A 121,896-nucleotide genomic window follows, 5' to 3' on the forward strand; every position below is an offset into this window, starting at 1 on the left:
GTCACTGTTTTGGTCTGGTCAAGTCCATAAGACAAATACTGTGCTACACTGAGTATAAAAACCCAGAAGAACACCTGCTCTTTCAATGACATGGTGAATCCAGGTGAAAATGATCATCCCTTATTGATTTCACTTCTTAAATGCACTTCAATCAATCAGTGTAGAAGAAGGGAAGGAAGCAGGCAGTTTCTTCATAAGAGGCAGAGAGACTAGAGAAGTCCTGTGGAACAATATTAAACCTCATAATGTTTATATATTGTTAATCTGTAGTCTTTGACCCTATAAATGTAAGGAGGGAGGGGTCTTATAACCCCTCCCCTTCTATTAATATAACATAAGCATAATCAATTATTATAATACATTAAACATTTGGTACAGCCCCTATCATGACCCCTAGGTGAACTCCTGACATTTCCCCCTTTGAGACTAATTAGTCTCACAGCATAAATCATTATATTCTCCTCTGAAGTCAAATAGATTTGGCAAATCCCCCGGATCCATTTGATCCCAGGGATGGCCTTCTAAAGGGAGAAACAACTCCTGAGGTTCCTGGAATGCTGATAGGGGTGGGTGAGTCTGGTTATAGTCCCATTCCTCTTGAGTCCTGGGAAGAACCACACAAGTTGAATAAACATTGGGATTAAGAGAAACCAGAAATGCACCAGTATCACCTTCAGCATGATTTGTATCAGCTTCCACCAACACCGTCACTCCAGCATGTTCAAGAGCAGTTAGTCATTTTCTTACAAATATAAACAGTAACCAAAATCACCAAACCTCCTACAAGTATAGGAGTAAACAATGAAAACAAAGTCAACAACAACTTTTCCCATCACATTCCCAAATTCAAACCAGTCACCAATTTTTGAGAGAGTTTTACTAAGATCAGCAGCCATATTCTCAGAGGAGTCAGGGAGGAGCATAACACAATTTTCAGGATCAATAATACCTAGTACGTTACACTGTCCTCCTTCCTTCTCCAAAAGATAATCTAAAGCCAACTCATGGTGGCTGACAACTGCTTTCAGATTTTGGACATCTAATGAGAGTTGGCTAAATCCTTGGATTGTTAAATTCATATGGGCCTGTAAAGAATAGGTTCAATTGTTTACCCACTTTCCTATGACAGCCACACCCCAGGAGGGTATGATTGACATACCAAAAATCTCACTCGGGTGTAGGACATGACCATAGGCTTCCTGATTGTCTGGGATGAGTCGTTGGTTTAACCTGTCTCATTGAAAAGATCGGTGACCGGAATTCTTAACATATACATTTCTGTTCTCCCCAAATAACAACACCCCCCCATCCAGGAGGTAAAGTGAGATACCCCTTGTCACTGCATACCCACATTCATCCAAAAGGTGGTCCCATGCCTTCCTCTATCCTAGAAAGGTTTACACCTGTCACCTGTTACTGTAAGTCTAACACACTAAAATCCCCTTTAGCATAGTTTCTCCTATCACTATACTCTTCTCTCAGTTGACCCATATATACATGACAAGCTCTAGTATCTCCCATATCTTCCTTCTTCCTTCTACCACATTAGGTAAGTTTGCTCCCTTCTTGTGACCACCCCAACAAACATGTGTCCCATAATCCCCAAATGTTCAACAGTCTTTTTAGCCAAGCCCTTTATTATACATAAAGCAACAGCAAAGCACAGTAGTCCTACCAGAAGTGTAACAATCATGGCAGATAGGAACATCATTAACTTACCCATCACGTTTCCAAATACACCATTAAACCAGTGTCCAATTTGGTCAAATATGGTGTTGACAGCTTTTCCCAGAGTACCTCCTAATTTAGCCAGGTCATTAATAATAGCTGTCATATTGTCAGAGGAGTCAGGAAGCAACAAGACACAGTAATTCTCATTGTCTATTCCAAGGGACCTGTAGGCCGCTCTGTCTTTAGCCAATGTGTGCCATTTAGTCTCTGGTAACTACTGCCTTCAAATACTGCACATTTAGTGACAACTGAGTAAAACCCTGTACTATCAAATTAGTAAGGGCCTGCATAGAGTATGTCAAATTGTTAATCCCCTTACTCTTTACTACAAAGATTACTAGGTCTGCCATCTCTACCTGAGACAGCACATGTCTATAAGCTTCATTATTTTGAGCCACTGCTCTTTTAGCTCTGGCATTCGATCTGAAACTAATTGCAAAGAGCTGTTCAGCAACTCAGAAGCAAGTAATGTTGCTACTGTCAGTTCAGTTTTCCCCAGATAACAACACCCTTTCCATCCCACGGGGAGGAAAATGTAGCCATTACCCTCACAGATCCAGAGATGATCCAGAGGTGTCCCCATGCCTTTGCCTGTGTTTGACATATTTACCCTAGTTATCAATTGTTGCCCATCCATTACATCAAAACTACTGGTATCCATTTTTAGGCCTGTGTAAGACAGGCAATTAGTGGTGTTTCCTACTTCCACATTCCCTGAGTTGCAGATACAAACAGGGGGAGTTATTGTGGGTTTTAATCCTGTCAACACAACATCTCCTTTATCATTTAGGGGCTTTACACTACCAGTCAGATATTCTCCCCATTGTACTTTTGGAGGTCCTATGCATTTAATCAGCTGGGAATTGTTACCTGGTTGTACGCTAGGAACCTTCTTCCACCTTGGCCATTTAGTTTCAATGTGCCCACCCTCCTTAAATTATTTAGCTGCATCTGAACTATTACATATTGTCTTATTGGATAATCTACCTTCCCATGTTGCTTCCTTCCCCCTAGTGAGCAACATCAGAATAGTACAATTGCTGTTTCTTTGTCGAACCCGGGTATTGTTCCTTTACATAACATGGAGTAATTAACATTAAAAATCATTATTTCCAATTGATACTACCTGGGTTCCCCACAGAAAGGCTATGGAGGTGGGTTTCTGGAAAATCATTACCTTTGTGCCAGATGTGCTCCCCTTCCCCTGTAATCCTATGTACGTCACTGCTTTCACCCATGAATTACTCTCCACATTCCCGTCCACAAAGTGAACGGGTAGGATTTGGAGAGCAATAAATACCCTGCATGTGTGTTTCCATGGTTGCGATTTTCTTTCACAACCATAGTGTGTGCGCATGATGGTTTCCTCGACATCTGGTGACTCTTCAGGTTCTGTGGCTGAACCCTCTGTTGGTTCTTCTGGCCTTTGGTCTCGGCCCTCTGGCTGTGGTCTTCCCCGTTTCTCCTCTGGCCTTCCTCATCGGTGGATCTCAGCCTATTTTGTTGCCATGGTCACCTGGAAGAGTCCCATCCATCTTGGCTGGTTCCATTTTCTTTTATGGACTCGTAGTTTCACCCAGTCTCCTACAAAGATGGTCAGAGCATCTGGATCCTCACCTGGGATTGGGTCCGCTGCTTTCCTAATGTGAGAGTGGAGAAAACTTTCAACAGAAGTTAGTTCCTTCATGTACTTAAGATGGTCACATTATATCTCAGTTATGTCTATCTGTCGGTCAGTCATAGGTCTCACCCCTGGGGTGTTCATTGGTCGTCTTGTTAACATTTAATAAGGTGTACACCCAATACCTTTAAGGCTGCTGCGCATTTTCATGAGGACAAGAGGTAATCCCTCTACCCATGTCATTCCTGTGGAATGGCATAGTTTGACAAGGAAGCCTTTCATGGTCTTATTAGCCCTCAGTAACTCTCGTTACTCCGCGGTTGATAGATGGACACAAACTTCTGGTCAACGCCCATCATTTTGGCCATTTGGGTAACCACAGGTTTACCAGGTGGGTCCCACAGGTATGAGATGGGTCCCATTGTCTGCAGACAAACCTCAGGCACTCCAAACCTGAGTATAATTTCCCTAATTATCAATTTTGCAACTGTTCGCGCATAACAGTTGGTAGTGGGATGGTTCCACCCACCTGGTAAACCTGTCAGTTATCACCAGGCAGTATCTCTTTCTTTTCGCTGTACCATGTCTATGAAATCCATAGCTAGGTGGATAACCCCTCCCCTTCTACTAATACAACATAAGCATAATCAATTATTATAATACATCAAACATTTGGTACAGCCCCTATCATGACCCCTAGGTGAACTCCTGACAACATCCAGCCAATTTGACACAACTGTGGGAAGCATTGGAGTCAACAAGGGCCAGCATCCCTGTGGAATGCTTTCGACACCTTGTAGAGTCCATGCCCCGACGAATTGATACTGTTCTGAGGGCAAAAGCGAGGCGGTGCAACTCAATATTAGGAAGGTATTCCTAATGTTTAATATACTCAGTGTATATTTTATGCTTAACCAAAATGTTAAATTATTGCATGTTATACTAATAAAATTGTTCAGAGAAAGAGATGTTGTTTAACAAGGAATAAAACATATCTTGAAATGATACGGTCAATATTATTGGCACCTCTGCTTTCAATACTTCCCTTGCCAGGGGGGGGGGGGGGGGCGGTAAGTAGCCTAGCGGTTAAGAGTGTTGGGCCAGTAACCGAAAGGTTAGCCTAAGAAAAATCTGTTGATGTGCCCATGAGCAAGGTATTTAACCTTAATTGCTCCTGTAAGTCTCTCTGGATAAGAGCGTCTGCAAAATGACTAAAATGTAATAAAAAATAACGACACAACCTTTTTCTAAAATGTTTCATGAGATTGGAGAACACACTGGGAGTTATCTTAGACCAATTCTCCGTACAGAACCCTTCCAGATCCTTGATATCCTTTGTCTGCTATTATGGACTGCCCTCTTCAAATCAAACCACAGGAGACTAAGATGGCCATTGCAAAATGTTGTTAGTGGATTTTGATTAGTGCTTGGGGTTATTCTGTTGCTGGAAGATCCACTTGCGGCCAAGTTTCAGCCCCCTGGCAAAGGCAAACAGGGTTTTGGCGAAAATGCACTTACTAAAGTTCATGATGCTGTTGACCTGATGCTGAACAGTCGAAGTGAAATAGCCCCATAACATCAAAGATCCACCACCATATTTTACCATAGGTATGAGGTACTCAGCATATGCTTCTGTTTTTCCAGCCTGGTATCAGCAGAGACGCATCAAATAACATGAAGCTTATGTGAATACATTGCATTCAGCGGGGGTGCGATTAGTGTCACAATATTGAAGCCTTAAAAATAGGAGTCAGAGACATGATTCCTAAATGAATACATTGCATTCAATGAGTCTCTCTCTCAAAAGATAGTTGGTGATGAAGCTGAAATGGGTAAATTGCATTTGGCAGTTTTCAGCAGACCATCCAGCCAAACCAACATAAAGTGTATGGAGAGGAGGGCAGTAATATTCAGCTTTCCTGCTACTGCTCCTCAGCATATAGTGTACTGTGGTATAAACAGGATCCAGGATCAGCTCCCCAATTCCTCCTCTTCATCCTCCATGCCTCTAGGACTGTAGTGAGAGCTAAACCTCCATCCTCTCGCCTCACTGTTAAACTGAACAAAAAGAAGACCTGTACAGATCTGGAGATCTCCTCTGTTGAAGTGAGAGACTGCTCTGTACTACTGTACTGTACAGCCCACAGTGACAGGTAACTGAGAAACACTACAAAAAAATGTATCAAATGTATATGAAACGTCTTTGATTCTACATAGTCAGTAGGGGGAGCTAGAGTATAAAACTCAGGATTAGGTTATGAATCCTCAAGATAAAACATGATACTACCATGAAGAACATAGCCAGTTGATGCTGTGCTTTTCATCAGCAGCTGGTGCTTATTCTACACATCCTGTCGTCTACAATGTTGTTCTGTTCACTATTACTCTTCTTTGACTTGATAGGTAAGTAATGACATTTTCATTCAAACTGAGTGTGATTATGTTGAGAGGTATTTATTTTTCAAATCAAATAATAGAAAGATAATGCATGACATAAGGTTCCATGTTTTATCTTTACACTGCATTTGGAATTAATTCATTCTCCCATGTGGGTTTAAAGTAATATATATAATATTATGTTTTTACAGGTGTCAGTTCTGAACAGTTATTAACACCCTACACTGATGTAGAAGTGGCTTCAGAAAGGGACAGAGTTACTCTCTCTTGTAACTACACTTCTGGTGACACTCTTCAATGGTATCGACAATATTCTAAATCAGCACCACAGTTCCTGCTTAATGAGTATATGGATAATACACCAGGGTTCACTCTAAATAATGAAAAAAATGCTAAACGTGTGGATCTGGTGATATCCTCTGCTCATGTGACAGACTCTGCTCTGTACTACTGCGCTCTGAGGGCCACAGTGACAGGAAACCCAGAAACACTGTACAAAAACCTATAACATCTGACTGAGGGGAGAAAGTTATCAACAGGCACATGAATGAATTTGTCCAAAACACTAAGTCCTAGATTCAATCAGATCAAGCACTTGCGGTGTCGGAGGTGTAACTGCGTTGGACCTGTCAAATTGGTGAGCAGCTGCTCTTGATCATTGTCACAAAGCCTAATCTGGTCTCAGAGCATTTTCATAATATTAGGTTATGAATTACAATTCTAACCCTAACCCTGTCTTTGGCAATAGGTGGAGCTACAACATTTTCTCCAATCATCAAGGCTGAAACATTGCTACAGGGAGAGATATTCAATTCTGCCTGTATTGTTTGACGGCTCTCACACAGTTCCACCTCTGGCACCGCCAAAACAACAACTATGCGGATGTTGGCTAAAGTGGATCTGACTGAAAAGAGCCCTGAATAGAGCCCTTCTGTCCTAGCCAGAACCCTAGCCCTAATACTAACCCGAGCTTCATGTCCACACCCCAGATCAATCCTAACCTTAGCCATAACCCTAAACCTAACCGTAACCCTAGCGTCATGTCTACATCCCGGATCAACCCTAACCTTAACCCTAACCCTAACCATAACCTAAACCCTAACCCTAGTTTCATGTTCACACCCCGGATTAACCCTAACCATAACCATAGCCATAACAATAACCCTCAATTCATGTCTAGATTCATGTCTAGATCAATATTAATTTCAAAACGTTTTTCTTCATAATACAGTACAACATATATGGAGTGGTATTGTTAAAAATAAATGCTTCAATCCTACGATGTACATTAAACAAGGATTGTATGGCACACAAACACACCACATCACCACCCTGGTCTTTGGCAGTAGGTGGAGCTACAACATTTTCTCAAATCAGCAAGACTGAACAATTGCTGCAGAGAGAGATATTCAACTCTGCCTGTGTTGTGTCAGAGTCGTTTTGATACTGTATATATTAACTACGTTGCTGGTTTCATCAGTTCTCCTCCTCTCAGTCCTTGTTGGTGAGTGCTGGATTCAATTTGACAGTTTTAATTTAAACACCAGAATGTATTTCAAAGTTGTCAAAAATACAATTATACTTCAGATTTTTAAATTGTATTAAATTGATTGGACAGACCTACTCATGCAAGGGTTTTTCTATGTTTTTTACAATTTTCTACATTGTAGAATAATAGTGAAAACATAAAATATGAAATAACACATATGGAATCATGTAGTAACTGAAAAAAGTGTTAAACAAATCAAAATATATTTTCAAAATATCTTTGAGATTCTTCAAAGTAGCCACTATTTGCCTTGAGGACACCTTTGCACACTCTTGGCATTCTCTCAACCAGCTTCATGAGGTAGTCACCTGGAATGCATTTCAATTAACAGGTGTGCCTTGTTAAAAGTAAAAATAAAATAAAAAAGTATTTCCTTCTTAATGCGCTTGAGCCAATCAGTTGTGTTGTGACAAGGTAGGGGTGGTATATAGAACATAGCCCCATTTGGTAAAAGACCAAGTCCATATTATGGCAAGAACATATGATTGTGGAGGCCAGATGACCTGGCCTCCACAATCACTTGACCTCAACCCAATTGAGATGGTTTGGGATGAGTTGGCCCGCAGAGTGAAGGAAAAGCAGCCAACAAGTGCTTAGCATATGTGGGAACTCCTTCAAGGATGCTGGAAAAACATTCCAAGTGAAGCTGGTTGATAGAATGCCAAGAATGTGCAAAGCTGTCATCAAGGCAAAAGGTGGCTAGATTGAAGAATCTAAAATCTAAAATCTATCAAAGATACTGTACTAGTCTGAATAAATACAGAATGAAGAACATTTGTTGTGTTGTTTTGCTTCCTTATAGCAAAACTTTTTCACTCGGGCCCCCCCATCAAGCATCATGGAACACCCCCCCATCTAGTCATTGCGGAAAACCCTGCTTCGCAGAGATAGGAGGTTGGAAATGGAAGCAACGTTTTCAGTGCTTTTGTGGCTATCACAGGATATTCAGCCTTGATTTTAATCCAGAAGGTCGGCAGAGATGACATTATCTCAAAAATACTTTTAAGGCCACCATCATTTGCAACCTCAAGGAGTTGATCTTCTTCCTGCATAGACATGGACGATTCACCTGGGACATTCACAAATGGGTTGCGGATCCATTCCTTCGCACTTCGTGGGTCTTTGGAAGTAACGCTTGAACTCCGTTGACAGCGAAGCTAGGTGATCGCGCGTGAGCTGGGAGAAAGACGGCCCAGTCTCAGTCTCTCCAAAAATTCCTGCTAATGTTTGGAACATGTCAAATATGCCCCTGTCCACTCGCCGTCCCCACAGTTCCAGCTTGGCTTTGAATGCAGCCACTTTATCTGCGAACTTAAAGACAGTTGTCATTCTCCCCTGAGTGACAGATTGAGTTCGTTGAGCAGGTTGAATATGTTGCACAGGTAAGCGAGTTTTGGAACCCATTCCTCGTCATTGACATGTGCTGCCAGTGGTGACTTTTTTTCTGAAAAAAATCTCTGCATCCGCTCTCGTAACTCAAACTCTCTGGCAAGCGATCTCCGCCTGGATAGCCATCTGACTTCTGTGTGTAAGAGAAGGAGTTTGTGCTCTGCGTCCATTTCTTCACAAAGCTGCCCAATCAGACGCGAGTTAAGGGCGTGTGCTTTGATGTGATTGATAACTTTAATAACATCATTCAAAACGACATGAAATTCAGGTGACATTTTTCGGCTAGCCAGCATTTCTCTGTGAATGACACAGTGCGTAGACTCACATTCAGGCACAACCTCTTTAACCCGGGTAGTGAAACCAGACAGCCGTCCAGTCATGGCAGCAGCCCCATCCATGCATATGCCAACACAGAATGACCAATACAATTTTCCTGACATGTAATCATCCAAAGACTTGAATAGTTCTGCAGCCGTTGTGTTTGTCGCAGGGACTGTGAACACAACGTATCCTCATGCACATAATCCTGAAATATATATTGCACATAAACAAGCAGTATTTTCTTTTGTAGACATCGGTAGTGTCACGACTTCTCGCGAAGTCGGTTCCTCTCCTTGTTCGGGCGGCGTTCGGCGGTCGACGTCATTGGTGTTCTAGCCATCGCCAATCCACCTTTCATTTTCCATTTGTTTTGTCTTGTTTTCCCACACACCTGGTTTACATTCCCTCATTACTTGTCGTGTATATACCCCTCTGTTCCCCCCATGTCTGTGTGTGAAATTGTTTGTTGTAAGTGCTTGTGCACTCTGACTGGTTCGCGACGGGTTATTTGTACCCATATTTTGTTGTTCTGGGTGACGTTTGGTTTTGCGTATTAAACTGCTCCGGTTATTACCCAGTTCTGCTCTCCTGCGCCTGACTTCCCTGCAGCCAGTCACGCACCTCTTACAGGTAGATTCGTCAATCTGGATTGCATACCACAGTGACTGGTTAAGCCTCTCTAACAATTGTGCCTCAACGTCCTCCGTTATTCCATCAATTTGCCTAGTAACGGTGGTAGCCAAAAGAGGAACCTGTGCTATCTTTTTAGCGGCAGCCTCTCCTAAGAGTTCAAGGCAAATGTCCTTAGCAGCAGGTAGAATCAACTCCTCGCCAATAGTGAAAGACTTCTTAGCCTTAGCAATACTGCTAGCCACTAAGTATGACACTCAGTGCAGCCATGTTTGTTGGATTTCAAGAGTTGCTTCTGTCCTTCTTGTTCACGTTTTCTTCACTCAAAAAATTCAACAGGTTTGTCTTTAAGTGCAGGGTGGTTGGATTCGATGTGCCGAAGCAGTTTTGAGGGCTTCATTGCCTCGTTTGATAGCTTATCTCCACATACTATGCACAGGGGCTTGGAGCATGCGAGTCACCTGTCGCAATAAAGCCATATTTTAGGTAGGACTCATCATATTGTCTATTGAATGAGGCTTTCTTTTTTTTAAGTCTCAGGCTCTGCCGTCTCTGCATTATCGACATCGTCATTGGGCCTTTTATCTCCCTTTCCTTCCGAAGAAGCTCTCCAGCGACATTTGTTTGTTTTTATTCATATCAGTTAACGTAGCTAGCAAGTACAAAGTTGGCGGGCAAAACAGTTCATGCAGACCGTGATGAACACGCGGCGAGCGCATTACTCAAGTTCCAAATCTGTAAACTGTTGTGGGCGTGACAGAGATATTAGACTGTTGAGAAAAGGACCACCAGACTGCACCAAGTTCAAAGTAATAACTGCACAAATAGCCTATACTTGTACAGAATTATTATTTATTTTACAGATTAAAGAAATACAAAATAAATGATTTATCCTTTCCGTGCGGCCCAGGAGCAAATGGGCCTGGCAGTCATGAGCTAAAATCTCTATTCAGATCTACAGCAAAATCATGAAGATGACATTTAGCAGCAATCCAACCCAGAAAGACAGTTGAACTCAAATACACAACAAACTATACTGTAGAGAGGTGGAGCTACATAGTCAATGAGTGCTTTGACAGTACAGTATGTAGTCTACAAGATATTTGAGGAGAGGATAGTGATACACTCTTACTTGACAGGGCATGAAGCCAGTCATTCAGTCCCCATAAAGATGTTTTATGCAATTCTGCTTTTTTCAATGTTCTTTGGTAAGTGCATAGGTTTTGCAATGCAGTTTTGGATTGCAGACATATTTCGATGAAGCATTTACGGTACATGAATTACAATATGATTTACTCAAAACATGTTTAACATTATTTATTTCAGGTAGCAGTTATGAGGAGGAAATAATATCAGCCACAACTGAAGAGCGTGTATTTGAGGGTGAAGGTGTTACTCTGTCCTGCAACTACACTGGCTCCTACAGTAGTGATACTTTACTGTGGTACCAACAATACCCCAGATCAAAACCAGAATTTCTGCTTCTACTCACTGAAGGAGGGTTAAAGACACATAATGAATCGACCCACCCTCGCCTGTCTGTTAAACTAAATGAAGATAAGACCCGTGTGGATCTGAAGATCTCCTCCACTGAAGTGACTGACTCTGCTCTGTACTACTGTGCTCTGAAGCCCACAGTGACAGGAAACCCAGACACACTGTACAAAAACCTGACAACACACAGTATACTGTAGAAAGAAAGCCATAACAGAAAACATTTCACGTTTGTGTCCAGAGGAGGGGCTGTTTAAGCATACAATATACACCCATCAAAGATTATGGGATGTTATTGTTCATTAGCTAGTCGGTCAGGTCTCTCACTGCTGTCTGTCTGTCTGTCTGTTTCTCAAAGGTCTAGCAAGATGTTTCTTAAATGTATTATTATATATTTTTTTTAATGTAGGGGGTAGATCAGCTTTAACATTGCTGATAAATTGTAGCTTCCATCAATGTAATTGTCTGCATCACAATGCCAAGAGTTTGCAAAGGTTGGCTACTTTGATCAATCTCAAATATAAAATACATGTTGATTTGTTTAACACTTTTTTGGTTACTACATGATTCCATGTGTTATTTCATAGTTTTGATGTCTTCACTATTGTTCTACCGTGTGGCTCAGTTGGTAGAGCATGGTGTTTGCAACACCACGGATGTGGGTTTGATTCCCACGGTGGACCAGTACAGGAAAAATATATGCATTCACTACTGTAAGTCGCTCTCGAAAAGAGCGTCTGCTAAATGACTAAAATGTAAATGTAAATTCTACAATATAGAAAATAGTAAAAAAATAAAAAAATAAAAACCCTGGAATGAGTAGGTGTGTCTAGACTTTTGACTGGTACTGTACATACATATACACATACATACATAGATATAGATATATATACATATATTTAAAAAATATATTTTTTCCTTTATAACTTTCTAACCCTACTACCCCTCCTCTAATTGGACAGTCTATTTAGTTTTATATTAACTCTTGTCCTTCCTCTAACCTCAACCTCTCCCATATATTTCTGATGTCCATCCGGTTTCATTTCTATTTGCCATATCTTTCAAACTGTCCTCTTCCACAAAAAAATCTTAACCCATTTACCTTTTTTACGGACACAGTATGTTTTACATTAGTTATCTTTTATTACCATTTTTATTAGTCCCAACCTTCAGCTCCATTCAACCCCTCCCATCTATCTCTTAACACCATCCATATTGGATTTCTATTTAACATATACTTTTCAACTGTGTGATGTTTCACAAACGTTCTGAACCTTTCTATTCTCATTTTTTCTACAGATTGTAAATTGAAAATAATCATTTTTGCTGAAGTATTATTATATTATTGATTAATTGACTATGACTTTTCAGATCACCCAGTAGTGCTATCTGCAGAGTTAGCTCCAGGTAAATGTTGCAATTCTTCAGCCATTCTTGGACCTGTGACCAAGAACATATGGACAGTACCAAAATAAATGACCTAATGATTCTGTCTCTTCGCAGCAAAATCTGCAGCGCTGGGAAGGTTGTATCCTCCATACAAATAACATTCTATTGGTTGCAAGAATTTTGTATAATAATTTACATTGACAAATTCAAAGTTTTGAATCCGGTGTCGTTTTGCCTATTAGTTCATAAACCATGTGCCATGGAATCGGTACGTCTAAAATCTCTTCCCAACTATTTTGCAACTATCTATATGGCATGGCTGTCCATTTTTTGGACCTTAAATGAAACTAGTGTACTTTTTAATTATTACAATTTTCTTTAAGCAATTATGGTCTTTAATGCAGGGCCAACAGATAAGTTACTTACTTTTTCCCCCTTCCACTTTCCTCTTCCATTTTTGCAGTAATGCTGCAATTAGTTGGTTGCAATTTTGGGTAAATTTCCATATGTTTTTGTTAGCTGCATGTGTGACATAACTCCACCAGTTCTATTTATGATATAATTTATGAAGATTATACCTTTTTTTATTTAATGTTTAATAATGTTTTTTTATCATAGTATATTTGAGTTTAACCACAATATTTGTTGTATTATTTGTTCTGAAATTTCTGGTGGATTAAATTGAAATTGCAACCAACTTTCTATGGCTTGTTTTAAAAATAGTGATATTTGGGAGATGATTTCCTTCTCAAATAACTGAAAGTGAGATGTTGTAATTCTTGAACATAGGGTCAGACATTCTTACTAATTTGCTTGAGAACCAGTTTGGATTTAAGTATAACTTTTGTATGACTGAAGCCTTTAGTGAGAGGTCAAGTGCTTTAATATTTAATCATTTCAGCCCTATAAATAGGACCATTTGATTTTAATATTTTTTCTCAAATAATAAAAAAAAACTGTTCTCTATGTGTAGGCAAGACCATAAGCAAATAGGTAAACTGGGATATGACTAAAGAGTTAATCAGGGTGATTTTTCCACAAATAGATAGGTATTTACTTTTCCATGGTAGCAAGATCTTATCTATTTTTGCTAACTTTCTATTCAAATGTATAGGAGTGAGATCATTTATTTATTTTGGAATATGTAAACCGAGTATATCCACTTCACCATCAGACCATTTTATTGGTAAACTACATGGTAATGTAAAAGTTGTATTTTTTGTGATCCAATACGTAATATAGTACATTTATCATAATTTGGTTGTAATCCAGAGAGGTTAGAAAAAGTATCTAGATCCTCTATGAGGCTGTGGAGGGATCCAAGTTGTGGATTTAAAAGAAAACATGAATCTTCAGCGAACAATGACACATTTGTTTTTAGCCCTAGATTTGTAATCCCTTGATATTATTGTTCGATCTGATTTTAATAGCTCACATTTCGATGGCCATAAAAAATAGATATGCCGATAATGGACAACCTTGTTTTACTCCTCTTGACAGTTTAAAACTTTCTGAGAAGTAGCCATTATTTACTATTTTACACCTAGGGTTATTATACATGATTTTAACCCATTTTATAAGAGATTCTCCAAAATTGAAAGGTTCGGGGCATTTATATATAAACTCCAGTCGTACTTTATCAAAAGCCTTTTCAAAGTCAGCTATGAATAGCAGGCCTGGTTTCCCAGATTTTTCATAGTGTTCTATTGTTTCCAGTACTAGCCTTATATTATCTCAAATGTACTGTCCATGTAAAAAACCTGTCTGATTAGAATTAATCATGTCTGACAATTGATGGTGTTCTTCTCATTTGTTCTCTTTTCAGCTTTTTTAGGTGAGTTATTATTATATGGATTGAAATCTTTTAATTTAATCTTACAGTGAATTAACAGCACAAAAACATGTTAATTGCACATTAATCATTTGTAAATATCTGCACAGTTTTACAGTTACAAAAGTTATTTGACCAAATATTTCGGGGATTCAATAAACAGTTTTGGGGATTCAATAAACCCTGCTACTACAGAAGAGCTTGTTCAGGAGGGAAGGAATGTCAATCTCTCCTTCTAATATGATGGCACTATCTACACTCTACAGTGGTACTGCCAATATCCCGGATCCAAACCAGAATTCCTCTTGTACATCACATCCTCATCTGACAGTTTCCATTGATAAAGTGGACAAACTTGTGGATCTGAAGATCTCTTCTTCTGATGTGACAGACTGCTGTTTACTACTGTGCCATGAAGACCACAGTGACAGGAAACTTTGACACACTGTACGAAAACTGTCAAGAACCATGGGAGGAAACAGACATATTGTATGACATACATAAGTAACATACCTACTGTATGTTAAGGGGAGGGACTTATGGTAGAGGATGAGTTGAACAGCAATTGAACAGCAGCATAGAAAATGTAAAACAGGAGGCTGCTTAGATCTTTCTTTCGGTTTGTTTCTCTTCATCTAAGATGCAGTTGCTGTATTCAGCATTGTTCCTGACCATAGTTATGGGTTTGTTATGCAATACAATACAGTACATTTCCATACAATGTATTGCCATACTTGCCCATTTTCATGAACAATTAAGTGTGTGTGTATTAAAAACCATTCTCTATGCAGGTGTCAGTTGTGAAGACCTCACTCCACTCAAGAAAGAAGAGTACTGTTTAGAGGGAACCCCTGTTACCCTGTCTTACAACTACTCCAGAAGAGCTACTGCTGGAGACGAATTCTATTGGTATCGACAGGACACAGAACAAAGGCCAGAGTTCCTCCTGTACATCTTGGGTTCAGGGTTTATAAAGAAAGCAGATCCTCTGAATGCTCGATTATCCTCAAAACTGAATGAAGGGAAAAACCGTTTGGATCTGGAGATCTCCTCTGCTGACATGACAGACTCTGCTCTGTACTACTGCGCTGTGAGGCCCACAGTGACAGGAAACCTACACACACTGTACAAAAACCTCAGCAGGGACCACATCAGCAGGAATTTATCCAGTTTTTGTTTGAACTTGTGTCTAACCCTTACTTTGTAGACATCAAAACATTAAAGAATGATGTTAATGTCTCCTGTAAATAAAGTTCATGACTCCAATGTTTCACCTGTCCTTAATTTGATTTGAGCATTGACAGATTCTGTCAATTTGATGCATATTCCTATTCTGATACAGTCAGGCCTCTTAATCACATCATCTACATACAATAGACATACATTATGTGACATCATTACTCTCAACATGTACAGTCATGTTGCTGATCTTTATCAAGGGTGCAAATATTTATGGACATGACTGCTCAGTGGTTTAGTCCTCTGCTGGTAAATCCATGTACTCTTTAGAGGAGCATACCTGAAATCAACTGACTGGGGTATCTCAATCCCAGCGTGCAATAGCCTTAGGATGAGGTTAAATGACTGGTAATGGACCAGACAAACATAAAAGGCTCTTACACTGTTTTGGTCTGGTCAAGTCCATAACTATTGGCACCCTTGATAAAGATATGCAAAAAATACTGTATAAAACAAAAAAGACAAATACAGAGCTACACTGAGTATACAAAACATTAAGAACACCTGCTCTTTCAATGACATAGACTGACCAGGTGAATCCAGGTGAAAGCTATGATCCCTTATTGACTTCACTTGTTAAATCCACTTCAATCATTCAGGGTAGAAGAAGGGGAGGAGACAGGTTAAAGAAGGATTTTTAAACCTTGAGACAATTGAGACATGGATTGTGTATGTGCGCCATTCAGAGGGTGAATAGGCAAGACAAAATATTTAAGTCCCTTTGAACGGGGTAAGGTATTAGGTGCCAGGCGCACCGGTTTGTGTCAAGAACGGCAATGCTGCTGGGTTTTTCACGCTCAACAGTTTCCTGTGCGTTTCAAGAATGGTCAGACACCCAAAGGTGGCACTTAACCTTAATTGTGAGCAAGGCACTTAACCTTAATTGCTCCTGTAAGTCGTTCTAAAATATTTTATGAGATTGGAGAACACATGGGGGGATCTTACACCATTCCTCCATACAGAACCTTTCCAGATACTTGATATCCTTCATCTGCTATTATGGGATGCCCTCTTCAATTCAAACTACAGGTGACTGAGATGGCCATTACAAAATGTTGATTTTGTGGCCAATTACCCATTTCTTAGTGGATTTTGATTAGTTGTCTTGTTGGAAGATCCACTTGCGGCCAAGTTTCAGCACCCTGGCAGAGGCAAACAGATTTTTGGCTAAAATGTCCTGGTACTTGCTAAAGTTCATGATGCCGTTGACCTGATGCCGAACAGTCGAAGCAAAATAGCCCCTTAACGTCAAAGATCCACCACCATATTTTACCATAGGTATGAGGTACTCAGCATATGCTTCTGTTTTTCCAGCATGTTATCAGCATAGAAGTGTCAATCGGGTACGTTTTGCAAAACGAGAAGCTTCAAGTAACATGAAGCTTATGTGAATTTGCACGTGTAAGCCAAGCACCACCACTATCAGTAGCACTGTCAAAGCTGTACAAATAAAGTCTGCAAACAAGCACACACTGGCCACGAATGATGTGTTTACAATACCGCGATTGGTAATAAGGCATTATTTGTTCGACAGCAACTTCTGGGGTAGCTAGCTAACTAGCTTTAACTTGGTACCTAGCTAGCACAAATACAACCAGCCTGAAAACAATTACCCTTAGAAACTGCAGTCATTTTCATTATCCTTAACAATGATTTAGGACTCTTTGTGAGTAAGTATTAGCTAGGTAGCCAGTTGTTTTTCGCCTATTGAAATTTAACTTCAGTTCATAAAAATAAATAGCTGGCCAGCTACTTAACCCTGTTGCCCAAAGCTAATGTTATAAGCAGCCAGCTAGCTTCATCTGACTAGTGAGGCTCGACCGGACCGGGTAGTGATGGGTCGTTCCCGAACGAGTCTTGTATGTGAACGTTGGGAGCCGGCTCACATATCAGAAGAGCCAAAACTATTTATAAAACTATTTTACAAATTAAGATATGAATAATCAAAAGATTTAAATGAATATAATTAACTCATTCAAAGAACAAAAAAAAATTATAATAATATAGGCCTAAATGCTCAAGTGCACACATTCATTCTGACTGTCTGCTCAGACTAACAGCCTCACCTGATGTTCCTGTCAATCAGACACGTAGTGTCAATCAATGAACCAAAGATGCGTGAGGGAGGGCTGAGCCAACTCACTCACAGTCACACACTTAGCAGCCGAGGAGAGAGGAAGGACAGCTGTGAAAACAACAGCTGGAAAATTAGTCGGAAGCACTGTAGCATTTGGGTGCATTTTAATAATGTAGACAATGTTAGAGCACAGTGTAGAATTTCCCAAAAAACTAAATCTCATATAAAGCCGGTTCTACGCACAACCTACACCGGCATATGCGAACTGTGCACCCAACTGTGAAGCTAGCTGTAGCGGAGCTTCGAGAAACAAGCGGGCCTGCTAGTGATAGTGTGGAGCCAGCACCTCCACAAGTGGAGATGTATCCACTCAGTCAAGTAGACCTACTCCGCGACCCACAGGAACGCAGTCTTCTATGGACCAGTCTATGTCTGTAGCAAAACAAGGCCAAATTCATATTGCATTAGCTAAAATGATTGCCACAGATTTCCTGCCATTTTTGATCCTGGAGGACAGAGGTTTTAGAAATTATAGCAATAGTCTAAATCCAATGTACACAATTCCAAGCTTAAAAACCCTTTCCAAATCACTTATTCCACAAATGTACGAGAGCACACAGGGTTCAGTGTGGGAAAGAGTAAAAAAAGCTAATGCAGTTTTCCTTACCACTGACTGCTGGACATGTCACTTCATTGAAGATTTTTCGATGTCTAGTTGTCTTCTGGACTGCTTTGAGTTCAGCGACAGGCACACCTCAGAGAACTTGGCAGAGGAACTGTTGAGAGTGGCCAGAGAATGGCAAGATGGAAAAGTGGTCTGTTGTGTTAGCGACAATGCAGCTAACATAACCAAAGCCATGTCAATTTTAAAATTGACCCATCATCCATGTCTTGCCCACACAATCAACCTGATTGTAAGAGATGCTCTGAAGGTGATGAAGCCCACTGTGGACAAAGTGAAAGCAGCTGTGGAATACTTCCACAAGAGCACAGTAGGTGCTGAAAAACTAAAGTCTACACAACGCCAGATGGGGATGCCTGAGCTGAGGCCTAAACAAGACTGCACTACAAGGTGGAATTCAACATTTTATATGTTGAAGCGGTTTCTTGAGTCAAAGGATGCCATCATCTCTACCCTGGCCATTGTCACCTGTTGATGCTCTGACCCAAGAGGAATGGGAGGTGGTGGAGGAGGTGTGCAGAGTCCTGGAACCCTTTGAGCAGGTCACTGTGGGGATCAGTGGAGAGAGGTACAGTAAGCAGTTATTACTACATCATTATTTAATCCAGTATTATATATGTATATGAGCAGTAGATGAGAATGTACTATCAGTAGACAAAACATGAACCTGAACTAATAAGTTACTGTTATCTCTTTTCAGCTATGTGACAGCCTCAAAAACGATACTCCTGTGTAAGAGTCTGCAGCGAATCACTGCCAGCCGCCAGAGAGAAGCAAATGTAACCAGAGGACATGTGACAGAGTTGATGGACATCCTATGTTCATCAATGGACAGAACGTTCCACAGAATGGAATATAATCACATCAGAAACCGCTGCACTTGACCCCAGGTTTAAGAAGTTAGCCTTCAGTGATGCCAGAGCGATTGATGAGGCTCTTCAAAGAATAACCTCAGCAGCAGGGAGGGACAGCCCCTGTAGTCAGCTGGCTCAGGCACCAGGGCAACAGGAAGAAGAGGGATCAGATGGAGCAGAAGCACCAGCAGTAGTGCCACAAACGTCTGCTGTTTGGATGCTGTTTGACGAGAGAGCAACTGGGGATGCAGCACGAAGGAATCCCTCAGCAGATGCCATAATGGAGGTCCGATCCTATTTGGAGGAGCCCCTACACCAAAGATCTGCAGATCCTCTGAGCTGGTGGAAGAACAAGGCCTCTGTCTACCCATGGCTTACTAAAGTCATGACAGGGAGACTGCATAGTGGCCACATCTGCTCCCTCTGAGAGGGTCTTCTCGAAAACGGGACAAATAATTACTGAGAGAAGAAACCTCATCAGCCCCTCGAAAGTGAGGCAGCTTGCATTTCTGAATGCAAATCTCTCATAAAAGCAAAATACGGTCAGCATTGCTGTGTGCTGCTGGTTATAACATGGCAATAAAGAAGAGAGAGAAAATAGGGACCAGTTTAATGTTTTAAGTGGGATGCTGCAGTTTTGCACATTGTTATTTATTTTTCTTTGATATGGTGCAATATTCTATTATTATGTTGTTCAGATTGTATTCGTTTTGAATTGTTACATTTATATGCACTTTGTTTATATACATTAAAAAAGTTATACTTTAAATGCACATGTGTAATAGCATCCTTCTTTTTTACATTTATTTCAATTTGTGGGATGCTGCAGTTTTGCAAATTGATATATATATTTTGGTTGATATGGTGCAATATTCTATTATGCTGTTCAGATTATATTCATTTTGAATGGTTAGATTTATATGCACTTTGTTTATATAGATTAAAAAGTTTGACTTTAAATGCAAATGTTTAATAGCATTCTTTTTCATAACAAACCAATGCATTTTTAAATACATTGTGGTTAAGGTAGAGTATGATTTCATTTAATAATTTAATTAGAATTGTTTTAACACCGATCATAGTCAAAGGATTTGTGAAATTATAGGGGAATTGTATAAGGAAAAGTACATCTCCTCTAAACAAAGGTACTATTTTTATGGTCCTGACCCGCCAAGAGCCAGAACGCTCTTAAGTAAAATACACAAGGATCCTAGTACATGGACAATCCCATATGAGGCTCCCACTGGTCGACCAATCGCTTTGTATTGTGGCAGCGAGTCATGTGGCAGAGTATATTGACTCCTTTTTAAATCCCTTTATATCAATTATGTCAAACACACCTATGAGCTTGTAAAAAAACCATTGAGATTTAGAGTTGCTCCCTGGAGCAATGCTTTTCTCTATTGATGTATACTGAACAAAAATATAAATGCAACTTGAAACAATGCCTAATATTTTACTGAGTTACACTTCACATAAGGAAATTAGTCAATTGAAATAAATCCATTAGGTCCTAATCAATTAATTTCACATGACTGGGAATCACAGAAACGTAAAAAAAATGGGCCTCACAACGGGCCTCAGGATCTCATCACAGTATTTGTGTGCATTCAAAACGCCATAGATAAAATTAAATTGTGTTTGTTGTCTGTAGCGTATGCCTGCCCATACCATAACTCCACTGCCACCATGGGGCACTCTGTTCCCAACGTTGACATCAGCAAACCGCTCACCCACACAACGCCATATATGTGGTCTGTGGTTGTGAGGCCAGTTGGACATACTGCCAAATTCTCTAAAACGATGTTGGAGGAGGCTCATGGTAGAGAAATGAAAATCAAATTATTTGGCAGCAGCTCTGGTGGATTCCTAGAGTCAGCATGCCAAATGCACACGTCAAAACTGCACATTTTAGAGTGGCCTTTTCTTGTCCCCAGCCCTAGGTGCACCTGTGTAATGATCATGCTGTTTAATCATGCTGTTTAACGCTTCTTGATATTCCACATCTGTCAGGTAGATGTATTATCTTGGCAAAGGAGAAATGCTCACTAACAGGGGTGTAAACAAATTTGTGCACAACATTTTAGAGAAAAAAGCTTTTTGTGCGTATGGAACATTTCTGTGATCTTTTTTTTCAGCTCATGAAAAATGGGACCAAAACTTTAAACTTTGCGTTTATATTTTTGTTCAGTGTAGATTCGTTATATATAAACATTGACACTCAGTTAGGCCTGAAAGCAGTCACAGAAATCTTTCAAAAATACCCAGACCCAAATTTGCCAGATGAGGTTATCCTCTCTCTCCTTGAGCCGGGTTTGATTTTGAGTTTGATTCAAAACGTTATATGCAGGTTTCGGGTACTGCGATGGGTAAAAAGTTTGCTCCCGCATATGCCAATATATATGGCTGATTGGGAGCATACTGTCCTTTCCAAGTGCAGGAAGCTACCCTCCCTATACATCCGATACATAGATGATATCTTTGGGATTTGGTGCCAGCCAGTGGTGGATTTTGAGAGTTTTATAGACACTGAATGGGAATCCCCCATCACAGTTAAATATAACCTACAACCCCAAAACATAAAGTCTGTGGACACTTAGGTATTTCTGATGCCAGGGAACAATGGGAGAAATCTTTTGGGGACGAAGGTATATTTTAAGCCTACTGACACACGCCTTGATACGTAAGACTAGTTATTACCCTAAACACACATACAGGGGTCTTATAAAGTCTCCACTGATAAGATTCAACAGAATACGTACAAGAGCAGAGGATGTTGAAGTAGCAACACAGATACTCTTCAAAGCACTCAGACCAAAAGGTTACACCAAGAGATTTCTCCGCTCAGTAAAGGCGGCGGTGCGCAGAGACCTCCATCATGGGAAACTTCCTACCCAGGCCGATACTGTTGAGTGTCGTATCGTTTGTCACTACCTTCTCCACACCTTCGATGCAGCTTAATTCTATAGTGAAGGCACACTTCGAGGAGACACAGAACATTTTTTTTACTGTTGCATATTTTAAACTTATCTCAGAGTTAGGAAAGAATACAATCTTAAAGATGACTTAGTGAATACCTCTCTGGATGGTGGGAAACGGCAGATCAATTCCCACTTCAGGTCTATCAAGTACATTATAAATAAACAAACAGGATTGGGGCGCCAGTCTGCCAAATCTTTCAGCTGGAGTCATCCAACCTGGTTTATGTGATACAATGTCAAAAGTGTAACAAACTGTACATCAGGGAAACTAAAAACAAACTTCTCAAAAGGTTACAGCAACACATCTATTACACAGGGAGATCTGACAAGATGACAGAATTATATGTGCACTTTTGTACACATGGAAAAGCGTGCCTATCAACTGCAGGCCTCGAGTCTGGGGTGGGGTGGTCCAAGGCCTAGAGATTTGCCTCAGAAGGGCAGTGGATAAAAAGCTTGGGAACTCTTGCTCCCACCGGCCTTAATGAGATTGAATGAAGTCCCTCTTTGGACTTTATTCCAAACGGAACCCTTAACTTTTAACGTTTATCACCCAGTACAGTGTCCTTGGAAGGTGTCACGTCCTGACCAGTAAAGGGGTTATTTGTTCTTATAGTTTGGTCAGGACGTGGCGGGGATATTTGTTTTATGTGGTTCAGGGTGTGTTTGTGTATGTGTTCATGTAGAGGGGGTATTTGGTTTATATGGTTCGGGGTGGTTGTTTATGTAGAGGGGTATTTGATTTATTAGTCCAGGGTTTTGGTTATTGTTCTATGTTAGTTTAGTTCTATGTTCAGTCTAGTCGCTTGTATTACTATGTTTAGTTAATTGGTGTTGGGGCCTTCAGTTGGAGGCAGCTGTCTATCGTTGCCTCTGATTGACGGTCCTATAAATAGGTATGTGTTTTGTCATGGGATTTTGTGGGAGATTGTTGCTGTGTATAGCTTTGTGCCTTACCGACCTGTTCTTTGTCGTCGTGGTTTTTGTATAAGTTTTTGTTTTCCTTCTTTATCCTTTAATAAAAGAAGATGAGTATACATTTTCCCGCTGCATCTTGGTCTAAACCCTACGACCCCCGTGACAGAAGGAGAGGACCCTAACCCTAACAGACCCACTACCGAAGCTTTTTTCTTTCTTTCTTTCTTTATTTATAAATACTTTGCTTGGATCTTTAATGTGTGTTCTGTTTATTTGTATGATACTTTAAGATGTGGGAAGGTGGTTTATTTTGAAATATAAGGGAGGCCTCTATTGCACTTACTCCCCTCCCTGCACTTGATTTGCCTATTTTACCACTTATCCTTTTCATCTACCTTTAGTTTGTACTCGCTTTATTTGGATGATACTTTAATTTATTTGTACGTTTTTTTCAAATATAAGGGAGGTGTTAGTATTTACTACCCTTTCCTTAATGCACTTGATTCATTCATATTAGCAGTTATGACTTTTGAATTACAATACTTATTTATTTACTATCATTTATTATATATTAATTTAAGGGTCTAGATATTTTGAGGTTTTGATTCTGTGGTGGTCTCCTCCTATTGGGCTTTATTTTCACAACTCCTGAATAAGTACAATATGAGCATTATTCATTTGGATACACTTGTGGCCATAGGTTGCCATCTAGTGGCCTTTTATAAACACCACAGAGCACTCTTTATTGATTCTGGTAGGAGTTTGGAGCTTTCTGTGGGAGCCCCGCACATACACTCTTAACAGCTTGTAGAAGTGTCCTCTTTTAACTAGAGGTTTATAAAATTAGTTGGTCAAGTCACTATGTGCTGTGCACCCTGTCCCCCTAGTGGGTAACATACCGCAGTACCCTTACCTAACCGTAACTAAAGGCCACTCTCAAGTTTTGCAGGAGTGTGCAATTGGCATGCTGACTGCAGACACTAGAGCTGTTGCCAGATAATTGAATATTCATTTCTGTACCATAAGCTGCCTCAAATGTCGTTTTCTCTAATTTGTCAGTACGTCCAGTTGATTGGCTGGGCCTGGATCCCCATTATGTGGGCCTGGTTCCCAACTGGGTGGGTCTATGCCCTCCCATACCCACCCATGGCTGCCCAGTCATGTGAAATCCATAGATTAGGGCCTAATGAATTTATTTCAATTGACAAATTTCCTTACATGAACTGTAACAGTAAAATCGTTTAAATTGTTGCATGTTGCATTTATATTTGTGTTCAGTAATAGATAAGTATAGGTCAGAAAATGAGGAGTTACTGCTTCCTACAAGAGCACAAAAGGTGTAGGCTACGTTTCAAGCTGTTTTTGAAAAGCGAGTCAGGTAAAAAGCTTATGTCTTGATTAAAGGGGCAGTGTTGTATTTTGAGACAGGCTTGAATGTGCAAATAAGACAATAGGCAGAGGGGTAGCCTATATTGTCTGATTATCTGTATGGTAAGAATAATTGTTATTTTGTAAAGTGGTTTCTTAAATCATACAACACAAAGCCATGTACAGTCACCTATTTGACCCATGGTGTTACAGACCAAGTAAAAAAATATTAATGTCAAGCCCCACATATTGACTACTATAGGCTACGTCATAGAAATCCAAAGCTATTTCCATGTGAAAATGTTCCATTGGTTTTGTTGGCAGGTCTACATTATGCTCAAATAGCCACAATAACCTATTGGCTACTGTATTAAACTGTAAGGGTACTGTAAGGGTGTTCACTGTGAACGCGAACCGGAGGTTGCACAAAATTCAAACAACGTTCAAGTTTCTGTTCACAAGACCTAAAATTTGCCTAGTTCCCCCAGAAATTAGAGGGAACATTGCCCAGGGTGTCATTTGGGTTCTTGCATTGGAATTAGAATTCTGCTTATATCATGCTATACCACAATAAACATAAAAGTTTAAAATATTATTTTGACCAAGAAGTGACAGGTTCAATGGCACGAAATCTCGCTGGGCTCTATCAGCACCATGGACAGAGCTCTACACACTAAGCAAGATTTTGATACAAACCAACCAGCTAGATTGTTTCAATCTTACCTTTTCATAAGAGTTGCAGCTTCCTTGATGCTCTGTGGAACTTCCTGAGTCATCGGCATGCTTCTTGTGTGCCGACTGAACACATTTGTCAATGTGGGAAATGAGTTCTCGCATGTAACTGTGGATGCCCCAAAATTCAGTCCATGTTTCAGTGCAGTAAACATTTCAGTCTGCAAAAACTGGCGAGCGACACTAAACTCCGCATTGCTTAAATCCAGCAGTGGTTTCAACTTTTTCACATGTAGAAAGTCATGGCTCTCTGGGTCAAGGGCACATAGGGCCTCCACCAGTTGGCTGTTGCGTTCGCTGAATCGTTCTGACATTTCACCAATGGCAGCATCCAACGTGCTGAAGAATAGTATTTTACACTCAGTCTCTTCTCCGTCCTGCTGGTCTACTGTACTGTCCACCACGCACTGCACTGTGCTCAAATGGCTTCCATATTCGCTGACACACCTCAGCTTCTTGACGCACTCCAACGCACCACTTTGAGGACCACTTTGACTCCAGTGTAAAGACCCATTGCTTTTGCCTGGAGTAAATTTTTTTAGGTTTGAGAAGACTGGGGATTCTGTGCACCATGGGGGCTATAAACTTAAAGCCGGGGTCCGTCACCGCCTTCAGCAGCCCTGTAGCCTCGAGTGTTACTTCTATTTTTTAGGAACGCGTGAGGTTTTTCCCGCTAGTTTCTGGAAACCCAAAGTAGTCATACATAACCACCACCCAGTGACTTTCCATAGCCCCCCTACACACAACGCGGTGCACCCTGTCCATTGTGCGGACACAGCGCAGCGGATATAGTTTTGTTTTGCGCCAACCTGTCACTCAATCATTTGAACTTTTTTGCTATTTTATATATGGACATAAAACTAAAACTGAGGGGGCTAAAATTTGAACTGAGGGAGCTAAGTCACCTTGGTCCCCTTGTGGAGCCGGGCCCATCAGGAGCTGTGGAAATAAAGGTCAACATAAGGCCTTTTTGTTGTGAGAGACCACCACTGAATTGAAACCTCTAAATATCTAGACCCTTAAAGAAATATAATAATAATAATAATACATAAATAAGCTATAAGTTCTAATATGAACAAATCAAGTGAATTAAGGAAAGGGTAGTACATGCTAACAAAACCTCCCTTATATTTGAAAAGAAACCACCTTAAAGTATCATACAAATAAAAGGAACAACACACTAAAGATAAAAGCAAAGCATTTATAAATAAATAAATATTAAGAAAGAAAAGCTTTGGTAATGGGTCAGTTAGGGGTAGTCTCCTCCCAAGGATACTGTACTGGGTGATAAATGTTAACCTATTTAAATAGGTTAACCTATTTAATCCCAGTTGGAGTAAAGTCCAACGAAGGACTTCATTCTATCTCATTAAGGCCGGTGGGAGCAAGAGTTCCAAACCTTTTTATCAACCAGCTTTCTGAGGCCAATGTACCACCCCACCCCAGACTCAAGGCCTGCAATTGATAGCCACTCTTGTCCATGTGTACGGAAGTGGTATTTCGTATTTTATTAGGATCGCCATTAGCTGTTGCAAAAGCAGCAGCTACTCTTCCTGGGGTCCACACAAAACATGAAACATTACATAATACAGAACATTAATAGACAAGAACATCTCAAGGACAGAACTATATCAATTAAAAATAAATGTTAAAAAAGGCACACGTAGCCTACATATCAATACATACACATAAACTTTCTAGGTCAAATAGGGGAGAGTCGTTGTGTCGTGAGGTGTTGTTTATCCGTTTTTTTTAAACCAGGTTTGCTGTTAATTTGAGCAATATGAAATGGAACGGAGTTCCATGCAATATTGGCTCTATATAATACTGTACACTTTCTTGAATTTGTTCTGGATTTGGGGACTGTGAAAAGACCCCTGGTGGCATGTCTGGTAGAAAAAGTGTGGGATTTTCAGCACATGTTTCTTATGTTCAACAGCCACAACATTCAATACTAGATTCAGCTGAGGTCTAGAACTTAGGGAATGATTTGTACCAAATACAATGCTCTTAGTTTTAGAGATGCTCGGGACAAGTTTGTTACTGGCCACCCATTCCAAAAAAGACTGCAACACTTTGTTAAGGGTTTCAGTGACATCATTAGCTGTGGTTGCTGATGCGTACAGTTGAAGTCGGAAGTTTACATACACTTAGGTTGGAGTCATTAAAACTCGTTTTTCAACCACTCCACAAATTCCTTGTTAATAACAAACTATATTTTTGGCAAGTCGGTTAGGACATCTACTTTGTGCATGACACAAGTCATTTTTCCAACAATTGTTTACAGACAGATTATTTCACTGTATCACAATTCCAGTGGGTCAGACGTTTACATGCACTAAGTTGACTGTGCCTTTAAACAGCTTGGAAAATTACAGAAAATGAAGTCATGGCTTTAGAAGCTTCTGATAGGCTAATAGACATCATTTGAGTCAATTGGGGGTGTACCTGAGGATGTATTTCAAGGCCTACCTTCAAACTCAGTGCCTCTTTGCTTGACATCATGGCAAAATCTAAAGAAATCAGCCAAGACCTCAGAATATAATTTGTAGACCTCCATAAGTCTGGTTCATCCTTGGGAGCAATTTCCAAACGCCTGAAGGTACCACGTTCATCTGTATAAACAATAGTACGCAAGTATAAAAACCATGGGACCACGCAGCTGTCACACCACTCAGGAAGGAGATGCGTTCTGTCTCCTAGAGATGAATATACTTTGGTTCGAAAAGTGCAAATCAATCCCAGAACAGCAGCAAATGACCTTGTGAAGATGCTGGAGGAAACAGGTACAAAAGTATCTATAGTCACAGTAAAACGAGTCCTGTATCGACATAACCTGAAAGGCCACTCAGCAAGGAAGAAGCCACTGCTCCAAAACCGCCATAAAAAAACCCAGACTACGGTTTGCAACTGCACATGGGGACAAATATCGTACTTTTTGGAGAAATGTCCTCTGGTCTGATGAAACAAAAATCGAACTGTTTGACCATAATGACCATCGTTAAGTTTGGAGGAAAAGGGGGGAGGCCTGCAATCCGAAGAACACCATCCCAACCGTGAAGCACGGGGGTGGCAGCATCATGTTGCGGGGGTGCTTTGCTGCAGGAGGGACTGGTGCACTTCACAAAATAGATGGATTCATGAGGGAGGAAAATGATGTGGATATATTGAAGCAACATCTCAAGACATCAGTCAGGAAGTTAAAGCTTGGTTGCAAATGGGTCTTCCAAATGGACAATGACCCCAAACATACTTCCAAAGTTGTGGCAAAATGGCTTAAGGACATCAAAGTCAAGGTATTGGAGTGGCCATCACAAAGCCCTGACCTCAATCCTATAGAAAATTTGTGGGCAGAACTGAAAAAGCGTGTGCGAGCAAGGAGGCCTACAAACCTGACTCAGTTACACCAGCTCTGTCAGGAGGAACGGGCCAAAATTCACCCAACTTAATGTGGGAAGCTTGTGGAAGGCTACCCGAAATGTTTGACCCAAATTAAACAAATTAACGGCAATGCTACCCAATACTAATTGAGTGTATGTAAACTTCTGACCCACTGGGAATGTGATGAAAGAAATAAACGCTGAAATAAATCATTCTCTCTACTATTATTCTGACATTTCACATTCTTAAAATGAAGTGGTGATCCTAACTAACCTAAGACAGGGGATTTTTACTAGGATTATGTATTAGCTAAGGTGTATGTAAACTACCAACTTCAACTGTATATGTGACTGTCGTGTCTTTGGGGTACCATTAAACTGAAGACATGTTTATCAATTAACTCCCTGTAATTATTATCACGCGATTAAACTGATTAATCGTTTAATTGTAATCAACTAGGAGATCGGGGCACCAAGGAGAATATTCAGATTACAAAGTTATAATTTTCCTAATATAACTTTCCTATATTATAACATTATATATTATATTCTATTATAGTATAGGCCGATTATCTTCTGGTTTAAATGGTGTATTTTACCTCGCGTCCAGTCTCATTCCAAACGTCGTAAATTGTTGTATCTGCACGAACCCAGTCTTTACTAAAATCATCCAAACATCAATTGTCTTAAAATCATTTATTTACTAAACTAATTAATTCACAGAAAGTATACAAACAGTAATTATCATCACAAAGAATTGGTAGAGTAATGTGCCCTAGTGGCTAAAACAGTCAGCTGAGGAGGTACACAGAGTTCATTAATATTAACAATTGACAATTGAACGCTCACTCATTCGGGAACAATTGCAATCAATATATATTTACGCTCAGTGTGTCGTCGGGATCCTTGTTGGAGCATCGTTCTGTGGAGAGTTTTGTCTCTCTCTCTCGGTTAGAATGGATCTTTCAAAGCGACATTCATTAATGTCGTCATAGAATGGATGTTTCATTGGTCTTCGCGTTCAATGATATAATTTACTTAGCTGCAGACTAATAATTAATATCAAAGACTTGTTCTTATTCTGTCAGTATCAATAGTCTAAAAGTTAACCACGTGGTATAGTTCACATTCAGTAGAGTACTTGGATGGTCAAACCTATTGGCCCACTTCTCGCAATGGAGTGGAGGCCTGGTCTGGAGAAATGTAAATCAGGGTATAGTTTTATAGTGACATAGAACAGCTTGTCACATGACGCCTGGTCCTGTCTGTGTCCCTGGGGCGTGCCGATGACTGAGTTAAGCTTGGTACAAAAATACAATTCTATCACATTAACATCAGTACATAGCATCTCAATGTATTACAAATAGCTTTATCCTTATTAATACATTCTATACAACCATGTGGTGCAAGTCTCATCGCTGAGACTATTATATAAACCGTTTTATGGTAATATGGCTATATTGTCTCTTCTGAGTATCACAAAATTGTACCAAGCGGACCAGTTCGTAGCTGGATTCTTCACCAGTCTTCCATACCTTCTCCAGAACACAAATGTCGCTTGGCTCCCTAATTCTGTGAGTTGGAAGAATTTCCTGTGTCTCTCTATGGGCCATGTGGCCAGAGACTCTCCTGGAATTTTACCACTCCTTCACACAGGGACTGGGTGGGGGAAGGTAGGTTGGGGGATGGTGCAAAGGGGGGGAGTGGCCTTCCCTGTAGCTCAGTTGGTAGAGCATGGTGTTTGCAACACCAGGGTTGTGGGTTCGATTCCCACGGGGGGCCAGCACAGAAAAATAATGTATGAAATGAAATGTATGCATTCACTACTGTAAGTCGCTCTGGATAAGGGCGTCTGCTAAATGACTAAAATGTAAATGTAAAATGGGAGGGGGTCAACTGTCCTCCCTGTACTCAAAGAGGCCAACGTCATGACAGTGACCAAACGGCCTGATTCGGTCTTATGTAGAAAAATTTGAAATTGTGTTTTTTACATTGGATAAAAGTAGAGACTCGAAGCTAGAAAATGATATATCATACACTACAGATGAGGAACAATGGGAACGTAAATAAGGTTTGAATGTTGATAAACAAGTAACCTCACCTATGAGAAAATGGCCCTTGAATGTTTTGGTAAACCTACTGTAGAGCTCTTCTTTGTCTACACCAATTCAGCATTGTTTACACCCTCTTAAGCATAGAGTGAACACTCTAGTGGTTAGAGTGTTCACACTGTTCACAGTGTTCACACTCTAACCACTAGACTACCTCCCGCCCCAATGAGAGAACACCCCACTCTGACCATTTTACTCGCCCTAGCAGAGCTGGTTAGGCTTTTTCATGTTATCCAGAGTGTTGGTGACTGTAACTGTGCTGCTGGAAACAATTGATTTATGCTTTGTTGCCGATTGCGGGCCAAAATTCCTTATTTTGCTGCGACAATAATTTCAGAGGGAAAAAGTTTGTATGCGGTCAAAGTGCGGTGATTGGTTAAAATTGCGAGCTCTCTTTTCGTAGTGCAGTGACTGGACAGTTATATGCGGTAATATTTGGATGATTTGACTATTTTATGTGGTAATATCATAGTGATTGGTCAAATTTGTCCTTACATAATATGCAGAAAATTGTTGATTTTGCACAAAAACAATGTATCGCAGAATCCCAAAATCCTGGAGGGACTGAGTACAGTATAACAAGGATAGAAGAAGATTAGGCATAACTAGGATCAGGTACGCATCCCAAATTCTAACCCTAACCATCAGGTATGGAAACACAGAGCTGACCTCGGATCAGTGGTTAAAGGCAACGTACTCTGTTAGAACAGGAATATATTTCATTTGAAATGGGAGGTAGCACTACACTGCATAGAGAGAAGAACCAGGTCTGTTATATAGATTAAATTATATCTACAAGGTTGTACAATGTTACCCTTTAGTGTTGCCTAACTACAGTAAGCAGACCTCAGTTGACAATGTTATGAAATGTTCAAGAGTGGGACTCAGGCTGCTATCATAATGTAACCATCATGAGAGCTCAGAAATCAGAAATCAAAAGTACCCTCAGGAAAAGCTATACAGACACTGCTGACATGAAAAACAATATTTCATTTCAAAACTGGTTCAAATTAGGTTAGGGTTAAGGTTAGGGTTAAGGGTTTGGTTGAGGTTAGGGTTAGATTTTAGGTTAGGGTTAGGTTAAGGTTAGGGTTAAGGGTAGGGTTAAGGGTAGGGTTAAAGTTAGGCTTAAGGTTAGGGTTAAGAGTTTGGTTAGGGTTAAGGTTAGGACCAAGACCTGGTCTATTTACCTCTGTCTAAATGTAAAAAAAACTACCAGTCCACCTGTCTTCTCAAAAATGTCCAGCAGATGGAGACAGATGCTAATATGTGGCCATGCCTTTCTCAAATACTTCTCATTCAGACCTGTGGGATCAATAGTACTTAATTTTTTCATCCCAAAACACTCCTTAGTCTGTCTCTGTGTTAATGACCTCCCTTGGTTGGATTCCAACCCTGCTATTCTTAGCTGTACTACTGTATGATATCTATAATGTGTGTATAGTGTGGTTGTGCTAGACTTTCCATATATGATATAGGTGTTGTTTGAGTCTGGCTTCCAAGGAGTTCCTGTTTTCCACATTGTAGGTATTAATTACAATATACAATGTTGGTAGTCTTCAGTTGAAAAACCTCCCATACTGTAACCCCTGAACCTGACACTTTGTTCTGAATACACTTTACTTGTTTAAAATGTGATCCACTCTGTACCAGCTTATCCTTGAATCCAGAGTGTACCAGCATCTTTCAAATGTTTGTTTCGCCGATATGCTGATATTACTCTGAATTGTTGGAGAACTTCATCATCCTTTGTCTGCTGGAAGTGACCATTCACTACAGAGTTAAACTTCAGAGAAGACTGAGAGTATGTGGTGACAAATGGGATAACATTTACATAATTACTGGTAACCTCATGCACAGGTTCAGTTCCAAACATAGTGTCCATCTCATGCTCTGACGAGGGATAAAGTTTGTATGCTGTAAAAGTGTGGTGATTGGTTAAAATTGCAAGCTCTCTTTTTGTAGTGCGGTGATCGGACAGATATATGCGGTAATATTGGGATGATTTGACTGTTTTATGCGGTAATTGCAATAAATACTTTGCTTGGATCGTTAGTGTGTGTTGTTCCTTTTATTTGTATGATACTTTAAGATGTGGGAAGGTGGTTTCTTTTTAAATATAAGGGGAGGCCTCTATAGCACTTTCTCCCCTCCCCTTAATGCACTCGGTTTGCCTATATTGGCACTCATCATTTTCTTCTACCTTTACTTTGTACTTGTTTTATTTTTAAGTTCTTTGAATGTGTTTTCAAAAATAAGGGAGGTTTTCTTAGTATTTACTACCCATATTTCTTAGTATTTACTACTACTACTTGATTTCTTCATATTAGCACTTATAACTTATTTATGTATTATTATTTACTATATTTCTTTAAGGATCTAGATATTTTGAGGTTTTGATTCTGTGGTGGTCTCTTCTCCCACAGAAAAGCTCCAAACTCTGCCAGAATTTTAAAAAATGTGCTCTGTAGTGTTTATAAAAGGCCACTAGGTGGCAACCTATGGCCACAGGTTGGTCCAAATGCATTAAGCTCATATTGTACAGACCTGGCCCCAGCATAAAGTGACAACGGGGGCAGTTGAAATCACTGCGGGGCCCCAAAAAACAGGGTTCTTGCATTGGAGTTATATTGAATTTTGTTTATATAATCATGCTATTCCACAATAAAAAATCAAGTTCAAATCATTGAGTGCTTTTGAAATCTGTAGCCTATCTCTGCTGCGCTTTATCAGCAATTGGGCAGCGACTGAATAAGCTTCAAGATGGGTATGGCAATTCACCTATTACATTCAGCTATGTGAATGCAGCCGTACATACATCTTATCAAAATAATGCAAACGAAATGTTGAAATTAGTAGCCTAATTATGCATGCATGCAAATAAAAACTTAACATAACTGCGAATGCGAACAAATGGAACAGAGCAACAAAACAGCGGTACCAAGTAGTAGGACAATAAAAAAAAAATCAGATTGAGAAAGGCATGACACAATCTATATTTAGGCTAGTTACATTAACAGTAAACAAATGCAGTAAACAAAAGGAGAATGGAGATCCAAATAACCAAAACATAGCCTACAGCCTACTACAGTGAGATGCATTCATGCACAGCTGTCTTGCCAAATAAATAGACCTATACAGGCCCGCTTAAAAAATTTAAAATCATGCCGCTCGCTCATGAGTTCAACAACACGTTGTGATATGGTACAATACCCGTCTGTGAATCAAATTCGACCCAAGTAATAAATTAAGCAATGCCGCCTACAAAAACACGTTTCCAATGCAAACAGTTCCATTTACAGCAATGCAAACCAATAGGTTACCTAGGAAACCATAATAGAATGTAGCCTATCTATTTCTATGATGAAACATACCGATATGTAGCCATACCCAGGGGAGTCATTTGGGTTCTTGCATCGGAATTATATTATAACTATTATAACTATGCTTATATCACGCTATACCACAATAAACATAAAAGTGACAGGTTCAATGGCAAGAAATCTCGCTGTGCTCCAACAGCACCATGGACAGCGCCCTACACACTAAAGCAAGATTTTGCTAAAAACCAACCAGCTAAATTGTTTCAATCGTACCTTTTCAACAGAGTTGCAGCTTCCTTGATGCTCTGTCGAACTTCCTGAGTAATCGATAACGCCATTCTCCCCAAAATCATCTTGTAGGCTCCCCCTCAAATACCTGTTGGATTAGTTGAGCTTTCCCTCTGGTGTAGCATGCTTCTTCTGTGCTGACTGAACATGTTTGTCAAAGTGGAAAATTAGTTCTCTCATGTCTTACTTCTGTGTTGTTTTTTCCCACTTTATATGGAAACCCAAAGGAGTCAGACATAACCGCACAGTGGCTTTCCATAGCCCCCCTACACACATCACGACACTGCCTGTCTAAGTTTAACCAATCCTTTTTGGAGGATGTGAATTGGATTAATAACACCAAACATTTCATAATTAAATTATTTAACCACAATACAGACACAGCTGATCAGCAGGGTAGCCTAGTGGTTAGAGCGTTGGACTTGCCAGGAAAAATATATATGGTGGAAATTACAAGATTATGTTATAATACTTTTATTGCATCAAATGGTTGTTTTACGCAACAGAATAAGGGGTTGTTAGAACACTCATCTGTGTGTGTTCTACTGAGGATGGGCCTCTGGGAGATAACACTGACAGGAGATTTACGATGTCTTTTGGGTGATAAAAGCATGAGTTAATGTTTTTATTTATTTATTTATTTATTTTCACCTTTATTTAACCAGGTAGGCAAGTTGAGAACAAGTTCTCATTTACAATTGCGACCTGGCCAAGATAAAGCAAAGCAGTTCGACAACATACAACAACAGAGTTACACATGGAGTAAAACAAATATACAGTCAATAATACAGTAGAACAATAAGTCTATGTACAATGTGAGCAAAGTCCATGGTGGCAAAGTAAATACAATATAGCAAGTAAAACACTGGAATGGTAGATTTGTAGAAGAAGAAAGTGCAAAGTAGAAATAGAGATAATGGGGTGCAAAGGAGCAAAATAAAATAAATAAATACAGTAGGGGAAGAGGTAGTTGTTTGGGCTAAATTATAGATGGGCTATGTACAGGTGCAGTGATCTGTGAGCTGCTCTGACAGCTGGTGCTTAAAGCTAGTGAGGGAGATAAGTGTTTCCAGTTTCAGAGATTTTTGTAGTTCGTTCCAGTCATTGGCAGCAGAGAACTGGAAAAAGAGACGGTTTCTGTTCTATATGGTACCAGGAAGAGATGACCCCAGGGCCAGACCCTGGTCTCTACACAAAGATAACTGTTTTTACAGCAGATACTGTCTGCAGTGAATTATAAGTATCTTTCATACAAATCTTAACCTTGTCACCATTCTATACATCTGTTGTTCATCATGTAGGTTGAAAGGAGTGTATCTTGGCTATAAAAGACCTTTGTACTTTTGTCTCGTGGCTCTTAAGGAATCATCTGAGGGTGATTTGTTGACCAGCCATCATTATCGTAGAGCACTCAATCGATTCACTTTATATGTGTGCGTTGTATTGACCTGCTCCCTTATTAATAAGTGAATAAAGATTTAATTTAAGTATAACTCTGACTTGTGTGATAAGTTTGTCTCTCCTCATTTGATAGTAAAGAAATTAATCACCACATATATCAAAACTCCTTTTAGAGAATGGTATTGTGTTATCATCTCCCAATGAGATATTATGCCAGTATACTGTCGAATGTATTTCCGTGAGAGTTAGAAAAGTGATACAATATATAATCCACCATGATCAAACTGGTTTCTTGTCGGGGAGATTCATAGGAGTTAGTATCAGAAGGATTCAAATCAAATCAAATTGTATTTGGCACATACGCATATTTAGCAGATGTTATTGCGGGTGTAGCGAAATGCTTGTGTTCCCAGCTCCAACAGTGCAGTAGTATCTAACAATTCACAACAATACACATAAATCTAAAAGTAAGACAGTAGAATAGAATAGAGTATATACATGTGAAATGAGTAAAGCAATATGTAAACATTTAAGTGAAGAGTTCCATTATTTAAGTGGCCAGTGATTCCAAGTCTATTTATATAGGGGAGCAACCTCTAAGGTGCAGGGTTGCGTCACCGGGTGGAAGCCGGCTAGTGATGGCTATTTAACAGTCTGATGGCCTTGAGATAGAAGCTGTTTTTCAGTCTCTCAGTCCCAGCTTTGATGCACCTGTACTGACCTCACCTTCTGGATGATAGCGGGGTGAACAGGTCGTGGCTCGGGTGGTTGATGTCCTTGGTGTCCTGGAGGGCAGGCAGTGTGCCCCCGGTGATGCGTTGGGCAAACCTTACCACCCTCTGGAGAGCCCTGAGGTTGCGGGCGGTGCAGTTGTCGTACCAGGCAGTTTTACAGCTCGACAGGATGCTCTTAATTGTGCATCTGTAAAAGTTTGTGAGTGTTTTAGGGGCCACCACCTGGGGACAGCCGGTTACCTCCACCACCTGGGGACAGCCGGTCAGGAAGTCCATGACCCAGTTGCACAGGGTGGAGTTCAGACCCAGGGCCCCGAGTTTAATGATGAGCTTGGAGGGTACTATGGTGTTGAAGGCTGAGCTGTAGTCAATGAACAGCATTCTTACATAGGTATTCCTCTTGTCCAGATGGGATAGGGCAGTGTCCAGTGCGATGGCGATTGCATCGTCTGTGGATCTATTGGAGCGGTAAGCAAATTGATGTGGGTCTAGGGTGTCAGGTAAGGTAGAGGTGATATGATCCTTAACTAGCCTCTCAACGCACATCGTGATGACAGAAGTGAGTGCTACGGGGCGATAGTCATTTGCTTTCTTGTGTACAGGAACAATGGCAGACATAAATGCGGTGGTTCGGGCTTTCAGTTTTGCGCGAATGTTGCCATCTATCCACGGTTTTTGGTTTGGGTAGGTTTTAATAGTCACAGTGGGTACAACATCTCCTGTACACTTCCTGGCGGACTCAGTCACTGTATTCGTGTATTCGTCGATGTTATTCTCAGAGGCTACCCGGAACATATCCCAGTCCGCGTGATCAAAACAATCTCAAAACATGGATTCCGATTGGTCAGACCAGCGTTGAATAGACCTTAGCACGGGTACTTCCTGATTGAGTTTCTGCCTATAGGAAGGGAGGAGCAAAATTGAGTCGTCATCAGATTTGCTGAAGGGAGGGCAGGGGAGGGCCTTGTTGGCATTTCGAGAAGTTGAGTAGCAGTTGTCCAATGTTTTTTCAGCGCGAGTACTACAGTCAGTGCGTTGGTGGAACTTCGGTAGCATTTTCCTCAAATTTGATTTGTTCAAATCCCCAGCTACAATAAATGCGGCTTCAGGATATGTGGTTTCCAGTTTGCATTAAGTCCAGTGTACTTCTTTGAGGGCTGTTGTGGTATCGGCTTGAGGGGGAATATACACGGCTGTGACTATAACTGAAGAGAATTCTCTTGGGAGGTAATACCGTCGGCATTTGATTGTGAGTTATTCTAAGTCGGGTGAACAAAAGGACTTGAGTTTCTGTATGTTATCACAATCACATCATGAGTAGTTAATCATGAAATATATATACACCCCACCTTTTTTCTTCCCGGAGAGTTCTTTATTCCTGTCTGCGTGATATACTGATGTACTATCCCGAGAGAGCCATATTTCCGTGAAACAGAGTATGTTACAATCCATAATGTCTCTCTGGAAGGAGATCCTCGCCCTGAGCTCGTCTACTTTGTTATCCAGACACTGAACCTTAGCGAGTAATATACTCGGATGTGGTGGATGGTGTGCAGGCCTCCTGAGTCGGACTAGAAGTCCACTCTGAATACCTCTTCTCCGCCGGCGGTGTTTTGGAGCAGCCTCTGGAATAAGTTCAATTGCCCTGTAAGAAATAACACACAACAAGTAAATACTGCTTAGGAGCTAGAAGCAGAGCTGCCATATCTGTCGATGCCATCTTACTGAAATGATTCATTATTATGATAAAGCAAATAAACTTGGCCTTATATTTATTGTAGACTTTGAAAGGCATTTGATTAGATCAGATTGTCACGCTGGTGTAAAGGATTTGGAGACAGGCGCAGGAATACATCATCTGGGTTTTTAATACACCCAAAACAAACATGTACACAAAACACTGGGATGTACCCAAACAAAAGAGCGAGGGTAAACCTCGTAGAACAACACGGGACGAGACCCGTAATACACAATGCACAAAACACGCAGCACAGGCTGAGACAACGCATAGGTACTCACACGACCAACGAACATGGGAACAATAATCAACAGCCCAATGGGGAAACAAAGGGCACATTTATACAAACACAATCAGTGAGGAATTGGAACCAGGTGTGCGTAATGACACAGTTCAGTGCCACCTAGAAGGCCGGTGACGTCAACCTCCGGAACTGGTGAACAGAATGAGCAGCAGTACCGGGGGGATCCGTGACACAGATGGGACTTCTTAATTGCATGTCTCAAATACTTTAACTTTGGGAAGTCCCTCATAAAACGGGTAAAGGTCTTATACCAGAACATAAATAATGGATACTATCAAGAGCAGTGAGACAGGGTTGCTCACTCTCGCGAGTATCTATTTTTAATTGGAAATGAAATACTGGCTACAAAGGTGAGAAATAACATAGAGATCAAAGGATTACACATGTATGGTTTCATGACCAAGATTTATACCTATTGTCACGCCCTGATCTGTTTCACCTATCCTTGTGCTTGTCTCCACCCTCTCCAAGTGTCGCCCATCTTCCCCATTATCCCCTGGGTACTTTTACCTGTGTTCTCTGCGGAGGGTGCCTGGAACCCGGAAGCACTGCTCGACACGTTCCTGCACAGATTAGCAGAGGAAGTAAAGGACGAGCTTGCAGGAACTACCAACGGATCTCGACTCACTCATCGCTTTAACCTGTTATGGCTAGGGGGCAGTATTTTCACGGCTGGATAAAAAACGTACCCGATTTAATATGGTTACTACTCCTGCCCAGTAACTAGAATATGCATATCATTATTGGCTTTGGATAGAAAACACTCCAAAGTTTCTAAAACTGTTTGAATTATTTAGCCATCTGACCAATTTAATGGCCCTGGATGTGACCTTGAAGGCGTCCTGGATACACAAAACCTTCTCCCTTTTCTTCAACGTAACCAAAAATATAGAGCTTTTAAAAAAGTAAGAAATATTTGCTAAAAAAACGAATGGAAAAATTCTAACACAATAAATAACAATGATGCTACATACAAGGATACAGGTACCGAGTCAATGTGCGGGGTTACAGGTTAGTCGAGGTAATTGAGGTAATATGTACATGTAGGTAGGGGTAAATTGACGATGCATAGATGATAAACAGAGAGTAGACGTAGTGTATGTGAAGAGTATAAAGGAATGAGTGTGTTTTGTCTGTGTGCGTTTGTGTGTGTGCGTTTGTGTGTGTGTTGGGGTATCAGTGTAGTATGTGTGAGTGTGTGGTTAGAGTCCAGGGAGTGTACATCGAGCCTGTGCAAGAGAGTCAGTACAAAAAATAATAATAAATAATAATAAAAATGGGGTCATCTAGTCCAGGTAGTCATTTGATGAACTGTTCACCAGTCTTATGGCTTGGGGGTAGAAGCTGTTAAGAAGCCTTTTGGTCCCAGACTTGGCACTCCGGTACAGCTTACCGTACGGTAGCAGAGAGAACAGTCTATGACTTTGGTGGCTGGAGTCTTTGACAATTTTTAGGGCCTTCCTCTGACACCGCCTAGTATAGAGGTCCTGTGTGGCTGGAAGCTCGACACCAGTGATGCACTGGGCTGTACGTAGTACCCTCTAAAACGCCTTGCGTTCAGATGCCGAGCAATTTCAATACCAAGCGGTGACGCAACCAGCCATGATGCTCTCGATGGTGCAGCTGTAAAACCTTTTGAGAATCTGAGGTCCCATGCCAAATCTTTTCAGCCTTATGAAGGGGAATAGGCGTTGTCATGACCTCTTCACGACTGTCTTGGCATGTGTGGACCATGATAGGTCCTTAGTGATGTGGACACTAAGGAACTTGAAGCTCTCGACCCGCTCCACTACAGCTCTGTCAATGTGAATGGGGGTGTGCTTGACCCTCATTTTCCAGCAGTCCACGATCAGCTCCTTTATCTTACTCACTGCCAGGTCTCTGACCTCTTCCCAATAGGCTGTCTCATCATCGTTGGTGATCAGGCCTACCACCATCGTGTCGTCTGCAAACTTGATGGTGTTGGAGTCGTGCGTAGCCATGTAGTCGTAGGTGAACAAGGAGTACAGGAGGGGACTAAGCACGCACCCCTGAGTGGTCCCCGTGTTGAGCGTCAGCGTGGCGGATGTGTTGTTGCCTACCCTTACCACCCTCCAGTTGCAGAGGGTGTTCTGTCCCAGGGTCCTAAGATTAGTGATGAGCTTGAAGGGCACTATGGTGTTCAACGCTGAGCTGTAGTCAATGAACAGCATTCTCACATAGGTGTTCCTTTTGTCCAGGCGGGAAAGGGCAGTGTGGAGCTCAATAGAGAGTGTCATCTGTGGAACTGTTGGGGTGGTATGCGAATTGGAGTGGGTCCAGGGTTTCTGGGGTGATGGTGTTAATGTGAGCCATGACTGGCCTTTCAAATCATTTTATGACTACAAATGTGAGTGCAACGGGGCAGTAGTCATTTAGGCGGGTAACCTTGGCGTTCTTGGGCACAAGGGACTATGGTGGTCCGCTTGAAACATGTAGGTATTACTTACTGGGTCAGGGAGAGGTTGAAAATGTCAGTGAAGAAACTTACCAGCTGGTCAGCACATGCTCTGAGTACATGTCCTGGTAATCTGTCTGGCCCTGTGGCCTTGTGAATGTTAACCTGTTTGCTGAAGTTCTTACTCACATCGGCTATGGAGAGCATGATCACACAGTCGCCTGGAATGACTGGTGGACTCATGCATGGTTCAGTGTTGCTTGCCTCGAAGTGAGCATAGAAGGCATCTTAGCTCATCTGGTAGGCTCGCATCACTTTGCAGCTCGCAGCTGGGTTTCAGTTTGTAATCCGTGATAGTTTGCAAGCCCTGCCATATACAACGAGCTTCAGATCCGGTGTAGTAGGATTTGATCTTAGTCCTGTATTGATGCTATGCCTGTTTGATGTTTAGTCAGAGGGTGTAGCGATATTTCTTATAAGAGTCCAGGTTAGTGTCCCGCTCCTTGAAAGCGGAAACTCTGGCCTTTAGCTCAGAGAGGATGTTGCCTGTAATTCATGGCTTCTGGTTGGGATATGTACGTACGGTCACTGTGGGGACGACATCGTCGATGCACTTATTAATGGAGCTGGTGACTGATATGATATACTCCTCAATGCCATCGGATGAATCCCAAAACATATTCCAGTATGTGCTAGCGAAACAGTCCTGTAGCTTAGCTTTTGCTTCATCGCTTTGTGCACGGAGGCATTGTCATGCTGAAACAGGAAAGGACATTCCCCAAACTGTTGCCACAAAGTTGGAAGCACAGAATTGTCTAGAATGTAATTGTATGCTGTAGCGTTAAGATTTCCCTTCACTGGAACTTAGGGGCCTAGCGGGCAGGAAACGTTCTCCTGACATCCGCCAAACCCAGATTTGTCCATCGGAGTGCCAGATGGTGAAGCATGATTCATCCCTCCAGAGAATGCGTTTCCACTGCTCTAGAATCCAATGGCTGCAAGCTTTACACCACTCCTGCCGACGCTTGGCATTGTGCATGGTGATCTTAGGCTTGTGTGCGACTGCTCTACCATGGAAACCCATTTCATAAAGCTCCTGAAGAACAGTTATTGTACTGACGTTGCTTCCAGAGACAGGTTTGGAACTCAGTAGTAAGTGTTGCAACCGAGGAGTGAGTGTTCAGCACTCGGCGGTCCTGTTCCTGTGAGTTTGTGTGGCCTACCACTTCGCGGCTGAGCCATTGTTGCTATAGAAGGAGGAGCGGAGGGAGATAGAATGTTTATTTCGCCTCTAGATGAAACATGGCTTAAGCCTGATGAATTTACTGCGTTAAATAAGCCCTCTCCTCCTGGTTGCACTAGTGACCATATCCACCACACATCCCACAAAGGTGGAGGTGTTGCTAACATTTATGACAGCAAATGCTTAAAATAAAAATGACTGTGTTTTCGTGTTTTGAGGTTCTAGTCATGAAATATAAGCAGCCTACTCAATCCCTCTTTTTAGCTGCGGTTTACAGGCCTCCTGGGCCATATGCAGCATTCCTCACTGAGTTCCCAGAATTCCTATTGGACCTCATAGTCATGGCAGATAATATTCACATTTTTGGTGACTTCAATATTCACATGGAGAAGTCCACAGAACCACTCCAAAAGGCTTTTCGAACCCATCATCGACTCAGTGGGTTTTGTCCAATATGTGTCCTACGCATTGGCACAATCATACCCTGGATCTAGATTTGTCCCATGGAATAAATATTGTGGATCTAAATGTTTTTCCTCATAATCCTTGACTTCGGAATACCATCTTATAATTGCAACAAATCATTTGTTTAGACCCCAACCAAGGATTATCAAAAGCTGCGCTAGAAATTCTCGGACAACCCGAAGATTCCAAGAAGCCCTTCCAGACTCTTTCCACCTACCCAAGGACCTCAGAGTACAAAAAACAGTTAACCACCTAACCGAGGATCTAAACTTAACCTTGCGTAACACCCTAGATGCAGTTGCACTGCAAAAAAAGAAAAGAAAAAGAAACTAGATCCCTGGTATACAGCTTCCAGAAAAAGTTAACGGAAATGGCGCGCCACCAAATTAGAAGCCTTCCAATTAGCTTGGAAAAACAGTACCATGCCCTCACTTGAAAAGCCCTCACTGCTGCCTATCAGCCTATTTTTCCAACCTGATTGAGAATAAAAATAATCCAACATACATTTTTGATACTGTCGCAAAGCTGACTAAAAAGCAGCATTCCCCAAGTGAGGATGGCCTTCACTTCAGCAGTGATGAATTCATAAACTTCTTTGACGAAAAGATCTTGGTCATTAGAAAATTAATTACGGACTTCTCCTTGAATATCCATATTTCTCCAAAACTCACTTGTCCTGAGTCTGCCTTCCTGAATAATGTATATGAAATGATCAGTCTGATTCTACATTTACATTTTAGTCATGTAGCAGACGCTCTTATCCAGAGCGACTTACAGTAGTGAATGCTTACATTTCATACATTTTTTCTCCGTACTGGTCCCCCGTGGGAATCAAACCCACAACCCTGGCATTGTAAACACCATGCTCTACCAACTGAGCCACACAGGACCATTTTAGACCCCATCATAGTACTAAGACCACACTCGTAAGGGTGGTGAATTACCTCTTAGGGGCGTCAGACTCTGCATCGCTCATCGTGCTCCTAGACCTTAGTGCTGCTTTGGTCGTGATGCTGAACCAGTTTTTTTTTGGTCTATGAAAAAAAAATCCAGTATCGCCACCCCCAACTACTTACTGCGGCTATGGAACTCTGACCTGTTCACTGGACATGCTACCACGTCGTGCTGCTGATCCAGTTTCTGCTATTCTGAATGCGGCTATGGAATCCTGACCTTTTCACGGGATGTGCTACCTTGTCCCAGACCTGCTGTTTCAATCCCCTCTCTCCCTCTTTCTCCCTCTCTATATCTCTCTCTCGCTCTCTCTACCACACCTGCTGTCTCAACCCCTGAATGCTCGGATATTAAAAGCAACTGACATTTAGTCATGAGGTGCTGATCTATTGCACCCTCAATGACCACTGTGATTATGATTTGACCCTGCTGTTCATCTATGAATGTTTGAACATCTTGAAGAACGATCTGGCCTTAATAAAGGCCATGTATTCTTATAATAATAATCATACAATAGTTCCATCTAGTGTTCAACATTCTGCCCAACAAGGTGAAACCGAGAAATTGCTTGGGCAAGTTTTCAAGGGCAAGTTCCTAGTTAGAGTCAATAGGTGTCAGTAGAGACTCATCAATTTGCTCCTATTCCTTTAAATTATGCATGCAGAATGTCAACACTACAGGTGTCTATGTTGTATAATTTCCCCACCAAACAGAATATACATTCATTATGTTTTAACCCTTTCTTGCCACAATTGCATATTTTGTTTGTGCTTCATGCATTAACAATTTGAATTTATTTGATATGAACAGACTGTGGCTTTCCTAAGTGCATGCAGGCAGAGTCAACTGTATTTATGACTAAATTGTGTACAACAATATACTGTATAATGTAGGCCAGGGCTAACCCAAGCTTCATGTCCACACCCCGGCTCAACCCTAGCCCTAGCCATAACCTTAGCTTTATGTTCCCACCCCGGCTCAACCCTAACTCAAACCCAAACTCCAAGCCCTAAGCCTAGCTTCACGTCCACATCCCAGATCAACCTAGACATAACCCTTTGTGATTTCCGTTCTGCTTTCAATATTACCGGACCCTGATATCAATCTTAAACACAGGCAAGAATATTCTACACATGTAAAGGCAAGATCTAACTTACTGTTTTAAAAAGTCTTATCACATGTTCATCTTCCTATGTCTTTGTCTACGTTTTTCTATGGTGGCTTCATATCTCAATGTTTATAACATGATTTATGATATATTGACAATAAAATACATCAAAGCAAGCATGCATTTGTATAATTGAGAGTGTGATCTCTTTTCTCAAAACGTACAAAACATTAGGAACACCTGCTCTTTCCATGACATAGACTGACCAGGTGAATCCAGGTGAAAGCTATGATCCCTTATTAATGTCACCTGATACATCCACTTCAATCAGTGTAGATGAAGAAGAGAAGACAGATTAATGAAGGATTTTTAAGGCTTGAGACAATTGAGACATGGATTGTGTATGTATGCCATTCTGTAACGCCCTGGCCATAGAGAGGGGTTTTTTGTTCTTTATTTTGGTTAGGCCAGGGTGTTACATTGGGTGGGCGTTCTATGTTCGTTTTCTAGGTTTTTTGTATTTCTTTGTTTTGGGCCGTGTGTGGCTCCCAATCAGGCACAGCTGAAGTTCGTTGTTGCTGATTGGGAGTCACACATAAGGAGCATGTTTTTCCTTCGGGTTTTGTGGGTAATTGTTTCTGTTGAGTGTTTTGCACCTGACAGGACTGTTTGGCTGTCAGTTTTCTCGTTTTGTTTTGTGTAGTGTTCTTTATTAAATTAAAATCATGATGAACACTAACTCCGCTGCGCCTTGGTCTACTCTCTCTCCCGACAGCCGTTGCACATTCAGAGGATGAATGGGCAAGACAAAATATTTAAGTGCCTTTGAATAGGGTATGGTAGTAGGTGCCAGGCGTACTGGTTTGAGTGTGTCAAGAACTGCAACGCTGCTGGGTTTTTCATGTTCAACAGTTTCCCGTGTGTATCAAGAATGGTCCCCCACCCAAAGGACATCCAGCCAACTTGACACAACTGTGGGAAGCATTGGAGTCAACAAGGGCCAGCATCCCTGTTGAACATTTGACACCTTGTTGAGTCCATGGCCCGATGAACTGAGGCTGTTCTGAAGGCAGAATGGGGGGGAGGGTGCAACTCAATATTAGAAAGGTGTTCCTATGTTTTGTACACTCAGTGTATATATGTTCAGGATCAACATAAAAGTGAGATGTTGCATACAAACATCTAACTTACTGTTTTGAAAAGTATTTTTGTGTCTTTGTCTACGTTTTTCTGTGGTATCTTCATGTTTCAATGTTAATAACATGACTTATGACATATTGACAATGAAATACATCAAAGCAAGCATGTGTTTGTATAATTGAGGGTGTGATCTCTTTTCTCATGAAGATACCTCCTTGACCACGTTTGCAGACGCCCCCTTCATGCACGCTCTTTTCGATGTGTTGCAAAGCATGCTTGCCCTCGCTTTCTGTCAACGCCCACACACACACATCCTGTCACAGGCACTGCTTGAGGTGAAACAACCACATATGCCTCTGACACAGTCAGCCAGCATCAGCCCATTTCACACAGCTCTATACTGAGACCACATCCCGTGGAAATAATAATGCAAAATCCAACCCCAATGTTATTCCACCCCACCTACCCACTTTAGGCTGTAAATCAGCACAGAGACTAAACAACTTAGTGGTTTCAGAAAATGAAATCTGCCTTCACAATTTTACCTGTGTTTAAAGTTATAACGATGATGATTGTTCACCAGGCTTGACTGAATGCTTTTGGCTCACCAATACGTTTTATCAATACAATTGTAATTTGAAAGAGTGATACAGTTATATTATAGTATTGTTGGTGCAAAACAAAGTTGATGTGTTCTTGTGTGTAGGTCAATTAAGGTATTAGCACAATTATATTGTATAGAGTACACATTGCCAAATAAAGCACCAATAACGTTAACACCTTATCAGAATAGTCCATCTGTAGATATTCTACAGTAACATTTCAACTAATTATCTACTAACCCAAGCCCTAACCCTTACGCTAACCCTTATCCTAACTCTAAACTTAACCATCACCCTAACGCTAGCCCTAACCTTAAACCTTACCCTAACCCTAGTCCTAACCTTAACCTTAACCCTAGCCCAACTGTAACCCTTATCCTAACCCTAACCCTAACCTTAAACCGTACTCTAACCCTAGCCCTAACCTTAAACCATTCCCTAACCCTAACATTAACCTTATCCTATCCCTAGCCCTAGCCTTAACCTTAACCCTTATCCTAACCTAAAGAAGCTCAATAAAAAAGTATGTATTTATTTGCTCATTCTATTATTGTCTTTTTTATGATTGTATTATATAACATTTGTTTTAAAATTAAACTTTATCAACAATTGTCTTCCTCCTGTTGTTGAACTGTCATGGGTGACCCCTCGGAGCTCTCTGCCTTTCATGTTCTCTCACCCTCTCCAGACCGGTATGATGTACAAAATAGAAACAGGACAGAAAGTTGCTATTGACCCGTGCAACCCATGGTTTGATACCAGAATAAACAGAAACCCTCTTAAACCTAACACTAGCCCTAACCTTAACCCATTCCCTAACCCTTTTAATATTTTATTTTTCCTTTTGTTTGATACAGTGAATCTATTGCAAATCATTTTGAGATGTTTTAATAATAAAGTCACATTTTAATCCAGTTATTGGGAAGAAACAAGATACAACTAACAAACCAACAACCTAAGACAATAACCTAAGAAGACAATCCAGAAATCAAGAAGACAAAGGACAACACAAAAAGGACAAAATGAGTCTATAAACAAAAAAAAAAACACTTCCATAGTACAACAGTCAAGTTGGTTTTAACATCCACCTGTGCCAATACCCCTTTCTACAGCTTTTATCCTACACAGAAGGCTGTAAACATAATCCAGCGACTCTTATTTGTATGTGATTGAACATTAGCTGGATGGATTAAATATGCTTATTAATAGATTCACTGTTTTAGACACCCTTCCCAGGAGGGGGAGACAAACACACACAAAAGCAAAACACACAACACAGCACTTTCTACCCGACACACAACCAAGACCTACCTCAAACTGATACAAGCCATACACCACAAACAAATCATTGAACATGCGCTCAAAACTCAGACATTTCCAGTGGGGATGATGAAACGGGTCACTCAATTTACAGACTTCAAACTTCGTCCCCCAACACAGACACTAAGCAGTAAGTAACTGACAACACAAAAAAATTGGATGTCAGCCAATATGCACATCTTGAGTGAACATTACTACATAATATTAAATGTTCTATTCCCTACAGGCTTCCCATTCAACAGTAGCGCCTTTCAGACAGCAGCACATTGGTCCCAACACAGGTACAGACACAAATTACGTGATAGTGCAGTCACTGTTAGAGGACTCACCATCCACCAGTGCTCTAGTTCCAGTTCTATCCACCAAGCACCACTCCTCTACACCTATGCCAGCCCCCGAGACTGCACCTAACCAAGCTTTAGTGCAGGCCATCCCCTCCAGTTTCGGGGTACCCTGAATTATGCTAATATCACATTTTAGGGAAGACCCAGATGCAGACAGTGTCAAAGTAACAAAAGTGTATTACTAGAACAGGGGGCAGGCAAAATGACAGGTCAAGGGCAGGCAGAGGTCAGTAATCCAGTGTGGTGTGACAAGGTACAGAACGTCTGGCAGGCTCAGGGTCCCTAGGCAGAATGGCCAAAACCGGGAAAACTAGAAAACAGGAACTAGAAACAGACAGGAGCAAGGGAGAAAACGCTGGTAGGCTTGACGAACAAAACAAACTGGCAACAGACAAACAGAGAACACAGGTATAAATACACTGGGGATAATGGGGAAGATGGGTGACACCTGGAGGGGGGTGGAGACAAGCACAAAGACAGGTGTAACAGATCCCCCCCCCCCCCCCCCCTCTAGGGGCGCCACCTGGCATCCTACCTGGGCGCATACCTGGTTGACCGGGGTGCCAGCGTTGGAAATCAGTGATGAGACCTGGGTCCAGGATGTCCCTAGCGGGGACCCAGCACCTCTTCTCCGAGCCATAACCCTCCCAGTCAACCAGGTACTGGAATCCCCTGCCCCGAGGTCGAACCTTCATGAGACGTCTCAACATGTACACAGGTTGGCTGTCGATGAGACAGAGGAGAGGGGTGGGCCTGGAAACAGGAGACAAAGGGCTATAAGACATGGGTTTGATTCTAGACACATGAAAAGTGGAATGTATACGGAGGGTACGGGCCAACAGAAGACAAACAGCAGAGGGGCTAATGACCTTGACGATGGGGAAAGGGTCGATAAACTGAGCAGAAACTTTGCGGACTCCACCCGGAGGGGCAGATCCCGAGTGGACAGCCATCCCTTCTGCCAGAGATCGATACCTGGAGGTGGTCTTGAGAAGGGCCAACCGGGCTCTCTTCCAGGTACGACGACAGCAGCGGACAAACATCTGCTCAGGGAAGAACGGGGGCTGATAACCCAAGGAACACTCAAAGGGCGAGAGACCTGTGGCAGAGCAAGGAAGGGTGTTGCGGGCGTATTCAACCCACACTAGTAGCTGGCTCAAGGTGGTGGTGTTGGCGGAGACCAGGCAGCGAAGAGTCGTGAGACCATGTCCAGTGGGAGTCCATGGATCCGGAAGATGTGCTGCACCATGAGCTGGGCTGTTTCTTTGGCAGGGGGTAGCTTGGGGAGAGGAATGATGTGGGCTGCTTTGGAAAACCGGTCCACTACAGCCAGGATGGCGGTGTTGCCATTAGACAGGGGGGAGACCCGTGACAAAGTCTAGGAATATGTGAGACCAGGGACAGTGAGGAACAGGCAGAGATTGAAGGAGACCAGCCGGAGCTTGCCGAGGAGTCTTGTTCTGCACACAGATTGTGCATGCGATGAGGAACGCGGAGACGTCAGGAACCATGGTAGGCCACCAAATTATTGTCGCACAAAGGCCAGGGTCAGACGGGAGCCCGGGTGGCAAGCCTGGAGGAATGGACCCACTCCAGGACTGAGGAGCAGTCTGCGTCAGGAACAAACATCCAGTTATCTGGCCCCCCCGGCGTTTGGCTGGTAACGCTGCGCTTCACGAACCTGTTTCCCTATTCCCCAGCTGAGTGTCGTCGCCAGGCACGAGGTGGGAAGGATGGTCTCGGGTTCTTGTGGTCGGTCCACACAATGAACGGATGTTCCGCCCCCTCGAACCAGTGCATCCACTCCTCCAACGCCATCTTCACTACAAGAAGCTCATGATTTCCCACATCGTAGTTCCTCTCCATGGCGTTGAGGCGATGGGAGAAGAAGGCGCAGGGATGTAACTTGAGTTCCAGGGCAGAACGCTGGGACAGGACAGCCCCCACTCCGACATCTGAAGCATCGGCCTCCACCACGAACTGGCGGGATGGGTCAGGATGAACCAAGATGAGAGCTGTGGTGAAATGGTGTAAGATATCCCGGAATGCCCGGTCAGCAGCTGGGGACCACGTGAACGGAACCTTGGGAGAGGTAAGTGCAGACAGGGGGCAAACCAGGGTGCTGTAACCCCGGATAAAGTGGTGATAAATGTTGGCGAAACCCAGGAAATGTTGCAGATGCACCCTGGACGTAGGCTGGGGCCAATCCACCACCACTCTCACCTTCCCGGCATCCATCTGCACACTCCCTGCAGCGATGATGTAACCCAGGAAGGGGATGGTGGAGCGATGGAATTTGCACTTCTCTGCTTTTTTAAATCACTGGTTCTCCAGGAGACATTGGATGTGGAGCATGTGTTCTTGGGCGGAGCGGGAGAAGACAAGGATGTCGTTGAGGTTCGAGGAAGATGAACCGGTTCAACATGTCATGGAGAACATCATTGACCAGAGCCGGGAACACAGCGGGGGTGTTGGTAAGGCCAAATGGCATGACCAGATACTCATAGTGACCATGGCCATGTTGAAGGCAGTCTTCCACTCATCCCCCTCCCGTATCCGCACCAGGTGGTAGGCATTCCGTAGGTCCAGCTTGGAGAACACGGTGGCCCCCTGGAGCGGCTTGAAGGCCAAGGAGATGAGTGGTAGTGGATAGCGGTTCTTCACCATGATGTCGATGAGGCCCCGGTAGTCGTTGCATGGGCATAGGGTTTTTGTCCTTCTCCACAAGAAGAACCCTGTGCTGGCAGGGGAGGCAGAAGGACGGATGAACCCTGCAGCTAGGGAGTCCTCAATGTAGGTTTCCATAGCCTTGGTCTCCAGACCCGACAGAGTACAGTCGTCCCCGGGGCGGAGTGGTGCCTGGGAGAAGGTCAATCCCGCAGTCATAGGGTCGGTGCGGCAGAAGTGAAGTGGTACGGGCCTTACTTGACACCTCCCAGACGTCCTGATACTCCGCGGGAATTGCAGAGAGATCTGGGGCAACTTCTGAGCCCCCAGGTAGGCTGCGCTGACTTCAGGCAATGAGCGTGGCAGAATGGCCAGTTCGTACTGTCACGTTTTAGGGAAGACCCAGATGCAGACAGTGTCGAAGTAACAAAAGTGTATTACTAGAACAGGGGGCAGGCAAAGCGACAGGTCAAGGACATGCAGAGGTCAGTAATCCAGATCAGAGTCCAAAAAGGTACAGAACGGCAGGCAGTCTCTGGGTCAGGGCAAGCAGAGGTTAATAATCTAGTGTGGTGTGACAAGGGACAGAACGGCAGGCATGCTCAGGGTCAGGGCATGCAGAATGGCCAAAACCGGGAAAACTAGAAAACAAGAACTAGAAACAGACAGGAGCAAGGGGAAAAACGCTGGTAGGCTTGATGAACAAAACAAACTGGCAACAGACAAACAGAGAACACAGGTATAAATACACTGGGGATAATGGGGAAGATGGGTGACACCTGGAGGGGGGTGGAGACAAGCACAAAGACAGGTGAAACAGATCAGGGTGTGACAGCTAAAGATAATGCTGGAAGCAAAGTTGCAAAATTCAAGAAATGCTAGCATTTTACAGAGGGCTATGATTGATGAATAAGGAATTCATAATAGTCAAGAGACAGGTAAACATTTTCCCATATAAGTTACATTCACAGAAAGTTACATCATAATGCAGTAGCTAGATAATCAATTAAAACAATATAGCAGGGTTCCCCAGCTGGCGGCCTGCAAGCCAAATTCGGCCCGCAGGTGGTTTTACTTGGCCCCCCAAGTTTTCAGGTTTTTTCATTTATTTTATCCTTTTTAAAAGTTGGACATAAAAGAAAAAGAAAAAAAAGGAAATCAGCTACAAGTGATTTTAATTGATGAAATCTGTTCCCAAGTATTCCCACGCATAATAGAGAGACATGATTCTATACTAATGTAAGCAAGGATTGAAATTATTATGTTTTATTCAAACATTATATCTGTTTGGGATTCTTGCGGTCAATTTGCAGTCTACAAATTATTAGTAAGTATGTTCCAGGCCCTCGACCATCCGCTCAAGAGAAAATTGGCCTGCGGCTGAATCTAATTGATGATCCCTGCAATACAGGATGACACAGTAAAACAAAACAAAGAAAAGGAAAATCAAGTGGTTTTATTTCAATGGAAAACAGGTGGTGTGGATGTGGGTTGTGGGTTTATTTATGGCGCTCACAGGCTTAACAGAGGCAGCTGCCAGCCATGTGTTTAACTTTCCATTCATACAGCCTTATTGGTATTCCCTGGAAAGCCTGACACATACAGTGCCTTCAAAAGTATTCATACACCTTGACTTATTCCACATTGTGTTGTGTTACAGCCTTATGGCTCTCTAAGAGCTTTGCACACCAGGATTGTACAATATTAGCCCATTATTATTTTTTAAATTCTTCAAGCTCTGTCAAATTGGTTGTTGATCATTGCTAGGCAACTATTTTCAAGTCTTGCCATAGATTTTCAAGCAGATTTAATTGACAACTGTAACACGGCCACTCAGGAACATTCACTGACTTTTTGTGTTGTAGGTTATTGTCCTGCTGAAATGTAAATTAATCTCCCAGTGTCTGGTAGAAAGCAGACTGAATCAGGTTTTCCTCTAGGATTTTGCCTGTGCTTAGCTCCATTCCGTTTCTTTCTAATCCTGAAAAACTCCCCAGTCCTTAATGATTACAAGCATACACATAACACGATTGTCACGTCCTGACCAGTATAAGGGTTATTTGTTATTGTAGTTTGGTCAGGACGTGGCAGAGGGTATTTTGTTTATGTGGTTCGGGGTGTGTGTATTATGTAGAGGGTAGTTGATTTATGTATTCCGGGGTTTTTTGGTCACTGCTCTATGTTAGTCTATTTCTATGTTCTTTCTAGTTAGTCTGTTTCTATGTTTAGTTAATTGGGGTGTGGACTCTCAATTGAAGGCAGGTGTTGTCTAGTTGCCTTTGATTGAGTGTCCTATATATTAGGGTGTGTTTGTAATTTGTGGGAGGTTGTTTCTTGTTTAGCTGTCTATGCATGACAAGACTGTCTTTTCGTCATTCATCATTGTTGTTATTTTTGTATACGTGTTTGTACGGTTTTCCTTCTTTCGCCTATTAAAAGAAGATGAGTATACAACCCGCTGCGTTTTGGTCCTTTCCAGATGACAACCGTGACAACGATGCAGCCACAACTATGCTTGAAAATATGGAGAGTTGTACTCAGTAATATGTTGTATTGGATTTGCCCCAAACATAACACTTTATATTCAGGACAAGGTGAGTTGCTTTTCCATTTTTTTGCAGTATTACTTTAGTACCTGGTTGCAAACAGCATGCATGTATTCTGTACAGGCTTTCTTCTTTTCACTCTGTTGGTATTGTTGAGTAACTACAATGTTGTTGATCCATCCTCAGTTTTCTCCTATCACAGCAATTAAACACAGTGACTGTTTTAAAGTCACCATTGGCCTCATGGTAAAATCCCTTAGCGGTTTCCTTCCTCTCCGGCAACTGGATTAGGAAGGACGCCTGTACCTTTGTAGTGACTCGGGTTATTGATACACCATCCAAAGTGTCATTAATAACTTCACCATGCTCAAAGGGATATTCAATGTCTGCTTTAATTTTTCATCTACCAATAGGTGCCCTTCTTTACAAGGCATTGGAAAACCTCCCTGGTTTTTGTGGTTGAATCTGCTCAACTGAGGGACCTTACAGATCAGCGATGAGGTAGTCATTCAAAAATCATGTTAACCACTCTTATTGCACACAGAGTGAGTCCATGCAACTTATTATGTGACTTGTTAAGCAAATTTCTACTCCTGAACTTATTCAGGCTTGTCACAACAAAGGTGTTTAATGCTTATTGACTCAAGACATTTCAGCTTTTAATTTGTTTTTAATTAGATTTGTATTTTATTTCATTTTTTTAACATCATTCCACTTTGACATTATGAGGTATTGTTGATAGGCCAGTGACAAAACAACAAAACGTAATCCATTTTAAATTCAGGCTGTAACACAACAAAATGGGGAAAACGTTGAGTGGTATGAATACTTTCTGAAGGCTCTGTATCATGATTAAATCAACTTAGGGGTTAGTTGTTAGTGTTGTGCAGTCTACAAACTCAACATTGAAAAACATGTATTTATAAAAATATAATTTTCTTTTAACTCTACACTGAGTGTACAAGAACATTAAGAACACCTTCCTAATATTGAGTTGCACCCCCTTTTGCCCTTAGAACAGCCTCAATTCATCGGGGCATGGACTCTACAAGGTGTCGAAAGTGTTCGACAGGGATGCTGATCCATGTTGATTCCAATGCTTTCCACAGTTTGGTCAAGTTGTCCTTTGGGTGGTGGGCCATTCTTGATACACACAGGAAACTGTTCCATGTGAAAAACCCAGCAGTGTTTCAGTTCTTGCCTGGCACCTTCTACCATACCCAATTCAAAGTCACATAAATATTTTGTCTTGCCCATTCACCCTCATACACAATCCATGTCTCACTTGTCTCAAGGCTTAAAAATCATTCTTTAACCTGGCTTCTCCCCTTCATCTACACTGATTGAAATGGATTTAGCAGGTGGCATGAATAAGGGATCATAGCTTTCACCTGGATTCACCTGGTCAGGCTACGTCATGGAAAGAGCAGGTGTTCCTAATGTTTTGAACACTCAGTGTATAGTTGTTTTATAGCCTATATGTTTATAATATAACATGAATCAAGTGTAAATAAGTAGTGAAGATTCTGTGAATAAATTGGCATTCATAAAATGTAAAGCATTACAAATTATAAGCATTATTAAGTTTATTTATAAAGCATTTATAAAGGCTTAGTAATGAAAGTTAGATTAGTACATAAGGTGCGCCTAAAATTCAGACATTTGTTGCCTGATTGTTGGGAACAATGAGGTATACTCATTGTGAAGGAATGAAGACATGAAAGAAATGAAAACTGATAGAGCAGCTATATGAACCAAAAAAAGTAGCACATTTTAATATACCTTGAGGATTTGAGGTAAAACAAATGACTCCATATAAAGAATTATTGGTTATATATTTTATGAAGACTTTTATTTTGAAAACATTTAAAAAAATATATAGTAATATGAGAGTTTGTAAAACATTTATATTTTATATTTTAATCATTAACATATGCTCTTATCCAGAGCGCCTTCAAGGAAGTCTTAAGATGGCTAGGTGAGACACCACATATCACAGTCAAATATACAGGATATGAAAATTCCATTCCAGCTCAACAATGGATATATAGCATTTGGCAAAACATCACATTTTCATACACATCTAAAATCTATAAATAAAATATCTGAGAACATATTTTTCACACACATAAAGGTACCCATAAGCAATCATTTCTGATGAAAACAGAAATCTGAAACATTTGGAGATATAGCATTTTGGAAATAAACTGTTCCAATTATTATACATTTTCTTCATGATTTGAAGAATACAGTGATAAACATGTTTACAAATCCTTCAACAGATATATCTTCTGCAAATCAATGTTGGATTCTGAAATTGTACCAATGTCTGTCTGTTAACTCCTCTACATGAATATGCCTGTCTGGCAGGACAGTGATGTATTTAGAGAATAGTCAAATGAATAGTTATTCTGGAAAGGACAACTGTTGTCTTTGAAGGGTTGATGTACACCTGAAAATGTATAAATAAAGCAAATATATTCATGAAATCTGCCTCCATAGTTTAGCAGTGTTTAACATTAGAATGGTTATGATGTTCACTAGGTTATGAATGCTCTTGGCTCATTAAGGTGTTTTCATCAATACAATTTACATTTGCAAAGAATGATACAGTTGCATATTTATAATAGCGTTGGTGGTGTAAAGCAAAGTTGATGGGTCCGTGTTTGTAGGTTAACATGTTAGCACAGCAAGTACTGGCTAATTACAGTGTTACAGACTACACATATAATGCCAAATAAAGCACCAATACAGGCTACTGTTTAAATAATCATAATAATAAATAGTCATAACTTTTATAGTTCTACAGTCCCTTTTTGAGGCTTTCACAATTGCAAAGACAATTTCACAATGGAGACTATAGTGTAACCTAATGGAAGAGGGGTGGTTAAAGCCCAATGAGTTTAAATTTGTTTGCAAGTCTAATACATGTTTGAATGAATTACACATACTACAAACAGCTATCATACAATAGTTGCAAGTAGCCTATGTGCAACAAAACTACTATAGGAGTGCTAAATGGATAACAAGAGTGATTTTAGACAGAGACTGCTACATTTTGGTCCAGGTCACAAGATATGAAAACTAATTACATTTCACACATTGTCATGTTGTAATATTTCATAATTTCTGTGAGGATTTAGTGTTCCATAAATTGAAATGTGCACAGCATACAATAGTGTGTAATTGACAATTAGTTATTTATGCAAAAAATAGACAATAGAATGATAATTCACCTTTGTCATTCTCATAACTTCCTCAACATTTAAATAAGGCAAGCAAGTGTAAGTAGCTAGGTATTTCCTAAATATTTACCCACAAAGAGCCATTTCTGCAGCTCCTGGCTGATCTTCAGGTGAGGTACTACTTATCCTACATGTGCTGCCCACTACCCCTTCTGAAGGATGGGTTGATCAAGCCCAAGTGTGGCAGGTGGCTCGTCCACTGCTTCTCACTATTCAGCCACAACCACCGAGATGTTCTCTATGCCTCCTGATCAGTTATATGACAGATCATCTTTGTCTGTCCTCCTCCAATAGACTGCCCTCCACAGTTATGAAGTCCAGTGACAAGGTTTTTCTATGTATAATAATGATACAATAGTTCCATCTAGTGTTCAACATTCTGCCTCAAGGTTTCTAGCGAAACCTTGACATTGCTTGTATTTTCAAGGGTAAGTTCCTAGTTAGAGTCAATAGGTGTCAGTAGAGACTCATCAATTTGCTCCCATTCCTTTAAATGACGCATGCGCCATGCCAACACTTTACAGGTGTCTGTGTAGTATAATTTCACCACCAAACAGAATATACATTCATTATGTTTTAACCCTTTTAGGTCACAATTGCATATTTTATTTGTGCTTCTTGTGCTAACAATTTGCATTTATTTTATATGAACAGACTGGTTTTCCAAAGTGCATGCAGGAAGAGTCAACTGTATTCATTACTAAATTGTGTACAACAATATATAATATAGGCCAGGGCTAACCCAAGCTTCATGTCCACACCCCGGCTCAACCCTAACCCTAGCCATAACCCTAACCCAATGTCCACACCCCGGATCAACACTAAACCTAACCCTCAACCTAACCCTAATCCTATCTTCGTGTCCACACCCCGGATCAACACTAACCGGAACCATAACCCTTTGTGATTTCCATTCTGGTTCCAGAATTGCTGGACCCTGAAATCAAGCAAGAATATTGTGCATATAATATATGTACAGGAGATGTATGCAACATCTAACTTAGTGTTTTGAAAGGTCTTATCATATGTTCATCTTTTTGTGTCTTTGTCTATGTTTTTCTGTGGTGTCTTCATGTCTCAATGTTACTAACATGACTTATTATATATTGACAATAAAATACATCAAAGCAAGCATGTGTTTGTATAATTGAGGGTGTGATCTCTTTTCTCATGCTGATACTTCCTTGACCACTGTTGCAGACCTTATGCACACACTCTTCTCGATGCGTTGCAAAGCATGCTTGCCCTCGTTTTCTGTCAACGCCCACACACACATCCTGTCACAGGCACTGCTTGAGGTGAAACAACCACATACGCCTCTGACGCAGTCAGCCAGCATCAGCCCATTTCACACAGCTCTATACTGAGACCACATCCCGTGGAAATAATCATGCAAAACTCAACCCCAATGTTATTCCACCCCACCTACCCACTTTGAGCTGTAAATCAGCACAGAGACTAAACAACTTAGTGGTTTCAGAAAATGAAATCTGCCTCCATAGTTTACCAGTGTTTAACGTTAGAACAGTTATGATGTTCACCAGATTATGAATGCTCTTGGCTCATTAAAGTGTTTTCATCAATACAATTTGAATTTGCAAAGAACGATACAGTTGCATAATAGCTTTGTTGGTGCAAAACTAAGTTGATGGGTCAGTGTGTGTAGGTTAATTCATAGGTTAGCACAGCATTTACAGTGTAATTGCAGTGCTACAGAGTACACATGGCCAAACAAAGCACCAATACAGGAAACTGTTATAATAATAATGAATAGTAATAACTTTTATTGTTCTACAGTTCCTGTTGAGGCTTGCACAATTTCAACGACAAGTTCACAATAGAGACTATTTTGTAATCTTAACAGAAGAGGCGTGGTTAAAGAAGTCAAATCTGCAGGCAGACTATGAAATATATGTTTACAGTATAAATCAAGCTAGCCATAAGATTCAGAATGCAAAGTCCCAGTATTATGTGGATGCTCTCAATGAAAATGTACAGCACCCCTAAAAACTGTGGAAAGTTCTTCAAGATCTGGACTCATCAGGAAGATGTAAAACAAAATCCTGTTTTAATGGTCTAGATACAGACAATGGAATCTGCTTTGAACAACTGAAAACAGTTGGGCATTTTAATAAAAAAATGTACAACCATTGCTGCCTCACTGGTTTCTTAACTACCTACTGTACAACATTTGTAAATTATCAGAGGAGAAGGTAAGGAGAAGGTAACAAAATCATGTTCTCATTGTGTGCAAACAAGTCAACTGGCCTGGATCAGATCCCAGCCAGATTCTTGAAGGATAGTTCAGGTGTGACCTACAAAACCATTACCCACATTGTAAACCTATCTATAAACCAAGAAGAATGGTAGGTCTGAGGTAGGGAACTACAGGCCTGTCTCAATTCTGACCACAATATCCAATGTCTTTGAAAGGTTCTTTATGATCAGGTTGAGGTGTATCTCATTCAGCATAACCTACTGTATGAATACCAGTCAGGGTTCAGTGCAGCCAATTCTACAGACACATGCCTTACTCATCTCTTTTATCACATCAGATTGGAAAATGAGAAAGGACATTATACTTGCATGGTAATGCTTGACCTTCACAAAGCATTTGACACCGTAGACCATGCCTTACTGATGTTTAAACTGTGTATGGGACTAAACAAAACCGCTGTGAAGTGGTTTAGGTCGTACCTTACAAGGAGATCCCAGGTCTGGGATGTTGATGGGACCCTATTAGAGGCTAAGGAGATTACTTGGGCCTCTTTTGTTTCTTATTTATGTTAATGACATGCCAGCAGCAGTAAAACTCAAAATACTACTACATGCTGATGACTCTGTGTTGCTGGTGTCCGGGAAGGATACCAACCAGATTGAAGAGATACTTGGTAGGGAGTTGGAGTCAGTGAAGGAGTGGCTTACAGACAACAAGCTGTCATTACCTTTAGGCAAAACTGAATCCATACTGTTCGGCATTAAACAGAGACTGCAGAAGGTAGATAAGATAATGGTGACCTGTGATAGAAATTCAATTGTTTCCAAAGCGTCTGTCACATATCTAGGCATACATTAGATCTGTCACTCACGGGTGAGTCCATTGCTGCTGGAGTTATATCCAAGAGTGCCAGTAAACTCCCATTTCTCTACCGCAGAACAAATCAGTTTTACATCAAAATACAAAAAACTGACAACAAAGATACAGTGTCACTTTGACTATGCCTGATCTGCGTGGTACAGTGGGCTGACGACAAAATGAAAGAATAAGATGCAGGTTGTGCAAAACAACGTCATTAGGTATCTGCTAAATGTACCCTCCAGAACACACATTGGAGGAAATGAATTCTTAGCAGTGGGTCTGTTGCCATACAGCTCAGGGTGGAACAGCTGAAGCGTAACCATATAAACTGGGTGGTTCAAGCCCTGAATGCTGACAGTCTGACAGATGTGGTATATCAGACAGTATACCATGGGTATGACAAAACATGTATTTTTACTGTTCTAATTACGTTGGTAACCAGTTTACAATAACATTAAGGCACCTCAGGGGTTTCCGATATAAGGCCAATATACCACGGCTAAGGGCTGTTCTTATGCACGACGTAATAAGACCCCCTTGGGCCTTATTGCTTAAGTATAATAATCTTAGTGGTACTGCTCCTGACTACTTAGGCTCACAGATAGCTATGGTTCATACTCTTGTCCATAACACAAGAGCCAGCATGCACAGCTGTAAGGTGCCAAGGGTAAATAGTGCGGCAAAGAACTTGTTCTTCTACACTGGTGTTCTGTTGTGGAGTAGGTGGCAGGTAGCTTAGCAGTTAAGAGCTTTGGGGCAGTAACCGAAAGGTCACTGGTTTGAATCCCTGAGCCGACTAGGTGAGAAATCTGTTGACGTGCCCTTGAGCAAGGCACTTAAACCTAATTGCTCCTGTAAGTCGCTCTGGATAAGACGTAAACGTAAATGAATAGCTTCCCACTGCCTATTAAATTGTCCCAGGACAGGTCAGAGCTCTTTGGAGAAAGTTGAGTATCACTTAGTGTCAATGACAGGCATTTATGCCTCTGGTACAAGAGAAAGGTACAGGCAGAGGTCTGGCCCTGAGGCCATCTTAGTATTATAGTTTTATTGATAAAGACATAGATTTATTGATGTATAATGCTTTTAGAGTCCAGGAGGACAAATAATGAGAGTAGGATAGGTTGACTGAATCTTTTCTTTTTTAGTTATTCTATGGTGTATGATGCTGTTTTGTACTATAGGGATTACTGTTGTTTTTTTGGGTTTTTTGTCTGTTTTGTGCGTAATCCATCGGGGACCAAGTTGGAGAAAAGTGAGTTTTGTGTTATCCCTATATTATTCCCAAATCAATCAATCAATCAATCAATCAATCAATCAATCAAGTAGTAGTTACAGTGTGCAGTGGAACATTAAATAGATTATTAAATGGATTAAAGTAATGTCAGGAATTAAACATACTTTGAATAAAAAGCATGAGCAAAAGCTTATGTCTTAAGATACGTAAAAGTAAACTATTGCCACTGGATACACAGCCCAGTCGGTAAAGTGGAGGCCATGGGATGAGGGAATTCATCTGAACTGCTTCTACTCAAAACTATTCAATATGCTTTCATTTAGAAGATTTATGGCACATATATTGAACTACAGTAGGAATTATCCTGAAGATAATGCTGGAAGCAAAATTGTAAAACTCAGATAATTCATTATGCAAGCATGTTACATAGGGCTTTAATTATGAAATCTTAATAGTCTATAGACGATAAATATCCTCATATAAGTTAAATACACAGACTCAAATGTTACAGTGTACTAGCTGAGTAACCAATTAAAACAATACAGGGTGACAATGTAAAACAAAACAAAGGAAATGTAAGTGGTTTTATTTGGATGGAAAACAGGTGGTGTGGATGTGGGTTGTGGATATATTTATGGAGCTCACAGGTTTAGCAGAGGCAGCTGCCAGCCATGTGTTTAACTTTCCATTCATATAGCCTTCTTGGTATACCCTGGAAAACATGACACATATAATGATTAAATCAACTTGGGGTTTAGTTCTTAGTGCTGTGCAGAAATTGGGTGTCTACAAACTTAACATTAAAACAACTTGACTGATGGAACTGTATAACGTAACTGTCCTTAATAAACGTTGAGTACAATGTATTACTACTATTATTCATAAAGTATGTACACTATATATGCTATTATGAAATGGGATTTCTTAAATTCATAAATATCTACTGTATAAACATGACAACATTTGAGCATTATAAGCATGTATTTTTATTTCTAAAGCATTTATACATTAGTATTTTAGTACATAAGCATGTCTCAGACAGTTTAATTGCCCTCAGCACATATTTTGCTTTAGACTTATGACTGAGTGATGAATGATTGAGATTAATATATTTACTGTAGATCGCATGTACTTGATTCTAGGCAGCCACCCACACAAAGTTCCACAAACAGGTATAACAGTTTGAATTTAAAATGAAGGCTTTTACCACTTTCTTCTTTGTGTGTGGGAGCAGATAGACTTGAGTAAGATTTGAAGACTTCAAGAGAAAAAATATTCCATTTAATTAATTTATTTCATGAATATTTTTTAAATTATTCGAATTCTTTGTTTCCACCAATCTGTGTCTGTGAGGACAGTGATTTAGTTGGCAGTCCAAAGATTTAACAAATTCTTATGAATAAAACTTAAAGTGCTTCAGACCTCTAGAATGTAATTACAATGCAACTGGCTCCAGTATTTACAATCCACGAATATAGTTTTTTACTCTGGCAAAGCATGATGGGAACTGGTCAATTGTCAAATCAGTAGTTCTTCTGGAAATAATTTATTGTGTTGTCTTTGAAGGACTGATGGGCATTTTCTGAAAATATATAAATAAAACTAACATATAAATGCATGATATACAAATACACATCTACAGAGGTAAGTGTCATGTTAAATATCTGTCTTGGAAAACAAGGCATTGTCTTGTTCACAATATACCTTGCAATGACAATATTCTGAACAGTCACAAACCATGTTCTGCCTTGCAGATTCAGTTGTAAAGGGAATCTATACAACTATGAAGTCACTCTAACTTATTCACAGATAAAGTCATCAGCACGTTGAAAATGATGGTCTTGAGGTTCTCTGAACCACCTCCTGGCAAATAGAGAAAATAAATAGTTAAGTGTGTTGTATGGTTAGCTGCGACACTCATAATTTTCATATTAGTAAACACAGTGCACATACTGAAATGTACTGTGATTTGGCATTGCGGTAGTGATATGCACATCAGATTCTTACCTTCAATGCATTCGCGTCCATTTCCCATAAGGGCTACTTGGCTGTTTTGTACTGTAGGGATTACTGTTGTTTTCTTGTGTTTTGTCTGTATTGTGTGCATTCCATCGGGGACCACGTTGGAAACAAGTGAAATTTGTCTTATCCCCTCAGTTGTACTAAGAGCATTATTGCCAAATCAATCAATCAATCAGTACTTACAGTGCGCTGTGGAATATTAAATAGATGCTTAAACGGATTAAAGAAATTGCAGAAATAAAATATATTTTGAATCAAGAGCAAAAGCTTATGTCTTAAGATACGTAAAAGTAAACTATTGCCACTGGATACACAGCCCAGTCGGTAAAGTGGAGGCCATGGGATGAGGGAATTCATCTGAACTGCTTTTACTCAAAACTATTCAATATGCTTTCATTTAGAAGATTTATGGCACATATATTGAACTACAGTAGGAATTATCCTGAAGATAATGCTGGAAGCAAAATTGTAAAACTCAGATAATTCATTATGCAAGCATGTTACATAGGGCTTTAATTATGAAATCTTAATAGTCTATAGACGATAAATATCCTCATATAAGTTAAATACACAGACTCAAATGTTACAGTGTACTAGCTGAGTAACCAATTAAAACAATACAGGGTGACAATGTAAAACAAAACAAAGGAAATGTAAGTGGTTTTATTTGGATGGAAAACAGGTGGTGTGGATGTGGGTTGTGGATATATTTATGGAGCTCACAGGTTTAGCAGAGGCAGCTGCCAGCCATGTGTTTAACTTTCCATTCATACAGCCTTCTTGGTATACCCTGGAAAACCTGACACATATAATGATTAAATCAACTTGGGGTTTAGTTCTTAGTGCTGTGCAGAAATTGGGTGTCTACAAACTTAACATTAAAACAACTTGACTGATGGAACTGTATAACGTAACTGTCCTTAATAAACGTTGAGTACAATGTATTACTACTATTATTCATAAAATATGTACACTATATATGCAATTATGAAATGGGATTTCTTGAATTCATAAATATCTACTGTATAAACATGACAACATTTGAGCATTATAAGCAGGTCATTTTATTTCTAAAGCATTTATAATGGGTTATTAATAAAGTTACCTTAGTATTTTAGTATATGCAGTGGAATATCAGACAGTTTAATTGCCCTCAGCACATGTTTTGCTTTAGACTTATGACTGAGTGATGAATGATTGAGATTAATATATTTACTGTAGATCGCATGTACTTGATTCTAGGCAGCCACCCACACAAAGTTCCACAAACAGGTATAACAGTTTGAATTTAAAATGAAGGCTTTTTCCACTTTCTTCTTTGTGTGTGGGACAAACAAAACACATAAAACTGTAAGTTACATGGACTCACTTTGTGTGAAATAATAGGGGTTGACATGATTGTTGAATGATTAACCCTTCCTCTGTACCCCATACACACAACATCTGTAAGGTCCCTTAGTAAATTACTGAATTTCAAGGACAGATTCAACTACACAAACCAGGGAGCTTTTTGAAAGCCTCCTGAAGAAGGGCAGTGATTGGTAGATGGGTAACAATAACAAATCGGACATTGAAAATATCTTTAAGCATGGTCAAGATAATAATTATGCTGTGGATTACGTGTTAAACCACATCAAAGATCAAAGATACAGTCGTCATGCTGAACTGAACTGCAGGACAGGAAGGAAACTACTCAGGACTGTTACCATGAGGCTAATGGTGATTTCAAACGGCTACAGAGTTCAATGGCTGTGATGGTAGAAAACAATGTTGTAGTGACTCCAAAATAATGACTTAAGTGTCAGAGTGAAAGAAGAATACAATATACAGAATATAAATATTCTAAAGTAATACTGCAACAAAAAATACAAAAAATACAGCAAAGGAATAACATTTTGGGCCTAAATGCAAAGCCGTATGTTTGGGGCAAATCCAACACATGAATAACAGCCTCCTCATTTCCAAGCATGGTGGTAGCTGAATCATGGTAGGGGTATGCTTGACAGGGCAAATCCTAGAGGAAAACCTGCTTCAGTCTGCTTTAGACCAGAGACTGGGAAAGGAATTCACCTTTCAGCAGGACAATAAGGTGAATTCACCTAACACCAGGCCAAATCTACAATGGAGTTGCGTACCAAGAAGAAAGTGAACGTTTCTGAGTGCCCAAGTTACAGTATTGTCTTAAATATGTTTAAAAATCTATGGAAAGACTTGAAAATAGCTGTTTAGCCATGATCCCCAACATCTTGACAGAGCATGACATTTTTTAAAGAACAATGGGCAAATATTGCACAGTCTAGGAGTGCAAAACTCTTAAAGACTCGAAACTGTAATCTATGCCAAAGGTGTTTCTAACATGTATTGACTCAGGGAACTGAATACTTATGCAAAGACTATACTAGAATGTGTCTTGTACATTGACATTACAGAGTATTTTGTGTATATTGTTGGCAAAAAAATTACAATACAATTAATTTTAATCACACATTTGTAACACAATAAAATGGGAAGAAATCTAAGGGCTCTGAATACTTATGCAAGGCAATGTATACTGAACTACAGTATGAATAATGCTGAAGATAATTCTGGAAGCAAAATTGCAAAACACTGGTAATTCTGTATGCAAGTATGTTACAGAGGGCTTTGATTTATGAATTATGAAATCACAAAGGGTGTTCTTTAATGGAAGCCTCTGCAACATAATCCAGGTAGAGTCAGGCATTCCCCAGGGCAGCAATCTAGGCACCTTTATTTTTTTTAAATCTTTACTAATGACCTGCCACTGGCTCTGAGTAAAGCCTGTGTCTATATATGCTTATGACTCAACACTATACATGTCAGCTACCACAGCAAGTGAAATAACTGCAACATTTAACAAAGAGCTGCAGTCAGTTTCAGAATGGGTGGCAAGAAATAAGTTTGTCCTAAATACACTGCTCAAAAAAATAAAGGGAACACTTAAACAACACAACGTAACTCCAAGTCAATCACACTTCTGTGAAATCAAACTGTCCACTTAGGAAGCAACACTGATTGACAATACATTTCACATGCTGTTGTGCAAATGGAATAGACAACAGGTGGAAATTATAGGCAATTAGCAAGACACCCCCAATAAAGGAGTGGCTCTGCAGGTGGTGACCACAGACCACTTCTCAGTTCCTATGCTTCCTGGCTGATGTTTTGGTCACTTTTGAATGCTGCCGGTGCTTTCACTCTAGTGGTAGCATGAGACGGAGTCTACAACCCACACAAGTGGCTCAGGTAGTGCAGCTCATCCAGGATGGCACATGTATGTGAGCTGTGGCAAGAAGGTTTGCTGTGTCTGTCAGCGTAGTGTCCAGAGCATGGAGGCGCTACCAGGAGACAGGCCAGTACATCAGGAGACGTGGAGGAGGCCGTAGGAGGGCAACTACCTCCAGGACCGCAGGACCGCTACCTCCACCTTTGTGCAAGGAGGAGCAGGAGGAGCACTGCCAGAGCCCTGCAAAATGACCTCCAGCAGGCCACAAATGTGCATGTGTCTGCTCAAACGGTCAGAAACAGACTCCATGAGGGTGGTATGAGGGCCCGACGTCCACAGGTGGGGGTTGTGCTTACAGCCCAACACCGTGCAGGACGTTTGGCATTTGCCAGAGAACACCAAGATTGGCAAATTCGCCACTGGCACCCTGTGCTCTTCACAGATGAAAGCAGGTTCACACTGAGCACGTGACAGACGTGACAGAGTCTGGAGACGCCGTGAAGAACGTTCTGCTGCCTGCAACATCCTCCAGCATGACCGGTTTGGTGGTGGGTCAGTCATGGTGTGGGGTGGCATTTCTTGCACATGGAGCACAGCCCTCCATGTGCTCGCCAGAGGTAGCCTGACTGCCATTAGGTACCGAGATGAGATCCTCAGACCCCTTGTGAGACCATATGCTGGTGCGGTTGGCCCTGGGTTCCTCCTAATGCAAGACAATGCTAGGCCTCATGTGGCTGGAGTGTGTCAGCAGTTCCTGCAAGAGGAAGGCATTGATGCTATGGACTGGCCCGTCCGTTCCCCAGACCTGAATCCAATTGAGCACATCTGGGACATCATGTCCCGCTCCATCCACCAACGCCACGTTGCACCACAGACTGTCCAGGAGTTGGCGGATGCTTTAGTCCAGGTCTGGGAGGAGATCCCTCAGGAGACCATCCGCCACCTCATCAGGAGCATGCCCAGGCGTTGTAGGGAGGTCATACAGGCACGTGGAGGCCACACACACTACTGAGCCTCATTTTGACTTGTTTTAAGGACATTACATCAAAGTTGGATCAGCCTGTAGTGTGGTTTTCCACTTTAATTTTGAGTGTGACTCCAAATCCAGACCTCCATGGGTTGATAAATTGGATTTCCATTGATTATTTTTGTGTGATTTTGTTGTCAGCACATTCAACTATGTAAAGAAAAAAGTATTTAATAAGATTATTTCTTTCATTCAGATCTAGGATGTGTTGTTTAAGTGTTCCCTTTATTTTTTTGAGCAGTATATTTCAAAAACTAAAAGCATTATATTTTGGACACATCATTCACTAAACCTTAAACCTTAACTAAATCTTGCAGAATATAATGTGGAAATGTAACAAGTTGAGGAGACTAAACTGCTTGGTGTAACCTTGGATTGTAAACTGTCATGGTCAAAATATATTGATGCAACAGTAGCTAAAATCGGGAGAGGTCTGTCCATAATAAAGTGCTGCTCTGATTTCCGAACACTGCTATCAACAAGGCAGGAACAAGGCAGGTCCGACAGGCCCTAGTTTTGTCGCACCTGGACTACTGTCCAGTTGTGCGGTCAGGTGCCACAAAGAGGAACTTAGGAAAATTATAATTGGCCCAGAACAGGGCAGCACGGCTGGCCCTTAAATGTACACAGAGAGCTAACATGAATAATATGCATATCAATCTCCCCTCTACTTTGAGCCAGGAGAGATTGACATGCATATTAGTACAACTTGTATTTGTGAGAAGTATTGTCATGTTGAACCAACCGAGCTGTCTGTTTAAACTACTAGTACACAGCTCAGGCACCCATGCATAGCCAACAAAACATTCCACCAGAGGTCTCTTCATAGTCTCCAAGTCCAGAACATACTATGGGAGGTGCACAGTACTGTACTATATAAAGCCATGACTACATGGAATTATAGTCCACATCAAGTAACTCATGCAAGCAGTAAAATCTGATTTAAAAAACAGATACAAATACACCTTATGGAACATCGGGACTGTGAAGAGAGACACACACAGGCACACACATACACAAAAACATGATAACATACGCACTATGAAGACACGTACAAATGGATTTTGTGTTGTTGATATGTAGTAGTAGTGGCCTGAGGGCACACACTTAATGTGCTGTGAAATCTTTTTTTTATTGAATATAACTGTCTTAATTTTGCTGGACCCCAGGAAGAGCAGCTGCTGCCAATGGGGATCCATAATAAATACAAACAGGCTAGAGAGTAGTATATGTCCTCATATTAGTTACATACACAGACTCAAATGTTGCAGTGTACTATCTGGTTAATCAAAAAAAAACAATGTCTATTGCACTCCACACTGCCCTTTCCCACCTGGACAAAAGGAACACCTACAGTTGAAGTCGGAAGTTTACATACACTTATGTTGGAGTCATTAAAACTCGTTTTTCAACCACTCCACAAATTTCTTGTTAACAAACTATAGTTTTGGCAAGTCAGTTAGGACATCTACTTTGTGCATGACACAAGTAATTTTTCCACCACTTATTTACAGACATATTATTTCACTTATAATCACTTTATCACCATTTCAGTGGGTCAGAGTTTACACTAAGTTGACTGTGCCTTTAAATAGCTCGGAAAATTCCAGAAAATTATGTCATGGCTTTAGAAGCTTCTGATAGGCTAATTGACATCATTTGAGTCAATTGGAGGTGTACCTGTGAATGTATTTCAAAGCTTACCTTCAAACTCAGTGCCTCTTTGCTTGACATCATGGCAAAATCAAAAGAAATCAGACAAGACCTCAGAAAAAACATTGTGGACCTCCACAAGTCTGGTTCGACGCATTCTGTCTTCTAGAGATTAACGTACTTTGGTGCGAAAAGTGCAAATCAATCCCAGAACAACAGCAAAGGGGGGAAGTGTCCTCTGGTCTGATGAAACAAAAATAGAACTGTTTGGCCATAATGACCATCGTTATGTTTGGAGGAAAAAGGGGGAGGCTTGCAAGCCGAAGAACACCATCCCAACCATGAAGCACGAGGGTGGCAGCATCATGTTGTACGGGTCCTTTGCTGCAGGAGGGACTGGTGCACTTCACAAAATAGATGGCAACATGAGAAAGGAAAATTATGTGGATATATTGAGGCAACATCTCAAGACATCAGTCAGGAAGTTAAAGCTTGGTCACAAATGGGTCTTCCAAATGAACAATGGCCCCAAGCATACTTCCAAAGTTGTGGCAAAATGGCTTAAGGACAACAAAGTCAAGGTATTGGAGTGGCCATCACAAACCCCTGACCTCAAACCTATAGAAAATTTGTGGGAAGAACTGAAAAAGCGTGTGCAAGCAAGGAGGCCTACAAACCTGACTCAGTTACACCAGCTCTGTCAGGAGGATTGGGCCAAAATGTACCCAACTTACTGCGGGAAGCTTGTGGAAGGCTACCCGAAATGTTTGACCCAAGTTAAACAATTTAAAGGAAATGCTACCAAACACGAATTGAGTGTATGTGAACTTCTGACCCAATGGGAATGTGATGAAAGAAACAAAAGCTGAAATAAATAATTCTCTCTACTATTATTCAGACATTTCACATTCTTAAAAGAAAGTGATGATCCTAACTGACCTAAGACAGGGAATTTTTACTAGGATTAAATGTCAGGAATTGTGAAAAACTGAGTTTAAATGTATTTGGCTAAGGTGTATGTAAACTTGCGACTTCAACTGTATGTGAGAATGCTATTCATTGACTACAGCTCAGCGTTCAACACCATAGTGCCCTCAAAGCTCATCAATAAGCTAAGGACCCTGGGACTAAACACCTCCCTCTGCAACTGGATCCTTGACTTCCTGACGGGCCACCCCCAGGTGGTAAGGGTTGGTAACAACACAGCCGCCACACTGATCCTCAACACAGGGGCCACTCAGGGGTGTGTGCTCAGTCCCCTCCTGTACTCCCTGTTCACTCATGACTGCACGGCCAGGCACGACTCCAACACGATCATTAAGTTTGCCGTTGACACAACAGTGGTAGGCCTGATCACCGACAACTACTAGACAGCCTATAGAGAGGAGGTCAGAGACCTGGCCATGTGGTGCCAGGACAACAACCTCTCCCTCAACGTGAGATGATTATGGACTACAGGAAAAGGAGGACCGAGCACGCCTCCATTCTCATCGACGGGGCTGCAGTGGAGCAGGTTGAGAGCTTCAAGTTGTCCACATCACCAACATGGTCCAAGCACACCAAGACAGTTGTAAAGAGGGCACGACAAAACCTATTCCCCATCAGGAGACAGAAAATATTTGGCATGGGTCCTCAGATCCTCAAAAGGTTCTACAGCTGTACTATCGAGAGCATCCTGACTGGTTGCATCACTGCCTGGTATTGCAACTGCTCGGCCTCCGACCGCAAGGCACTACAGAGGGTAGTGCAAATGGCCCAGTACATCACTGGGGCCAAGCTTCCTGCCATCCAGGACCTCTATACCAGGCAATATAGAGGAAGACCCTAAAAATTGTCAAAGACTCCAACCACCCTAGTCATAGACTGTTCTCTTCCGCACGGCAAGTGGTACTGGAGTGCCAGGTCTAGGTCCAAGAGGCTCTTAAACAGCTTCTACCCCTAAGCCATAAGACTCCTGAACATCTAATCAAATGGCTACCCAGACTATTTGCATTGACCCCCCTTTTTTACACCGCTGCTACTCTTGTTGTTATCATCTATGCAGAGTCACTTTAATAACTCTACCTACATGTACATATTACCTCAACTAACCGGTGCCCCCGCACATTGACTCTGTACCGGTACCCCCCTGTATATAGTCTTGCTATTTTTATTTTACTGCTGTTCTTTAATTACTTGTTACTTTTATTTCTTATTCTTATCCGTTTTTTTTTTTAAACTGCATTGTTAGTTAGGGGCTAGTAAGTAAGCATTCCACTGTAAGGTCTACACCTGTTGCATTCAGCGCATGTGACTAATAAAATGAAATGTGCTTTGACAATGTAAAACAAAACAAAGGAAATGTACGTGTTTTATTTAAATGAAAAACAGGTGGTGGGGATTTGGGTTGTGGATATATTTATGAAGCTTACAGGTTTAGCAGAGGCAGCTGCCAGCAATGTGTTTAACTTTCCATTCATACCGCCTTTTTTGGTATACCCTGGAAACCCTGCACATACTGTATAATGATCAAATCAACTCGGGGTTTAGTTCTTCGTCTACAAATTCAACAATAAAACCACTTGATTCATAAAAATATCAAAATGTTATTATAAATCTATAATTGTAATATAACTTGTTTATTATATACAAATTTGTCGCTATCAATACGTAGTGTACGTGCTGTTAATAAATGGGTATTCTTGCATTTATAAACATCTAGACTAGAGTAACAAGTTATATGCAATAAAAGCTTATTTATAAAGCATTTATATTAGATTAGTACATTAGGTGTATCTCTAATACATTCAGACATGTGTTGCCTGATTAATAGGAATTATGAGGTATACTCATCATGAAGGAATGAAGGCATGAAGGAAATGACTTGGAGGATTTTTGTGAAAACTAATACAGTACCTATAAGAACTAAAAATGTAATCAACTTTGAATATACATTACAAACTTTAGACAAAACAAATAACTTCATAAAATGTATTTATTGAATTAATATTTTCATCAAAACAAAACACTTTACAGACTGTTTTTTATATCGATAAGGAACAATTTCTTATATATTTCTGTTACATGTAGCTATATATTTTTACTCTAAAGAATAATACAAATTGAGGTTCATGATATTTCAAGCAAAGAGAGCAGAATCAAAGACATTTTAATGTACTATCATAAGTCACAACAGTTGGAGAAAAAAAAAATATATATATACAGATAAGCAAATTATAATACATCTTATTTATGACTTGAAGAACATGTTTACAAATTCTTGAACAGACATATTTTCTGCAAATCAATGTTGGATTCTTAATTTGAACCAAAGTCTGTCTGGGAGGATAGTGATGTATTTGGCATTCCAGACAATCAAGAGATTCCAATGAGTGCAATCTACTTCCTACAGTTAGAATGTAATTACAATTAAATTCAAAGGTTCTTCTGGGAAGGATTTCTTGTGTTGTCTTTGAGGGACTGATAGACATCTTCTGAAAATATGTAAATAAAATAAAATTAGTGCATGATATACACATACAGATGTTCAGAGGTAAGTGTCATGCTAAATATCAGTCTTGGAAAACAAGGCATTGTCTTGTTCACAATATACCTTTCCATGAAAATATTCAGTCACAAAACCATGTTATGCCTTGCAGATTCAGTTGTAAAGAGAAACTCACTCTAACTCATCCACAGTCGAAGAGTCATCAGCACGTTGAAAACGATGGTCTTCAGGAACAGAATTCTCAGGCCCAGAATGGTCAGGGATAGGAAGTTGATCTTTGCATCTAGAAATGGAAATACCATAGTGATCAATATGTTATAAGTAACAAGTGCCAAATAGGGTGATATTTTTTGGAGACGTTTGATCATATCACAAATGAAGAGAGTAAATGCTCTGATATGTACCTGTGTCAAAATACCAGTTTGCTTCACATTTCTCTGAACCATCTTCTGGCAAATAGAGAAAATAAATAGTTAAGTATATCATAGTGGCAACATTTATAATCGTCATATTAATCTACACAAGTGATGTTCACAATGAGTGCACATACATACGGTAATATGCTGTGATTTGGCATCATCTGAAACTTACCTTTAGTGCAATTCTTTTCGAGGGCAACCTGGCTGTAGTAGCTGTCCCCTTTCACTCTGGTGGCCTCTGTATTGTTGAAGACTTCCGAGTTCGAATTAGCCTTGTGTGCGCTGAAATCTGTAGCCAGGCAAGCTGTGGTATTGCTTGAGTTCAACGTGTAGTAGGATGGCTCATGTTTCTCTCCTGTAAAACATTAAAATAAACATTTATTAAGAACTTGGGCCTCCATTTCTAATACCTTGGTTGGATTCAAAATAGTGGCATCATGACAATGCAAAGCATGTCGAATAAAGAATGATGTTACATCGGTTAACTATGTCTGATCATTTAAAAAATGAACTGATATAACAATTTTTCAAAAAATACAACATGGACACTGATATTGGCAAATTGGTGGTAGTTGGCTAGTCAACCAAGTTCCGATTCTACAACTCAAAACCATTATCTCTCAATTTCAAGAATGTTTAGAATAACTACTTTAGCTTTATGCTGTGAACATGCTGATTCCGCATTTAACTGAACTACACTCCAAAATGAGACCGTTATCAAGCTAGCTGTCACACTGGCTGTTCTAATGTACGCTAAATTATCATTTTCATTCGTTTTTTAAGAAAAAGTGTAATCCCTTACCCAAAGATTGTCACAGACATGGACCTACTCACAAAAACCTGTTTTCGTTTCTGTAACAGATTTCTTACGGGAAAATAACCAAATCATGTTGGAGAATTATATACCCCGAACATCAATTATATCAAACATATACTGTACACCCTTAACAAGGTCAGTGTCAGGTTTATGTCTTTAACTCCTGGCCTAGTTGTCAGGTTTCTTTATGAAGTGGCAGTCAAGGTAGCTATCTCCAGTTTTTACACTTTATCTGTTCCTATATGACCACTAGGGGCTGCATCTTAACTTATAGATGCACGCACAAAAGCTAGGATATTGAATTAATGGGAGATTTCACTGAAAATTCGAGTCATGCCCCATGATTTGAAATTCGGATTCAGACAGACATTACAAACCTTTGGTGATCTAAGCAGAAATACTTTGTTTGTAATAATACTGAATCATTTAAATCACGTAAGAGTAAGATTTTACATAGGATGTTTCAAATATAGTACTTACTGGCCTCAATAGTGATCTTTACCGCAGTTCCAAAAACAAGTTTATTGATTCCTGTTCCACTCACTCACAGTGCATTAGCTGTGAGTAATACCATTTATCGTTAGCTAGCTACATCAAATTAAATCTGTAGCATAATTTAAATAAAGATGAATATATACATTCAATTTTGGATCAATTCTAAATTATATGTAAATATGTTAAATTCAAGGAATGTACATATGAAGTAGTTTAGTATTTCAAGTAATGACTATTTGTTGTGGCAAGATTGCAATTGACAATATTTATTTTTTATTTTAGCCAGTGTGCAATATGTTTATAATGTTTCTCTGACGTACTGTACTGTGATCTACTGTTACACCATTTTCAGATGATGTTGAGATTTTGACATTCTCTTAGAAATATTTTTTACTTAAAGCTAATAGCTTACAAATTGGATAAGATCTGGCATTTTAAACTTACTTGTCATAATGACAAGTTTGGTTCCTGAACCAAATGTGATCTTCTGATACTCATTCACACAATAACTTATTCTCATACAAAAACAAAACATAGTATGGAAGGTGAAACCAATTTGTTAAAATGGTGTGCTTTGTAATTATATGTGTTGTAATTCTTATAATAACGATGAGGTGTAAATGTCTACCAATAATCATTATAGGTACTACAGCCCTACTTCACAGATATAGTAGCAAGTTAAATGTAAAATGTTACCAAGTTACCAATACATCATTTTTAAGATATATTTTCTATAATATTTATTGCTGCTACTACTACATCTACAGCTGCTACTACTATCGTAGACACATTATAAACTTACTTGAATGCACAATTAGTTGGATGCCATTTCCAAATGATATTTTGAATCCACTTGTCACACAGACATTGGCCTCATTACAAAAACAAACTAGATTGTATGTACAGTTTCCTCTTAGAATTTAGAATTTGCAAAGGTCAGAGATTTAGCATTTCAACACTGAGGTTCTCACATTACTGATTTAGTATCGGTCAAAATAAGTTTAGATCTGCTCAGACTTCATGTTTAGTTTCACACATCTTTAATTGGCTATGAATAACATGATAAAATTCATTTGAGTCGGATGCATGTTGGTTAATGATAAGCGGCCTACATGAATAGCTGAATTGTTAATGGAGTTATAGAAATGTGTTGCTTACAATGTTGTATAGTCTCTGATAAACTATCAAATATGAATTGTTTAAACAATGTAGTACAAATGTAAATAGTATTACATAATACTATATAGATATTGCACTTACTCGACAGAACACCACATTTTGTTCCACGTCCAAAAATGATTTTGTTGAAGTTGTTATTCACACAATGATATGTCCAGTTGCAGAAACAACCGAACAATATTTTGTTTACCCCACAACAAGGAATTGCCTTTATTGAAATACCAAATCTTGAAATACTGAATAATAGTAAAGTATTACTAGCAAATTGACTTACTTGAATCAATTATTAATTTTGTTCCACTCCCAAAGGTTACTTTGTCAAATCCAGAATTCACACAACACTTTTCCCCATTACATAAACCCCCCTCTAACATGTGAATGAAATGGCTTTTCCCATGAAAGAACTCCTGGGCTCTGACATTCTCATAAATTCGGATGAAGTTGTTGACTAATTGATTCATTAATCGTTCAAGGTTTGAATATTTCTGTTCACAATCAAAGACTTAAAGGCTTTGTTCTCACTCACAATTACATTTTTGAACTCATGAACTGTACGCAATAGTGCTTAACTTCAAATAATGTCATTATACTCTAATAGTCTCATTTGATCTTTATCTTATTTTCTATCTTACTATTAATTGAACCTATAATGAATCAATTAAATGCAGAGCTTTTCAAATGAAGAATTATGTTACATCAATTAAAGGTCCAATGCAGCCGTTTTTATCTCGAAATCAAATAACTTCTGGGTAACAATTAAGATGTTAAAGTGGTCAAAAAGAAACAAAAATTGTTTCTTAGCTAAGAGCAGTTTCTCAAGGAAGAATCTAGCTAGGACTATCTGGGAGTGTTCTGAGTCAGGAGGGGAAAACTGAAAACTGTCTGTTATTGGTGGAGAGGTTTGGAACGCTCTTTCTTATTGGTCTTTTAACTAATTTATCACCTGGTGTTGTCACCAGTCAGGCCAAAACTCCATCCCACCAAAACAGGCTGGAATTTCAAACTGCTCTTACACTAAAAGGACATTATCATAATTTTCACAATTTCACAGTATTATTCCAACCTCAGTGTGGAAAGATATATAAAACCTAGAAAAATCTAGTTTTTGACTGTACATGGCCTTTACCTATCTATAAGTGCTTTCAAACATTAACTGATATAATCTTTTTTTATATAAATACAACATGGACAGCCTGATATTGGCAAAATGGTGGTAGCTGGCTAGTCAACCAAGTTCCTATTCTACAACTCAAAACCATTATTTGTAGTTTGCAAGAATGTGTAGGTCCAGACAAATAGCTAGAAGAACAACTTTAGCTTTATGCTGTGAACATGCTGATGTGGCATTTCATTGAACCACCTGTAGTTCCACTCCATAATGTGACAGTTATCAAGCTAGCTGTCACATTTGGCAATTCCAATGTACGCTATAATGATGAAAGTTTGTCATTTGTTTGTTTGAAGAAAAAGTGTAATAGTACTAGTCACACAGACATAGACCTTCCCACGAAAAACTGTTTTTGTTTCTGTGACAAATTTGTTATGGAAAAATAACCAAATTATTTTGCCGAATTATATACCCCGAACAACAATTTACAAACACCTCATACATCATTAACAAGGTCAGTGTCAGGTGTATTGCTTGAACACCTGACTTCTTTGGCAGGTTTCTTTATGAAGACATTCGTGTAGCAATCTTCAGTTTTTACATTTCACCATCTGTTCCTATATGACCATTAGGGATTGCATCATTAACTTATAGATACAAGCACATGCATAGGATATTGTGTTAATCATGCATTGGTTTAATGGGAGATTTGAATGAACATTCAAGTCATGCACCATGATCTCATTATACAGTTCGGCCTTCAGTGAACTACAACTTGTTCCTCTGATATTGGAAATACAAAACTGTGGAATTCTAAGCAAGGAGTACTTTGATTGTCATTTGTAATACTACTGGGCCAGTAAAATCCCCTAAAATTAAGGCTTTACATAGGATGTTTCAAATATAGTACAAACTGGTGTCAATAGTGATCTTTATTCCTGCTCCAGAAATAAAGTTTATTGATTCCTGTTCCACTAACACAGTGCATTAACTGTGAGCAATAAGCGTTTCTTTAGCTAACTACATCAAATGAAAACTGTAGTAGGAAAAATAATAGAGATTTTCACAGATTTTACATATAAAATAGTTCTGTATTTAAAAATAATAATATTTTTAAGTGGTGCGATTGAGATCGAGACTATCTATTTGCAAGATTAAATCTTTTGACAATGACACTGTCATAACAAAACATCTAAAGTTATATTATTTAAAATGTAATACTTATTTTAATTAACACTTACGTGACAGGACAACAACTTTTGTTCCAGATCCAAATATGGTTTTGAAGTTGTTGTTATTCACACAATGATAGGTCAGGTTATAAAAACCTGACCCCAAAAAGCCCGGCAAAGAATTTATTAGAAATCTAATGTTAAGATCTACTTATTAGATATGCTCTAGAGAAGAACATTAATTAAAAGTATATTAATATATCATTATGTCATAATTAGAATTATACATTTTATAGAGATTTCACATTTCATTATCAGCAACATGATAACATTGATTTGGGTCTGATATGCATTGGTGAATGGTAGGTGGACAACATGAATAGTTGAATTGCAATAGATTCAGTTATAGAAATATGTTGGTAACAATGATGTGTGTAGTGTACTGATATCTAGTGATATAGTATCAAATTTGAATCTGGTAAAACAATACAGCACAAACGTATCTAGTATTACTTACTACTATGTAGATATACTTGAAAGGACAACAAGTTTTGTTCCGGACAGCAAGTTTTGTTCTATTATCAGTTTTGTGACACTGACAAAGGTTATTATGCCATATCCAACATTATGCCCCCTTGCAAAACATTCCTTAACAACATCAATGGGATAACTTTCCCCATGAAAACACTCCAGGGTTCTCACATTCTCAAAATGTACGAGGTAGTTCACAAATGTACGAGGTGGTTGTACGAGGTAGTTCACAAAATTGTTAAGCAATATTTAACACTTTGAAGTAGTATTGAAGATTTGTGTTCATACTAAAGGATGTAAAGGCTTGGTCCTAACATAACATTTTAAACCTGTCAAGTGTAACTAACAGTTCCTATTTTGTAAAAATATTCCATATTATATGTTTTAATTCATAATTTCAACATGTATTTTATTAAAATTTGGAAATCTCTATTTTCACTATAATTTTAACCTAATGTATCAATTAAGAGTCAAAGCGCTAACGTGAAAATCCAAACCCACAATCTATTGAACCTAATAAAATGTTTGAACAAAGTCATTTTTTGAATTTTTCATCAACTTACTTGCTTGTATAATTAGTTGGGTTCCAACTCCAAATATTATCTTATATCCAGTATTCACACAGCCAATGGCCTCGTTACAAGAACCCAACCTGTTAACATGATTTGACTGACCATTTGATTATAGGCCTACAATAAGATTTATTTTATATATCAATTTTGGCAAGATTGTCAAAACTCTCACCGCTTCACTTATTTCTGATAAAGGTAATTACATTTTAACCTGGCTGAAAAATAAATTGTGTGTCCTGCCGAAAGTAGATTTTGTTCCATCCATCATTCATCCATAATTTGAAAATGTGAATACCCAATGCATCGTAACAAGTAAACCCAATAAAGGTTTATTGCTGCTGTCAAATCAATATATATTAAATACTCACTTATTTCAATTATCAATTTAGTTCCTGCTCCAAATATGACTTTCCGGTTGTTAGCATTCACACATTGTATTAGTACTCAACAATAACGTACTCCACAACCTATTCCAGGTTCAAATTGTGTAATAGCTTATAGAAAATCCGTAAATGCATCTACAGAATAATGTCCATATAAATGGTTACTAAATGTATTATAAAAATGTGTTTGGACAGTAGGGTAAATATATTTGATCACTATCCTGTTTTGTTTGTCAATTTGTTTAGAAATATTTAATTGTAGAAATAATTTCTTAACAGACATCATCCACTGTATTACATTTGAAAACAAGGAATTAAGTGTTGATTGTTTTGATTTTAAAGACTGCCTGTTTTTTAGAGTGTCTGAGGACATTTACAGTAACCATATCTAAATACTGTTGAATGTTTGTGTAACAAACAAGCCTTTTTGAATGCATTGTTTTATGTACTCGGAATATAATTGTAATACTTACTGGAATAAACTGTCATCTTTGTGCCAAGTCCTATTATAAGTTTGTTGGCTCCATAAGTCACACTTGGTTGCATCTCTTCGCAATTACTGCCGTAAGTTAGTGTATTTTCTAATTTAAACAAAATGTACAACAAATGAGTTCACATTAGTGATTTACAACTTATAGTACAAAATAATAGTAGTTTGGTTGGATTATTTTCAATTATTGATTTATTTTTGAGTGGATGCAAATGCTATCAACATGTGTTATACTTGTGAGATAGAATAATTTGTTATTTTTGACAAGACAAGGTAAATATAACCATCTCCCCCAATTTAGTGTAATCAGTTTAAAATGCAGGACTTTCCACAGAATCAACATCTTTGACTTGGACATTGATTTGGAAACAATGGTTGTATTTGATTCCAATTTTCCGAAATGTGAAATGGTGAGTGAAATTTAGTTCCTTACTAGATTGTATTGACAGAGTGGTTCCCCTTCCAAAGATTAGTCTTCGTGTCCCATCATTCACACAGTAACATATGACATAACAGAAACACTGATTCACTATAGGGGTTGGGACCACTCATCAATGTCTAACTTTAAAAAACGTTTGTCATGTGGGATACTGCTTTTAATCAAACTAATTTGGATCATTGATATTTTCCCTTCAAACACAATGAGTCCACTTAACATTGCCATAAATCATCACCCTGAAGTATTACGTCATCTGTGATTAACAGAATCTACCAAGGTCAGGAATTACTCACTGGTTTCAATGATCAATTCAATTCCTGTTCCAAAAATGACCTTCCCCAGTCCAGAGTCAGTCACACAATGATTGGGCCTTAACCAAAAATGTACTGTTTGCAGCCTGTATACTGTAATAAAGCTTCAATTGTTTCAGTAAAGTTAGGTATATAAAAATGAAGTCTCTGGGTTAAACCAATTAGATATTGAATCACTTCAGTCTACGTCCAATATTTGTTTAGAAGGTTGACAATTAAAATATTGTTGATTGATTGAGCTATAGTACAATTATTTTTCAAAACTTGATGAGATCAACCTAGTAAATCAACAAATCTGAACCCCACGTTGTTTCTTACTTGTCTCTATAGATAGGGATGTTCCACTCCCAAAGATGAGCTTTCCCACTCCATCATTCACACACTAAAAACTGTCTCAACAAAAACGATCACAGAGAGACCAGAGTCACCATGGAGTGACCACTCTTAATGGTGTAATTGATACTGACAACCATTCTTAAAACGCAATACATTTATGATGATCTACACCACTATCTTGTTTATGCACTTACTTGAATTGACCGTCAACTTTGTTCCCTGCCCAAACACAACTCTGTTGACTCCGACAGTCACACAGTGTTTGATATCTAAGCAAATACATGATTAGGATTTTAGACTGTCAGGATTGGCGAATTTAGTGTATATATATACATTAAACTTGTCAGAATAGAAAAAATAGTATCAACTGGTTTCTCAGATATAATATTAACATCCACCCTCTGCAATTGCCTATTTAATGCAAGGCATACAATGTTGCTTTAGTTGTCTTCTGCAACCCTACTGTATGGTCTTTCAAACCAAAGCCACATCAACTAATTAAACACATTTCCACCTGATTTCCTACTTGTTTCTACAAACAGCGATGTTCCACTGCCAAATATTTTCCTCCTCCAAGAGGAGGCTGAGCAAACAGCTGGGGCAAAACTATGACTTATTTTTATGTATATTTCAACTTAAAAATATGAATTATAGTTTTTCCAACTCAACTTTATTCTCTGAGTTGCCATGACTTAAACACATATAACTTCTGCATAACTTCTATTTTGAACCAATTAAGTTTTTACAGTGCAGATTACTATATACTACATAGTCTGTGGTGTTATGGCTATTTGATGCAGCAATGTTTGCAAATAACATACATTGGCAGCTATCTTAAAATAATTGCCTAAAGTATGTGCATGTGTAGTTTGTGCATTTTTATGTGTAGTTTGAGCATTTACTTGAGTTGACATTCAACTTTGTTCCATTTCCCCAACATTATCACCTAAGAGTAAGGTTTTACATAGGATGTTTGAAATGTAGTACTGGCCTCAATAGGGATCTTTACTCCAGTTCCATAAATATGTTTATTGATTCCTGTTCCAGTCACACAGTGCATTAACTGTGAGCAATAAGCGTTTCTTTATCTAGCTTCATCAAAGAAAACTGTAGTAAAATGTAATAAAGAGATTTTCAACGATTTAACATATAAAATAGTTTTGTATCTAAAAAAGTATAATATTTTGAAGTGGTGCGATTGCAAAACGACGATATTTATTTAAATGTTTAAATCTATTGACAACGACACTGTAGTCTGATGAAATGTCATATAAAACTAAACATTAAGGTTTATTACTTAAAATGTTATACTTATTTGAATATACACTTACTTGACAGCACAACAAGTTTTGTACCAAATCCAAATATGATTTTGATATTGTTGGTATTCACACAATGATATGTCAGGTTGCAAAAACTTAAATACTTAACTGCAACTTGATATTTTAAAGATCTACTTATAAGATATGCTCTACAGAAGAAAATTAGTGAATTACACTAATATTAATATAATAATTGTATTATAGTATTTGCAAAGTTCAGAGAGATTTAGCATTAGTATTTGTCAAAATAACTTTAGATCTATTCTGTCAGACTTAATGTATACTTTTCATGTATACTTTGTGACTTCAAGGTATAACTATCAGGAACATGATAATATTGATTTGGGTCTGATGCGTATTGGTTAATGGTTGGAGGTCTACATGAATAGTTAAATTGCTCATTGATATATACATTTGTTGCTTACAATGCTGTACAGTGTGTAGTCTACTGATATAATATCAAATATGAATGGGTTTAGACAGTACAAATATACAGTAGCTAGTATTACTTATTGCTATGTTGATATTGCACTTACTCGACAAGACGACAACTTTTGTTCCAGATCCGAATGTTATTTTGTTTAAGTTGCTATTCACACAATGATATCTCTGGTTGCAAAAACAACCCAACAATGATAGCTGTTTAATGGAAATTCCAAACTGAAAATGTATGATTTAAAGATCTAGTAGTTTAGAGATGTGAACTAGAAATAATCACCTCATTCAATCAATAGTTATGATTAATCTTCTAATAGATTTTTCAACTGGATTTGGTAACACTTCTGTAGTAACAATGTAATTGCACTAGTAACAGCATATCACATCATTAACATGTTGTTAAATAGTCATTTAGTGATTACTTTATAATTGCATAGTAAGAGTAACACAGGTATCCCACAATAAGGGACTGCCTTTATTGAAATATCACATCTTGAAATATAAAATAATTGTATTTCTAGTCAATTAAATTAACTTACTTGAATCTATTATCAATTTTGTGCCGCTCCCAAATGTTATTTTGCCATATCCAGAATTCACACAACACTTTGCCCCATTGCATAAACCTTCCTTAACAACACCAATGGGATAATGTTTCCCATAAAAACACATTCTCAAACATGTAGAAATGCTGTATGAGGTGGTTCACTAACTTAGTAAGCAATGTTTTACACTTAAAAGTAGTATTGAATATTTTTGTTCATACTCAGACAACAAGGCTAATTCCATTATATGTTTTACCTTGTCATTTTAACATGTTTTTTTCTTATAATTTGGAGATCTCTATTTTCCCTATCCTTTTAACCTAATGCATTAATTAAGAGAAACAGTTAATGTGAAAATCCTAAATCACAATTTATTGAACCTTATAAAATGTTTGAAACAAGTAATTTTGCATACTTTTCATCAACTTACTTGCTTGTATAATTAGTTTGGTTCCGACTCCAAATATGATCTTATTTCCAGTATTCACACAGCCAATGGCCTCATGACAAAAACACTACCTGTTGACATGATTTGACTAACCATTTGATCATAGGCCTACAGTAAGATTTATTTTCCATATATATTTTATCAAGATTGTCAATACTCTCAGTGCTTCATTTATTTCTGATAAATGTCATACAATTTTAACCTGGCTGAACAAGTTCCCAGCCCAAAGTAGACTTGTTCCATATATCATTCACATAATTTGAAAATGTGAAAACCAAATGCATCATAACAAATAAACCAACAAATTGTTTGTTGCTGCTGTAAAATTATACTTATTTGAAAAATACTCACTTGATTCAATTATCAATTTAGTTCCTGCTCCAAATATTACTTTCCAGTTATTAACATTCACACATTGAATTAGTATTCAACAATAACTTACTCCACAGTTTACTCCAGGTTATAATTGTATGATAGTTTATCGAACATCAATAAATGCATCTATAGAATAATTTCCAGATAAATGGTTACTAAAAGTATTATACTAAATTTGCTTGGACAGTGGGTAAAAATATCAGATCACTATCCTATTTTGTTTGTCAATTACAACCTGGCTGAATAATAACTTTTATGCCCGCACCAAAGTAGATTTTGTTCCGTCCATTGTTCACATAATTTGAAAGTTTACATGCCAGCTGCATCACAACAAATGAACCAACAAAAGGTTTGTTGCTGCTGACAAATTCATATTATTAGAAAAAATACTCACTTGTTTCAATTATCAATTTTGTTCCTGCTCCAAATATTACTTTACGGTTGTTACCATTCACACATTGTATTAGTACTCAACAATAACCTACTCCACAATCTATTCCAAGTTATAATTGTGTGATCGTTCAGATCACTATTCTATTTTGTTTGACTATTTTTTTAAACATATTTAATGAAAAGTTTTATTTCTTAAAAGCACTTCTTTGTATCACTTTAGAGAGCAACAAATTGAATGTTGATTGTTTTGATTCTTACTTTTCCCTGTTCATATATCTCCTTTAGAAGACTTTGAGATTGCATGCTTTCTAGTGTCTATGAAGACATTTACATCAACCATGTGTAAATACTATTATCCTAAATGTTTACATAACAAACATGGCTTTTAAGAATCAACAGTCTCTTTGCGAAAGAGGTGAAAGATAGTCTTACTAGATTCTACATTTAGTTGTGTTCCACCTCCAAAGATCAGCTTCCATGTTCCATCATTCAAACAGTAAGTATGGCCAATCAAAAAAACACTGACACCTTTGTGCGTTTTTACATTCCATTTTTGTATATCTTTTTGATGTTCAGTTGATTCTATTTGGAATACTTACTGGAATAAACCGTAATCTTTGTGCCAAGTCCAAATATAAATTTGTCGGCTTCATAAGTCACACAATGTTGCATCTCTTAGCAATTACTGGTTCAAGTTATTATGTCATTTAAACAAAATGTATCACAAAGGATTAGTGACTTACTAATTATAGTAGTTTGGTTGGAATATTGTCCAATTAAGAGTACATTGATTCATCTTTGGGTGTCTACACTTTAAACATATAAAACATACATGTTAGTAGTGGGATACTATAATTGGTGATATTTTTGACAAGACAAAGCATATCAAATATATTATGTGTATAATCAGCTAGAAGCACTCCCTTGTCTTAATGACCAGTTTAGTTCCAGATCCAAATAGGACTTTCTGGATTCCAAAAGCAGTCATCCAATACATCAAGCCTGACCAATAACCATCTTCCCCAATTTAGTAATCAGTTAAAAACACATGGCTTGTCACAGAATCAACATTTTTGATTTGGACATGGATTTGGGAAGCATGGTTGTATTCGATTCCTATTGTCAGATTCCACTAAATGTAGATGTACATGGACTTTGAGCCAGTGTTTCTTCTAAATAAACATTTCCATAAATTTGAAATACATGACATTTGTCTCCTTACTAGATTGTATTGACAGTGTTGTTCCAGTTCCAAAGTTCAACCCTCGAGTTCCATCATTCACACAGTAACATATGGCATAACAGAAACACTATTTCACAATGTTTGGGGTTGGTACACTCATCAATGTTTTAATTGTAAGATAATGCATTCATTTTTTTATGGATTTTTTAAACAAACTAATTTGATGACTTTGCTCACTCTTGATTAAAGTACATTTGGTGTCTCAGCAATTGTTGGCACCAGACATGTGTTATGACAGTCAACAGAATGTTGACTTCCACAATCTACACTTGCGCCACGGTCAATGCGATCAAGCTAGTAAATCAATTAATCCTAATACCTAAGACTAGATTTGATGTCTTACTTGTCTCTACAAATAGTCATGTTCCACTCCCAAAGATGAGCTTTCCCACTCCAACATTCCCACTCTAAAAATAGTTCAACAAAAATAATCACAGAGACCAGAGTCACCATGGAGCGACTTCTCTTAATGGAGTTATTGATAATTGATAGCTTCTTTTTTTGTGCAAATACTGACAGTCATTCATAAAATGCAATACGTTTATGATAATCCACGTCGCTATCTTGTTTATGCACTTACTTGGATTGACCGTCAACTTTGTTCCACGCCCAAAAACAACTCTGACCCCAACAGACACACAGTGTTTGTTATCTAAGCAAATACATGATTAGGAATTTGGATTGCCACGATGTGAGAATTAAGTCTATATTTCAAATTGACACTCAACTTGTAATTGCCTATTTAATGCTTCAGTTGTCTTACGCAATCCTACTGTAAGTCTTTCAAATCAAAGCCACATCAACTAAATTACATTTCAACATGGTTTCTTACTTGTTTCTACAAACAGTGATGTTCCACTGCCAAAGATGATCTTTTCTCCTCCAACATACACACACTAACAACAGGCTGAGCAAAAACTATCACTGTAAATGTTTTAGCTAGTTGAACTTGACTTAATGTTAAGTTGGATTAACTTGTATGTTATAATGTCACTAGTACTTTATGACTTAGTTTTGTCAACTTAACTTGGTTCTCCGAATTGACAACTTGAACATTTAGACAGCCAAGTAACTTCTGTTTTTACGTTGAAGCAATGCAGTTTTTACAGTGCAGATTACCAGATGCTACATATGAGTAGTTAGTGGGGTCATGGACATATGAGATACAGTATTACTTTATGTTTTTGGCACATATTATACATTGGCAGCTAAAATATGTGACAATGTGTAGTTTGTGCATTTGTATGTGAATTGTCAGTCAACTTTGTTCCATTTCTCCAACACTACATTAATATTGAAATAATTGAACTAACTTGAGTCAACAATTAATTTTGTGCCTGATCCAAAGATGATTTTTAGGCCATCAGTAGTCACACAACTAGAACCCACATTACATAAGCCTTTTGACAAAAGACTAGTTAATCTTGTTTTATATACTGTTGTTCCGCTTATTCCAATATTCATATGTTTTCATAATGTTATGTTGCAGAACCATGATTAATCCAATCTTTTAAATTGCATTTGCACTTACGTGTGTCAATGGTCAGCTTTATTCCTTGACCGAATATGACTTTGTTCGCACTTGTCACACAGTGCTAGATCCCTTAGCAATTACTCATAGAGAACTACTTATATAAATATATCAGTTTCCATACATTGACTTGGTTTACGTTAGTGCACAACACTATAGTGCACAACATTTGAATTACCTGGATCATTCAATAGCCATGTATTTATCTTAACATCTTGTGATCTGTTGAATCTAGTACAATATGTAGACACTGATTATTGGCACAAGGAACTTTTTTTTACTTACTGGATTTAATTATTAATCTTGTGCCTGTCCCAAAGACAATCTTGTAACCACCTCCAGTAGTCACACAGTATGAATTCACATTACATAAACTGTACAGGCTCTATGTTGACAAGTTAGAGTCAATTTGACCAATTCAGGAGATGTAAGTAAGTTACAATCCAATCATTTAGAAGGGACATTAGTTTTCAATTATGATTTTTCAACTCTTGATCTGGAATTTTATTTTAGTACCTCAATTGCCCGAAATGAAATGGGCCCCACATCTGATTCTGGCTACTCATAGTTTAAATAAAAACTAATAGCACAGTATCAATTGGCTCAAAAACATAACAGGTGTAACAGCTGAAGTACCATGCAACAACATGTTACTAAACTGTAATTGAAGTCTGCATGTGTAAATACTATGTAAACAGGCCACCTTTAAAAATAAATATATGTATATATTTTTTTATGAACTTACTTGAGTAAACTATTAATTTTGTACCGGTCCCAAAGATGATTTTGTTGAATCCATCAGCAGTCACACAACATAAACCCACATTACATAAACCTTTTAGCAAAATACTAGTTCATGTTCTAAGGCTAAGAGCATTTCACTGAAACTCTTTAGACAGTTTAGATCATTTTTTTATGAACTTACTCAAATCAGCGGTAAATTTTGTGCCTGTTCCAAATAGGATTTTGTTGAATCACTGTGAAACAGATTGTAAATGGTAACACTGTGTGGATCAGTTTGATATGATTTTATACACATTGGGTCACTTTGAAATGGCTCTTTAAGATATGGATTTCCATCCGATATTCATCCATATTGCCTCATATTTGTCCTATTTGCCTCCTTTTTGCCTTGAACAATAACTATGAATGACCTTTTCTGACACAGATCTTTTCTGTCAGCTTCAACAACATGTAATTTTAAGTATAAAGCTAGAACTACAAGTAACTGTCATCTCGTCTAAGTCATGTTAAACATTCAATCAATAGGCTATGTTGATGCGATACCATAGAGTAGGCTATTTTACAGTACTTCACCTCAGTTCAGAATAACCTCCTAAATGGATTTGAATTGAAAATGAACTTACTTGAGTTAACTATTAATTGTGTGCCTGTCCCAAAGATGATTTTGAATCCATTCGTATTCACACAACAAGAACCCACATTACATAAACATCTTAGCAAAATAACGTTCTCATCTGATATTGAATTGATTTGTTCACTGAAACAATACCTTGTATATAGTCAGTTACAACTATGTGGATCACTCAACAGAAAGTTTTATTTTGGTACCATTTTTAAAGACTGATTTTACACTATTGGATCACTTTCAAATCTGAATGTCTTTTGCATTTCAATTAATTACCTAATGATGTGATTTGTCCAAACGATCTTTAACACAATATTGAAAATGAACTTACTTGAGTTAACTATTACTTTTGTGCCTGTTCCAAATAGGATTTTGTAGGATCCAAGAGTCACACATCAAGAACCCACATAGCATAAACCTAGAATGTCTTCTAATAAGTGGACGATTCACTGAAATAATACCTTGAAAATAGTCCAAAGTATGATTATTTTGTCTTTATCTGAATTGCAGATCTGTAATCTACTTGCAGTGATGTAAAATATCTATTAAACCATATTCTGCAGCATTTCATCAGGATAATGACACATTATTTACATATTTATTAATTCCATTATTGAATTTTTTTGTGTGTATTGGTGTGAATTGTTAGATATTAAGTCACTGTTGGAGCTAGGAACACAAGCATTTCACTACACCCACAATAACATCTGCTAAATATGTGTATGCGACCAATAACATTTGATTTGATTTGGAGTAATGTTCCCAGAAAAATAATCAATGCCACTTCCAGAGGTCCTCTTTGGAGAACATTTAGGAAGCTGTAAGACATTGCATTTAGAACTGCTTGGGCTTAATAATACCAGTTTACAACACATATATGTACTGTAAGTAGTCAGACTGAGACTTAACCGGTAATTTAGCCTACATGTTGGGGCTGGTTCCCAATAAATGGACGTATGTGAAAGATAAATTAGCCCCATTCCCATTTTAAATTGAAGGATTGGTATAAGTATGAGCTACAGTAGTAATATCTGTTTTAAATCTTACTTGATTCCACAAAAACTGTTGTTCCACTTCCAAAGATCAGCTTTTGTCCGCCAGCATTCACACACTAACTAAAGACTTAACAAAAACAGCAGACCCCCAACAGCAGAGTTCTAACTCACCATAATCAACATTCACATAGTGAATACACTGTTGTATCATTTGTTGTTGTATTCTTGTTATTGTATTCTTAAATGACTCAACTATGATTAATCTTACCTTTTAGAATGTGTTTTTACTTACTTGAGTTAATGATCAGCTTTATTCCTTGACTATATTAAACCAATTAGATATTGAATCAATCTTTAGTCTGCATCCAATATTTGCTTAGAAGATTATTTTAATTGTCAATGTTGATATTTTGAAATACCAGGTACTATAAAAGTATTACTAGTAAAATAAACTAACTTACTTGAATCAATTATACATTTTGTGCCGCTCCCAAAGGTTATTTTGTCATTTCAAGAATTCACACAATACTTTTCTCCAGTACATAAACTCTTTTGTAGAATGTGAATGGAACAGTTTTTCCCATTAAAGCACTCCTGTGCTCTGCCATTCTCAAAAATGCATATATTTGGATGAGGTTCTTCACTAATTGATTCATTAATCGGTCAAGGGTTGAATATTTCAGTTCACACTCAAAGGCTTAAAGGCTTTGTTCTCGCCTACAATTAAAGTTTCAAAGTTATTAATCGTACACAATAGCTCATATATTGTCATTATACTTGATAATAATTTCATTTGGTCATTTTAACAAGTTTTGATCTTTGTCTTATTTTATTTTTTTCACTATCCTTTTAACTTATCATGAATCAATTAAAAGTAAAAAATGCTCATATGAAAACCCTTTTCGACAAATGAAATTAGTGAAGGTACTAGCAGCAATTCATTTTTCTTCAACTTACTTGCTTGTACAATTAGTTGGGTTCCAACTCCAAATATGATCTTATATCCAGCATTCACACAGACAATGGCCTCATTACAAAAACCTCATCTGTTAACATGACTTGATTGAACATTTGATCATTAAGATGTATTTTCAATATCTGTTTTGTCAAGTTAACATGCTCATTGCTTTACTAATTTATGATAAAAGTAATACAATTGTCTATTACAATCAGCCCATCCCAAAGTAGATTTTGACCCATCTATCATTCACACATTGAAAAAGTTGTAATACTTGTTTTTTTATAAGTAATAAACAAACAAAAGGTTTGTTGCTGCTGTCAAATGAATGTTTAATTTAAAAAAGACTCACTTCTTTCAATGATCAATTTAGTTCCTGCTCCAAATATGACTTTCCAGTTGTTATCATTCACACATTGAATTAGTACTCAACAAGAACCTACTCCAGGTTGTAATTGTTTGATGGTTCAAAGAGCATCCATAAATGCATCTGCAGCATCATTTCCATATAAATGGTTACTAAATGTATTATTGTAAGTGTTTAGACAGTGGGTAAATATATCAGATCAGAGGCCTATTTAGTTTGAACATTTCTTGAAACTTTTAATGAAAACACTGAATTGCTTTAGAAAGCAAGGAATTGAGTCTACGAGGACATTTACATCAACTATATCTAAATACTGTTGAATGATTGTGTATCAAACAAGCATTTTAAAGTATTGACTTTCTCTTGTTGGAAGAAGTGAAAGATAGTTTTTGCATTCCTTTTTTGTACATATCATCTTTGTGCCAAGTCCAAATATATGTGTTTGTCTCCACAAGTCACAGTGTTGCATCTCTTAGCAATGACTGGTAGAAGTTATTATGCAATTTTAACAACAATGTATTACAAAGGAGATAATATAACTGATCTACAGTTTATAACACAAAATCATGGCAGTTTGCTTGGATTACATTGATTATTTGGGTGTCTGCACTGTAAATATACAGTATAAACACATTATAGTAGTGGGATAGTATAATTTGTGTTATTTTTTACAATAGAAAGTGTATACAGTATCTCCTGTGTATAATCAGCTAGAAGCATTCATTTGTCTCAATGAATAGTTTAGTTCCAGATCAAAATAGGAATTTCTGGGTTCCACACTATACAACAAGCCTGACAAATAACAATTTTCACCAATTTAGTAATCAGATTAAAATGAAGAGTTTTTCACAGAATCTAGAAACTATGGTTCTATTTGATTCCTATTAGGCTACCTGGGGAAGCCTGGGGCGGCAGGTAGCCTAGTGGTTAGACCTTTGGACTAGTAACCAAAAGGTTGCAAGATCGAATCCCTGAGCTGACAAGGTAAAAATCTGTCGTTCTGCTCCTGAACAAGGCAGTTAACCCACTGCCCCCGGTAGGCTGTCATTGTAAATAAGAATCTAAACTTCTAAACTGACTTGCCTAGTTAAATAAAGGTAAAAAAAAAATGTAAGTATCAGATTCAACAATTTGCTTCTTCTAAGTAAAGATTTCAGAAATGTGAAATAGTGAGTTAAATTAAGTTCCTTACTAGATTGTATTGACAGTGTGGTTCCCCTTCCAAAGATGAGTTTTCCCGTTCCCGTCCCATCATTCACACAGTAGCATATAGCATAACAGAAACACTGTTTCACTAAAGGGGTTGGGACCACTCATAAATATTTAACTTAAAAATGTTTGTGAAGTGGGATACTGTTTTTAAATCAAACGAATGTGGGTTATTGATATTTTCCCTTCCAACACATTGAGTTCAATTATCATTGCCATAAATCATCACCCTAAAGTATTGTGAATCAACCAAGGTCAGGAATTACTCACTGGTTTCAATGACCAATTCAATTCCTGCTCCAAAAATGACCTTCCCCAGTCCAGAGTCAGTCACACAATGCTTGGGCCTTAACCAAAAACGTACTGTTTGCAGCCTGTATACTGTAATAACATTAGGTATATCAAAATGAAATCTCTGAATCAAACCAATTGCATATTGAATCACTCTTCAGCCTATGTCCAATGTGTAAAATAGCCTACTCATTGGTATCACATCAACATAGCCTATTGATTGAAAGTTCAACATGACTTAGATGAGATGAAAGTTACTTATAGTTCTTGCTTTGTATATAAAATGACATGTTGTTGAAGCTGACTAAGATCTGGGCTGTTGCTGTGTCAGAAAAGGTCCTTCATAATTATTTATCAAGGCAAAAAGGAGGCAAATAGGACAACAACAAAAAACTTGATTGATTTAATATTTTTTGTGTCTTACTTGTCTCTATAGATAGGGATGTTCCACTCCCAAAGATGAGCTTTCCTGCTCCAACATTCACACACTAAAAACTGCCTCGACAAAAACGATCACAGAGAGACCAGAGTTACCAAGTAGCAACTACTCTTAATTGTGTTATTGCTATTTCATAATGTATTTTTTGTGTGAATACTGAAAGCCATTCTTAAAACGCAATACACCACTATCTTGTTTATGCACTTGCATGAATTCACCGTCAACATTGTCCCATGCCCAAACAACTCTGTTGACTCCAACAGTCACACAATGTTTGATATTTACCAGTAAGCAAATACATCATTAGGAATATGGATTGTCAGGATTGGTGAATTAAGAACATATTTCAAATGACACTGAACTTGTCGGAATAGAACAACTACTATCAAACTAGTATTTTTCATCAGACATAATTTTAACGTCCACTCTTTGTAATTGCGTATTTAATGCTAAGAACAAATTGCTGCTTTAGTTGTCTTCTGCAACCCTACTGTAGGTATTTTCAATCAAAGCCTAAATAAACATGGTTTCTTACGTGTTTCTACAAACAGTGATGTTCCACTGCCAAAGATGAACTTTCCTCCTCCAGCATACACACACTAACAACAGGCTGAGCAAAAACTATCACTGTCATGGTTTATATATTTAAAACTTGAAAGTATAAATTGCTTCGTTTTTTCAACTCAAATTGATTCTGAGTTACCATAACTTACAATGTAAGTCAACAGGGTAACTTCTGTTTCTATATTAAACCTATGCAGTTTTTCTCATGTAGATTACTAGCTACTACATAGTCTGTGGTGTTATGGATAATTGATGCAGTAATGTTTGCAAATACTATCAATTGGTAGCTATCCTAAAAGGATTGACAATGTATGTGTAGCTTGTGCATTTGTATGTGCAGTTTGTGCATTTACTTGAGTTGACATTACAACTTTGTTCCATTTCCTCAACATTACGTATGTTTTTTTATTAAATGAACTTACTTGAGTCGACTATCAATGTTGTGACTGATCCAAAGATCATTTTTAAGCCCTCAGCAATCACACGACTAGAACTCACATTACATAAACCTTCTGGCAATAGACTTGTTCATCCTCTAATAATGCTAAACTTTAATGGAAAAACACACTGAAACATGTACACAGGAATTGTTTTCGACAATATTAGAGCAATATCAAAAATTAACTTACTTGAGTCAACTATCAGTTGTGTGCCTCTCCCAAAGATAATTTTATAATTGCCACCAGCAGTCACACAACATGAACCCACAGTACATTAACTATAAAGCAAAGTAACTTTGATCTATGGATCCTTGAACTCAACATTTGATTTGGAATCACATTATTTCCCAGTAAGTACTTCTTGTTGTGAGCCTTTATGTTACCATATCAATAAGATGAAAAAATGACTTGGTGTGTTGGACCGAAGGGACATGGCAATGTCACAAACTACTATTTTTCTGCATGTTTGGGGCGCTAAAGACAAATTATTGATGTAATACTTACTGATTTCAACAATTAGTTTGGTCCCTGTTCCAAAGATTACTTTCCTACTTGTTTGAGTCACACAATGCATCTGCCTTGAACAATATCTATGAAGGACCTTTTCTTACACAGTAACAAGACAGATTTTAGTGAGCTGCAATAAAATACAACTAAACAAAGCTGTAACTACAGTGCTTCTGTTACATTCAAATAATATTTGGGTGATTATTTTGTCTTTATTTTAAGTTGAGGAACTGGTTATACGTAAATACTGTTGTTCCAATTCCAGTATGATCAACATTAGTAGGCCTGTTGATGTTTTTATAATGTTATGTTGCACACTTACGTGACCGAATATAAGTTTGTTCGCACTTGTCACACAATGTTAGATCACTTATTAATTACTCATGGAGAACTAGCTGGTATTTTGTTTGACAAATTCCATCAGGTTGCATATATTCACTTGTTTTGCATTAGTGCAGAACACTATGCACTCAACATTTTTTTAATTAACCTTGATCATTCAGAACCTATGTATTTATCCTACCTTAAATCTGTTGAAACTAGTACTACATTTAGACGGTGATTTCTGGCACAATGCACAAAAAAAAGGAACTTACTGGATTCAATTATTAATCTCGTGCCTTTCCCAAAGATTATCTTGGTACCACTTCCAGCAGTCACACAGTATGAATTCACAGTACATAAACTGTGCAGGGTCTATGTTGACAAGTTAGGGTCAACTTGGTCAATTTAGGAGATGAAAGTAAATTGCAATTCAATAAATGAAAAAAAACATTTTTGTTTCAAATATGACTTTCTTTTTTTACCGGAATTGATTATAATGAAATGTAATCGGTCCCCAACTCTGATTTTGATTAATCATTGTTGGAATAAAAATTTATATCTCAGAGTTAATTGGCACAAAAAAAAACAGGTATTACAGTTTAGTACTGTAATGCCAACCTTCTGTATCACAAAATCCTGTATCACAGCGACTCTTTCTAAAGATCTATTTTAACTGCACTGTATAAAATAATCAGAATATGTATATACTGTATGAATAGTGTGTAAGTAGTGTGTTTGTTGTCTCTTGTTGTCTTTCCTATATATATGTCTTATTTTAATTGTATTTTGAAATGAATGTAATATATTATGTCGTTCGTCTATTACTGTTCTGTACTTTGTCATGTATTGGTACTCTTTATGTGGATCCCAGGAAGAGCAGCTGTTGCATGTTCAGTAGATAATGGGGATCCTAATCAACTAAACTCAACCATATTCCTACACTTAGTGTCTGCCTGTGTAAATACTATAGAAATAAGCCACCTTAAGGTTTTAGTCACAAATGTGAATCATTCAATGAACTAACTGCAATCAACTATTCGGCTAATTATTTTCAATTATTCTTTTTTCATGTTTGATCTGGAATTTTATATGGGTACCTGAATTGACTGAAATGAAATGGAATTGTTCCTCAACTCTGATTATGGCTACTCGTGGAATAAAAAACAAATAGCACATTAGCAATTAGCAAAAAAATGTAACAGGTATAAAAGCTGTTGTACTTTGTAACACTATGTCAATACACTGTACTTAGTGTCTGCCTGTGTAAATATATATATAAATAGGCCACATTAATGTTTTAGTCACTCATTTGATTAATTAAATAAACTTACTTGAGTCAACTTTCAATTTTGTGCCTGTCCCAAAGACGATTTTGTTGAATCCATCAGTAGTCACACAACATTAACCCACATTACATAAACATTTTTGCAAAAGACTAGTTCTCAATCTAAGGCTAAAAGCATTTCACTGAAAAATACACAAACTTTAGAATTTTTAAAACATTTATGAAAAATGAACTTACTCGAAGCAACAGTAAGTTTGATCCCTTTCCCAAAGACGATTTTGTTAAGTCCACCACTAGTCACACAACATTACCTCACATTACATAAACTTCTTAGCAAAAGACAAATTCTTCTAATTAGAGAACAATTGGTGTCGCTGTGAAACCTACTGTAAATAGCGAGAATCAGTTTAACATGAGAACGATGGACTTGGATTTGTTAGATTTTGTACACATTTGGGTCGCTTTGAAAATTGATTTAAGATATGGATCTAATATAAATTGTTTATCCATCCTTATTGCCTCATATTTGCCTCCTTTTTGACGAACAAAAGCTATGAAGGACCTTTCCTGACACAGCAACAGCCCAGATCTGAGTCAGCAACAACATGTCATTTTATATACACAACTGGAACTACAAGTAACTTTCTTTCCATCTGAGTAATGTTGAATGTGGATTACATCAATCTCTTATCAAAAACAATGTTCTCATCTGCTAGGGAATTGATTTCTTCACTAAAATAATACATTGAAAATACTAAATTAAAACTGTGTGGATCATTCAACAGAAAAACAGACGATTTTTAAAAGACGAATTTTACGCTTTTAAATGTCTGTTTCAAACATTTCATTTCAATTCGAACTACCTCATGTGAGTTGTCCAAAAGTTTTTTAACACAATATTGAAAATTAACTTACTTGAGTTAACTACTACTTTTGTGCCTGTCCCAAAGATGATTTTGTCGGCTGCACCAGTCACACATCAAGAACCCACATAGCATAAACCTAGAATGTCTTCTAATAAGTGGACGATTCACTGAAATAATACCTTAAATAGTCCAAAGTATGATTATTTTGTCTTTATCTGAATTGTGGATCTGTAATCTACTTCTAGTGATGTAAATCGACCATATTCTACAGCATTTTATTAAGATAATGATCAATGGATTAATGTTCACAGGATAATAATCAATACCACGTCTAGAGGTCCTCTTTGGAGAACATTTGGGAAGCTTATTCAGATCATTCTTACAAGGGAAAATGTAAGATTTTGCATTTAGAATACTTTGGGGGTAATAATACCAGTTTACAACACATACAGGTCAGAGGTCAGACTGAGACATCATTTTAAGGTGAAGGATTAGTAAAATATGAGCTACAATATTAATATCTGTTTTAAATCTTACTTGATTCCACAAAAACTGTTGTTCCACTTCCAAAGATCAGCTTTTGTGTTCCAGTATTCACACACTAACTAAAGACTTAACAAAAACAGCAGACCCCCAACAGCAGAGTTCTAACTCATCATAATCAATATTCACATACAGTGAATACACTGTTGTATCGTTTGTTATTGTATTATTCTATGTTATTGTATTCTTAACTAAATGATCCAACTCAGGATTCATCCTTTAACATGTTTTTTCACTTACTTGAGTCAATGATCAGCTTTGTTCCTTGACCAAGTATGAATTTATTCCCATATGACACACAGTGCTAGATACCATAGCAATTAATCATGGAGAAAACACACACTTTTGATTGACTGACTATCTGACTCTTATTAAAGCACAACATATTGAAACACATCTTGACATAACGTATATTTTTTTGTCTCGGGCACAATTTACTATCATAAAAATTCTATTGAATCTATTTAATGTGTACCAGTTGGGAATGGATTTTGCTTACCTGTTGATACAGTTAACATTGTTCCTTTTCCAAACACTAACTTTTGTCCCACAGTCACACACTGTTGTATTGCCATACAGAAACAGCCTACAGTAGCTAACCATGGTGAAGATGGTGGACTTATTGATTGTTGCAATAGCTACCTCTGTCTTGCATTATGTACAAAAATGCATTTCTCCCTCTTTTGCATAATATATTAATTGCAATCACCTAATATTTCACTAAAATGTTATATCCACTGAATATTAAATTCATTTTGATACTGATAATTGAGTGAAGGGGGGAAATGTATGAACTTACTGGATTCAATAAGTAATCTGGTGCCTGTCCCAAAGATAAGCTTGCCAGAACCAGCTCCAGTAGTCACACAACATGAATCCACACAACATAAACTGTACACTGTCTACGCTGAAAAGATGCTCATAGTTTGTATTCAACCAATTGAGGTTGAATGAAGAATATAATAACTAATATAGATGTAACGATATTCACTAATACCTATGTTCTGAGCCTATTACAGCCTGTTTTAGGTACATTCATAAAAAATATCTAATCACTACATAATCAAGAACGCAATACATAATGCAATATTGACATGTTTTCTCATGGTAAAACTATAGACGTTTCTCTTTGATTGTATTATATAAAGTAACAAAGCTTGAATTACTTATTTTACTGGCTTAAATACACATACTGTAGAATTAGCTCAACTGCACCCCAAAATTGAAATGCATCTGAAAATGCTTTGGTTTACAGCACCCTCTTCTAACAAAATTAACAATTTGACACTCTGTATATCAATTTGTTGAATGTAATGAAGTATTTTTTTGTACATTTTCATCAACTTACTTGCTTGTATAATAAGTTGGGTTCCAACTCCAAATATTATCTTATATCCAGTATTCACACAGCCAATGGCCTCATTACAAGAACCCTACCTGTTAACATGATTTGACTGACCATTTGATTATAGGCCTACAATAACATTTATTTTATATATCAATTTTGTCAAGAGTGTTAATACTCTCAATGCTTGACTAATTTATGATAAAGATAATACAATTTTAACCTGGCTGAACAATATGCCAGTCTATGCCCAAAGTAGATTTTGTTCCATCCATCAGTCACATAATTTGTATGTTTGAATACCCACTGCATCATACCAAATAAACCAAATAAAGGTTTGCGGCTTCTACAAGAACCCAACCTGTTAACATGATTTGACTGACCATTTGATTATAGGCCTAGAATAAGATTTATTTTCCATATACATTTTGTCAAGATTGTTAATACTTTCAATGCTTGACTAATTTATGATAAAGATAATACAATTTTAACCTGGCTGAACAATAACTTTTGAGCCCAACCCAAAGTAGATTTTGTTCCGTCCATTATTCACATAATTTGTATGTTTGAATACCCACTGCATCATACCAAATAAACCAAATAAAGGTTTGTGGCTGCTGTCAAATTCATTTACATATATATATATATATTTTAAATACTCACTTGTTTCAATTATCAATTTACTTCCTTCTCCAAATATGACTTTCTGGTTGTTATCATTCACACATTGAATTATTACTCAACAAGAACCTACTCCAGGTTGTAGTTGTGTGATAGCTTATAGAACATCCATAAATGCATCTATAGAATAATGTCCATATAAATGGTTACTAAATGTATTACTATAAATATGTTTGGACCGTGGGTAAATGTTATCACTATACTATTTACTTTGTCAATTTCTTTAGAAACACTCAACGCAAGAAAAGATTTCTTAACAGACATCGTATTACATTAGAAAACAAGGAATTGTGTGCTGATCGTTTTAATGAACGTGTCTCAATTAATAGTTTAGTTCCAGATCCAAATGGGACATTCTGGATTCCCGATGCGGTCACACAATGATATTGTGTGACCAATAACAATTTCCACCAATTTAGTGTAATCAGTTTAAAATGAAGGGCTTGTCACATAATCAAAGTCTGTGATTTGATAATTGATTTGGAAACCATAGCTGGATTTGATTCCTATTATAAGAAAAATATTACTTCTGTTAAGTAAAGATAATTCAGAAATGTGGAAATGGTGAGTGAAATTAAGTTCCTTACTAGATTGTATTGACAGTGTTGTTCCACTTCCAAAGATTAGCCTTCGAGTCGCATCATTCACACAGTAACAAATGACATTACAGAAACACTGATTCACTATAGGGGATTGGGATCACTCATCAATGTTTAACTTGAACATTTTTGTGAAGTGGGATACTGTTTTGAAGTCAAACTAATGTGGGTTGTTGATATTTTCCCTTCCAACACATTGAGTTCACTTTACGTTGCCATAAATCCTCACCCTAAAGTATTGTGAATCTACCAAGGTCAGGAATTACTCACTGGTTTCAATGACCAATTCAATTCCTGCTCCAAAAATGACCTTCCCCAGTCCAGAGTCAGTCACACATTGCTTGGGCCTTAACCAAAAACAAATTGTATGCAGCATGCATACTATAATAATGCTTCAGTTGTTTCAAGAATTGTAGGTATATAAAAATGTTACTCGATTAAACCAATTAGATATTGAATCACTCTTCAGTCTATGTCCAATATTTGTTTAGGAGAATGGCAATTAAAATAATGTTGACTGATTGATCTAAATTATAATTATTTTTCAAGAGTTGATGAAATAAGTACATTTCAACCCACATAAGGCACATTGAATATGTTTTGTTTCTTACTTGTCTCTATAGATAGGGATGTTCCACTCCCAAAGATGAGCTTTCGTGCTCCATCATTCACACACTAAAAACTGCCTCAACAAAAACGATCACAGAGAGACCATGTTAGCCACTCTTAAATGTGTTATTATTTTGCAAATACATAAAACACACAACATTTATGACGATTAACACCACTATCTTGTTCATGCACTTGCTTAAATTGACATTAAACTGTGTTCCATTCTACCAACATTACTTCAATACTTGAATTAAATGGAATTACTTGAGTCAACAATTCATTTTGTACCTGATCCAAACACTATTTTTAGGCCATCAGTCACAACTACAACTCACATTACATGAACCTTTTGGCAAAAGACTAGTTCATCCTCTAATAATGGTGAAATTTAGCTGCAAAAACACACTGAAACTATAAAACAATATTAAAAATGAACTTACTTGAGTCAACTATTAATTGTGTGCCTGCCCCAAAGATCATTTTACTGAGCCCACCAGTAGTCACACAACATGAACCTACATTACATTAACTATAAAGCAAAAGTACTTTGATTTATGTATCCTTCAACTCAACATTTGATTTGTACATTATTTCCCAGTAATATTTAGAAATATTATAAATTGGAATATGAATATATGAATATAATGAATATATGAATAGTGTGTAAATAGTGTTTTTGTTGTCTCTTGGTGTCTCTCCTATATATAACTCCTATTTTATTTGTATTTTGAATTGAATATAATATCTTATGTTGTTCTTGTTTATTACTCTTCTGGTCTTTGTCATGTTTATTTGGATTTGTTAGATTTTGTACACATTTGGGACACTTTGAAAATTGCTCTTTTAAGATATGGATCTAATATAAATTGTTTATCCATCCTTATTGCCTCATATTTGCCTCATTTTTGACTTGAACAAAAACTATGAAGGACCTTTTCCTGACACAGCAACAGCCCAGATCTGAGTCAGCAACAACATGTCATTTTATATACACAACTGGAACTACAAGTAACTTTCTTTCCATCTGAGTAATGTTGAATGTGGATTACATCAATCTCTTATCAAAAACAATGTTCTCATCTGCTAGGGAATTGGTTTCTTCACTGAAATAATACCTTGAATATACTCAATTAAAACTGTGGATCATTCAACAGAAAAACAGTCGATTTATAAAGACTCATTTTGCACTTTTTCAAATCACTTTTTAAACATAAATGTCTGTTTAAAACATTTAATTTCAATTCAAACTACCTCATGATGTGGGTTGTCCTAAAGTTCTTTAACACAATATTGAAAATTAACTTACTTGAGTTAACTATTACTTTTGTGCCTGTCCCAAAGATGATTTTGTAGGCTGCACCAGTCACACATCAAGAACCCACATAGCATAAACCTAGAATGTCTTCTAATAAGTGGACGATTCACTGAAATAATACCTTGAAAATAGTCCAAAGCATGATTAGTTTGTCTTTATCTGAATTGTGGATCTGTGATCTTATTTCAATGACGTAACATATCTATTAAACCATATTCTACAGCATTTTATCAAGATAATGATCAATGGATTAATGTTCACAGGATAATAATCAATACCACGTCTAGAGGTCCTCTTTGGAGAACATTTGGGAAGCTTATTCAGATCATTCTTACAAGGGAAAATGTACGATTTTGCATTTAGAATACTTTGGGGGTAATAATACCAGTTCACAACGCATACAGGTCAGAGGTCAGACTGAGACATCATTTTAAGGTGAAGGATTAGTCAAATATGAGCAACAGCATTAATATCTGTTTTAAATCTTACTTGATTCCACAAAAACTGTTGTTCCACTTCCAAAGATCAGCTTTTGTGTTGCAGTATTCACACACTAAAGACTTAACAAAAACAGCAGACCCCCAACAGCAGAGCTTCTAACTCATCATAATATAGTTTGTTATCATATTCTTGTATGTTAGTGTATTCTTAATTAAATGATCCAACTATAATTCGTATTTCAACATGTATTTTCACTTACTAGAGTCAATGATCAGCTTTATTCCTTGACCAAGTATGAATTTATTCCCATATGACACACAGTGTTAGATACACTAGCAATTACTCATTGAGAACTTTTAAAGACACACTTTTGATTGACTATCTGACTCTTATTAAAGAACAACATATTGAAATACATCTTGACATAATATATGTTTTTGTGGTCATTTATTTATTTATTTTGTGGGCACAAAATGTAATTGAATCTATTTAATGTGTACAAGTTGGGAATGGATTTTGCTTACCTGTTGATACAGTTAACATTGTTCCTTTTACCAAACACTAACTTTTGTCCCACAGTCACACACTGTTATATATCCATGTCCTACAGTAGTTAACCATGGTGAAGATGGTGGACTTATTGATCATTGCAATAGCTACCTCTGTCTTGCATTATATACTAACATGTATTTCTCACTGTTTAGCATAATATTTTAATTGCAGTCACCTAATATTTCACTAAAATGTTATATCCACTGAATATTAAATGCATTTTGATACTGAAAATTGAGTGAAGGGGGGAAATGTATGAACTTACTGGATTCAATAAGTAATCTGGTGCCTGTCCCAAAGATAAGCTTGTCAGAACCAGCTCCAGAAGTCACACAACATGAATCCACACAACATAAACTGTACATTGTCTACGCTGAAAAGATGGTCATAGTTTGTATTTAACCAATTGAGGTTGAATGAAGAATATAATAACTAATATAGATGTAATGATATTCACTACCAGCTATGTTCTGAGCCTATTACAGCCTGTTTTAGGTACATTTATTAAAAATATATATAATCACTACATAATTCAATACTGACATGTTTTCCATTGACAAAAAATAGATATTTCTCTTTGATTGTATTATATAAAGTAACAAAGCTTGAATTACTTATTTTACTGGCTTAAATACACATACTGTAGAATTAGCTCAACTGCACCCCAAAATTGAAATGCATCTGAAAATGCTTTGGTTTACAGCACCCTCTTCTAACAAAATTAACAATTTGACACTCTGTATATTAATTTGTTGAATGTAATAAAGTATTTTTTTTTGTAAATTTTCATCAACTTACTTGCTTGTATAATTAGTTGGGTTCCAACTCCAAATATGATCTTATATCCAGTATTCACACAGCCAATGGCCTCATTACAAGAACCCTACCTGTTAACATGATTTGACTGACCATTTGATTATAGGCCTACAATAACATTTATTTTATATATCAATTTTGTCAAGAGTGTTAATACTCTCAATGCTTGACTAATTTATGATAAAGATAATACAATTTTAACCTGGCTGAACAATATGCCAGTCTATGCCCAAAGTAGATTTTGTTCCATCCATCAGTCACATAATTTGTATGTTTGAATACCCACTGCATCATACCAAATAAACCAAATAAAGGTTTGCGGCTTCTGTCAAATTAATTAAAATACATATATTTTTAAAATACTCACTTGTTTCAATTATCAATTTACTTCCTTCTCCAAATATGACTTTCCGGTTGTTACCATTCACACATTGAATTAGTACTCAACAAGAACCTCCTCCAGGTTGTAGTTGTGTGATAGCTTATAGAACATCCATAAATGCATCTACAGAATAATGTCCATATAAATGGTTACTAAATGTATTACTATAAATATGTTTGGACCGTGGGTAAATGTTATCACTATACTATTTACTTTGTCAATTTCTTTAGAAACACTCAACGCAAGAAAAGATTTCTTAACAGACATCGTATTACATTAGAAAACAAGGAATTGTGTGCTGATCGTTTTAATGAACGTGTCTCAATTAATAGTTTAGTTCGAGATCCAAGTGGGACATTCTGGATTCCCGATGCGGTCACACAATGATATTGTGTGACCAATAACAATTTCCACCAATTTAGTGTAATCAGTTTAAAATGAAGGGCTTTTCACATAATCAAAGTCTGTGATTTGATAATTGATTTGGAAACCATAGTTGGATTTGATTCCTATTATAAGAAAAATATTACTTCTGTTAAGTAAAGATAATTCAGAAATGTGAAATGGTGAGTGAAATTAAGTTCCTTACTAGATTGTATTGACAGTGTTGTTCCACTTCCAAAGATTAGCCTTTGAGTCGCATCATTCACACAGTAATAAATGACATTACAGAAACACTTTTTCACTATAGTGGGTTGGGATCACTCATCAATATTTAACTTGAACATTTTTGTGAAGTGGGATACTGTTTTGAAATCAAACTAATGTGGGTTATTGATATTTTCCCTTCCAACACATTGAGTTCACTTTACGTTGCCATAAATCATCACCCTAAAGTATTGTGAATCTACCAAGGTCAGGAATTACTCACTGGTTTCAATGACCAATTCAATTCCTGCTCCAAAAATGACCTTCCCCAGTCCAGAGTCAGTCACACATTGCTTGGGCCTTAACCAAAAACAAATTGTATGCAGCATGCATACTATAATAATGCTTCAGTTGTTTCAAGAATTTTAGGTATATAAAAATGTTACTCGATTAAACCAATTAGATATTGAATCACTCTTCAGTCTATGTCCAATATTTGTTTAGGAGAATGACAATTAAAATAATGTTGACTGATTGATCTAAATTATAATTATTTTTCAAGAGTTGATGAAATAAGTACATTTCAACCCACATAAGGCACATTGAATATGTTTTGTTTCTTACTTGTCTCTATAGATAAGGATGTTCCACTCCCAAAGATGAGCTTTCGTGCTCCATCATTCACACACTAAAAACTGTCTCAACAAAAACGATCACAGAGAGACCATGTTAGCCACTCTTAAATGTGTTATTTTTTTGCAAATACATAAAACACACAACATTTATGACGATTAACACCACTATCTTGTTCATGCACTTGCTTAAATTGACATTAAACTGTGTTCCATTCTACCAACATTACTTCAATACTTGAATTAAATGGAATTACTTGAGTCAACAATTCATTTTGTACCTGATCCAAACACTATTTTTAGGCCATCAGTCACAACTACAACTCACATTACATGAACCTTTTGGCAAAAGACTAGTTCATCCTCTAATAATGGTGAAATTTAGCTGCAAAAACACACTGAAACTATAAAACAATATTAAAAATGAACTTACTTGAGTCAACTATTAATTGTGTGCCTGCCCCAAAGATCATTTTACTGAGCCCACCAGTAGTCACACAACATGAACCTACATTACATTAACTATAAAGCAAAAGTACTTTGATTTACGTATCCTTCAACTCAACATTTGATTTGTACATTATTTCCCAGTAATATTTAGAAATATTATAAATTGGCAGCGATCCTAAAATAATTGACAATGTATGTGCAGTAATGTGAATTTACTTGAGTTGACACTCAACTTTGACCCATTCCCCTTACATTACATGAATATTGAATTAAATGAACTTACTTGAGTCGACTATTAATTTTGTGCCTGATCCAAAGAGGATTTTTCGGCCATCAGTAGTCACACAACTAGAACCCACATTACATAAACCTTTTGACAAAAGACTACTGTAGTTCATATTTTAAGAATGGTGAAAATACTACACTGAAAAATATACTGAACTTGGACACAGTTTAGATTTTTTTACCGCAACATTAAATTGATATAAAAAACGAACTTACTTGAGTCAACTATCAGTTGTGTGCCTCTCCCAAAGATGATTTTAACATTGCTACCAGTAGTCACACAACATGAACCCACAGTACATTAACTATAAAGCAAAGTAACTTTGATCTATGGATCCTTGAACTCAACATTTGATTTGGAATCACATTATTTCCCAGTAAGTACTTCTTGTTGTGAGCCTTTATGTTACCATATCAATAAGATGAAAAAATGACTTGGGGTGTTGGACCGAAGGGACATGGCAATGTCACAAACTACTATTTTTCTGCATGTTTGGGGCGTTAAGACAAATTATTGATGTAATACTTACTGATTTCAACAATTAGTTTGGTCCCTGTTCCAAAGATTACTTTCCTACTTGTTTGAGTCACACAATGCATCTGCCTTGAACAATATCTATGAAGGACCTTTTCTTACACAGTAACAAGACAGATTTTAGTGAGCTGCAACAATATACAACTGAACAAAGCTGTAACTACAGTGCTTCTGTTACATTCAAATAATATTTGGGTGATTATTATGTCTTTATTTTAAGTTGAGGAACTGGTTATACGTAAATACTGTTGTTCCAATTCCAGTATGATGTTTTTATAATGTTATGTTGCACACTTACGTGAGTCAATAGTCACCTTTATTCCTTGACCGAATATAAGTTTGTTCGCACTTGTCACACAATGTTAGATCACTTATTAATTACTCATGGAGAACTAGCTGGTATTTTTGTTGACTAATTCTATAAGGTTGCATATATTCACTTGTTTTACATTAGTGCAGAACACTATGCACTCATTAAAAAAAAAATCGAATTAACCTCGATCGTTGAATACCCATATATTTATCCTAATTTAAATCTGTTCAATCTAGTACATTTACACTGTGATTATTGGCACAACGCACAGAAAATAATGAACTTACTGGATTTGAGTATTAATCTTGTGCCTGTCCCAAAGATAATCTTGGAACCACCTCCAACAGTCACACAGTATGAATTCACATTACATAAACTAAACTGTTTTCCCTCAATTGATTATAATGGAATGTATTCAGCCACAACTCTGATTTTGATTCATACTTGTTGGAATAAAAACAAACATCTGAGTTATAATTGGCACAGAAAACAGGTATTACAGTAAAGTACTGTAACACCAAATCGTGTATCACAGTGCCTCATCTTTCTAAAGATCTATTTTAACTGTACTGTATATAAGAATATTAATATATGAATAGTGTGTAAATAGTGTTTTTGTTGTCTATTAGTGTCTTTCCTATATATAACTCCTATTTTATTTGTATTTTGAATTGAATATAATATCTTATGTTGTTCTTGTTTATTACTCTTCTGGTCTTTGTCATGTTTATTTGGATTTGTTAGATTTTGTACACATTTGGGACACTTTGAAAATTGCTCTTTTAAGATATGGATCTAATATAAATTGTTTATCCATCCTTATTGCCTCATATTTGCCTCATTTTTGACTTGAACAAAAACTATGAAGGACCTTTTCCTGACACAGCAACAGCCCAGATCTGAGTCAGCAACAACATGTCATTTTATATACACAACTGGAACTACAAGTAACTTTCTTTCCATCTGAGTAATGTTGAATGTGGATTACATCAATCTCTTAACAAAAACAATGTTCTCATCTGCTAGGGAATTGATTTCTTCACTGAAATAATACCTTGAATATACTCAATTAAAACTGTTTGGATCATTCAACAGAAAAACAGTCGATTTATAAAGACTCATTTTCACTTTTCAAACATAAATGTCTGTTTAAAACATTTCAATTCAAACTACCTCATGATGTGGGTTGTCCTAAAGTTTTTTAACACAATATTGAAAATTAACTTACTTGAGTTAACTATTACTTTTGTGCCTGTCCCAAAGATGATTTTGTAGGCTGCACCAGTCACACATCAAGAACCCACATAGCATAAACCTAGAATGTCTTCTAATAAGTGGACGATTCACTGAAATAATACCTTGAAAATAGTCCAAAGCATGATTATTTTGTCTTTATCTGAATTGTGGATCTGTGATCTACTTGCAATGATGTAAGATATCAATTAAACCATATTCTACAGCATTTTATCAAGATAATGATCAATGGATTAATGTTCACAGGATAATAACCAATATCACTTGTAGAGGTCCTCTTTGGAGAACATTTTGGAAGCTTATTCAGATCATTCTTACAAGGGAAAATGTAAGATTTTGTAATTAGAATACTTTGGGGGTAATAATACCAGTTTACAACCCGTACAGGTTACAGGTCAGACTAAGACATTTTAAGGTGAAGGATTAGTAAAATATGAGCTACAATATTAATATCTGTTTTAAATCTTACTTGATTCCACAAAAACTGTTGTTCCACTTCCAAAGATCAGCTTTTGTCCGCCAGTATTCACACACTAACTAAAGACTTAACAAAAACAGCAGACCCCCAACAGCAGAGTTCTAACTCATCATAATCAATATTCACATACAGTGAATACACGGTTATATAGTTTGTTATTGTATTCTTCTATGTTATTGTATTCTTAATTAAATGATCCAACTACAGTATTATTCATCTTTTAACATGTATTTCACTTACTTGAGTCAATGATCAGCTTTGTTCCTTGACCAAGTATGAATTTATTCCCGTATTACACACAGTGTTAGATACCATAGCAATTGCTCATTGAGAACTTTAAAACACACACTTTTGACTGACTATCTGACTCTTATTAAAGCAACATATTGAAACACATTGACAAAATCTATGTTTTTGTGGTCGTTAATTGGTTTTAAAAATATCCCAGGCACAATTTACTATCATAAAAATTCGATTGAATCTATTTAATGTGTACCAGTTTGGAATGGATTTTGCTTACCTGTTGATACAGTTAACATTGTTCCTTTTCCAAACACTAACTTTTGTCCCACAGTCACACACTGTTGTATTGCCATACAGAAACAGCCTACAGTAGCTAACTATGGTGAACATGGTGGACTTATTGATCATTGGAATAGCTACCTGTCTTGCATTATATACTAAAATGTATTTCTCACTCTTTAGCATAATATATTAACTGCAATAACCTAATATTTCACTAAAATGTTCAATCCACTGAATATTAAATTCATTTTGATACTGAAAATTGAGTGAAGGGGGGAAATGTATGAACTTACTGGATTCAATAAGTAATCTGGTGCCTGTCCCAAAGATAAGCTTGCCATAACCAGCTCCAGAAGTCACACAACATGAATCCACACAACATAAACTGTACACTGTCTATGCTGAAAGCTGCTCATAGCTTGTATTCAACAAATTGAGGTTGAATGAAGAATATAATAACTAATATAGATGTAATGATATTCACTACCAGCTATGTTCTGAGCCTATTACAGCCTGTTTTAGGTACATTCATAACAAAAAAAGATTACTTAATCAAGAATGCCATTTTGACATGTTTTCTCATGGTAAAAATATAGACCTTTTTCTTTGATTGTATTATATGAAGTAACAAAGCTTGTTTGACTTATTTTACTGGCTGAAGTACACAGAATTAGCTCAACTGCACCCCCGAAATTGTAACATCTGAAAATGCTGGGGTTTACACCAGAGCTCAGTAGTTACAGCACCACTTTCTAACAAAATTAACAATTTGATGCTCTGTAAATCAATTTATTGAATGTAATAAAATTAATTGATTGTTTGATACATTTTCATGAACTTACTTGATTGTATAATTAGTTGGGTTCCAACTCCAAATGTTAGTTTATTTCCAGTATTCACACAGCCAATGGCCTCATGACAAAAACACTACCTGTTGACATGATTTCACTGACCATCTGATCATAGGCCTACAGTAAGATTTATTTTCCATATATATTTTATCAAGATTGTCAATACTCTCACTGCTACACTAATTTCTGATAAAGATAATATTATTTCAACCTGGCTGAACAATAACTTCAGTAACCTGCCCAAAGTAGATTTTGTTCCATCCATCATTCACATAATTTGAAATGTTCAATACCCACTGCATCATTACAAATGAACCCAATAAAGGTTTGTTTCTGCTGTCAAATGAATGTGTGTGTATATATATATATATAAATACTCACTTGTTTCAATTACCAATTTAGTTCCTGCTCCAAATATGACTTTCTGGTTGTTAGTAATCACACATTGAATTAGACCTCAACAATAACCTACTTCACAATCTACTTCAGATTAGAATTGTGTGATAGTTTCTAAAACATCCATAAATGCATCTACAGAATCATTTCCATATCAATTGTTACTAAATGTTTTTTTTATTAATATGTTCGGACAGTGGGTAAATATATCACTATACTATTTTGCTTGTCTATTTGTTTAGAAGCATTTCATGCATGAAAAAAATGTCTTAACAGACATCGTACATCATATTACATTAGAAAGCAAGGAATGTTGAGAGTTGATTGTTTTGAATTTGAGGATTGCATGCTTTCTAGTGTATATGAGAACATTTACATTTACCGTATCTAAATAATATTGAATGTTTGTGTAACAAACAAGACTTGTAACGAATTGATATTCTCTTGATGGAAGTGGTAAAAGATAGTCTTACTAGATTCTATAAATAGTTGTGTTCCACTTCCAAAGATCAGATTCCATGTTCCATCATTCACACATGGCCGATCAAAAAACGTTGAGGTTTTTTTGCAATCCTTTTTTGAAAATGTTATGTACTTGGAATATATTTGGAATACTTACTGGGAAAAAAACATCTTTGTGCCAAGTCCAAATATAACTTTGCTGTCTCCATAAGTCACACATTGTTGCATATCTTAGCAATTACTGGTACAAGTTACTGTCTAGTTTAAACAAAATTATATTACAAAAGGAGACAACATAATCATGGTAGTTTGGTTGGATTACATTGATTATTTGGGTGTCTGCACTGTAAATATACAGTATAAACACATATTATAGTAGTGGGATAGTATAATTTGTGTTATTTTTTACAATAGAAAGTATATACAGTATCTCCCGTGTATAATCAACTAGAAGCACTCACTTGTCTCAATGAATAGTTTAGTTCCAGATCCAAATAGGACTTTCTGGATCCCAGATGCAGTCACACAATACATCAAGCCTGACCAATAAGCATTTTCACCAATTTAGTGTAATCAGTTTCAAATGCAAGGCTTGTCAGAGACAAGGACTTAGAATGTATGATAGTATTTGATTCTTATTGTAAGAAATATCAGATTTAACATTTTATTTCTGTAAAGTAAAAGTATTTTCAGAAATTTGAAATGATGAGTGAAATTTAGTTCCTTAGTAGATTGTATTGACAGTGTCGTTCCACTGCCAAAGATCAGTCTTCGTGTCCCAACATTCATTCGACATAACAGAAACACTGGGATGGGGACCACTAAAATATTTTACTTTAAAATGTTTGTGAAGTAGGATACTGTTTTTAAATCAGACTGATTTAGGTTGTTGATAATTTCCCTTCAAACACATTGAGATCCTTTAACATTGCCATAAATCATCAGCGTGAAGTGTTGTGTCATCTGTGATTAACAGAATCAACAAAGGTCAGGAATTACTCACTGGTTTCAATGATCAATTCAATTCCTGTTCCAAAAATGACCTTCTTCAGTCCAGAGTCAGTCACACAATGATTGGGCCTTAACCAAAAAGTAATTGTATGCAGCATGCATACTGTAATAAAGATTATCTTGTTTAAAAAATGTTAGGTATATATAAATTAAGTCTCCGGATTAATCCAATTAGATATTTAATCACTCTTCCATCTACATCCAGTATTTGTTTAGAAGATTGACAATTAAAATATTGTTTATTGATTGATATACAGAATATTTTTTTTTCAAGAGATCAACCTAGTTAACTAATTCTCAACCTTACCTAAAGCACTGTTAAATATGATTTGTTTCATAAAACACACTACATTTATGACACTTAATCCCACTATCTTGTTTATACACTTACTTAAATTGACATTCAACGTTGTTACATTACCCCAACATGACATAAATATTCAATTAAATGGACTTACTTGAGTCAACAATTAATTTTGTACCTGATCAAAACATTATTTTTAGGCCATCAGTCACAACTACAACTCACATTACATTAACCTTTTGGCAAAAGACTAGTTCATCCTCTAATAATGGTGAAATTTAGCTGGAAAAACACACTGAAACTATATAAAACAATATTAAAAATGAACTTACTTGAGTCAACTATTAATTGCGTGCCTGCCCCAAAGATCATTTTACTGTTGCCACCACCAGCAGTCACACAACATGAACCAACAGCACATAAACTATAAAGCAAAAGTACCTTGATTTACGGATCCTTCAACTCAACATTTGATTTGTACATTATTTCCCAGTAATATTTAGAAATATTATAAATTGACAGCGATCCTAAAATAATTGACGATTAATGTTCAGTAATGTGAATTTACTTGAGTTGACACTCAACTTTGACCCATTCCCCTTACATTACATGAATATTGAATTAAATGAACTTACTTGAGTCGACTATTAATTTTGTGCCTGATCCAAAGAGGATTTTTCGGCCAGCAGTAGTCACACAACTAGAACCCACATTACATAAACCTTTTGACAAAAGACTACTGTAGTTCATATTTTAAGAACGGTGAAAATACTACACTGAAAAACATACTGAACTTGTACACAGTTTAGAATCTTTTTCCTCAACATTGCATGTATATAAAAAGTGAACTTACTTGAGTCAACTATTAATTTTGTGCCTGTCCCAAAGATGATTTTATCGAGGCCACCACCAGTAGTCACACAACACGAACCTACATTACATAAACTACTATGCAGCAAAATTACTTTGATCTATGGATTCTTTAAGTCAGATCTTTTTTACATTTTTATTCCAGTAAGTACTTCTTGTTGTGAGCCTCTGTTACCATATCAGTAAGATGAGACAATGACTTGCTTTGTTGGATCGAAGAGACATGGCAATGTCCCTAACTACAATTTTTCTGCATGTTTGGGGCGCTATTGATGTAATACTTACTGGTTTCAATAACTAGTTTGGTCCCTGTTCCGAAGATTACTTTTCTGCTTGTTTAAGTCACACAATGCATCTGCCTTGAACAATATCTACGAAGGACCTTTTCTTACACAGTAACAAGACAGATCTTAGTGAGCTGCAACAATAGATAGGTTGAGAATCTGTAAACACTGTTGTTTAGATTTCTATCCCTCCCAAAATGATTTTGCCTGATTATTTTGTCTTTGTCTGAAGTTGAGAATCTGGTTATCCCTAACACTGTTGTTCTACTTCCAAATACCACTAATAAATACTAACATAATATTGTTTTTATAATGTGAAGGGTTACACACTTGTTAAATTCCACAACCATGATTAATCCAATATTTTAAATTGCATTTGCACTCACGTGAGTCAATGGTCAGCTTTGTTCCTTGACCGAATATGACTTTGCTCCCACTTGTCACACAGTGCTTGACACCTTAACAATTTCTCATGTACATAAATGGTCTTAATATTTTGGTTGACTAAATCTATCAGTTTGCATGCTTTTTTTTTACAACACTAAAAACTCACTAAACAAATTCAATAGCCATCACTTGTTCAAACCTTTTGTTAAATCTGTTGAATCTAGTACAACATTCAGACTGTGATTACTGGCACAATGAACAAAAAAAAAGTATTAACTTACTGGATTGAATTATTAATCTTGTGCCTGTCCCAAAGATAATCTTGTCACCAACTCCAGTAGTCACACAGCATGATTCCACATGACATAAACTGTACAGGGTCTATGCTTACAAGAATTAGGTCAATTCAGTCAATTCAGGAAATGACCATTTAATCATTTAAAAAGGGACGTTTATTTTCAATTATAATTTTTTAACTCTTGATCTGAAATGTAGTTTTACTACCTGAGCTGACTATAATGAAATGTAATCGGCCCCCAACTCTGACTTGAACTACTCGTAGTTGGAATAAAAACATCATCGCACATGATCAATTAGCACAAAAAACAAACAGGTATAACACCTGTAGTAAATAAATAGACCACCTTTTAAGCTTTTTGTCACTAATGTGATTAATTTAATGAACTTACTTGAGTCAATTATTAATTTTGTGCCGGTCCCAAAGATGACTTTGTTGACTCCAGCAGTAGTCACACAACATGAACCCACATTACATAAACCTTTAACAAAAGACTAGTTCATCTTATAAGGCTAAGAGCATTTAACTGGAAAATACACTGAAACAGTTTAGCTTTTTTGCCCCCCAAAATAATTTTGAAATACAAACTTACTCGAATAAACTATTAGTTTTGTGCCTGTTCCAAAGATGATTTGGTTGAATCCACCACTAGTCACACAACATGAACTCACAATACATAAAACTTTTAGCATTAGACTCATCTTAAGATTCATCTTCTAAGTAGTGGGAAATGAGTTCACTGTGAATCAGACTGAAAACATTAGGCCAAATACTGTGTGGATCAGTTTAACATAGGAACGATGGACTTGGATTTTTTTGATTTCATACACATTTGGATCACTTTGAAAATTGCTCTTTTAAAATATGGATATGATATCAATTATTCATCTTTATTGCCAACATTGTTTGTCTGTTTCTGTGTAATCACATTATTTACCATAAACTGCCTCATTATATGAGAAAATTTGCAACAATATCAATACGATTAAACAATGATCTGGCTTGTTGGACCAAAGGGATAAGACAATGTCACTAACTATTCTCTTTCTACATGTTTTGTGATCAAAAGCTATTCTCAATGTAATACTTAACTGGTTTAATAATCAGTTTGGTCACTGATCCAAATTTTCGGACATAGCAACAGCACAGATCATAGTCAGCTTCACCAATACGTCATTTTATAAACAAAGCTAGAACTACAAGTAACTTTAGTTCCATCTACAGTATATGAGTAATATTGGACATTCAATCAATATGCTATGTGGATGCGATACCATAGAGTAGGCTATTTTATGTTATATCAACTCAGCTCAGACTAATCTTTTACATGGATTTTAATTGTTTTCCCCAATATTAAAACAATATTAAAAATGAACTTACTTGAGTCAACTGTTAATTGCGTGCCTGTCCCAAAGATCATTTTACCGGTGCCAACACCAGTAGTCACACAACATGAACCCACAGCACATAAACTATAAAGCAAAAGTACTTTGATTTATGGATCCTTAAACTTAACATTTGATTTGTAATCACAGTATTTCCCAGTAACTACTTCATAATATGAGCCTTAATGTTACTAATCACTCATACGATGTTGTTTTCAGGTTAAACGATGACTTGGTTAATTGGACTACTTATTTTCTGCATGTTTGGGGCACTAGACAAATGATGTAATACTTACTGGTTTCAATAATTAGTTTGGTCCCTGTTCCAAAAATGACTTTACTGCTTGACAGAGTCACACAATGCATCTGCCTTGAACAATATCTATGAAGGACTTTTTCCTTACACAGTAACAAGACAGATCTTAGTGAGCTGCAACAATAGATAACTAAACAAAGCTGTAACTACAGTGCTTTTGGTTACATTCAAATAATATTTGGGTGATTATTTTGTCTTTGTCTGAAGTTGAGAATCTGGTTATCCCTAACAGTGTTGTTCTACTTCCAAATATCACTAATAAATATTCATATAATATAGTTTTAATGATGTGAAAGGTTGCAGAACCATGATTAATCCAACATTTTAAATTGCATTTGCACTTACGTGAGTCAATAGTCAACTTTATTCCTTGACCGAATATGACTTTGTTTGCACTTGTCACACAGTGCTAGATCCCTCAGCAGTTACTCATGGACACAACTTGGGACACAAATGGTCTTTACATTTTGGTTGATTAAATCTCTGTTTGCATACATGGACTTGTTTTACAACATTATGGATTTTTTTTTAAATTAACCCCGATCATTCAAAAGGCAGGTATTTATCCTAACTTGTGTTAAATCTGTTGAATCTAGTACAACTTTTAGACAGTGATTATTGGCACAATAAAATCATTTACTTACTGGATTCAATTATTAATCTTGTGCCTGTCCCAAAGACAATCTTGTTACCACCTCCAGTAGTCACACAGTATGTATCCACATGACATAAACTGTACATGGTCTTTGCTTACAAGAATGAGGTAAATTCAGTCAATTAAGGAAATGAAAGTCAATTACAATTCAATAAATTAAAAGAGATATTTATTTTCAATTATGATTTTTAAATGATTGATCTGACATTTTATTTTACGACCTGAATTGACTGGAATGAAGTGTAACCGGCCCCCAACTCTGACTTTGATTACTGATAGTTGGAATAAAAACAAATAGCACATGATCAATTAGCACAAAAAACGATCAGGTATAAAAGCTGTAGTACTATGTAACATGTTACTGCACTGTATTTGGTGTCTGCATGTGTAAATCTATGTAATTAGGCCACTAAGGTTTTAGTCACTAATGTGATTAATTTAATGAACTTACTTGAGTCAACTTTTAATTTTGTGCCTGTCCCAAAGATGATTTTGCTGACAGTAGTCACACAACACGAACCCACATTACATAAACCTTTTAGCAAAATACTAGTTAATCTTCTAAGGCTAAGAGCGTTTCACTTAAAAAATACACTGAAACTCTTTAAACAGTTCAGATTTTTTTTCCCCCCCAAAATGATTTTGCCTGATTATTTGAAGTTGAGAATCTGGTTATCCGTAACACTGTTGTTCTACTTCCAAATACCACTAATAAATACTAACATAATATTGTTTTTATAATGTGAAAGTTTGCACACTTGTTAAATTGCACAACCATGATTAATCCAGTCTTTTAAATTGCATTTGCACTTACGTGAGTTAATAGTCAGCTTTATTCCTTGACCAAATATGACTTTGTTCGTGCTTGTCACACAGTGCTATATTCCTTAGCAATTACTCATGGACACAACTTCGGACACAAATGGTCTTTACATTTTGGTTGAAGAATTCTATCAGTTTGCATACATTAACTTGTTATACATTAGTTCGCAAAACTATGGACTGATAAAAAAATATAACTTACTTGAGTTAACTATTAATTGTGTGCCTGTCCCAAAGATGATTTTGAATCCACCCGTATTCACACAACGAGAACTCACATTACATAAACCTCTTAGCAAAATATTGTTCTCATCTGCTAGGGAATTGATTTGTTCTCTGAAACAATACCTTGTTTATAGTCAATTAAAACTGTGTGAATCACTCAATAGAAAAACAACAGACTGATTTGCCACTTTTTGGATAACTTTTAAGGTCTAAATGTCTGTTTTGCATTTCAATTAATTACCTCATGATGTGAATTGTCCAAACGATCTTTAACACAATATTGAAAATGAACTTACTTGAGTTAACTACTACTTTTGTGCCTGTCCCAAAGATGATTTTGTCGGCTCCACTAGTCACACATCAAGAACCCACATAGCATAAACCTAGAATGTCTTCTAATAAGTGGACATTCACTGAAATAATACCTTGAAAATAGTAAAAACATGATTATTTTGTCTTTATCTGAATTGTGGATCTGTGATCTTATTTCAATGACGTAACATATCTATTAAACCATATTCTGCAGCATTTTATCAAGATAATGATCAATGGATTAATGTTCACAGAATAATAATCAATACCACGTCTAGAGGTCCTCTTTGGAGAACATTTGGGAAGCTTATTTATATAACTATTTCAAGGGAAAATGTAAGATATTGCATTTAGAATACTTTGGGGGTAATACTATCATTTTACAACACATACGTGGTCAGACAAACAATTTTAAGGTGAAGGATTGGTATAAGTATGAGCAACAGCATTAATATCTGTTTTAAATCTTACTTGATTCCACAAAAACTCTTGTTCCACTTCCAAAGATCAGCTTTTGTGTTGCAGTATTCACACACTAACTAAAGACTTAACAAAAACAGCAGACCCCCAACAGCAGAGTTCTAACTCATCATAATCAATATTCACATACAGTGAATTCACTGTTATATGGTTTGTTTTTGTATTTTGCTTATGTTATTGTATTCTTAAATAACCCAACTATGATTCATGTCATATTATTAATGAATTTTCACTTACTTGAGTGAATGATCAGCTTTGTTCCTTGACCAAGTATGAATTTATTCCCGTATTTACACAGTGTTAATAACCATAGCATTTTGTCATGGAGTGATTTGTAAACACACCGTTTTGATTGACTGACTATCTGAATGTAATTGAAGCACAACATATTGAAGCATATTTTGACATAATGTATGTTTTTGGGGTAGTTATTTTGTTTTGAAAAATATCTCAGGCACAATTTGCTTTCATAAAAATGAAATTGAATATTTTTAACGTGTACCGGTTCAGAATGGATTTTGCTTACCTGTTGATACAGTTAACTTTAATCCTTTTCCAAACACTAATTTTTGTCCCACAGTCACACACTTATATATCCATGTCCTACCGTAGCTAACTATGGTGAACATGGTGGACTTATTGATCATTGCAATAGCTACCTGTCTTTCAGTATATTCACATCTATTTCACCCTCTTTTACATAGGCCTAGTATAAAGTAATATTTCACTACAATTTTCAAATATTAAATGCATTGTATTACTGATGACTGAGTGAAAGGGGGAAAATGTATGAACTTACTGGATTCAATAAGTAATCTGGTGCCTGTCCCAAAGATAAGCTTGCCAGAACCAGCTCCAGAAGTCACACAACATGAATCCACACAACATAAACTGTACATTGTCTACGCTGAAAAGATGCTCATAGTTTGTATTCAACAAATTGAGATTGAATGAAGAATATAACAATTAATATAGATTTCATTATATTCACTAATAGCTATGTTTTAAGTCTATTTTAGCCTGTTTTAGGTCAATTCCTTACAATTGATTACATAATCACAACATAATCAAGAATGCCATATTGACATGTTTTCTCATGACAAATGTAGATCTCTCTTTCTTAGATAATATTATATAAGGTAAAAACGTCTGTTTGACTAATTTCACTGGTTCAAGCACATCACAAATAGCTCAACTGCACCCCTAAAATCTGAATTGCTGGAGTTGACCCCAGAGCTCAGGAGTTACAGCACCCCCCTTGAACAAAATAAACAATTCAATTGATGCTCTGTATATCAATTAATCAAATGATTGGAATGAATACAGGCATAACCCCTTACCAAGAAGACTTTTTGATACAGTTATAAACTCATTTTAGGGAGATATTTGTTTCTAGTTTAAAATCCAATGGACATTTAAAGAAATCAAACAATAACTTAATCAATGAATGAATAGAGGTTCTTACTTGTCTCAATTATTAGCTTTGTTCCTGTACCAAATGTAAGCTTCCCTCCAGCGTTAGACACACAGTGGTAGATTGCAATACATTTACAACATGCTTTACTCAATGGTCTTCTTTTCATTTTTCTAAACGTCCTTATTTCTCATGAACAACTTATTAGGGAGTTATAAAAATGCGCAGTATTTTGTTTTATTTACCTGATTCAACTAACATTTGGGTTCCATATCCAAAGATAATCCTGTTACTATTCCCCCTTGTCACACAGTATTTTGTTTTATTTACCTGATTCAACTAACATTTGGGTTCCATTTCCAAAGATAATCCCGTTACTATTCCCGCTTGTCACACAGTATTTTGTTTTACTTACCAGATTCAACTAACAATTGGGTTCCATATCCAAAGATAATCCTGTTACTATTCCCCCTTGTCACACAGTGTTTTGTTACCAGCTAAAAACCAGATGCCAAATTCAAACATGACAAAATAATGGAATAGTGTTTTAAAACAGTGTGATGTTTTTTATATTAACTCCCTCTACTTCATGTACAGTATATTTACAGTGAATTACAGATTTTACTTACGTGTCTCTACAATCACTTTAGTTCCACTTCCAAAAATAAGCTTGTATCCCCCCTGGGCAGACACACTGAGATACACACCTTACCAAATACTCTAAAATGTACGTGTGATAGAGGGTACACCAACTACCAATATGTAATCATTCTAACAAGGTCAATTACAGTAAATGGTAAATAATCAATTAACCTTTTATAGATGTGAAGATTTTAAGCTCGTACCACCAATATTGTAATGCATTTTGTCACATTACTCTGTATCGATCAGCATACTTGATCATGTAAGCCTACAGTCATCATGACGTTACCACACACATACTTATTTCATAATGCCATAATTAAACCTTCATTTCTGTCCTTATTTCTACGTAGAACTTCACACAAACCTCTGAGCAACACCATATCGAAGCTTATTATTTCACATGCTTATAGACATGCAAAACCATGAAAATACTGAGCATTTTACTCAAAAAGGCACGTTGACTTTCTTTCTAAAGCAAACTGTACTTACTGCTTAATACTAGTAGCCTTGTGCCTCTCCCAAAAATGATCTTTGTACCGGCATCATTCACACAGCCTAACACACCAGTATATAAACTCCCAATGCATTGGTCATCTCATCTCAGCATAAAACACTTCAAATTACAACCTGACTAAACTGATTCAGTATAAAATCAGTACAAAAAAAATATAAAAATAAGTTTAAATGATTATGATGGATACATCACCTACCAGTATTTATGAACAGTTTGGTGCCACTACCAAACACAAGTTTTCCTGCAGACCCAGTATTCACACAGCATTAAACTGCAGTACAATTACTGCAGTTTGTTGTGCACTTATATAATACTGTAAGTCTTCAGACGAGACAATGCATTCTTAACTCACTCTCAGATATATCTTGAAATCACTCAACAAACCAACTTTAGGTTGTCATTTGAATAGATGTTCTGCCCTTTATCCACACAAAGCCAACACTGTAGTTAGTTTAGGCTACTGTTACCTGAGTTGTGTATCTCAATATGTATTTAATTACAGTAGTTGTTAAGGAAAAGTCCCAATGATGTTATACTTGAAATAATCTCACCTTTCTCTACAAACAGTTGAGTCCCACGTGCAAAAGTAATTTTGTCACTTGTTCTTGTCACACAGTGTATTCTTGCTCACTAAAAACCTGATTTGCCCAGAGTTCCTGACTAGACATTTTAAGTCACTATTTTAAGTAACTTCTCACTATTAAGTTCTGGTTACCCAATGGAAACAACATCCAAAAAAGTAAAATGTAGCAACATAGAAAGTTTTGTTAACTTTTTAAGAGAACATTAACTGAGTTTTTGGGGTTAAATCCAAATAATACCATATATTTTACTGTTGGGAATACATTTCATTCAGTATTTAAGCGAGAAATATATTAAACTTACGTGTCTCCACAATCATTTTTGTTCCACTCCCAAAAATAAGCTTTACTCCCCCCTGGTCATTCACACTGAGATACAGACCATGACAATTACACTGTAATAAAAATGTACCATTTCCAAATCATCTTTTCATAGATAACAAAATGCTAAATATGGACTGAAATCAAAACTTTAAATGTTTAAATATTAAGTAATATTATAATGCATTTTGCTACATTCTACTGAATGAATTGGAATTATTTTATCAGCTAAGCCTAATGAAGTTTCCACACACATACTTATTTCATAATGCCATGATGAAACCTTAATATCGGTCCTTATATCTATGTAGAACTTCACACAAACCTCTGAGCAACACCATATGAAAGCCTCTTTTCCTTTCTTACATGCTTATAGACATGCAAAACAATGAAAATACTGAACAAGGACTGCATGATATTTTTCAAAAAGGCAGTTTGACTTTCTTTCTAAAGCAAACTGTACTTACTGCTTAATACTAGTAGCCTTGTGCCTCTCCCAAAAATGATCTTTGTACCGGCATCATTCACACAGCCTAACACACCAGTATATAAACTCCCAATGCATTGGTCATCTC

General features: G+C 37.5%; 2 protein-coding genes and 1 gene segment (V, D, J or C); 2 read left to right on the top strand and 1 right to left on the bottom strand.

The window, feature by feature from the left end:
• The window catches only part of LOC106569109 (uncharacterized), a 9,575-nt gene extending 3,161 nt beyond the window's left edge, over positions 1-6,414 (top strand). Inside the window, exons 3-5 of the mRNA XM_045693664.2 lie at positions 5,315-5,458; positions 5,671-5,755; positions 5,941-6,414. Coding sequence (XP_045549620.1) covers positions 5,315-5,458; positions 5,671-5,755; positions 5,941-6,257 — 546 coding nt within the window. The 3' untranslated portion in view covers positions 6,258-6,414. The remainder of the gene's footprint in view (positions 1-5,314; positions 5,459-5,670; positions 5,756-5,940) is intronic.
• An 8,177-nt stretch (positions 6,415-14,591) lies between these two features.
• Positions 14,592-19,086, top strand: LOC106569110 (T cell receptor alpha variable 12-2-like; the record flags this gene model as incomplete). The annotated part of the segment is given in 3 exon segments: positions 14,592-14,682; positions 15,144-15,454; positions 19,051-19,086. Coding segments are annotated over 3 exon segments (438 nt in total), but the record flags the coding sequence as incomplete, so codon positions are not given.
• Positions 19,087-71,754: 52,668 nt separating this feature from the next.
• LOC106569062 (T-cell receptor alpha chain constant) lies at positions 71,755-121,335 on the bottom strand. Its single transcript, XM_082960854.1, has 5 exons — positions 121,305-121,335; positions 72,873-73,055; positions 72,686-72,730; positions 72,457-72,564; positions 71,755-72,267 (listed from the first exon to the last, which is right to left on the bottom strand). The coding sequence occupies exons 1-4, from the start codon at positions 121,318-121,320 to the stop codon at positions 72,458-72,460; spliced, it is 351 nt and encodes a 116-aa protein (XP_082816980.1). The 5' UTR covers positions 121,321-121,335; the 3' UTR covers positions 71,755-72,267; position 72,457.
• Positions 121,336-121,896: the final 561 nt, after the last annotated feature.

The sequence above is a fragment of the Salmo salar genome, chromosome 14 (genome assembly GCF_965601325.2).
Source record: "Salmo salar chromosome 14, fSalSal1, whole genome shotgun sequence".
In the NCBI taxonomy this organism is placed as follows: domain Eukaryota; kingdom Metazoa; phylum Chordata; class Actinopteri; order Salmoniformes; family Salmonidae; genus Salmo; species Salmo salar.

Coding starts and splice junctions, on each gene's coding strand:
- LOC106569062 (XM_082960854.1), bottom strand. Junction 72,731..72,872: donor CGAAAAGAATTGCACTAAAG/GTAAGTTTCAGA, acceptor TCTATTTGCCAG/AAGATGGTTCAGAGAAATGT. Junction 72,565..72,685: donor AAACTGGTATTTTGACACAG/GTACATATCAGA, acceptor TTCCATTTCTAG/ATGCAAAGATCAACTTCCTA.